Below are 144,179 nucleotides of genomic sequence, written 5' to 3'. Positions count from 1 at the left end.
AGTAAACTGTCAACTTAGAACTATGCTCAAACCAGCGCAACGGAAACAAGGACACCTACAGACACAAATACCACAGAACAAATACTACAGCGCTTTTTCTGTAGTGTTTGTTTCTCTGTGTGTCCATATTTCATTCGCGCTGTTTCAGCATAGTTCTAAAGATTAGCCAACGAGCCCTCACCAAGATGTCATTTACGGCAATTCATTACACATTCTGTTATAGTGAGGAAAGCTTCCTCGAATGCTTTCTCCAGACAAGCTTTAGAGCCACCGACAGCTCGATGCGGCGCATATTGCAAGGTCACTGATCACATGTTGCCATTTCTATATCGTTCTAATATTATTATCCAAATTTCAAAGTGTTCAATTAAAATTACTTACATTTAGCCAATGTTTCTTTTTTCAGTGGATAAACATTTTTAGGTATGCTAACAACGAAATTGAGCGGCTGTTTCTAAATTAAAAATTTTAGGTCAACAAGGGCCACCAACTCATAACGCCTCCCCTTTTTTAGGGATCGGAGAGTAGATTGCCACTTCCAAGCCACACGATGACTTGCCATCCATGCGAATACGTACGCGTGGAGCACTGAACCCGCCGGACCATCGGCACGAGCAGCAATTGCAAGTGCAGCCAAGCATTGTCTTAGTACTAGTTGTGCTTAAGAAAAAGCAAAAAGCACAGTAACTGGCGTACTAAATAGTGGGCACCTCAAGCGTTCCGTATTGCAGAGAAGTGGGGATAATGAGACAAGGGTAGTTGGAAGGCCACGCTGTGTTGCGGCGCGTTGCTTGACACACCGGGAATTAATGGGCGTCTTTTGGTTATTTGACGGAATTTAGACAGCCTTTTTGAGAGGTCTGTCCACTCGTCACACCGAAGTGATCTGGTCCTCATGAAAATCGGCCAATTCGCCAAACTTAAATCTTGGGCATGCTCACATTTTGGGTCCGAATCTAAATCCCAACATTCTGTACTTTCATTCTATTTATTGTGGCAGCATAAATAAATATTATTGTACTTTCTATTTATTTATTCACCTACATCGGCCAACATTTGTGAATATGGCTACCTGGCCTAGAAGCTGTACCAAAGTAATTCACCTAGTAAGCAGATATCTCAACGAAATCGTTCACCAACGTAGTAAATAAACACCTTGTCAAAAATTAGTCAGCCCAATAGACTTGCTTAGAGATATTTTAAATGTAATGGTTTTTGCGTACCCTAGACACACTTTGCTGATTCAGCCTACGCGTCGAACAATGCAGAAAGGAAAAAAGGATGTTATTTAGGCCCAACTATCTGGGTTACTGATTTCTTCTATGGTTGTAATAGGACCACTTCAACGCTACATGCGATAACATTGCATTGCCATCAGCAAATACTCTAGTATAACTTTACTCTCCTAGTTCACAAAATAGTTTTACCTCGTGACTTAAAAGGCAGCACAGCCTATTGTAATTGTAATTGTATTGTAATCTATTGTAATTTCTTGTGGGGTAAAATACTACAGATTCAACAAATGCCACATGACGGTAGGTGATCAGGTGTACTTAACCGTATTCGCAAGAGGTATATGAAATTTCAAATTTATAACATATGTATTGTACTTATTTATCAACCACTGCCCCCTAAGCGTTGTTATGGGCAGTGAATCAATTAGGAAGTGTCAGATGCACTCTACGTTTGCCAGGCCTAGCCGCATTTAACATATGCAAACTTATGAATATTGTCATTGTACGCCGTGGTGTTGTAATGCTATCGCATTATCATGGGCGTCACACAAGACTTCTGCTGCAATTTTTTACTTGGTTTCCCTCTATTCTAAACGTGAGGAAAACGTAAATCAACCGGGCAGAACAATTCAGTGGAGTACGGGCCAATGTACTTGATTGGCGTAGGCTCGCTTAGGCCTGCTAGAGAAAGGATGGTGACACCTGCCAAGCTCAGAATATATCAGTCAAAAATTTATGGCCGGTGGGCCCATAGACGTCAAGCTCAATAAGCCGCTACTGCAATGTCCGCATTACAGGGGCCTCCAGCCTTTCATCTAAGTAAACTGTTATGCAACAAGCCAAGCTTCGCGCAAAAAAAGGAAAAAAATCCGCAGGGCCCACCTCACGATGACTGATGACGCTAATGCGATTAGTATTCAGGTAATTCATCAATAAACCACATTGCTGAAGACAGCTTGATTTGCAATCTGTTTTGAGGGAAGAAGTCTAAAAACGCTAACCGCAATACTATACCCACGCATCACCGCGCCAACACAGACCACAGCCTCCCCGCTTTCCCATTGCACAATGAAACTTCCAATAAACGCAGCCTCCCTACCGCGACCAGTTTAGTCCTGCCGGCACTGTCGCATTGGCGTTCAGCGTACCTGATTTTAAATAAACTACGGTGTGATTTGATGTGGGTCTTTTTCAGGTATAAAACGGTCTATTATAAAAATGTAGTTTGCGTTATATGCTAGAAGAGCAGGCGTTCTAACATTTATGTGTTGGACATTCCATTTATTTTTTCACACACGATCGAGAGCAACCTTTCAGGGGCTAGAGAGTAGAGAGCAACAGCATGTAAAAAATGGAAGTAGGCTAAAATCTTAATCGTATTTTAGAAGAGTTTAACACTGAATGTGGCTATTTAGACTCGTTGCTTTATTTACAGACATTTCAATACATCAGATCCCTTCTTGAGGATAACCGCAATTTCTTCCTTAGCAGGTGTGCCAAATCACGCCTTATGAAGTTAGGAGTCTGCGTCCTTTTTCAGTTAACTGAAGTGACATTACAAGAAGCGGTAAATAAGACGGTGACCCACGGTACGTCTCGAAGTCCTGGAAGCAGCTTCCAAGATGTCGAGCCAAGGATCCGCCAACACCGAAGACCAGCGCACAGCCCATCAGGTTCGACATGGTCATAATCAGCGGCAGTATCAGGAAGGCCCTGGGAAAACAGGTAAACGAAATTCGGGGCTTTGTACAATCGAAGAAAAAAAATAACATTACGCAGCAGTCTCCTGACCGATGACCCTGCCAATAATAGGCGATAAATTGTTTTTTTCTGACAACGTCATCATCGTCTTCGTTTTTCGAGCATACCTTTTCAAGACATATTCGTAGCTTGGATTTTAATTTAACGCTCACGGCTCACAAGAACAACTTTCAAAAACTGGCGAGGCGCCCATTTTGTTCCCTCGATCATACGTATTACTCATCGTTTCGCTTCCGGTCCGGATAATTATCAATTTTTGCCGACGTACTTGACGCACTGACCTACTTGACGCCAACGTACTTCATCAAAGGGACCTTTGATTAAAACTAACGGCTTCCACAAATTTGAAATCCCGTGTGGTTCCCCAAACACATTATGGAGCATGATATACTTTCTCATTCGCTGTTCTAAATATGGTCATCACTGCTACGCTATACTTTGACATTCGGAAATATCAAATGTAATTAAGTTAATTTTGAAGCACCGTCTTCAGCATAAACTTTCCGAAGCATCCTAAATCTAGTTCATCAATCCATTTGAGCAAGTCTAGTGGCAGCCTGGAATAAAGGCCGACACGGGTCATGTCCCCGAAAAGTGGCGCAGTTGTGCATCTCGCACTGGGGCAGGAAAGAACGGGCAGCTTGAAGTAGCCTAAGGCCTCATTCACACAGCCGTCAAAGGCTCCGTCACGTCACCGTCACGGCATCCGTTTTCGTCAGGGGAGAGGGTTTCCGAGTCGTTTTCCCCTCAAAAACGGCTCGCCGGCGACGCAGAGCGGTGCTGTACGTTTCCGTCGCAATCACGGTGACGGATCCCCGCCCCTCAAATATCGACCAATCAGAAATTAAGAAGCCGACGCTAAATACAGCCATATTACAAAGCTGAAGCTGGCAACAGCAGCGGCGGCTGGTTTGTTTACATGCGTGCCAGCAATGGTTCCACGTGCGGCACGTCGAAAACTCAGCTGTGCGTTTCGGTGGTGCTCAAATGTGCGACATGGACCACGCCGATGGCCGAACTTGCGATTCCTGCACATTTTTCGCCCCCGCGTACTTGTTTGTCGCCGACCTTTGCGCCCTTGTTGCGGTCTCCGCTTGCAAATCAAGAACAGCAGCAGAAAACCGCTCGGCATTGCGAAAGTCGCCTATTCGTACACTGCTTCGTCGCGCCTGCTGTGCGTTTTTTTTTTTTTTTTTTTGACGTGACGGTGACGTGACGGAGCGTTGACGGCTGTGTGAATGAGGCCTAAGTATATCCCCACTGTGCGTAATCTGGCTTTGCTACAGACGACTACCAGTACGCTATTAAAAACAATACTAAGATGACAATGACGTCACCGTTATTCTTACCACAGTCTCTGATCTCTCACTTCCAAGCGAGCGATCAGAGACTGCAGTCAACTTCGGCCCCTGCATCTAACTCGACTATTCTTCATGCACAATGGACGCTGCTGTTATGCGCATGGTTTCTGCTGTTTGGTGGTTCTGAGTACGGATTTTGCTGACTGACGATCCCGGGACACGTGCTTATATGGACTGCTTTTTTGGCTACAGCGGACCTGTAGTGTCAATGGGTTCCACATAGTGGCGCTGTGATCAACAGGTCCTGGCCATATAAAAGCCACCTGGCAATCTCCAGCGACCACTTCCAAGCGAGCGATCAGAGGCTGCGGTCAACTTTGGCCCCTGCATCTAAATCGTCTATCCTTCGTACACAGGTGAAGAAATTATGCTTTCTTTTTTTTCTTTTTTTCTGACCACAGACCTCTGATCGCTATTGCTGTTATGGATCGCACTGTCGCTTCATTAATTAAGAAGTTTGAGGATTTTAAAGCTGTTTCCAATGCGAAACTTTGTGACATGTCTGATGCCTTGGGGCCCTGAAGGTTGCAGTATCTAGACACAAACCAGATGATGTGAAACAGCTTCAGAAAGAAGTAAACGATATTAAGGATTCTTTAGAATACGTGAGTAAACAGTTTGAATCCGCGAAGGAGCAAAATGGGGTCTCTATAGCCACCACAAACAACAAATTAGTAGAAGACAACCAAATGCTCCAGCGCAAAGTTTTGGGCCCCGTGTCGCAGAAACTCCGGCGTTGGCAGCTGCGTCGGTTGCGCGTCGGCGTTAAACATCGGCATCCGGCGGAAACAATCCTGCCGAACCACATCATCCCGAACCACCCCGACCACACAGGCCTTCCGCGTGGCGCAAGTCCTTCGTGAGCAAAAATTGAATTTCTCAAAGTAAAATCCGTCATAAAAATCGTGAAGTGCGACTTATCTACAACCTGCAGGCGTGATAGCGTCGGATTGTAAATTGAATATACGAGAAAAAAAAACGGGCAGATCCCACGCCCTGTGGGAATCGATGTTATGCAAAGCAGTGTGCGGGGAGCCTACCAAGTTAACGAAACGACCGTGAGAGCACCAAGACGTAGGCGGCTCTTTCATGACCGACATGACACGCATGTCATGAAATTCGCGTCATGAGTCCTCAGGAGTTCCTTTAGCTACACCTAAGAGACCTTAAGGCGAAAGCCTTAGTCATGCTCACGACTATGGCTTTGACCATCAACCTTAGCGTTTTCCTTCACTTAGTACCACATCCGAACCCATTACATTGGTTTTTGTGGTTAATCATTTTTCGCTGAGACATTCTCATTTTTGCTGAGTCATGGTAATGACTGACTTCTACCATCATCCTTTAGTGTTTACTTCATTTAATGCCCACGTCCGAACCCATTCCAGTGGTTTTTGAGTGTTAATTATTTTTCGCTGAGTCATTGTCATTTTTGCTCAGTCATGCTCATCACTATGACTTCTACCAGCATCCTTTAGTGTTTCCTTCACTCAGTACCCACGTCCGAACTCATTTCAGTGGTTTTTGAGTGTTAATCTTTTTTCGATGAGTCATTGTCTATTATGCTGAGTCATGCTCATGACGATGACATCTACCAGCATCCTTTATTGTTGCCTTCACTTTTAGAAGCCACCTCCAAACTTATTTCAGTGGTTTTTGAGTGTTAATTTTTTTCGCTGGGTCATTGTCATGACCTACATGACACGCATGTCATGACATTTATGTCATGACCTATCACTTATGTTCGTCATACACTCCTGTCATACTATGCTAATTTTGGTACCTACCAAGTTAACGCAACGACCATGAGCGCACCAAGAGGTAGGCAGCTGTTTCATGACCTATATGACACGCATGTGATGACGTTCATGTCATGGCATATCATTTATGTTCGTCATATACTCTTGTCATAGTATCATAGTATGCCAATTTTGGTACATACCAAATTAATGAAGCGACCGTGAGAGCACAAAGACGTAGGCGGCTAGATAGATAGATAGATAGATAGATAGATAGATACTGTCAAAGTAGCAAATGTTTAGTAGCAAATTGAGAAGCTCAATGAGCAGCCAGAGACCTTTGAAAGCTATTGCGTTGCACCCTTAAAGGCGAAGCTTAAGCCTCCTCCAATTCTGATCGTGTTTGGCTGTACTTTGGTTCTAGGTAACATTGAGGAGAATGGTGAAAACTGAGCCATCCTAAATTTTCTGCGACACGGGGCCCTTACCGCTGTCGCGTTAAAAAAGACCCAGAAAACTCGCCTTCGTGCATAGCGTTCGCCGCCAGCATTTTCAGGTAAATGTTATGGTTACATAGGCTGTAGCTGCCGGGAAGCGTGAGCAGTCAGAGACATTTGAATGCTATCGCGTCCTACTCTTAAAGGCAAAGCTTAAGTGTCCTCCAAGTTTTTCAGCTTTGGAAGTACTGTCGCTCCACCAATATTGAAATAAAAGGCATCCCTTTCACGCAAGCGGAAGACTGTGTCAAGATTGTTGAAGCCGCTGGCGAAAAAATTGGCTGTCCTGTTAAGTTACAGACATTGATACGCCCCACAAGTTTCCAAGGCACAATACTGACCATAGCAACTTGATAGTGCGTTTTCGCTCCCGTGACAAACGCACCACATTTCGTAATAAAACTCGTAAGGCTCATCCTTCGAGAAGTTGTCTTGGCCTTTCCCGCGCATCATCCCTGTCTGCGCATGTGTCGAGTGAGGCAAATGAAAGACAAAGTGCGGACTCTTGTGGAACGCTATTCTAATTTAACGATAATCTGACCCCTGAAAATAAGGTTCTGTTTGGCACAGCCCTTGCCTTGAAAAAACAACATGAATGGACTTTCCTCTGGACTGACAATGGCACTATCAAAGCACGGATAATGCAGGAAACGGGGGTTTCCTGCGTTATGGCATTTCGCACTTCGTGCGATAAAGACCTTAAGGCATTCAGTGATGCTTAGATCATGTCATTTGTACAAGCTTCTTCAACAAATTCATCATGGCGTACATATCACGGCACAATGCTAACGTGATCACATCCAATGCTGCAGGTTTTTCTGCACAACCAATATTTCAGCCTTCCTTAGCTCTTTTGATTGTCGGTTCTCAATTATTGATCTATCTGAAACGTGGCTTTCGGCTGAAGATAAAGACCATTGCGGTCAATCTGGTTATTCATGCGAGTATTGCCATCGCGATGGTGATCCAAATGGAGGCTCTGTCATCTACGTGTTAAATGGTTTATCATACACGCGACGTCGCCTAAATTTAAAATTATGGGGTTTTAGTGCCGAAACCACGATCTGATTATGGGGCACGCCGTAGAAGGGGACTCCGGAAATTTAGACCACCTGGGGTTCTTTAACGTGCACCTAAATCTAAGCAGATGGGTGTTTTCGCATTTCGCCCCAATCGAAATGCTGCCGCCGTGGACGTCGCCTAAATTTAAACATTCCTAAGTGTAAGTCTGCTTGGGTAGAACTTGATACACTTTCCATAACTAACAACCATCGCAAAGTCGTCTGTGGTTCCATGTATCGTTCTACTTCATCTGATTTTTCCAGCTTTCTCACTGAACTTTCAGTCATACTACATCAACTGTCTAGTGAAAATAAAAAAAAATGTTTTAATTCTTGGTGATATCAACAGAAGCTTATCAGAAGATTCTCACACTGTGACAAGAGACTACATCACCTGCATCTATATATATATATTGACACGTACACATGTTTATCTTTCACTGGTGGCCGCTTTCAACATTGGCTGACAAATGTTAAACGTTATCGCTCGGCGCAGGACGCGCCTGCATTGGAAGCTTCTCGGACGTTATCGATGCTTCTATCCGTCGTCTGTGGTCACCGACGCCCATGTAATCTGATTGTATGAGCGACGCGAATTGTCTAAAACTTTCTGGAAGACACGCGGGCATCAGGGATTAATCTGGAACCTTCGATGACTCAGGTATAAAAGCCGACGCGTTTCGCCGCTGATCAGATTTCGACGATCGCCGACTGTGTTCGCCGCTATCGTTGTGCTTCAAGTGTAACTTGCTTTTGTGGGCACAGGTTCGCCCAATAAAGAATCAGTTTCGTCATTCCCTGTTTTACGACTGTTTGCTTCATCGTCACTACTACGTGACAATATATATATATATATATATATATAGCTGTCTACCACTGCCCTGTCACTGACCCTACATGCTATACAAACAGTAGTTCACAGTCTTTTATTGACCACATTATCTCTAATTTCACCGTACCCGCTCAAGTAGATGATATTGAAACTAATATTACGGACCATTACCCTATATTACTGTGCACTGTCAAATCTACTTCCCAAGGAAATAAATTAAACTTCAATACCTATGAGATAACATTAAATACACTAAAATTATTGAAAATGCAGACTGGTTGCTGTTTCTTGAAGCTCTAGATCCTAAAGCTGCGTTAACCAATCTTACCCACTATATTAATACTGCCGTGAAATCGTGCACTACCATTCTGCCCTCATAGCGAGCGACGTTATCAAGCTCCCCTTTGTCCCTGGCTATCAAATTCTCTGTTACGTTGTTTAAGGAAAAAGGAGAACCTGTACAAGAAGAGCAAGCGTAAGCTTTTCAGCATGCGCCTTAAAGCACGATATAAGCATTATTCAAACACTTTATCCACACTTTTTAAAAATACAAAGCGCAGCTATTATGAAGACCAAATTGAATAACGCGGTAATAATACTAAAAGAAAATGGCAGTTGGTAAATGAATTCTTAAATAACTCTGATTCACATGACCCGATTACATCACTATCTATAGATGGGGCTATCATAACATTAGCGAATGAGATAGCTAATGTCGTCAGTGATTACTTTTCGGCACATACTACCCTCCCTGACAGTCCTGATTTTTCTCCTTTCGTCACCCGTCAACCACAATCGTTTTTTCTTCAACCCACTAACCCTGAAAGAATTGAATCAGTCATTTTAGGTTTAACATCAAATAGCCCTGGTCTGTACATCTCCGCAAAACACATTAAATTAATTCGTTCTACAATCTCACCCATTTTAAGCCACATGTTTAACCTTATTTTAAGTTCTGGTGCTTTGCCTGACCAACTCAAGGTTGCAGAGGTTGTAGCTGTCTGGAAGAAAGTTGTCAAATCTTTATGTGAGTATTATCGTCCGATTTTTGTTCTTCCCTTCTCTAGAGAAAAAGTTCTAGAGAAATTGACTATTCTAGAGTCAAAGTTCTAGAGAAATTGACTGAAACAAGACTACACAAGTACTACACGAAATTTAACATATTAGCTTCGTCTCAGTTTGGTTACCGCTCAGGGTTGTCTACTGACGCTGCCATCGCATGTTTCACGGATAATAAAAAATAATAAACCTTGCATTGATCACGGCGACATTTCAGCTTCTATATTTATACATTCCCCTAGGGCTTTTGATTCTACGGATCATAACATTCTTCTTGTGAAACTTGGGTGTTATGGTTGTGTTGGGCAGCGCCATCCCTGCTAAAAAGCTTTTTATCTAATAGTAAGCATGAGGTCGCGGGATCGAACCCCGGCCACGGCGGCCGCAATTCGATGGAGGCGAAATGCAGAAAACACCCGTGTACTTAGATTTAGGTGCACGTTAAAGAACCCCGGGTGGTCTAAATTAATCCGGAGTCACCCACTACGGCGTGCCTGATAATCAGATGGTGGTTTTGGCACGTAAAACCCCATAAATAAATTTTTATCTAATAGACGGCATCTTCTTCTTGTCGATGATTGTTTTTCTAATCCCTCATATATTATTAAAGGTGTTCCCCAAGGATCTATTTTAGGACCCCTTTTGTTCTTAACGTACATTAATGACTAGCCTTATTGCCTTTTCCGCTCTAAGTGTATTTTACATGCAGACGACACCACCATCTTTGCTCACAGCCCTCACCTTAATGTCTTAATTTACAAGTTACAAGGAGATTTAAATTCCCTTCTGCAATGTTGTGCAGCAAACGGGCTCTCAGTTAACACTTCTTAGTCACCTTTTATGCTTTTTCATTCACCAAACAGGCAAAATATGTCTCCTTGTCTTTTCATCTACAACCAGGCTCTTACTTCATCTGATCATGTTACTTTTCTTGGAGTCATTGTTGACACTCATCTTCGGTTTTATAAACACATTTCTTCAGTCTGCATTAGAATATCTTTTGGCGTACATGCCCTCCTAAAAACCAGATTCTACTTCCGCCTCCATGTCCTCACAACGCTATATTACGCCTTTATACACAGCCATATAAACTACTGTATCTCATCATGGGGTCATACACACTCTGTGCACCTCTCCCCGTTGATTAAACTCCAGAAACAAGCAGTCCGCATTATTGAATTCGCTCCGCGGTTCTCACCTTCCTTTCCTATTTTTGTTGATTGTAATATTTTACTTTGTCCAGCCTTTATTTTACTAATATATGCATTATATTCTTTGAAAGCTATAACCATGACCTCAGTTTAAGCATTTTCCCACAACATGTGCTCTCTAATCCCAATTCTACCCGCTTCGCTTCCCATCTTAACTTGCTTTTGCATACAGCATATATCCGTGCTAATTATGGTACATCCACTTCACTTTTGCTTCAGAAACATTTTGGAATACTTTACCAAGGCATATGAAATCTGTTACTTGTTTGCAAATGTTTAAGAAAAACCTAAAACAATTTCTGTTTTTAAACTCTAAATAATCCCATCTACAAGTAAACGTTATGGATACACTTCATATGTATTTTTATTTTGTAATATATATGCTCTCTCGGTTGCTTGCATTTTTACTTTGTAGTTTTACTCGTTTTACTTGCACAGGAGGTACCGCAACGGTGATGTGCATAACTAAAAACCTTCTGTGGTATGTGCATAACTATAAAACCTTCTGTGTGTGCATAACTATGTATCATCTCTAAGGAATATAATAAACTTGAATTGAATTGAATTATACGCTCGTTGAAGTCCTTGGCTTGCCATTCGCGCTTTGCTGCATTTGTGTGAATCTTTTTAACGACTATCCCCTGTATACAGGGCGTCCGAACTATGATGCACCGAAGTAAAATTAACACGGACAATTTTACTCAAAAAAGACGAAGTGAATGTTGTTTAGTCTAGTTGACAAAGCGCCATAAATTTTTTACTGCATGGCCATCAGTTATTTCATTGAAAGTACTTATCAAAATTTTAAATTCTTCTTCTAATTGTAAAAAATTGCAAGTAGCTGGTTATAGAGAATCGTAAAACATGTCAAAATGAGGTGTTCTCGCCAAGTGCGTGTTCACGTTTTGCGGCAAATGGAGAAATCTCGCGAAATATGGCAAATATTTCGCGACACACACCCTCACGCACAAAGTACCTGCACCAGCAATCTCAGTGGGAAAGCCAGCTGTTGATGTAAGCTTCGCTCATGATGGCCACGCATTATCTTGATCTTGGTACGCAAAAATCCGTGGACGCCTGAGCATTTCTTATGAGTTGTTAATACGACAGCATTAATGACCAATTGAACGCTGCTGAGCGGTCCTTACTCCCGTATGCATCTTCAAACTCCTTCTTGACGTGACCTAAATGACGCCTATCGCAAACATGCCGAAGGAAACGCAATGAACGTCTTGGGATCGTTCATGCCAGGCGTGATATAAATGAAGTCAAGTTGCATTGATGAATACGGGAGTTAGAGTGTGAACCCCTCGCGGGCAAGCGAGCGCGTTGACACGCTTGGCCAATGCCTCCTAGATAGCACACTGACGGTTCACTTCGAACCGTGGCGTGATGCTGTCTTGCCCGCCTGCCGTACAACCTAATGGGGACGCTCCCGACTAAGCCGCGTTGATTTTGACGTCACTGCTTTCGCCACGCCGGGCTTGGCAACGAAAACATTGGTCCAAGTAGCTTGACGTCATAACGCAGAGTGCACAGGCCTGCTATCTAGGAGGCGCTGCAGGGTTTAGCCCAGTGGGTGAGGCACTCGGCTTCCGAGCGTGAGGTCGGAGGTTCGTAGGCTTAAAATTCACTTCCGCGAACGATTTTCCTATCGAATTCATTCTGTTTTTAGACATAAATCAAGGTAAATATACCTGGTAGCGAAGCTTCCATAGAAGCCCATATGTTCAAAACATGGCGGTTCATCGGCGGTTCGTGGGGCTTAGTGCCATCCGTGTGAAGAGGAAACACTTCCGGCGAAAGAAAAATAATTTGACGTCATATCCGTTAAAAACAGAAGTGACGTCATTTTGTTCTGAAAGGCGCGAAATTTGTTTTCGGAGGCCTGCCATTCTAGCTGTATATTCAAATGCCCCGCCATTATACTTGATGGGCGCTTCGTGATTTCAGCGGACAAAGCGATGCAGTAAAATATCAGCCATATGGGTGTCGAAACCGCACCCTTGCGCAGAACATACTTTGTTTTGAGGCCGACGAACGCTCTGGGCGTAGAGTGCTCGTCCTTTCGTCGGACGCCAAGCCCGTCGGCCAGCGCTGACCCCCGAAAACAACTAAAGTAAACAATTATCTGGCGGTCGCAACTCACTACTTTTGACTGAAGAGGTTAAGAAACAATGAAACTGTTTGCGTCACCAAATTCAGACAAACGTCGACAATCAAAGCAACTCGAGGGTGGGGGCGTATTGTAACAGTGAACTTTACGAGCGCGCCTTTCTGCCACCTTCAACCAGAGCATTGATTGCAAGTGATAGCGGCATCAACGCACGCCGCTATCGTTAGGTGCTCTTACGGTGGGCGCCGAAAAAAGGTATTTATTGATAATGATCAAGTAAAATGGAGTTGTTCTTTTCTCGCAATGCGTATATAAAATTGATTAGGAATTTTATTTTCGTTGAATGAATTTAACTGCGTCTCGCTTTAATTAAAAAACGCTTTTTTCTTTCCCAGTGTTTGTTCCCTCCAAACATAGTCGCGCTTCAATCGCTGCTCCCAGAACCACCCTTGCTGATGTCGGTGACAATTCGTTCTGAACCGCTTTTCGCCCGAAGCTTCGCGACCTATGTGGATCAACCTTGCATAAATTTCCTTACAGTGATTACCGAGGCGCAGTTAAAACGCAGGCGAGAGCCTTTGCGGACAAGGAACGAGTGTAAACACAGGATTCCGAGACCAAGTGCGAGGGTGGCGTGGCGTCACAGCGATCCCCTCTCCCCTCATGCAACAACCTCGCGCGCTATCGCTTCAGCAGGTGGTTCTATTCGCCTGCTCTAATCCGTCGACGCCTGCACGTGATGTGGCGTCGCAGCCAATGGGAATTTAGGTCCCGTTTTCGCTTATCCAGCCGACAGACGCTGGCTTTTTCGGTAAATGGTCAATTTGATGCTTTCGCATCAAATGTCATTGAGCTGTTCATTTGAGCTGTACATGCGTCGTACAAAGAACACGCGGGCTGTTGTCGATGCCGCTCGGTTCAGTAAAACATGTAAATCATGCTTTCTTACTCAGACTGTTTGATGTCGCTGCTATGCCATGCGCCCAGGTGTACAGTCAAATAGTAATTTTTATATTTCGCGCGATATTTCTATGGCCCTGGGGAAAAAAGAGGCGTGATGTGTACCAACCTGGAAACACCTTGATTTTGCTCATCTTACCACTCTCTACACCCGCCTAATTGACAACTTGGCAATTGGAAGAACAATGTAATGTAAATAAATAAATATAATATAAGTAATAAGATAATACATTTAAATAAATATTTGGATAACAGGGTCTATATTTACTGGACGTTTCTCAACGAGACTCTTAGCAAGGTGAACCTGGGCTTCTTCACGCAGAACAATCCGCCTTTTTTAAGTCAGTCCATGATAGTTGCGACACCCTGTGTATCCACAGGAATTGACATGATATTTGGTGCCTGGGCAGTATTATGGTTGGCTGGCTTTGGCGCTTTAGCGCACGATGAGCACATTGTCCTATTGATGACATTGTCCTGTTCAGCAACAATGGAGACGAATTACAGCAAATGATTGAGGACCTCAATGGAGAAAGTGTAAGAATTTGGTTGAAGATGAATATGCAGAAGACAAAGATAATGTTCAATGGCCTGGCAAGAGAAGAAGAATTCAGGATCGCTAGTCAGCCTCTAGAGTCTGTAAAGGAGTACGTTTATCTAGGTCAATTACTCACAGGGGACCCTGATAACGAGAAAGAAATTTACGGAAGAATAAAATTGGGTTGGAGAGCATACGGCAGGCATTGCCAAATCCTGACTGGGGCTTACCACTGTCGTTAAAAAGAAAAGTGTACAATTGCTGCATTTTACCGGTGCTCACATATGGGACAGAAACTTGGAGGTTAACAAAGAAGATCGAGAACAAGTCAAGGACCGCACAAAGAGCGATGGAACAAAAAATCTCAAGAGTAACGTTAAGAGTCAAGAAGAGAGTGGTATGGATCAGAGAACAAACGGGGATAGTCGATATTCTAGTTGACATTAAGCGAAAGAAATGTTGCTGGGCAGGCCATGTAATGCGTAGGATGGATAACCGGTGGACCATTAGGGTTACAGAATGGATACCAAGAGAAGGTAAGCCCAGTCGAGGTCGGCAGAAAACCAGATGGGATGATGAAGTTAGGAAATTTGCAGGCGCAAGTTGGAATACGCTAGCGCAAGACAGGGGTAATTGGAGATCGCAGGGAGAGGTCTTCGTCCTGCAGTGGACATAAAATTTAGGCTAATGATGATGATGATAATGATGATGATGAGCACAAGAAAGAGAGCTCAATGAAAGACGACGAGAATGCGTTGTCAGCAAAGGCGCGTGATCGCAGCTCTGTCCTTTCTTGAGATTTGTTTCTGGTAGTGTACGCCTTTTTTTACATGACAGAATAGGGAACCGTACCGCAACCTTGTTCTTGAGACACCTCTATTACTGATTCCTCTTAATTACAAACTGCTTGCGCAACATATGCATCAGACTTGGGAGTATGGCCCCTTCATCGGGAGCTTTACCGTTCGCCCAGACTATTCGATTTGAAATTTATTTTACGCACATCAAAGTACCCCAAGCTCATTGCACTTTATTTCTCATCAAGAAGCGTTCGGTTGTTTGAGTCATACAGACGAGTGAGCATGCCGAGAAGCCATCGGATGTGCGTAGTATCACTCACCACTGCAGAGAGTACGTGTCGAAGACGTTGTAGGACGCGAGAGTCTGGAGCTGCCCGATACCAATGGCGAGCCCTGTCAGCACCGAAAACGTCGCGTCGCTCCACGTCTGCGTCGAAGGAAAAACAATTCTGCAGGAGCCGTCGACGATGATTATCAATGTAAGGGAATAGCCGAAAGATTCCAGAAAGCCATTCGCTTTGACGTAATAGTTCAGCGGGAACCCATTAGGTGGAGAGAAGTAATTAAAGGGAAAATGAGACATCCACCCAATCATAGCAAGTGCTATAAAGGAAACCCACACGGAAACCCGTATGGATTTCCTTTGTAGGAACTGCTACGATTGGATGGATGTCTCAATTTCCCTTTAGACATACGCTTTATTAAAATAATGCTGGACTTGCAGTCATATATTTGTTGCAGTGAGAATATTTTGGTGCCGTTTCTTGTTTACTTGCGTAATTGCGTATAAAACAGTGTGACTAATCAGCACATCTGTAACGGTAGTAAAGATTTCCCAACGCGGCCTAGGCGGCGCTACGAACGTCCTGAGCAGTACTGCTTCGCGGGAGCAAACGAAAAATGTCGCCATGCAGCGCCGTTGTGTAGGCGTGTCGCGCACGGGAACATGGGCTATGGGATTGCGCCTCCCGTGCGTTTGTCCTAACAATCCTGCCGTTCAGTGCCACAGCTACCTCGAAAACAGGAAGGGACGACGCTCACCCGGGAAATTCTACTTATTTCTGGGCAGGTAGTGCAAAAAAGAGAGGAGCACGAGAGCTTTTGTTGGCAGAGTCAAGTAAGTCGTGCTTGTTCGCTTTCGCGTGTCATTTTATTTAACTTTTCGCATGCATAATTGTCATCCCTGTCGTACAATTGGAAGAAGGGGATCTCGCGTTTGACTGGAGTCCATTAATACAGGGGACACTGTCGCTGGTAGCCTCAGCTGGGTGCCACCGCTGAGCGTCGGTAGGAGCGGCAGCTTCGCGTAGCTGCAACGAGTGGCGTGATGTGATGTGACATCACTGCATATTAAAAACGAAAACAAAGATAGATGCAAATGATTCGTCTAAGACTAAAGAAAGCGTGAAGAAAATGGCGTGGAAGGTGGCGTTACAAATATCAAGAGATCCAGCAAAAACACGGGGAATAATAATTCAAGACGATGAGCAACACGAGAACACGGTGAGAGCAGGAGCCAACGTTTCGACAAGTGGACTTATCTTCTTCAAGGCGACATATGCTCTCCTCGGCACTCGGCACAGTATTAATTGGCAGTATATATATATATATATATATATATATATATATATATATATATATATATATTGTAAGCACATTTACCGTACTTCATCGTTCTCATTTGTACATAGCCATCATCATCCCTGTTTGTCTTCTTCGTGTTCGAGCCTGGGCCGTGCCTGCGGAATTAACGGGTCTGCCATTGCTGCCTGTCCTGGTCGTCGTCCGTCTTTGAAAGTGGTGGAGGCGCGTCAAGATCCCGACGTCCTCTTGCGTTCCTGCCCTACCTGGAGCTACGTTCCGGTCGCCGCCTGCACCCGGCCACCCCTACAGCTATGGCCACCCCTGCGTCGGCCGCTGGCACTATCGCTACCCCTAACGCTCCCACACCCACGGCATCGGCTGCACTCCCATCGTGCACCGTTACCAGCCCTCACCATGATCCACCAGTCTTTGCGGGTCTCCGCGGGGATGACGTCGACGACTGGCTCGACAATTACAACCGCATGAGTTCGGCCAATGGGTGGACCGACCGACAGAAGTTGCCTAACGTCGCGTTCTATCTGACCCACGTTGCGAAGACGTGGTATATATATATATATATATATGCCTGAGATATGCACTCCGGACACTTTTCTAGCCAGCATGGCAGGCAACCATTGCGGAAGGTCGTTATTCGTTTCTCATTGCCTGTTATTGAAACTGCAAGGCAGACGCCGAAATCGTTGTTGAAGTTCCTGCAAGAAGCTGGAGTAGATGAGTGGCATTAGTAGAGCTTTAGTGTAATTCACGTAACCTTACGCTCCTTCCCGTCTCCTTATCATGATTCATCTCTATGTTACGCCCCTTCGTATTTCTCCAGCGCATGCAGAGTATAGCGGGCTAGAGCGCATCACCTCAGGTCTTTGACTTTCCTGTAAATAAAATCTTTATCACTCTTTGAGCCCAGCATACATACGTTTCACGACACTCCTCCTTAATGGTACCGAGAGATATTTATGGGCGTTCCAATTATTTTTTTTCGCAAAGTGCGCCGATTGCGTTATGTGGAGCAACGTAAAATGTTAATTATGTGATCGAGATTTGGCGAAATGTTATGAAACATGACGCTAGTAGCAATATTCCTACCAAGTACACATGCATCAAACACTGGACGGTTTTAATTCCACAATTTCAGTATGTGCCCTTATTGTACGTGCTGTGAAGGTGATATCAAAAATTGCGGCAGTACCAGACCAGCGTCACTCGGGACGCAGAAGTGGAGGCACAGACCGGCCGCCGTTGATACTGTCTGTGTGCCCTCGTACATCACCCGTATGGTTTTGCGCTGCTGGCGCTAATCAAGAGTGCTTTGCGCTTACCTTGAGGTCAAGCAGCGCCTTCCAGCGCGGGTAAATGAGCTCGACGATCGCCGCCTTCGCATCGGGAAGGAAGAGTGCGTTGGCTGTCACTGCACCGAAGAGCCCCAGCTGAAGCACGGCCAGAATAGGTGAGATCTGGAGCGGTGCAGAAGAGAGCGCCGTGTTCACCAGACACTAATAATAATCGTTCAAAAAGTTTGGCTTATCAGAGTGCTACTTCGCTATTTCCGTTTATCAGGTGGCCATGAGTCGAATACCGAAAGAAAAATGAAGGAAGCACTTGAGATTTTTAATTTCATGCACCAGCCGTGGCTCCGATGAAGTCAGCGCTGCGGTTTTGAAAAGGCAGTGGAATATGTCGTTCTTTAGCAAGAGGCCATGCCATCATTTCTATTAAAGGGGACGAATCATTTGACACTGTCCAACAGCAATATGAAGTTCATTTCGGCACCGTTCATACTGTGCATTAGTTCAAAATGGTTGCTTTGTTTACTAAACTAGAGCAGCTTTAGGGCAGCTATAGTTGAGTTTAGTGAAGTAGGCGCAGAGCCCGCGACGTGGTTCGTGCGTTGGAAGGGTTCACAAATCACACCACCCTTTTCTGCAGTATAGCAGGTGCTATCTGACATGTTAATGCACAGTACCTAACCGGTCGTAAACTGTTCTCAAATGCGACAATTTCGAGCACTAGCCCTTACTTGTGCAAAGTACCTCTAGTTCCACAAACTATACCTAATTATATGACTGAATAGCACGTCCACACGTCATACTTTACTAGCAGCCTTAAGCCATCGGCACTGTCTCGTTCGACGGTAAGTAAACTACCGATGAGACTTAAGTACTGCTTGCACCTATATGATTTAGGACCTCACGCTCGGGCGAAATGAGGATTAACTTATGGCCACTTCCTAGCTAAATAATATTCATACGAATTTTGGAATTGGATACTTCTGGGCAACATTAAGAAACCACGTGGCAGTATTTTGAGCAGAACAGTCTGGAAATCTTGATCGCGCTTACATCGAAAACTTGGAGATACATGAAACCTCAGTTGTACGAGGCTTGTTAGAAAAGTATCCGACCTTAATTTTTTTTATTTTGCGAAGACCTGATGGATATGAAACAAGCGCGCTTCCATCAGCCGACGTTGAACCTTCGTGCGCATGGGCGAATTTTTCCCGCCTGCCAATCAGCGTCATTCGCTGGGACGCAGCGTTTGAGTGAGGTAGTGCGCAGTGCTCTCGTCGTTTTTTTTTTTTTTTATAGCAAGGAAAATGGCGGAGCGACTGGAGCAGCGCTACTGCATCAAATTTTGCCAGAAACTGGGCGACAGCCAAGTGGAAACCATTCGGAAGGTTCAGTACGGCTTTCGGTGACGGTGCTATGAGCAGCACACAGATTAAGGAGTGGTACAACCGGTTTAAAGACGGCCCCACATTGGTGGAGAGCGAGCCACGCTCCGATTGGCGATCAACATGCCGGAATGACCAGGTTATTGCCGAAGTGCACGCTGTGGTGTTGAAATTGCGAAACAGGTGGGAATCAGCACTTTTTCTGCACATTCCATTATGACCGAAGATTTGGCCATGAAGAAAGTTGCGGCGAAATTCGTGCCGAAGCTGCTCACGGTTGAGCAAAAGAAACCGTGCTGAAATCTCACAGGACATGCACGGTTCCCCGAAGAGTGACCCCGACTTCAGGAACACCATAATCACCGGTGACGAGTATTGGGTGTACGGGTACTACCCGGAAACCAAATCCGAGTCGTCACAGTGGAAGCAATCCACGTCACCTAGACCAAAGAAGGCCCGCCAAGTGCGCAGCAACTGTCAAAGTAATGCTGACTGCTTTCTTTGACTCCCGCGGTGTGGTACACCCCCGAGTACGCACCACAGGGTCAAACAATCACCAAAAAGTATACTACAGGGATGTCCTCCGTCGCCTACGTGATGCTGTGCGGTGCAAGAGACCGGAGTTGTGGTCAACAGGAAATAGGCGCATCCATCACGACAATGCTCCTCCACATTCCTTGCACTTGATTCAGACTTTTTTGGCAAAAGAGCAGACTCCTGTAGTTCAACAGGCTCCTTACTCTCCTGATATGGCCCCCTGCTACTTCTGGTTTAGTCCCAAAATCACGAGGCCATTGAAAGGAGCGCGATTTCAGACAAGAAAGAACATTATGGCTGCAACAACAGCTGAGTTAAACTCCATTTCGAAAGAGGCCTTCTCGGAATGCTTCCAACAATAGCAGCGCCACTGGGAGAAGTGTGTGGAGTCCCAAGGAGACTACTTTGAGGGTGATTAGGTTCCAACGCTCCAGTTATGCCAGTTTTTTTTTTCTTCGGCCAAAGGTCGGATACTTTTCTAACAGACCTCTTATGCCTAGGTAAAAGGCGAGACAACGACTACATACGTATAGACCGACACACACAAATTGTTGTAAGCCGCCGTGTAAACCATCGTTGCAAACCGTCGCTTGTCCATCCGTTACATACTGTCATATATGCTCCCTTTGTACGATGTCGTTATATTTCATTTGTTTAATTGCTTGTTTCTCTACTATGTTTCCTAACTTACGATTGTCTCAGCTGTTCATCTACATTTCCATATTCGACATTGCCAATAGCACAATAGTTACTAGAATACTTGAACAAAACGTAAAAGAAGGGTTGTGTCGTAAAGTGGCGCCTCTTCGCATTCTCGTTGCATCTTGAATCATTTGTGGTGTTTCGTTTTTGTCTATTATTGCAGCACGAATCATCTTTTTACTGGACCCGCCGCGGTGGCTCAGTCAGCTAAGGCGTTGCGCAGCTGAGCACGAGATCGCGGGATCGAATCCCGCCCGCGGCGGCCGCATTTCGATGGAGGCGAAAATGCAAAAACGCCCGTGTGCTTGCGTTGTAGTGCATGTTAAAGAACCCCAGGTGGTCAAAATTAATCCGGAGCCCTCCACTACGGCATGCGTCATAATCAGAACTGGTTTTGGCACGTAAAACCCCAGAAAGAAGATCTTTTTACTGTCATTTCTTCGTATACCTTGCCGACAGTAGCCACTCCATTGGCGGTGCAGACGAAGATCACGAACCAGGCGAAGATGTAACACACCAGCAGCTCCCAACGTATACCACCGAGTTCTTCAATGCCACTCGTCAGCTTCAACGCACCAAACCTGCAACAGATGTCCATTGTAAGGAGTAGTGCAAAAAAAAAGGAAATAAAGATTGGACGTAGTCCCAAAATAGACAGCGTTCTGATTGCTCTTGTAGTGGTGGGAGACACACATTACATGTAATCGTAAAAAGGAGCCAAATAATCGAAATACCGCGAACATATTCTAGCGCCACTGTCTATGGCATTACAACCGATTACTCTGGAAGGAACACAAAAAGCAACCAGTAATCTACACTGTAACTGAGCGGCTAGCTTAGACAGATCCAGGTAATAGAATCGTGAGCATTTTGCGACCCTGCTGCAAACTGCTATTTACTGTCGCCCTGCTGAAAACTCTTGCCTCAATTCCCTCCCGAAATCAAATACCAGGTGTCGGACAGGTTGAGGGATAACAAGATGAAACAGAAGACTGGTAAGGCTAACCACCTTGTGGAAACCAAATAAACGATTTTAGGAGAATTCATTGTAAGGTGAATATCAATGTTATTGCGATTGGCTTGAAGCAAGGTAGCGACACACCGTATTGCCACTGCCAGAACACGTGCGTGCAGTCGGGATCTTGTCTAAAGCTTCGCACTGGTGGCCTCTGCTTAACTCTACATTCCCACGTACTTCCAAATGTACAGAGGGGTCCACTGTTAAAGGGAACACCGGAGCGCGTGGCGTCTGCTTGGCGCCACCGCCGGTCGGCGGCCACAGCAAGCGTCGCGCAGGCGCAGTGAGCGCTGTGGGCGGTGCTTTTTCGTCGACTGCTACAGTCAGCTGCCGTGCTTCGGATCGTCGCGAAGCAAGCAGCTCGCGTAATTCATGTTTGAACGTAGCCACTTTCCTTCCAGCTGGAAGGAAAGTGACTGGATTTATGTGTAATGAGATAAATACCCTTAACATCCGCAGCAATGACCGTGCCGTCTTTTGTTCGCCTTCTCGTTTCATAAAAATTTGCCCGCTTCAAAAAATGTTTACCGTGCACGTCGATTCCCATGATTCAACGACACTCGTGCGATAGGTTTTATAGATTAATATGCTCATTAAATGCGCTTGTGGATTGTTTGTGCAGCCTACGCACTGCAGCGACTCGAACAAGCAGTTGTACAAATGAGATAGGCACTAGACACGGAGAAGCATGCTCTAATATAGCTGTGCCACAAAGACACATACGTAAAAAATGGTTATGTTTGTCTTTCAAGCTGAAACGGCAAAATACCTGCTTGTTAATATTTTGCCTCGTCTAATTTTCCTTCAGCTTTGCAAAGGCTGGCTATTAGTGTGGGGCCACGCACTCACCGCGCAACATTAAAAAGGCGTGATCGACTTGATTCTCTACTATCCGAAGCGCGGCAGCAGCCTGTAGCAGACTACAAATTAGTACCGCCCACAGCGCTCACTGCGCTTCCGCGAAACTCATTACGCCTGTGCGAAACTTGTTGCAGCCACCGGCCGGTGGTGGCGCCGAGCAGATGCCACGTGCTCCGGTGTTCCCTTTAACAGTGAACCCCTCTGTACATTGTGTCCCACTTTCTACGCGCGCACAAGGGCTCTCGTCAGAGTCAACGCTGTGCACCGCTCCTCAAAGAAAAAAGGGGAGGAGGACGAACTCACAGCAGAAAGGAGTACTCGGAATGGCGCCGTGTCTCGCGGCACGGGTCCGAGACCTCGGTCAAGTACACGCTGTTCGGCACGCGCACGTGGTGTCCGCACACCGAGAACGAGGTATCGTTGGGGCCGGGTGGAAACGGCTGCTTCACGCTCGTCTCGTACAGCTTCATCTTCTCCGCATGGCACTGGCGCTGCAGAGGTGCGCGATAATGTAGCTGATTTCCAGCCTTTTTGCTGGGAGACATTTTTCTTGCAAACCCTCCGGCACATTGCTTATCACTGCTGTCTAGGCGAATGGCTCTAACACAGAACAGAACTCGTAAACTTTGGAACACATCATTTGCTCTAATCTCGTGCTTTTCCTCCAATCGAACAACTTTTTTACTAAATATCAGCATGGTTTCCGAAAAGATATTTCATGTGAGACACAACTAGTTGTTTACAATGACCTGTTCTCCTCTTTTGACCGAGGCTCTTGCACTGATTGTATCTTTTTAGACTTTGAAAAAGCCTTTGACACAGTATGCCACCGTCTCCTTCTGAAAATGACCATAATTAGCATTGACCCTTAATTACTTAAGTGGATTGAATGCTTTCTCGAAGAACGAACTCAGTTAGTATCTGCGGAAAATTCCGTTTCAACAACCAGGTTTATAACTTTTGGTGTGCGACAAGGCTCAGTCCTCTCTTTTATTTCTTATTTACATTAACGATCTGCCGGAGAAATTCACGTCTAACATCCATCTTTATGCTGATCACTGTGTTATTTGTCGTGAAATAACTAACCCAGATGATTCCTTTTTACATCAATCTGACCTTAACACCATTTCTTCGCGATGTAACCAGTGGTTAATGGAATTAAACGTCAACAAATATAAAATGATGAAATTTTCTCGCGTTAGTGCTGTTTCTACATCCTCATACAAAATTACAACTCTATTCGGTCCTCTGTCACTTACTATAAATATTTAGGTGTTCACATTATTAACAATATGTCATGGCAAACTCACATTGAATACGTGACAAACTCTGCCAATTAAACACTGGATTTCTTACGTCGCAATTTTTCTCGCGCGCCCTCTTAACTAAAACTTACAGTATATAAAACACTAGTGAGGTCTAAACTAGAGTATGATTCATCAATTTGGGATCCCTCTACAGCACCGCTAACATACTTACTTGAAGCCATTCATCGCCGCTCTGCACGTTTCATTGTATGCAAGTATTCCCGCAGTGCCTGTGTATCCGCCATCAAAACTAGCCTCCATATGCCAGACCTATCATCAAGAAGGAAACTCGCCCGGTTATCACTTTTTCATAAAATGTACTGTACTAACCCAGAAATAAAAAAATGACCTTTTTATATCACCCCCTCATATTTCATCGCGAATAGACCACAACATCAAGGTACAAGTACCAAGTTGCCGCACAAACCTTTTCTTCAATTCATTCCTGCCCAAGACAGCATCCGAATGGAACCACCTCCACGACTCGGTCGCCAGCAATCCGGTTCATTAATCATTTCAGACTGCTGTATCTAACTTTGCATGATGATTCACCACTCCTCTCTCTAACGCCATCAGGCATTGAGAGTATTTTAAATAAATAAATAAATAAATAAATAAATAAATAAATAAATAAATAAATAAATAAATAAATAAATAAATAAATAAATAAATAATGGCTTAGGTGTCGCCTCAGAACATGGCAGCGCGAGGCTCTGTTTTGCGTTGCAATGCACAGTTAAACAGTGAAACGTTCCTTCAATCTAAATATCCTCCCTGCAAGAAATATGCGCCTTGAAGCGTAGAACTTCTTCACGAGAGCGAAGCTTACTACGCATTCTTTTCTGCGTTAAGCCAGTCTGCTCGATCGGTTTTTCACCCCTTAAGGTTGGTTGGTCGCACAGAATTTGCAATAGAAAACTTGGCTGATACCGGAGACACCGTAATTCTTAGTCGCGTGGGTCTTGTGGGAGGCGTGTGAAGGTTGTGGAGGCGTGTTGTCTGGTAAGCATGTAATAGCTACGCTGCGAAATGCGGCGCAGAAGAGGAACAGCTTAACAACCTTTAATTTACTGATTCTAGAAAGCTTCCCATCACAGAGATTCCAACATGTGCATTGCCTCCGCACAGCGTTTCTTCTTAATTTTTTTCCTTAAGCTGGAACACCATAGGAGCGAAAACCCGAGTGACACCGCTATAGGCAATGCAACTGGGATCACTGTGACTCCCGAAACTCCCAACGTGGGGACGGCTGCATGCCACGCAATGAAGAGGTAGTTCAATGCTTTTCGTTTTGTGCTGCAGCACTTTTTGAATCACAACAGTTTATTGTCCACGTAGAATGAGGAAGTTATCATAAAAGCAGGTGATGATTTGAGGTGCTTTAAAAGACGCCAAGGCCCAATACACGCCTGACCAGAGTGACTGTAGCACAGTGGCCGTCCGGGCGCTAGGTTATAGGTTCTATTCTCGGTGGCAATGGTCGCATTGTGAAGTTTGCTGGAATGCGGAAATGCTTGTGCGCTAGTATTTGGGTAGACCCAGGTTGCCCAAATTAATTCGGAGCCCTCCAGTACGCTGTCCCTCACCTCCTACTCTGGAGTTTCGGGACGTCAGGACCCTTAATTTCAATTTTGCCCAAATTAGTGGCAACAATATATTTCTACACGCGTGTGGTATTTGGTTGTCTGAACGAGGCGCGCGGGCACCATCACTCGAGAAAAGAAGAGGAAGAACGAGCTGGGCTCGCGCTGTGAATCCTAACCGGTCATCGCTGCAACCTGCTGTTGTAAATACCCCGCACCTCCACCAGAATGTTACGCGAAGGACGGGTCAGTAAGACTACCAACTATTACAGGTTGTATTACAACAGCGGTTGCAGCGCTGACCGGTTAGACTCACAGCGCGAGCCCAGCTACGTTCTTCCTCTTCTTTTCTCGAGTGATGGCGCCCGCGCGCCTCGTTCGAACAACCAAATACCACACGCGTGTAGAAATATATTGTTGCCATTAACAAACTGGCCATTCAGGGGTTCCACGGGGTTCTGTATTAGGTCCTACTTTATTTTTAGTATATAATAAATGATTTGCACCTTCATATAGAGCCGAGAGTGACATAAGACTTTCCGCAGATGACTGCTGTCGTACGCACGACAATACTGAGACGTATACATGTTTATCTTTCACCGGTGGCCGCTTTCCACCGGCCAACAAATATTAAACGTTATCGCTCGGCACAGGACGCGCCTGTATCGGAAGTTTCTAGAACGTTATCGATGCTTCTTACCGTTGCCTGTTTTCACCGACGCTTATGTTATCTGATTGTATGACCGAGTCGAATTGTCTAGAACTTTCTGGAAGACACGCGGGCATCAGAGATTAACCTGGAACATTCGATGACTCAGGTATAAAAGCCGACGCGTTTCGCCGCTGATCAGATTTTCGACGATAGCCGACTGTGTTCGCCACTTTCGATGTGCTTCGAGTGTAGCATGCTTTTGTGGGCACAGGTTCGTCATACACAGTTTTACGACTGTTTACTTCAGCGTCACTACTACGTGACATCTGGTGGAGGTGCTTTTGTGTCCATGCAGCGGACGCCCCGAATAGCCGAAAAGCCGTGATCCAAGCCCGAACCCCGAAGAGAGTACCAACGTATTCTCGGACCATCGAGCTAGCCTAAGGCTACGAAACCAACCCCCGGAGTACGGACTTCTTCCCGAGAAGACCAGAAAGTGCACGGCCACGACGACCGCATCAACCATGACAGCCCCAGTGCCGCCTTCACCGATCGTGTTACAGCACCCCCGGGAGCCACCGACGTTCCGCGGATCAAGATCTGAGGATCCGGAAAGCTGGCTGGAGACGTATGAAAGGGTCGCTGTATTTAACCACTGGAACAGCGGCGACAAGTTGCGCCAGTTCTTATCTCATCGGATGACGCTGCTCGGACCTGGTTTGAGAACAGAGAGACCACCACCCTGGTGACGTGGGACCTATTTCGTGACAACTTCGTGAGGACCTTCACGAATGTTGTGCGAAAGGACAGGGCCGAAGTTTTATTAGAAACCAGAGTGCAATTGCCGAACGATAACATCGCGATCTTCACGGAGGAGATGACTCGCTTCTTCCGCCACGCCGACCCCGATATGTCTGAGGAAAAGAAAGTTCGGTTCTTGATGCGGGGCGTCAAAGAGCATCTATTCACCGGATTGATGCGCAACCCGCCCAAGACTGTGTCAGAATTTGTTTCGGAGGCCACAACGATCGAGAAGACACTTGAAATGCGAGCCAGGCAATACAACCGCCGTGCACTGACAAACTACGCCGAAGCTCAAGCGCTAGGCGCCGACGACCTGCGCGAGACGATCAGAGCGGTTGTACGGCAAGAGCAGAAGAAATTATTCCCAAGGTCGCAGCCTCAGGTGACTTCGACCGACATCGTCAAAGAAGAAGTTCAGCGCTTACTTGGAGTTCCTGATGTGCAGCCGCAATCGCCGCAACCCTAGCCGGAAGCGCTGACCTACGCCGCCGCAGCCCGTCGTCAAGGCCCCCCTCTGCGCTCGCGCCAGGGTCTCTTAACGCCACAGTCCCGTCGTCCACCGCCGCCGCCGCCAGCACGCCCGCCTGTCGCCCAGCGCAGCTACCAGAGGAAGACGGACATTTGGCGCGCCCCCCAACCTCCGCCCGCTCTGCTATCACTGCGGGGAAGCCGGCCATGTCTTTCGCCGATGCCCATACCGCGAGATGGGCCTATGAGGGTTCGCCGTCAACGCGCCACGTGCACAGCTTGGCGAGCGACCACGTGACATCGCCGACTACCTCGCCGGAGCCCAGTGACAACCACGACGACCCTCACGCTCGCCGTCACCAGGCCGCTACATCTCGCCGCATCGTCGGCTGTATGCCGGCCCAACCCGCGGCCGATCTCCCAGCCCTCCCAGCCCTTACCCGGGAAACTAAAAGCAGGAACCGATGCAGGTGCGGTTGCTGTACGACGTAATGCCGAAGATCCTCCGCCGCCCTGGAAGAAGATTCGCGAGTCATCACGACGACATATCTGCACGCCGCCTAGCAACAGCTTTGACCACACTTCGCCGCCGAAAGACGACCTTCCGACGCGACGTAGCAGCAGCGGAAGCAAGCCGACGCAGCCGTGATCCGACGCCACGACTGAACCGTAACGCCAGACGACGGTCTACCGATCTAGACATGCTATTCGAGGGTCATAACGTCACCGCTCTCGTCGACACTGAAGCCGACTATTCCGTATGCAGTGGCGCGTTCGCCGCCAAGTTGAAGAAGGTGAAAACAGCCTGGCAAGGACCCGATATCCGGACAGCGGGAGGCCACCTAATAACGTCGGCTGTAATCTGCAAGCGCGAGTCACGGTAAACAACCGCACTTACCCGGCGAGCTTCGTAATCCTGCAGCACTGCTTCAGGGATGTCATCCTGGGCATGGACTTTATAATCAACACGGTGTAGTCATCCACTTAAGGTCCAAGTCGATAACGCTTTCAACGTACAACGCGATACCACCAGATACAAGCATAAGTTACCATGCCTTGAATGTGCTTGAAGAACAAGTCACCGTTCCGCCTCGCTCCAGCGTAATGATTTCCGTAGCTAACGAAGTACCTGCAGACATGGAGGGCGTCATCGACGGCGATCATCACTTACTGTTAGACCGTGAAATTTGCATCGCTTGAGGCATAGCTGAGCTACGTGCAGGGAAATCAAGGGTGATGCTCACGAACTTCAGCCCCGAATACAAGCACATTAACAAAGGCACCACGATCGCCTACATCGACGAAATAGTACAAGCCAGCAGTGCTTTCGCCTTCACGGATTCCAGTTCACCTGCAACGACGACTACAGTACCTGAACCAACTTTCGACGTCAATCAGAACCTTCCCAGGCATAAGAAAGAACTAAAACCTCTGCTCCTGCAATACAAGGACTGCTTCTCGTCGTCGTCAAAAGTTCGACAAACCCCTGTCGCCAAGCACCGCATCATAACCGACGAAAATGTCCGCCCACTCCGTCAGAGCCCGTACCGAGTTTCGGCGCGCGAACCCGAGGCCATAAAGCAACAAGTCGACGAAATGCTACGCGGCGACATCATCTAGCCGTCCAAGAGTCCGTGGGCGTCCCCCGTGGTGTTAGTGAAGAAGAAGGACGTATACCCCCTCCCACGGATGGACGACGCCTTGGATCGACTCTACAACGCAAAGTATTTTTCGTCGATGGACCTCAAAACCGGCTACTGGCAAATCGAAGTCGACGAGAAGGACCGGGAGAAGAGTGCCTTTATAACACCAGACGGACTGTTCGAATTCAAGGTCATGCCGTTTGGTCTTTGCCCGGCACCTGCGACTTTCCAACGCGTCATGGATACAGTACTGGCAGGCTTGAAGTGGCAGACTTGCCTCGTCTATTTGGACGACGTCGTTGTGTTTGCCTCAAGCTTCGAACAACCCCTGCGGCGCCTTGAAACAGTTCTTCAAGCAATAAAAACCTCCGGACTCACGTTAAAGCCCGAAAAGTGCCGTTTCGCATATGAGGAGCTCTTGTATTTGGGCCACGTCATCAACAAGTCTGGAGTGCTTCAACAAGTCTGGAGTGCGCCCCGACCCTCAGAAAACAGCAGCCATCTCCAACTTTCCTCCGCCCGCGGACGAGAAGGCAGTGCGTAGATTTCTTGGACTGTGCGCCTATTACAGGCGCTTCGTCAGGAATTTTTCACGGATCGCTGAGCCACTGACGTATCTCACGAAGGCCGACGTCGAGTTCAAGTGGGTGACGCCGCAAGTCGAAGCATTCGAAGAACTGAAGCGACGCCTGCAATCGCCGCCAATACTTGCCCATTTCGACGAAAACGCCGATACCGAAGTCCACACCCACGCAAGCAGCGTAGGACTCGGCGCCGTGCTTTTGCAGAGGACTGACGGACTAGAAAGGGTTTTAAGTTACGCTAGCCGGTCGCTATCGAAGGTGGAAGCAAATTATTCCACAAGAGAAAAGGAGTGCCTCGCCATCATCTGGGCTACATCAAAGTTTCGCCCCTACCTCTATGGCAGGCCCTTTAAAGTTGTGAGCGACCACCACGCCTTGTGTTGGCTAGCTAACTTGAAGGATCCTTCAGGTCGCCTTGCACGATGGAGTCTGAAACTTCAAGCATTCGACATCACCGTCGTTTACAAGTCCGGGCGAAAGCACTCTGACGCCGACTGCTTGTCTCGCGCCCCCGTCGAACCGCCGCCAATGGACGACTAGGATGACGACATTTCCTTGGGACCCATCAGTGCCGACGAATTCGCCGAACAACAGTGAGCCGACCCGGAACTAAGGAGCCTTGTAGACTAACTGGAAGGCAAGACCGTCATTGTGCCGAAGGTGTTCAGGCGAGGATTGGCGTTGTTTTTCTTGCAAAACGACATTCTCCTAAAGAAGAACTTCTCGCCTCTCCGAGCCAACTACCTCCTCGTGGTAACCTCAACATTGCGTCCAGAGGTTCTGCAAGCTCTCCATGACGACCCAACGGCTGGACACCTCGGTTTTTCCCACACTTTTGCGAGGATACAAGAAAAATACTACTGGCCTCGCCTCTCTGCCGACGTCGCCCGTTGCGTAAGGACATGCCGAAACTGTCAGTGACGCAAAGCACCGCCGACAATGCCAGCCGGACTTCTACGGCCGATCGAGCCACCTCGCCGACCGTTCCAGCAGATCGGGATGGACTTACTGGGGCCTTTTCCGACGTCGACGTCCGGGAATAAATGGATCGTCGTACTATAGCTACGGACTACCTCACCCGCAACGCCGAAACAAAAGCCTTGCCCAAAGGCAGTGCTGCCGAGGTAGCCCGATTCTTCGTTGAGAACATCCTCCTGCGTCACGGTGCCCCAGAAGTCCTCATCAACGACAGAGGTACGGCCTTCACGGCTGAACTAACTCAAGCCATCCTGCGCTACAGCCAGACAGGCCTTTGCCGGACCACCGCCTACCACCCGCAGACGAATGGCCTCACCGAGCGCCTAAATAAGACCATCGCCGACATACTGGCAATGTACGTACGTCGACGTCGAACACAAGATGTGGGATGCCATCCTTCCGTACGTGACCTTCGCATACAACACGGCCATGCAAGAAACGACGCACATGGCGCCGTTCAACCTGGTCTACGGAAGGAAACCGGCAACGACGCTTGACGCCATGCTACCGGATGTCTCCGACGAAGAAATTCTCGACGTTGCCACCGATTTGCAGTGTGCCGAAGAAGGTCGAGAGCTCGCCCGCCTGCTCATCAAGAACGAGCAGAGAACCGACAGCCGACACTACAATCTTCTACGACGCTACATAGAGTACCAGCCCGGAGACCGTGTTTGGGTTTGGACTCCGATACGCTGACGAGGACTTAGCGAGAAACTCTTACGTCGCTATTTCGGACCATATAAGATCATCCGACGTATTGGCGCACTGGACTATGAGGACGTGCCAGACGGTATTTCGCAAGCACAGCGGCGCCGCGCACGACTTGAAGTCATCCACGAGGTGCGTCTTAAGCCTTTCTACGCCCGCTGACGAACTTATGTCCTTTGTTGCTTTGTTATTTTTGTCCTTTTCTGTACGCGTGGTTTTGTTTTCGCTTTCGTGTTCGTAGCATCGGGACGATGCTTTTTAAGGGGAGGGTATTGACACGTACACATCTTTATCTTTCACCGGTGGCCGCTTTCCACCGGCTAACAAATGGTAAACGTTATCGCTCGTCACAGGACGCGCCTGTATCGGAACTTTCTAGAACGTTATCGATGCTTCACTCCGTTGCCTGTTTTCACCGACGCTTATGTTATCTGATTGTATGACCGACGCGAATTTTCTAGAACTTTCTGGAAGACACGCGGGCATCAGGGGTTAATCTGGAACCTTCGATGACTCAGGTATAAAAGCCGACGCGCTTCGCCGCTGATCAGATTTTCGACGATCGCCGACTGTGTTCGCCGCTATCGATGTGCTTCGAGTGTAGCTTGCTTTTGTGGGCACAGGTTTGCCCAATAAAAAATCAGTTTCGTCATACACAGTTTTTTACTTCAGCGTCACTACTACGTGAGAATACGAACACAGGCCGATCTAGTGAAATTAAATTCTTCTTTTGCCAGTATCGCCAATTGGTGCAAGGAATGGGTATGGATACAAGCCTACACAAGACTGACTGTATGACAATAACACGTAAACAAAAGCCATCAAAATTCCCCTACAACATCATGGGATCAGCTGTTGCCCGCACAGAATCGTTTAAATACTTGGGGGTAACAATAAATACGACGCTGAAATGGGACACACATATTAAAGATACATGCCAGAAGGCGTTCAGACAGGCTTTCTTCGTAGAAAGCTACCCACCGCGGCAGCTGAGTTAGCTAAGACGTTGCGCTGCTGAGCAGTAGGTCGCGGGATCGAGTCCCGGCCGCGGCGGCCTCATTTCGATGGAGGCGAAATGCAAAAACGCCCGTGTGCTTGCGTTGTAGTGCACGTTAAAGAAGACCATCGCCGACATGCCCCAGGTGGTCAAAATTGATCCGGAGCCCTCCACTATGGCGTGCCTCATATTCAGAACTTTTTTGGCACGTAAAGCCCCAGAAGGAAGAAGTAGAACGCTAGCAACAGCAGCACCCAATGTTAAGTTATCAAGCTACAAATCTCTCGTGCGTCCCATCCTCGAATATAGCCACATATTCTGGAATCCACATCAAACTTATCTGAGCAAACGTTTAGAGTCAATTCAACACAAGGCCCGGCCCTTCGGTTCGTTTATTCGAAGTACTCCCGGATGACAGCGTGAGCGCACTGCCCAACCGGGCCGCCATACAAACCCGTCGACGTATCGCTGCTATGAAGTTCTTATATCTCCTTTATCACGACAACATAGCTATCAACAGGAACGGCTACCTCAGGCCACCTTACCAACGCTCGAGAAGAACCAACCCTGCTAAGTGTATAAGGCCTTTCTTATCGAGCTCTGACACACTTTCAAATATTCTTTTTTGCACCTGCCATAGAGCTCTTGAATAAGCTACCACGTGAGTGCATGTGTCTATTATCAACGGACGCATTAACCACTAAACGTGAAGAATTATTTTGTTAAACGCAACCGATAAACGGTTGACGCTCCCGAGCTGTTCTAATCCTTTAATAAACGTCTTACTTGAAATTGTTTGGCACCTGATGAACAGGTGTGCCCATGTATATGAACACACATGTCTATCCGTTAGTATACGCATATGTGCTTTATGTGTATATCTTCTCAAAATAAAAGACGCTCACTCTTTTTTTTTCAAAAGCTGTTAGGTTAACACTGTTCACAATGTTAATGTATGACTAGGCCTTCAGTTATGTTTTTATATGTCTCGTTTGACGATCTTTCCCCTCTATTATACGTACCCTCTCCTGTATGAGCCTGTGTAAGGCTTACAGTATGAAATTTAAAAAAAAAACTAAATATTTGAGGTTATGCTATCAACACAACCTAAAATGTAAAGAATAACTGCTTGCAGAGTTAAAATGCATACAGAAATACAACGTGGTTTCCAAGGCAGAAGCGCAGTCCTGAAAATATTCGTTAAAAGCTTTTTAAGGAGGCGAGCCAACGGCAAGCTCCTTTCATTTTAAATTCTACAAAACCACCTGAACAATGATAGCGATTGAGAAATTCAGTTTTTGTTCACCAAAACATTGCACCATGTGGAGGGCCTGCGCAGTCGGAGTGGTTGGGGATGATTTTCTCCGCCACCCGCTGACATCGCATGGCGACGCCGGTTGCCGACGTCGGATTTTCTGCGACACGGGGCCCTAAGCGCTATCGCTGTAAAATTGTTGTTAGTAAACGGCAATGGTAATTTATAACTCGTACTTTGTCACTGTCACTTGGCCGTGAGCGTGATAACAAATGCAGACACTTGTGCCACGACTTCGTCTGCACCTATTGCTCAAGAGGATCGAGTGATAAAGGCTATCGAAGAGCCGTACGTGACAGCTTTAACAACGTGGCTGGCCACCCGCAGTAAGTTTTGTCAGGCTAACGCTTCCTGTGCCCCCAAACAGAAAACATTTGCGTTACTTTTCAAGTTTGCATTGCGAATAACGAAAGCCTTCCGATAGTGCAATAACAGTGAGTAGGACTGGAAAAGCCCGCACGAGGAAAGAAAAGCCGCAGTTTCGCCTGAAAGGCGAAGCATACACAGCGATAGCAAATTAGTAGAGAGCTATACCGAGTTATAATAATAGTTTTATCGGCTGTATAAACTCAGACACATTCGCTTACTAACTGAATTAACAAGCATGGTGTCAGTGCGCACAAGCAAACATAAATAGATCACACTAATAATAGGCTTTTACGTGCCAAAACCACGGTCCGATTAAATAGATCACACTCGATGACCGCAGACAACCACTGTCCAAACGCTGGCGTGAGCAAGCGCGGTTGCTGGAGTGAGCCAAGGTTCGCGCGGTCTATGCTTTCAACGAAAACTGAGTGGCGAAAGCACAGCGCATATACAAAGGTAAGAGTCGTGTAGAGATCACTTTCAAGATACGGTGCGCGCGACAGCCCACAGCCGCGCAAAGTACAAGTACTAAGTTGCAGGCAGAGCAGGAGCCGCACCCCCTTTTTCCCACGCTGCCTTCCTGCTTTCCTCCTTTCGCGTGGGAGATTGAGTCACCAGTTCCCCTTGCGCCCGGCCGCAAGATACGCATTTGGTGCCGCAACTAAACGTCACCTCCACTCCTTCCGTAACATCCCCCACGGCCTTTCGCGCGACGCTAGACGTCGCGTTTGCTCTCCGCCGTGCGTTCGCTCTTAGTGAAAGCGCGTGTCCCTCGCGTGCTTTCACTTGCACCTACAGCATACGGTGGGCGGCGACGATTTTATCGCCCTTGGACTTTATACGGAACCTCGAGGCGACGGCGACGGCAAAAATTCGCTTGGAGTCTCCGTATAATTGCTATCGCAATAAAAATAAACAGAAAACGTAGCCGTTTTCATACTTTTGCCGAACTTCTGCTGGATGAAGAAGCCTAGCAGTCTTTAGAAAATTAAACTTGCTTGGAAATTAAGAAACAAAAACTCAATTAATAATGTCACTTCAGCGTTTTAGAACGCAATAGAAACACAAAGATTACACAAATCCATGTTCTGTCCTTCCCGTGGTACCTCTACGAACAAATTCCTGCTGAAGGGATCGCGGCGCATAATGTCGCTGTTTTTGTGCGACTTTGCAAATTTAGCAACCCGTTAATAGTACTGTTTACATAACTAAACTTGAACTTCACCGCAAGTTCATGTTTAATAGTTGGTTCAAACGAAAAAAAAATAGTAGTAAGTTTTGAAAACCAGACAGACTTAGTTCAATTCCGCCTCTCCTCCGCCATCCTGAGCAACATGATAATCCCCAGGTCTAAGCAGAGTTTCGAACTTGAAGTTCCAGTAATGGTGCAAACAGTCACCTAAATCACTGCGTTCGGTCAATAGATGAATAGCTTTTCTTTTATTGACACAATGAAGGAATAGCAAGCCCGTTCTGCGTTCTAACCCGCCTAGCCACCAATAATTTGGCTTCAACCAGCCCATAATGCGAGCCTTGTGGGACTGCCACGGGCATCAACGGGAAAGAATTTCGAGGCTCGCCAAAATGCAAACGTGGCTCGTAGGCAAATTTTAATATTCGCCCCCCCCCCTAATTTGTTAATAATATCGCACGAGCATCAAATTAGTCTTACAATAGTTAGGCGTTGGGCTAGTTGGTTTGACATTGTTATAACTTGCGAAGTTATGACAGTATAGTAGTCAGCGTTGTTTTACAAAGCGCACAATGAAAACTGGCGGAAGTACACGAATAGGAACAAAACTTGACCTTCGCTGAGATCGTCTGCTATGTTGTTCACACAATTAAGTGTGCACATAAAATTACCGTAAATTACCGTATTACTGGACTATAGAGCACGTTTGTTCCGCAAAATTTTTGTCGTTGCATTTTATACAACCGTGAGACTTATGTATGCAAAAATATATGCAGACTAATGCGGCCGACACGGATATTTTTATGAGTGCAAACAACCACGGCCAGCATTATTCAGCGCAGAAATCCAACCTTGTGTTAACAATGGAGCAACCATCGAAATAGATGTTAGCTCTTACTACTCCTCGTGTAGGCAGTGAGGTGGCATCCAGCTTGGACTCCCTTATATGGGTGCCTTCGTGATTGAAGGTCACGTTTACAAGATTGCTGTTATAGCTTAGTCTTACTTAAAAAAAGGGTAAACGCATGGAACTCACGCAAGAAATAAGGAAAATGGTGCAACAATTTTTTGTACAGTTGTGGCACCCGAGATATATCTATTATCCCAAAAGCACCGCTTCGTTCTCATCATTAGTCACACACACGAAAAGTCGCAGTGCTTTCGTCTTTCCGTCGCCATTTCGTTTTTGAATGTGACTGTTCAATGTTCAGACGGGCGTGTTGCGATCGCTCGCGTTCTCGTCCCGAGCACGTCACGTCGCATTTGTAATGCCAGTGACGGGCCTGCGACGTCACGTAAAAGTTATGCAGAGGCCGACAACTGTTAACCAGAGATGCTGCTGCCCGAAGTGGCTGTAGCTTTTGAGAGTGCGTCCTGGGAGGAGGCCTTCGATGGCTTCGAGTGAAGGGAAAATAACGTCGTAGTTTCGCCCGATAGGTGAAGCTTCCATTGCGATATCCAATTAGTGGACAGCTATAAGAAGTGAGGATATTAGTTTTATCGGCCTCATAAACTTGCAAACATAGGCATACTAACTAAGTTAACAACCATGGTGTCAAGCGCGCACAAGCCAACATCAACGCATCTGTTTCGGTGACCACCGAAACTCATTGGGAAAATCGTGGGGTGAGTAAGCGCGGCCGCAGCAGCGAGCGAATTGACCTTCAGCTGCCGATCATCAACGCGAACTAAGCCGCGAAAACACAGCGCAAGGCTGACTTTGTCCCCGCCGCAGATCGCCTGCAAGATACAGCGGCCGGGAGGTTGCGCCCGGAATAGAACCCTCCCCTTCCTTCCTACCCTCCCTCCGGAGTGTTGCGCATGACTGGAAGACAGCGCGTTTCCTTCCCGCTTGACTCTCTTGAGTGTGCGATAATGAGCCGGGATCGGTGGCTCACCCTCGCACACTTTCACTCGCACATACCGGATACGGCGCGCGGTGACGATATTATCGCCCTTGGCCTTTATACGGAACCTCAGGGCGACCGCGACGGCATAAATGCGCTTGGAGTGTCCATATACTTCCTATTGCAATATAAATGTTGGTTTTGTTCGCCTTAGAGGAATGTTGGGTGAAGTGTTTTTCCGGCTAGAGTACACTAATTACGAAAATTATGCTTAAAACATTTTTGCGCCTTCAAATTGGTAAATAGGGCATTTTGCGTTGTGACAAGCGCACATGTTAGCGTTTCATGATGCCGACCAATTCAAATTATGGGCGTCTTTTTCCTCGAAACTCGTGAAATGTCGGGGTTCAATTTATAGAAAGGTGCCACCTATAGTGCGAAAAATACAGTACTAGAGGGTACTCTGGCACTTGCTCAGCTAGCATGACATTGATGTTTAGTACACTAATTCATCGAATATTCATACTAGTGGTTTCAGTTTACGGTTTATACGCCTTTATTAGCCCAAAATTGTGAAGCAATACTATTTTTCTATATGCAGAAGGCAATAGCACTCTGTCAACATGCATAATCGTTCCGAATCGTTCAATTCGATTATAAGCAATTTATTCTAAATATGATTAGTTTGTAATTTTACAATATCGTTGCAAGGCAAAATGGCAAATGGTTCACGTACTAGCCATAATTCATATGCTGGCTAAACATCCACGTTTCCAGCTACCACAGACGCTTTAGCGCTAGAGTTCTTTCTAGTATGTTTTGTAGGAAACTGCACGGTTATCCCAGAACTGTATAGACACTCAACGTCGCTGTTATGCATAAAGCACGTTTTGCGGACTGTTTTGTATGCGACTGTTTGTATACGCGGGTTTGGACATTTTATTATTGCGAATGCAATTACATGGATACTCCAGGTGAATTTCCGCCGACGTCGTCACCGTGATGTTTCGTATAAAGTCCAAGTGCGATAACACCGCGACCGCGCGGTGTGCTTTACGTGCGAGGGAAAGATTGCGAGGGTGAGCCGAAAAGGATGGTGGCCGATGCGGCAGCGTCTTCTCGCGTGCGCAAAGGAGGGCAGCGGAGAGAGGTGCGCACGCTAGGAGGGGGGAGGGGCAGGTTATAGTGCACATCCTCTCCTACTTGGGCTGCGGCGGCAGAGCGTGGCCGCGCGCGCTTTAACTTGGTGGCAATCTACGGTGGGTTCGAAGGCCCGAGGTAAGTGGCCTTGCACTAATGGCCTTGAAGAATGGTTCCAGCCTTGACGCAGAGGGTCTGTCAGCAAAAACCAATTAAGTTTGTAGCTGACCTTCTTGCACCTCACTTGTCGTAACCAATCAACATCCTCCGCTGCCTTCCCAGACAGACTAAAACTAGACAAGGTGATTGTTATCCATAAATCTGGGACGACACAAGGCACGGGCAACTATCAAGCAATATTGATTTTGCCAATTTTCTCTTCTATTTTTATTTTATTTTTATTTTTTTAAGTTATTTATTTATTTATGTATTTTTTACCCTCCCTGCTGCCATTTTGTAAATGGGCCCCGCATCCCCTCAAGCTGCTTCAAGGCAGCTTTTTGTCCCGGGCCTTTTTCTCTTGGAGAAATAAATGAATCTTGAATCTTGACGGCTTCGCATGCGCTGCATTTTTTGCACGCTTAGTTCGCATTGAAGCGGGAGGAAGCACGAATGAGAATTCACTCGCCGCTGCTGTCGCTTTTCGTCACGGCAGCGTCCTGACAGTGAGTGTTCTCGGTCATCGAGTCAGCGGCATTCGTGTTTGCCTCTGCACGCATGAGAAGGTGCTTCTTGAATCAATTAGAAAACAAATGTTTACAGGATTTTATGCAGGTAGTAAAATGCTAGCTTTACTTGGTATAGCTGTGTAGTAATTTGCTGTCGCATTCAATGCTTCGCTTTCAGGGAGGAACTGCAACATTTTTACAAGTTCAGTATCCTGCGTGCATGGCCACCGGAAAGCAACCCTGACCGATTAATAAGGTTAGAATGTAGAAACCGAGGGTGGCAGTAGTTACAGGAACAGTGTAGCAGACGATCCCTGCGCGCGAAAGATTACCTTTTTACACCGAAGCTGTTAAGGGCTCAGTCTTCGATGGTCGTGTCCGGATGTAGAAAAACTCTCATTGGCCGTATGCTGTATGTGCAAGTGCGAGCGCTCGAGGGACGCGCGTTTCACCGGGAGCGAATGCACGGCGGAGAGCAACCGCAACTTCGTCGCGCAAAAGGCCGTGGGGAAACGGGAGGGATGGAGGGGAGGCGACGTTTAGCTGCGGCACCAAATGCGTATCTTGAGACCGGGCGCAAGGGGAACTGGCGACTCAATGTCCCATGCGAAAGGACAGCCGGAAGGCAGCGCGGGAGGGAGGGGTTGCGGCTTCCGCTCTGCGAGCAATTTGTACTTTGAGCGGCGCCGGGTGGGGTGGTCGCGAGCACCGTATCATGAAAGCGATCTGCAACATGGCTCCTTCCTTTGTATGCGCTGTGCTTTCGCCGCTCAGTTTGCGTTGAACCGATAGACCACATGAACCTTCGCTCCCTGCTGCTCACGCCAGCGTTTTCACAGTGGTTATGTGCGGTCACACAAACAACGCGCAGAACTGTTCTCGACGGTGGCGGCGTTTTGTCTGCGTTTGCAGCGAACGCGCGTGGCATTGGTGACGTGTTTATGAAGAACATGCCAACCTTTGTCGTACACCCTATGGCGGTGTACCGTAGCGACCATAAGGCTATGGTCCTTGTGGTCACTACATAAATGAACACCACCGGCTCACATACATTTCTCTATTAATAATAGTTAAAATAACCAAATACACCATCGCATCTTAATAGTCGTAATTGGAAATACATAATTCCTACCATAGTACAGCTTCGCTGGTCTTCCATCTCTACCCCAGTGGAAGGGCTGACAGTTTTTAGGGGCGAAGCTCCTTATAGCGGCACCCGTTCGTCCCCGTCGTCGTAGTAGTAGTGTGTAACCAGTCTGAGTAAAATGAGAAAAAAAATTCCGAAGTTGTGTCCGTAGCGCGGAATCGAACCAGGGACCCCTCGCTTCCGAGCGCGCGGCATTAGCCCACTACGCCACGAAGCGGACATGGACACACGCACCACGATGGCAATAAATACCCAACATTAACGAAAGGCCGCGTTTCTAGCGCGTTTCTAACGCGTTTGTGCTAGCGCGTTACGGCCCGTGTAAGAAGTGGTGTAAGACGCTGTGGCCTCTCCGCCTTACCTTCAACGCGTTTCGAACGCGCTGCCCAAAGCGGTGGCAAGTCAAGTTCAAGTCGAGGAGCGTTTATGAATACGGGGGGTATACTCTCTCAGCAGTCATGTGATGGCGTCGGCAAACGCGGTGCACTTTCCGGCATGTGTAAATGGCTGCGTAAGACGCTGTGGCCGCTCCCCCTTACTAGAGAGTACTCCACGTTTCTAACGCGTTTGTGCTAGCGTCCCCTTAAGCGGGAGATCCGATGATTCCCTCCGGAGCTTCGCCCACTCATCATCATTCACCCCGTGGATATGCTGTGATTTTTTTTTATTCAGTGGTACGCTCCGCTATAAGGCGCCACCTCTATAGCTGTACGCCTCGTCGGCTCTCCTTAACGTTCGCGGCATATTATAACATGTTTAGAATGGCGCTCCCAAGCGTCCTTGCGTATCCGAAACCCCAAGGCCTTCTTGCTTCTTTGTGTACCATTTTGCCTTATTCGTACGCCCGGCGGTTGGCGTCCCCTAACCTTAGGTACGGAAAACCTAATAGTACCTGTTATCTTAAATATTGGCTGGATGTGCCACGTGGAGTCGAGCATCAGACACGATGTCCAACTGCTCAGCGTCCTGCCGCTGCTACGAAGAGCGCATACCGTGAGATCGACGTTCCTGTCTACGCAGTTCAGCGGACTGGCACCCCACCAGGTGAAGCACTTGGCCCAGGGAAGCTCGTCTTGCAGGGCCTGCAGGAAGTAGTAGAAGAGGCAGCCGTCTTGGAAGGCCTTGTACGCCGTCAGCACGAACGTCTTCAGTAGCATCGCCATACCCACACCTGCAATGTATTGCGTATTGATCTCAGTGGCCATGATATAAGCTTGGCCTGATCATGATGAAGTGAGCTCGTGTCTCTTTATACCGGCCGTGCCTGCGCATGGTTGTCAGCGCAACTGAGCGCATCCTGCGCGTTGTATTTCAGAGGTAACCTGTGGCGGATGCAAAGTTTTGGCGAGATGAGATGCCTGGTTTCTTCATGTGCACTGTCTCCTCGCACGCCTAGTGTTAGAGATGGCATACTACCAAGTTTCCGCGCCACGTTAAAGCGGGAGGTAGCGCGAAGCGGTCGCATCTCTCTGATTACGTTCTTCAACACGTCGGCAATATAATACTGGGTTTTCGCGGTAATCTAGTGATATCTCCATGTTTACCTATGCGTGCGTGAGACCAGCTTGTTCATTTAATTACTAAACGAGTATTTACTGTAATTTGCATGGCCGATAAGACTATGAACCTTAGTGAAGTTGTCCAATAATTTGCTATCGCTATTAGTGCTCTGCACTTTGGGTGAAGCTGCCAGTCTTTTTACTGCTTTTCTCTTCCGCGTTTGGGCAAGTACGATACCGTCACACGTGGAGCAGTCTTCACGGTCCAAACAACCTGGGCATCCCTGCAACTGTTTTGTCTTAGCCAGCCTATCAGCCACGGCTGCGAGGTGGGTTTTAAATGCGAAGCATTTCTTGGCGAACGTTTGCCACTTTGACAGTGTCTATCTATCTAGCCGCCTATGTCTTGGTGCTCTCATGGTCGTTTCGGTAACTCGGTAGGTACCAAAATTGACATAGTACGACAAGCATAGTATGAGGAACATAAATGATAGGCCATGACATGAATGTTATGACATGCGTGTCACGTAGGTCATGAAACAGCTGCCTAAAATGACAATTAAATTACCCAGCGATAAAACAATAACACTTAAAAACCATTAAAGTGGGTTAGGACGTTGGTATTAGGTGAAGGAAACACTAAAGGATGGTAGTAAAAGTTATAGCCATGAGCATGAGTCAGCAAAAATCACAATCACTCGTCAAAAAAGATTACCACTCAAAAAGCACTGAAATGAGGTGGTCTGACATGGGCAATGAGGGAGGGAAACACTAAAGGATGATGGTAAATGTCATACTCATGAGCATGACTCAACAAAAATGACAATGACTCAGCAAAAACGTTTAACAATCAAAAACCACTGAAATGTTTCAGACCTGTGTACTATAAGTGAACGATAGTCGTAGAAGCCATAGTCATGATCGTGACTCAGCAAAAATGTCAATGACTCAGCAAAAAAATTAACTTTCACAAAACCACTGAAATGAGTTCGAACGTGGGTCCTAAGTGAACGATGGTCATAGAAGGCATAATCATGATCATGACTCAGCAAAAATGTCAATGCCTCAGCAAAAAAAAAAAAAAAACTAACACCCAAAAACTGCTGAAATGAGTTCTGACGTGGGTACTAAGTGAGGCAAACACTGAAGGATTAGGGTAAAAGTCAATCATGAGCATGTTTCAGCAAAAAAAGTAAACACTCAAAACGCACTGAAATCTGTTCGGACGTGGGTACTAATTGAAGGCAACACTAAAGGATGGTGTAAAAAGCCAGAGTCATGAACATGACTCAGCTAAAATTACATTGACTCAGCAAAACAAGTTTAACACTCAGAGACATCTGAAATTGGTTCGGACTTCAGTACTAAGTGAAGGAAACACTAAAGGATGGTTTTTAAAGCCACAGTCATGACTATGACACAGCAAAAATGAGAATGACTCTGCGAAAAAATATTAACACTCAAAAATCAATGGAATGGGTTCAGATGTTCTACTAAATGTTGGATAAAGGTTGATCGTCCAAGTCATAGTCATGAGCATGACTAAGGCTTTCGCCTTGAAGTATCTTAGGCGTTAGCTAAAGGGACTCCTGAGGACTCATGACATGAATGTCATGGCATGCGTGTCATGTAGGTTATGAAACAGCCACCTACGTCTTAATGCTCTCATGGTCGTTTCGTTAACTTGGTAGGCTCCCCGCACACTGCTTCGCATAACAGCGATTCCCACAGGGCGTGGGATCTGCCGGCTTTTTGATATGCGAGTTTTCTAATGCATGCTATGCCGCCGTGGCAATTCTGGGACGGACACCGGCGTGCCTCGCTTTCAGTTTGTCTGGTACGTCGATTTGCTTAAATTACATTTTAATAGCTGCGAAACTTCAGATTCCTCGGAATGAAGTCTAAATAAAATGTGCTGTGGGATTCTAACGCCGCAAATTTGGAGGTTATATTTAGTGTAAGATTACTTGGGGTACAGTGTACGTGGTCAAGAGTTTATTTTCGACTTCATTTGCGAGCGCGCTTTATAGCTTATTAGATGCGAAGCATTTTTTTTTGCGAAAATTTTCCACTTTGACAGTATCTATCTATCTATCTATCTTTCTTTCTATCTATCTATCTATCTATCTATCTATCTATCTATCTATGTAGCCGCCTACGTCTTGGTGCTCTTATGGTAAAAAAATCATGAGGTTTTACGTGCCAAAACCACAGTCTGATTATGAGGCACGCCGTAGTGGAGATTCCAGAAAATTTCGACCACCTGGGGTTCTTTAACGTACACCTAAATCTAAGTACACGGGTGCTTTCGCATTTCGCCCCCATGGAAATGCGGCCGCCATGGCCGGGATTCGATCCCGCGACCTCGTGTTTAGCAGCCCAACACCATAGCCAATAAGCAACCATGGCGGGTGCTCTCATGGCCGTATCGTTAACTTAACATTGTCACGGGAAGCGGAATAACTGAAAATATATTTACAAAATATATACAGCGAGCTGTAGCACTGCCAAGATGGCGCAAAAGACAATCTCTTCAATCGTCGTCTTCTTCCCGCAAATGATCAAATGTCATCTTTGTCCCATTGCGTGCAGTCTCGTAACAATATTTACCAAAATTGGCATACTATGACCAGAGTGCATGACGAACATAAACGATAGGTCACGACATGAACATCATGACATGTGTGTCATGTAGGTTATGAAACAGCTGCCTACGTTTTGGTGCTCTCATGGTCGTTTCACTAACTTGGTAGGTACCAAAATTGGCATAGTATGACAACAGTCTATGACGAACATATTGAAAGGGGGATTTATTGAGACTCGTCCGAGGGATCGCAAGTGGCTTTGTAGGCACAGTCCTAGCTGTTGGCATCCGTAGCTCGAGGTCGGGTCTCGCGCCGAAGCGATGGCAATGTCCACGGCGCCTACATGCATATTCCCCACTACAATTGCCCCCGCTGCAAAGGTGAGCCATCCTGGCGACCTAAGGTGATGACACGATGAGGGGGTCGTGGTACGGCTTCAAGCGGCTGATGTGAACCGTCTCGCGGCCACGGCGGCGCTTGTCCGAAGATGGTGTCACCGGTTCGACCACGTAGTTGACAGGCGATGTACATTCGACGATCCGGTACGGGCCCTGATATTTTGGAGCAAGCTTTGGGCTAAGGCCTGGAGATTGGAATGGCAGCCGAAGCCAAACGTGAGAATCCACAGCGAAGGACTGTGTTGGCTGATCATGGTCGCGGCGATCTTTTTGGATGCCTTGGGTATCCGATGTGAATGAGCGAGCCAGTTGACGGCACTCTTCAGCATGTCGAGCAACTTCTGAAAGCGGGGTGAATTCAGAGGCGTCCGGGTGATACGGAAGTACGGTGTCAAGGGTAGAGGATGGTTCACGTCCATAAAGAAGAAAAAATGGTGAGAAGCCTGTGGTAGCCTGAGTGGCGGTATTTTACGCGTAAGTGACAAAAGGGAGGACGTCGTCCCAATTGGAATGATCCGACGCAACGTACATTGTGAGCATGTCACCAAGAGTGCGGTTGAACCGTTCCGTTAGACCGTTAGTCTGTGGGTGATACGCCGTAGTGGTGCGGTGAATAGTGCGGCACGCTGCCAGTAGCTCATTAATAACGTCCGACAAGAAAACGCGGCCTCGGTCGCTGAGCAGCTCTCGCGGTGCGCCGTGCCGTAAAATGAAATGCCGTAAGAGGAACGCTGCGACATCGCGAGCAGCAGCCGAAGCAAGAGCAGCAGTTTCGGCGTATCTTGTTAGGTGGTCTACTGCGACAATTATCCAACGATTTCCGTGAGCAGTGCATGGAAGGGGCCCATAAAGGTCGATCCCGACTCGGTCAAAAGGACGTGCAGGACACGGTAAAGGTTGCAGTGGGCCTGTCGTATGAGGAGTTGTCTTGCGTCGCTGACAGGCTGCACATGACCGAATGTATTTGCGCACATAAGAATACATGCCTCTCCAGTAGTACGGCTGGCGGAGCCGCTCGTACGTTTTCAGGACGCCAGCATGTGCTTGTTGTGGGTCGGCGTGGAAATAAGTGCATATGTCGGAACGCAAATGGCGAGGGATGACGAGCAGCCTTTTGCGACCGTCTGGCTGATAGTTCCGGCGGTACAAGATGGCGTTCCGCAGCACAAAATGGGTGGCTTGGCGGCGAAGGGCTCGAGGGCATGTATCCGTTGAAGAAGTAGTTAGAATGTCAATGAGAGACGCAATCCACGGATACTTTCTCTGTTCAGAAGGCATGTCAGAAACTGTAAGCGCAGCAACCGGGCAGTCCGTGGATGCGGGCTGCGTGTCGTCGGATCACAAGGGTGACCGGGAGAGGGCATCCGCGTCAGAATGTTGACGCCCGGAGCGATAGATGACGCGAATGTCAAATTCCTGGAGCTGAAGAGCCCAACGTCCAAGACGCCCCGACGGGTCTTTCAGTGACGCAAGCCAGCACAGCGCGTGGTGGTCTGTCACAACGTCAAAGGGATGGCCATACAAGTAAGGGCGAAATTTGCTTAAAGCCCAAACTATAGCCAAACACTCTTTTTCTCTTACAGAGTAATTGGTTTCTGCCTTTGTGAGGGCACGACTAGCGTAGGCAACCACATATTCCGGGAAGCCAGGCTTGCGTTGCGCAAGGACGGCTCCAAGACCAACGCCGCTGGCGTCCGTGTGAACTTTGGTCGGAGCACTCGGGTCGTAGTGACGGAGAATGGGCGGTGAGGTAAGTAGACGACACAGAGTGATGAAGGCTTGTTCACATGCCGGAGTCCAATCACGAAGGTCACCAGGCCCAGCCAGGAGCTTCGTCAGAGGTGCGACGATGCAGGCGAAATTGCGCACAAAGCGACGAAAATAAGAGCAGAGACCGACAAAACTTCTGAGCTCTTTCACTGTAGTCGGCCGCGGAAATTCTGCGACAGCACGAAGCTTGTTAGGGTCGGGGCGGACGCCGTCTTTGGAAACGACGTGACCAAGTATGGTCAACTGGCGGGCTGCGAAGCGGCACTTTTTCAAGTTAAGTTGAAGGCCGGCGGTGGCAAGGCAAGTCAGAACTTCGCGTAGACGAGTGAGGTGAGTGGTGAAATCAGGGGAGAAAACTACTACGTCGTCTAAGTAGCACAAACACGTCTTCCATTTGAGGTCTCGCAAAAGATTGTCCATCATTCTTTCGAATGTCGCAGGTGCATTGCATAGGCCGAATGGCATCACCGTACATTCATACAGGCCGTCAGGCGTAATGAAAGCTGTCTTCGAGCAGTCGGACTCATCCATCGGGACTTGCCAATAACCCGATCGCAAGTCCAAAGAAGAAAAGAATTCGGCACCATGTAGACAATCAAGGGCGTCATCTATACGCGGTAGAGGGTAGACATCTTTTCGTGTAATCTTGTTAAGGCGACGATAGTCCACACAGAAACGAATCGAGCCATCTTTTTTCTTAACCAGTAACACGGGAGACGACCAAGGACTACATGAAGGTCTGATAACGCCACGTTCAAGCATGTCCGAAACTTGCTCAGTAATGACACGACGCTCGGTGGATGACACGCGGTACGGTCGCTGGCGTAATGGTGCGTGTCGCCCCGTATCAATGTGGTGAGAAACGGTACTTGTGTGGCCTAATGACGCTTGGTTCAAGTCGAAAGAGGCGTGAAAGTCAGTTAAAAGGGTAAGTAGGTGTTCACGTTGTGTCGGGTCGAGGTCATCGGCAATAGAGCGACAAAAAACATCTGGTGAGATCCGGTCAGATGGCACATGGGGCGTCAGTGCTGTTACGTTAGTTGTAGCCTGGTCGTCGGCAGCAGGGAAAGACACAATAACGTCATCGTCCACAGTCTGGATGGTGCCAATAGTCTCGCCACAGCGCAAAGCCAAAACGTGCGAATTTGGGTTAGAAACCAGTATTTCCGCAGCACCATGGTGAACCGTGAGGAGGGCGAAAGGCAACGATATAGGGCAGCGGCGACTGAAAATGACAGCGGGTTTGAACAAGACCGTCGCGTCGGCAAGCGATGTGCATGAAAGAGGGACAAATACAGCACTGTGTGGAGGAAGGACAGTATCTGAAGCTACACAGATCCTGCGAACATCAGGAACTTGCAAGTCGTGAGTTGGCAAATCGCACAGAACGGAGAACTGAACCTCAGCACGTGCACAGTCAATGACGGCATGATGGCGCGACAGAAAATCCCAGCCGAGAATCACATCGTGGCAGCAACAGGTTAGCACAAATAATTCAATCGAGTACAAAATGTCTCGAATCAGCACCCTGGCAGTGCACATAGCGACGGGCTGAACTTGTTGAGCGGTGGCTGTTCGAAGCGGTATTACCGAAGGCATCATGGTCACTTTACGTAATAAACGGCAAAGCTTTTCACTAATCACGGATATGGCGGCACCTGTATCGACGAGCGCAAAAGATTTGATGCCATCCACTGACACTTCAATAACGTTAGCGGGGGAGAAGCGAGGACTTCGATTTTCCGACGACGACGCAGTTCGTGCCTCAGGAACTGCGGAAATCAGTTTTCCGCCTCAGTACTGGCGCTGGGCCGACGACGCATAGGTGAGAGGGAGCGGCGGCGAGGGAAAGGCGAGCGACGAGCACCAAAGGGCTGGTACTCCGGAGCTGGTACGCCATCAACAACGTAGACTTCCGGTGGCGGCTGTTGTGGCATACGAAATGGTCGGAATCCGTAGTTGGGGGCTCGCGTGGTGCCCATGAAGGCCGGGAAACGCCGGCGGCAGAAGCGCGCTACATGTCCCGGGGTGCCGCAGGCGAAGCATATGGGGCGGTTATCAGCAGTGCACCAAGGATTTGTATCCTGCTGTTGTGCACCGAAGAAGTGAGCCGCCGGCTGCCGAGGCAAATGCGCAGGAGAGAACAGCGGCGGGCGAGGCGCTGAAGGCGGAGGAGAGAACACCGGTAGGCGAGGAGCCCGTGCAGCCGCCTCAGCATACGTTAGAGGTGCGGCCACGGGAGCCGGCTGAGACGAAGATGGAAGAGCTTCGGTCACTTGCTCCTGAATCATCTGCCGGATCGCTGGAGCCAAAGAGTGAGAAGGCTTCTCCGTGGTCGGCAAAATGGAGAGCTGTCGCGCAACCTCCTCCCGCACAAATTCTTTTATCTGAGTCAGCAAAGTTGTCTGGTTGTCGCCAATAACCAATACTGCTAGCGAATCTTCCGTGGGTGGTGGGCGTCGAGCTAAGATGCGTTGTTTCCGTAGCTCGTCAAAACTTTGGCACAAGTTGATGACGTCAGCCACAGTACGCGGATCCTTCGCTAACAACATTTGAAAGGCGTCCTCATCAATGCCTTTCATAATGTGTTTTATCTTGTCCTGTTCAGCCATTGACGAATTCACCCGCCTACACAGGCCAATGACATCAAACGTTTCACCGGGAAGTTGCGCGCGCCCACGTAGGCGTTGTTCAGCGCGAAGCTTGCGCACAGCGGGACGCCCGAACACTTCTGCAAAACTGGTCTTGAATGCAGTCCATATGGTGAAATCGTGTTCGTGGTTTCGGAACCAGAGGTTCCCGACGCGGGTAAGGTAAAACAACACGTTATGCAACTTGGTTGCGTCGTCCCACTTATTGTGCCGGCTTACCAGCTCGTACGATGACAACCGATCCTCCACGTCATGATCATCGGTTCCGCTAAAGACGGCAGGATCACGCTGGCGCAACACACCAGAAACGATAACCGCGGAGGCTGAGGTGTATCTTCCTGGACGGTGTCGTCAGGCATGGTCGTAGCAGTGGGTAGCGTCCGGCTTCGGAGTTCCAGTTTTCGAGGTTACCCAGCACCTCCACACCAAATGAAATGGGGATTTATTGAGACTCGTCCGAGGGATCGCAAGTGGCTTTGTAGGCACAGTCCTAGCTGTTGGCATCCGTAACTCGAGCTCGGGTCTCGCGCCGAAGCGATGGCAATGTCCACGGCGCCTACATGTATATTCCCCACTACAATATATATATATATATATATATATATATATATATATATATATATATATATATATATATATGTGATAGGTCATGACATGAATGTAATGACATACGTGTCATGACAGAGCGAAAAAACATTAACACTCTAAACCATTAAAATGAGTTCGTACGTGGGTACTAAGTGAAGGCAACACTAACGGATGATGCTAGCAGTCATAGTCATGAGCATGACTCAGCAGATGAGACGATGACTAAGTGAAAAAAGTTTAACAATCAAAAACTGCTCAAATGGGTTCTTACGTGCGTACTAAGTAAACACTAAAGGGTAATGGTAGAAGTCATAGTCATGGGCATGGCTCAGCAAAAATGATAATGACACAACAAAAAATAATAACACTCAAGAGCCATTGAAATAGGTTCTGACGTGGGTACTAAGTGAAGGAAACACTAAAGGGTGGTTGTAGAAGCCATACTCAATACCATGACACAGCAAAAAAAAGAGTAACACTCAGAAACCACTGAAATGGGTTCTGACGTGGGTGCTAAGTGAAGAAAACACTGAAGGGTGGTGGTAGAAGTCATAGTCATCAGCATGATTCAGCAAAAATGACAATGAATCAGCAAAAAAGATCAAAGGTCAAAAACCACTGAAATTGGGTCGGACGTGGGTACTAAGTGAAGGAAATACTAAACCATGCTGGTAGAAGCCATAGTGATGAGCATGGCTCAGAAAAATGACAATGACTCAGCGCAACAACATTAACACTTAAAGACCAATGTAATGGGTTTGAATGTGGTACTAATTGCAGGAAAAGGCTAAATATTGATGATTGTCACAAACAGTGCCTAATCTAACGCGCGCCGTGTGTCACGCGAGCCAGCGAAAGAAGCCCGCCGGCCCCGCGGCAGCTTCAACAGAGGGGTAGAGTGAATACACCTCAAACAGCCGACGCAACCGGCGGAATCTAGAAGAATCCACTAGTTACGCCAAAGCAACGGTAACCAGAGAGAGAGAGCGAGAGCGCCGAAACACCCTCTCAGACTCCGAACAAACGGCGAGTTGAGAAAGAGAGCGAGAAGCCCAAGCGCGCGTCAACAGGATGAGTCACGCCGCCTCCCCCTCGAAGACGCTCCGACGGCGATGGTCGCAGATGCGAGAATTCACTAGAAGATTCCCAGGCTTTGGCCATGCTATGGGCTCCCAACTTTAGCTGAATGTTCAAGAACCCCCAGTGAAATCTATATAAGCACCGTGCGGGAATCGGAAGGGAGATTAGATGGCGCCGGTGAAGTGATATTGTTACGGGGAGAAAATATATGTATTTACAATATATAGAGAGGGTTGTAGCTCTGTGGCCAGGGTGACACCATCTACCGAGCTCCGAGACACTTCAGCCTCTTCTTCCCCAACCAACGTCATTTTGTCCACAGCGGTACAAACTCGTACGTGACATGAACCCCCCGGCGGCAGAAGCATCGTCTCGATGCTTCTTAGGGTGTCGAATCAGCATGCGAGTTATAGGGCTTTAGTCGCGAAACGTGCACGATATCAGCTCCTGGGGTGGTAGAAGACTTTGAATTCACAGGTGAGATCTCATATGTGAGGCTGGTGACTTGGCGAAGAACTCGGTATGGCCCGACGTATCGTGGCAGCAGTTTTTCGCAAAGGCCGACGCGACGGGAGGGTACCCAAAGCAGAACAAGGGACCCAGGGCTGAAATGAGCGTCCCGACGATGACTGTCGTAACGGTGCTTCTGGATAGTCTGAGATGCCAGAAGACGGTCACGGGCAATACGACGTGCTGCGGCCGCGCGAACAATGGCGTCGTGAGCATAGAACGTGGTACTGGTGGCGTCAGAAGGGAGCAGTGAGTCAAGAGGCAGGAGGGGGTGACGGCCTTATAGTAGATAGAACGGGGAATAAACAGTAATATCGTGACGCGACGAATTGTCAGCAAACGTCACGAAACGTAAGGTGCAGTCCCAATCCCGGTGATCATCACTCACGTACATGGAGAGCATGTCCGTAAGTGTACGGTTGAGACGCTCGGTAAGTCCGTTTGTCTGTGGGTGGTAAGCCGTCGTGAACTTGTGGGACGTTGAGCAAGAACGAAGAAGGTCGTCGACAACCTTAGAAAGAAAACAGGGGCCTCTATCGGTGAGTAGCTGACGTGGGGCACCATGATGTAGGATGACTTCATGGAGGAGAAAATGAGCCAGATCAGTTGCGCAGCTTGTAGGGAGGGCCCGCGTTATGGCATAACACGTGGTATAGTCCGTCGCAACAGCCACCCACTTGTTGCCCGAGGATGAGGTAGGAAATGGGCCAAGGAGGTCCAGGCCGACGCGGAAAAATGGCTCACTGGGGATATCTATAGGCTGAAGGTGGCCAGCGGGAGACAATGGAGGCTGCTTGCGGCGTTGGCAAAGTTCGCAGGCAGCGACGTAGCTTCGAACAGAGCGATATAGCCCAGGCCAGAAAAATCGTCTGCGCACACGGTCATATGTACGGGAGACACCCAAATGACCAGCGGTAGGCGCATCGTGTAACTGCGAGAGAATTGTCGAGCGCAGATGCTGGGGAACGACGAGGAAGCAGTTCAGCACCATGAGGATTCATATTGCGTCGATATAAGGTCCCGTCCTGGAGAACAAACATACGGAGAGAAGCGTCCTGTTGCTCCGAGGTAATGCGTTCGATGATGGATCGCGAATATGGGTCACGACGCTGCTCGTCGGCGATGCGTGAGAAGTCGGAGATCGACAAAACGCAGGTATCTGTATCGGTTTCGGTGCCATCCGGTGGGTCGACAGGGTAGCGGGAGAGGCAGTCGGCGTCCTTATGTAACCGCCCAGATTTGTAGGACACGGAAAAGGTGTACTCTTGCAGGCGTAAAGCCCAGCGGCCAAGACGGCCTGTCGGGTCTCTGATTGAGGATAGCCAACATAAGGCATGATGATCTGTCACGACGGTGAAATGTCGACCGAACAGGTAAGGGCGGAACTTAGCAATGGACCAAACAAGGGCCAAGCATTCACGTTCTGTTATCGAGTAGTTTCGCTCTGGTGCAGAAAGAAGACGGCTAGCATACGCGATCACGCGATTGGTGTCCCGCTGTCGTTGGGACAAGATAGCGCCAATGCCATGGCCGCTTGCATCAGTGCGAACTTCGGTGTAGGCATGCGGATCAAAATGACCCAACACGGGTGGATTGGTAAGGCGACTGATAAGCGTTGAAAATGTTTCAGCCTGGTCGGGTCCCCAACGAAAAGTGGTGTCCTTCTTCAGAAGGTCTGTGAGAGGACGAGCGATTTCGGCAAAGTTCTGGATAAATCGCCGAAAATAGGAACACAGCCCTAGAAAACTGCGGACATCGGCAGGAGAACGCGGAAGGGGAAACTCCCCAACGGCACGAACTTTGTCAGGATCAGGCTGGACTCCAGAAGCGCCAACCAAGTGACCAAGAACTCGTATTTGGCGGCGGCCGAAATGGCATTTTGCAGAATTGAGTTGTAGGCCGGCACGTCTAAAAACATCAAGGATAGCTGAGAGTCGGTGAAGGTGGCTCTCAAACGTCGGTGAAAAAACTATGACGTCATCAAGGTAGCAGAGGCATGTGGTCCATTTGAATCCGCGCAGAAGAGAGTCCATCATGCGCTCGAAGGTAGCAGGGGCATTACACAGTCCAAAAGGCATCACTTTAAATTGGTAGAGACCATCTGGGGTGACGAAGGCGGTCTTTTCGCGATCTCGTTCATCCACTGCGATTTGCCAGTAGCCGGAGCGCAAATCAATCGATGAAAAATAACTGGCACCGTGTAAGCAGTCCAGCGCGTCATCAATACGCGGAAGCGGATACACGTCCTTTTTCGTAATCTTATTCAGGTGACGGTAATCGATACAAAATCTCCAGGTATTGTCCTTCTTTTTAACCAAAACGACAGGTGACGCCCACGGACTGCAGGAAGGCTCGATAATATCTTTGGAGAGCATTTTGTCCACCTCCGTTTGGATCACCTGGCGTTCAGCTGCTGACACACGGTAGGGCCTCCGGTGTATAGGAGGAGCGTCACCAGTGAGGATGGGATAGGTGACGACACGGGTGCGACCTAGCGGGCGATTTCCAAAATCAAAGATGTCTTCATAGGACATCAAAATACGGCGAAGGGCGTCGGCGTAAGCAGGCCGTAGGTCAGTAGCTATCATGGGCGTAAACTTGTCGGTGCTTGAAGTAGGACGGTCGGAAGCTGCAGCAGTGTCGAATCGTGGTTCGGGCGTAAGAGCAGCTACTCCACACTCTTCCAAAGGGGACAGCAAAGCGAGAGATACACCCTCAGGAAGCACTTGCAGACACGAACCAAAGTTCAGAAGGGGAAGCCACGCTCGATTGTTAACAAGAGTGACAATGGAGCTGGATAGTGCGACTTGGCGTGCCAGGAGAACATCGCAAAGTGGGGACACCACGTAAGGACCATCTCGAAGTGGAGGAGAAGGCGACATGAGGACGTAGGTCGCAGCATCAGGTTGCAGGCGAACAAATTCAGCAGAACGAAGTCGGGACTTGTGGTCTTCGGTCGGGTCGGCAAAGTAATGGGGCAGTTCAAGGCGAAGGGTGCCGGTTGCACAGTCAATAAGTGCTGAATGAGCAGTCAGGAAGTCGATTCCAAGAATCACTTCGTGGGGACACTCGGCCAGTACAGTGAACAGGACTAACACAGGACGGCCGGCAATGGTAACAGGGGCGGCGCACATTCCCATCACGGCTGTTGTACTGCCATTAGCCACTCGGACGGCAGGCGACTCGGCAGGTGTCAGGACTTTACGGAGACGGCTACGAAGATCTGATCGCATAACCGACACCTGCGCGCCAGTATCGATGAGGGCTTGAACGGGTACATCATCAACAAAAATTTCAACAAGGTTCGGTCGAGCAGCAGAGGTCAGCAGAGGTTTTGCAGTCCGAGTCGTCAACGCAGCCTCACCTCCGGGGGCTGCATTGCTTAGTTTCCCGAGAAGCGGCCCGCGTAGGACGGGGACCGGGGTCGTCGAGGTGTAGGCGAGCGGGACTGACGGCGTTGCGGCGAGGGCGAGTGGCTAGTGGTGTTTCCCCGAGAGGGAAGGCCGGCATGGTGTGGTTCAGAAAGGGGCGACAGAGACCGAGGGTCTCGGTTGAAGCGGCGATCAGCGTATGGTCGAGGCGAGGAGTACCAGCGGCTACTACGGCAGTGGCGGGAGATGTGACCGAGCCGGGAGCAAGCAAAGCAAATCGGCCTGTCATCCGGTGTTCGCCACTCAGATGGGTTCCGAAATCGACTCGGGAACGACTGGCGAGGTGCAGCAGAGGCAATGACAGGAGTGGTAGGGGTGGGACGTGGGCGGACGGCAGACTGGATGTCCATGTTGGCAATCTCTTGGCGGACAACAGCTTTAATGAGCGAGATGGTCATGTTGTCGTGCGTATGGGGACAGTGAGAACTTGGAGCCATAGCCTCAAGTTCGCGGCGGATGACATGTGTCAAGCTTGGCGTGGCAGGCGGATGTGATGCCGGAGGGTCGTTGCAGGAGGAAGTGGCAGCCGTATTGGGAAGTCGGTCGAAGCGTTGTACGATGCGTTTGCTCTTCGCTTGCTCAAAATTCCGGCATTCCTTTATGATGGATTCAACCGTTGAGAAGTTCCTGCAAAGCAGGAGGTTGAACGCATCGCCTGCGATGCCCTTCAAGATGTGTCCAACCCTATCGGCCTCTAGCATGTCCGCGTCCGCTTTACGGCAGAGAGCCAGAACGTCTTGAATATACGCGACGTATGATTCGGTTGGTGTCTGGACACGAGACGCTAGCTCTTGCTTGGCCTCCATTCGACGTCCCACAGGCCTTCCGAAAAGATCGCGTAGCTTTTCCTTGCAGGAGTCCCAGCTTGTAATTTCGGTTCCATGCGTCTCGAACCATACCTTCGCGGTTCCTCCCAAGTAAAAGATCAGGTTGGCCAGCAAATGTGTGGCATTCCACTTGTTGTGCTTACCGACGCGCTCATACGACGTCAGCCAGTCTTCGACGTCGACCTTGCCAGTGCCAGTGAAGATTCCCGGGTGACGTAGCTGGGTTAGTACCACTTCCGCTGGTGTCTGAGCGGCGGAGGCAGCGTCAGCGTCGGAGGCAGCGTCAGTAGCCATAACAGCGGAACCGATGTGACGCCCGCTGCGAAGATCCAGGGCAGGCTTGTGGCGAGATTACCCCGCACTTCCACCAAAATGTTACGGGGAGAAAATATATGTATTTACAATATATACAGAGGGTTGTAGCTCTGTGGCCAGGGTGACACCATCTACCGAGCTCCGAGACACTTCAGCCTCTTCTTCCCAAACCAACGTCATTTTGTCCACAGCGGTACAAACTCGTACGTGACAATATGACGAGAAGACCGACCGTCTGCGGAAGAAGGGGACTCCCCGGCAAGCTAGTCGACGAGTTCATCAAGCGTCTGCATTTCTGGAAGCAGTTCCTTCTTGGAGATTTGCCTCGAGCTACGCCGAGATCGTCCGGCTCAAGACAAGCACGGATAAATACGGTTGGACACTTAGTGTTCCTATTAATTTTGTCCTTTACGTGTTGGACTCTTAGTGCGTGTCGTTAATTATTTTCCTGTGTTCTGGGAATGCCCATCTGAATTGTATTGTGGTGTGTCTAGCCTAAGTGTGCACATGTGTGTGTAACTACCTTGTGTGAAGAATATATTTTGTTGTGTTTTGACAACTCTGGGCTCTGACTCAGTCTTTGGACAACAACCAGCGTTCGCTGGCGCACCACAGGGCCTCTCGCTAATTGTCCTTACTTTCGTGGGATTATTTTTGGAAGCTGATAAGTCGGCTTTAGAATTTGGTCCGGCGTTGGCGCCTCGTTGACGGGGTACAATGGTCTTCAGCATGACTAAGGCTTTCGCTTTGAGGCTTCTTAGGCTTAGCTAAAGACTCATGACATGAATGCCATGACATGCGTGTCATGTAGGTCATGAAGCAGCCGCCTAAGTCTTGGTGCTCTCATGGTCGTTTCTTTAACTTGGTAGGCACCTCGCACCCTGCTTCGCGTAACATCGATTCCCACAGGGCGTGGTATGTGCCGTTTTTTTTATAAGGCTCAGGTGTTTTTTTTTAGACTGAAATTCCTGTTTTCTTTCTTTCTTTCTTTTTTGACAAGCTATACGTCTCGTACTTCCGTTCTCTTGTCTTTTTTTTCTGCCACATGTTCTACTATTTCTCTTCTACTTCTGTACAAACTTATGGCTCTGCGAGTCCACACCTGCTTAAGGCATGATACTTATGCCGGCAGTGTGTATAAAATATACAGGTTGAGATAATATAACGCGTCTGAAGCAGGCGCACAGCAAGTCCTCACGTTGTTGTACGCCGCCGGTGGGCGTTTTACACATTTCACATGGATTTACGCCATGATGTGAGTGGCTACGTGTGTTAGTATAAAATTCACATATGTCTTTACATATACATAGCAAAAACAGAATGTTACGTGCCGTTCTACTAAAGACCATATCAATATGATACATCGGAACAAAATTCACCTCACTCGTCTTCAAGCTTTCCTGACTCTAGTAGAAATACGTCAATTGAAAACTCCACTTGCCGCGACTTCTGCGCAGGTAGAGAAGCCGCACCAGACCTAGAACAATCTATGATATCCTCCAATTCTGCCAAGGCCGCAAATAAGTCCAGCAGTCCAAGACGGCCACTTTTTGGCGTATTGTGACGCGAACATGTCTTGGCAAAGTTCGTCTACCGGTGCAAATTTTGGCACTGGAAATGTCTCTAAAATAATTTTACCTAAAAACTCGCAGAAAATAAACACAGCCTGTGTCATTCATTTTAAACTGGTACGCTACCGCCGCTTTGATCAGGGGTGCTATGCAGGATGCCCCGAGTTTGGCGAAACTCGGGACCTTCACAAGCTCTGGCGACGCCCCAAGATCAAAGAACAAATGGTAACCAGACGAAGTTTGTCCATCGGCACGCCTCCAGTTTCATTGGTTAATCTAGATTCACTCTGGGTGGCTATTATCCCTTGGGCGTTGCCATATGGGCGGTCGACAAACTGGGGCTCACGTGATCATACGGTCGGTGCATGGTCGTGCCTTCTTTCACTTGTTTGTCGTTCCACCGAGTGCAATACAGGCACAAGCAAGTCATAAAATAAATTCATTTAGTACAATAATATTAGTCACATTAACGTGGGTTGTAAGCATTTTAATGTTTCCACGATGTACACGGAATGTGTATTAGAGTATTAGACTAATTTGTATTTAAATACGTTTCGCGTTATGCCACGAGGGGATGCTCGCCCCCCTCTTTTTTTCTGGATTCGATTGGCACGGCTCGATACGTGCTTGCTCTAGCATTTCCGAGCACCGATTGGTGTGCGCCTGCTTTTCTCACTGGGTTTCCAACAGATCGCTCGTTGCTCCTTTGCTCTAGATTGGATTGGTGCGGCTCGCTACGTGCTTGGGCTCCCATTTCCGAGCACAGATTGGTGCGCGGCTGGTTTTCACACTGGGCTTTTAACAGATCGCTCGTTGCTCGCGCTAAAGAAAAGCTGCGAGTAGCGCGCGCATCCAGCTACAAGACGAAGTGAGCGTCGGCTAGCGCATAAGTGGTTTGCCACGCGCTTACCGTGTAAGCACACAGGAATGCCGGAAAGCACACATACAAGGGTCAGAAAACTACGCTTTATTTTCTTTTACTTTGCGATACACCTCCATACTGGCAAGCGTCGAGTGATGGCTTCTAACAACCGCAGGAAAGAGTCTTTGTAGTGGCTAGCCCGAGCGATCCGTGGCTTCTAACAAACGCAAGAAAGGGTCTTTGCAGCGCACGTAGATGTTGACTGCCACCACATGCATCCCAGGTGGGACTCCAGCATCTGTGCAGTTACCCTGTATCCATCGCTGACGAGGGAGCGCTTCACTTTTTGACAATAACTTTCTTTTTTTTTTTTTGCGTGTGAACGCCCGTGATGGGGTCCACAAAGTTCACGCTTTGGTTGACTGTCTACCAATGTGGATTGAGGCATAGCCCCGTTAGCATCCACTAAATTTGGGATACATTTGTATGCGGCCAATTCGTCACTTTGAATAATGGTCCCCGGTTGAACATTGGCTGCAATAATGGCGCCTAGCGTCGCCGCCTTTCGTCGGTCGACTTTGAAAGTCGCAGCACCCCTGGTCGCGCAGAACATGCCGAAGACCCATGGGCCCCCAACTTTAACACCGCCGTAATTTTGGCGGCTGGCGGAAAGTTGTCGCCCGTCATTAGGTGGCCTCGATTGTATACTTTTGCTCGCCGCGAAGAAGGCACTCATCAATTTGCACTATCTACCCGGGGTGCCAAGTGGAGGTCGCGCCAGCAGCTCGTCCCTCGCGACCTTACGGGGGTAGTTCGTCCTGTCGGCGATGGTGTGCTCCTATAGAGGAAACAAGTCGCCGGTCATCTCCTTCAACAGCCATACGTCTACGCTTTTGCTCACGCAGTACGTGAGCCAAATCATTTGCCGCCTGGAGAGGTGGTCGTTCGGACGGCCGAGGCGGTCCGTGTTGGCGAAGTAACGTCCTTCGCCTCTCTGAACCTGCAGTGCAGCTTTACCGTGTAACTGCGAAAACTGATTTCGGCACCTGTTGCATCGGAAGGCAGCCCGGCTTCCATTCTGAGTCTTCCAATATAATGTGACCACTTCGCCTACGTAGGTTGGTTGGCCCGGGTTGAACCCCAGGTGCTCGAAGGTGCCCCAGTACTCCGATGACGACGCCGGACCTGGCCTGGGGCTAGGGCGCGGTCGACGAGCAGCGCTTGAAACAGGAGAGAGCCGAAGCGATCGCACGAACTTTTCCTCCGCAGCCTAGTCACATCAGTCTGTGCTCGGAACGCATAATATGCCCGCCACGCAGTCTCCGCAGACAAGGGCGTTCGCCTAACTCGTCACACAGCCAGCGCACTGACGTTTTGGAAAGGCAAAAACGACGCTGAAACTCTACGTCGGTCATGTAGCTGGACGGGTCCAGATGCTCATATTGACGCTTGCCGCCGCTGGATGCGATGACACAGGCTGCTGCTGCCGCCGCCATGCTCCCGAGTTTAACTCGAGGGGGTTTCGCGATGTACGAGTTTGGCACGAGTTCGCCTGTTAATCAAAACCACAGGTCACGCCCCGAGCGAGGCATGTAACTCTTGTGCGCGCCCACCACGGTTGGGCCACGCCCAACTTATTTTTCGGCAACAGCGACGTGGTGCGGAACTGAGAGGCATTAACAATCTTGACCGGCGAAATAAAACACGCACAACGCACTGTCATCGGTGATGTACTCAGCACCACTATATAAAAAAAAAAGCGTCGACTTTCGCTGCCTTATGCATATGTCTTCTTGGGCTGTGATAACCCCACAACACGGTTCATTGCCTGCGTTGTGGCTACGTAGCGCACACCAAATAATTATCCGCACGTCACTGTAGCTGCTTGCAGGGCGGCGATGCGCCGTGGTGGACGACGATCTTGAGCAGTGCGTAGTGTTTTCCAACGACAACGTATCGCAGCTGTCATTTGAGATGGCTGCTCTGTCAATGATATAGTGCAGCAAACACGGTCAGCAGTCAGCACAAACACACCCAGTGCAATGGCATTTTGTCATCACAAGCACGGCACACTAAACAATTGCAACACCTTCCTGCGTTCGAAGTCTAATTTCCTAACTGCACACAAGAGCCCTCACCCACCAAAATGCGATTGCTGCGCTGTCGTTACGATATCCATCTGCGATCGCTGTTAACCCAGCAGCAGAGGCAATCGGCAAGCACATTGGAGTGAACAACACACTCAAATTCTGCGCACATGCGCACGGAGGCACCTTCAATGGGCAAGCGGTGACAAGCGACGAACTGTGTCGCTGGGCAGCACGCTCGTGTTCGCAATGCATCGCGGAGACTTCGCGCACGCAGATAAACTGGTGCATTTTCATTGTGCTGCGTCACTACGGACCCAGAATACCGCACAGCCATTTTGCAGCGACAGCCGTTGCTCCCGTCTCTATGGCTAAAGTGTCGTTTCAGTTGGTAAAGCGGCGGCCTTAATAGCCGCCGCAGTGAAGCACCTGCGGTGAACAGCCATGCCGCAGCGCTGCGTTGCCATTCCCCTATTAGACAGGGAATGGGCAGATCGTTGTCATGACTGACTTTATCGAACATAGCACTGCAGCGCCCCTGGCGACTGCTCACCGCATGAACTCCCTCGTGCGTGTCACCCTCTAGAATGTATCCGCTTGTAAGCTTTCGCCTCACTGTCGCCACTCGCGGCAAAAAAGTACAAAATTTAATAATTCATTATATGTCCGTTTGTCATCACAAACTTACAGCATTCAAAACAAAAAAACCGATACTTTAAGAAGTAAAATGTTGGTTATTTTATGTGTTGTATTTCAACGTATTCGATTGAGGGAAAGTGTAGGTGCAAGAATGCACCGCATGTGCCCTGTTCGCATTCGACGGAGGATAGAAAGATAATGCCCGAAAAAGGAGGCACGCCCTTGACGCGCCCGAGAAAGGCGTGGCAAGCGGATCACGGCAAGTGTGCAGATAGACAGCGGGACAGTGACGGTATTGCTAAATTGCGATAATACGTTGATAACAATACGCGGCGCTGGCGCGTTTTGTTGCGCAGTCCTCTGCGCTTGAAGCCCGGCAGCACTGTGCCGCGCAGGGTGCGCTCATGTTGTCATACGCGGCTTTATCTCGACATTTCTTTTTGCCTGCTGTTATTGCACATTCCTTGCTATCTTCGTTCACTGACTGCCATCGAGCAAACTCGGGTAAAACTCGGGTGAACGAGAAACTCGGCGCATCCTACATAGCACCCCAGGTGTTCCAATTTCATTCCTAGTGAGGGAGCATCTATGCAGCCCAGTGGCCCTTTCTAATTGGTTGCACCGCGACAAGTAAAGCCTAACAGGCTCCCGGCACTTTAATTTTTCTCTCCATTTTCAGAGGCCACTTTAAGCCTGAAAAATCTAGTGGCCTGGACGAGGCTTCGAACTTGGGACCTCGAATATAGACACCCAATGGCCTACCTCTACTGCCGCAATTCAGCGAACTTAGCTGTTAATATTGTATTATTATTGAGGTGGAAGCAACCTAAAGTATTTTGTAAACAAATAAAAGCAATATACGCAACACAACCATTCTTTTTTTACTCCACCTGACATTCTGGAACCTAACAGACTCACCTTTCGCGACGGGCACACAAGTCCACATCTCGAGGCAGCCCCGTCCGCGAAACTGGCCCATGGACATCTCGAAGGCGGCCATCGGTATCCCTAGCAGTATCAGCACCACCGCGTACGAGAGCAGGAAGCAGGCTGCGGTGTAAAGTGTGGTAATTGATACACAACGTGTAAAAAATGCTGTCGTATTACGTTGGTCGACCTAAAGCCGAGCAGCATCGAACTGCGGTTTGTTCGACTCAACACACTTGACAAGAAATAAACACATGAAGCTACTAATTTCTGCGGACATGCATAATGATTACAAATTGCTGTGTATATAACGGAATGTTTCCTTGAAATGAACAAATGCAAAAGTCACAAAGACCTTATCGGTGACAACATCAGGTTCAACCACAGCGTTTCCTAAAAAAAAAAGTGGGGGTAGCTTGCGCTAGTGGCGCAAGGCTAAAGACACAACGGAGCTGATCGATTCCTAGCTGGTCCTAGCTATACGAAGTGATGCTAAGTTATACGAAGTGCATAAGCATTTCCTCGTGGTCCGTGGCATCAGGGAACGCCCGCGAAGCACTCTGAAACCGCTTTCAGCACAGGACCACCGTACTTTTGTCCAAATAAGATTGATTTAAAAATGGAAATAAAAGTAGAATAATACGTTACCTGCATTTGCGACCGGATATTCTATGAATTACATTCTCCATCATAAATTCTCTCAAATTGTTTGGCTTCTAGCATTTAGCGTCCTGAACCAACGCAATCAGCCATTCCACAAAGCGTAAGCATTCGTGCCCCCGCTTTAAGGAAACAGACACGCAACCTCTGTGTTGTCGCACCAATCAGCATTTTTTTCAAACCACATCTTTGAGCACGGCGGAAACTTGTTAACCGGAGCGACAGCGTACTTATTGCGCATTTATCGAAACTGGTACTAAGCACAGAGCTTGTAAAAAGGTTATGCTTTTTTTGTGCTAGCACAACGGCCACGATAAACTTATTCATTGTAGCTTAATTATTGACATAATGATGAATATGGATGATATCAGTGGTTATCGCTCAGGCTCTGACGTCCATCCCTGCCTCGATATTTACGAAAATTATTTAGTTTCTAATTCCACAGCGCAATAAAATATTGCAGAGACACCTCGTATATAAATCCAAAACGAGATAGAGATTTACAGGAAGTGGGAGATGTAATCGTTCAGCGGAAATCCGCTAAGTGGAGATTGGTTAGCTCAGATGGTAGAGCGGCTGCCCCGGAAAGGCGGTGATCCCGGGTTCGAGTCCTGGACCAGGACGAATTTTTCCTCAACTGTGAAGCTTTCTTTCGACGAACCCGGTTGGGTTTCCATTGTAGCAATTGCTACATTTGGGTGGAAGTCTCAATTTCCCTTTAATTACTTATCTCCACCTAGCGGATTTCCGCTGAACTATTACATCAAACACTTGCCTTTGCTTCGAGTTGTCGACAAATTCGACTTCGCCCTGCCATCTGCTAGCCGCCTGGTTAGCTCAGATGGTAGAGCGGCTGCCCCGGAAAGGCGGTGGTCCCGGGTTCGAGTCCCGGAAAAGGACGAATTTTTCCTCAACTGCGAGGCTTTCTTTCGAGGAACCCGGTTGGGTTTCCATTGTAGCAATTGCTACATTTGGGTGGAAGTCTCAGTTTCCCTTTAAGGAAGTGGGAGGCTTGAAGTGATTAACAGCGGTAGAACAATGTCGCTGAAGCCACGTCGACCACGAATCATACCACGATGGTATAAATCTTGAATCAAACTGCATTGTCTATATTTCAAAAAAAAACGGAAGCATTAAAACGCAACCGCCTGCAAGTCTGTCATATAAACGAACACCGGCATAGCGCTAATAAAAATGCTGGCTCTCCTGTAATCGAGAGTAAATGTAAGCATGAAATGACTACCATATGGCGTTGTTTGCTGCTCGTGGTGCAGCCTCACTAACCTCACTAACATTATTTCAAGGCATCATGATAAGACAACTCGGGAAGTCATCGAAGCATGGAACATTCAAAATAAAAAACAGTCTTGTATCAGCTGTCCCTCTATTGCACTACAGGATAAAGAAATCCTGTACCTGAATGGTTAACGTGTTCTGGTTTTTGGTTATTGTTGCGTTGTGTGTGGCCACGTGTGTGTATATATCTGCTCTGTGATGTGGAATAAACCTTAGTTGTGAGTCGGCGCTTGTGTACGTGTGTTCTTTCGTCTGTCGTCTTCCTTGTTGCGCCCTTCTAAAGACCATGAAGCCTCATCCAACCGCTTTTCTTCTTCCAACAGTGCAGCGCGGTCAGGGTCTGTCATTACTTTTTCGTCTTGTCGCGTACCGCTCAGAACTCACGGACCGCTGGCGTTCAAAAGAGTACAGGAAACCTCTCTATCTGCCTTTTGAACGTCGCTATTGGAAATGGCAAATAAAACTTCAGCGTACTAGAAGTTATACAACTAGAGTGATATTCTCAATAAACATTAGGAAGAAATAGGAAGCAGTATTTTTGTAACTTGTTTGGGAAGTAAACAAGTAGCCCCCAACCTTGTACCAAGGGTTGGGAGCCAGAGACCGCATGTTCCTAACTTTCTGCTCGTTGCCCGGATGATCTCGTTTTGTTCTCGTATCGATGCGCGGATGTTCTCGTTTGAGTGCCCGGATTGTAGAAAAAAATCACAGCATATCCACGGGGTGAATGATGACGAGTGGGCGAAGCTCCGGAGAGAATCATCGGATCTCCCGCTTAAGGGGACGCTAGCACAAACGCGTTAGAAACGTGCAGTACTCTCTAGTAAGGGGGAGCGGCCACAGCGTCTTACGCAGCCATTTACACATGCCGGAACGTGCACCGCGTTTGCCGACGCCATCACATGACTGCTGAGAGAGTATACCCCCCGTATTCATAAACGCTCCTCGACTTGAACTTGACTTGCCACCGTTTTGGGCAGCGCGTTCGAAACGGGTTGAAGGTAAGGCGGAGAGGCCACAGCGTCTTACACCACTTCTTACACGGGCCGTAACGCGCTAGCACAAACGCGTTAGAAACGCGCTAGAAACGCGGCCTTTCGTTAATGTTGGGTATTTATTGCCATCGTAGTGCGTGTGTCCATGTCCGCTTCGAAATGGAGGACTTGGTTTGTCACATTTGTTTTTGAGACAGGTAGTCAATCGATTTTCTTTCTTTCTTCAGGGACGTAAAAAACCCGTTCCTATACACTGTATGTCAACTTCGCCTGGGGAGACACTTGCCCAACATGGTTGTCTCAACCGGCAGTTTGGCCGGTGGTGTTTATGGTTTTCTTCGTGAAGTTGTGGTTTCTTGTAGGTTTTTGTCAGCGCGGTTTTCACTAGAATACTTGAGTGAAGTCAATCGGAAAAAATTGTACAAGGACCTTTGTGATGTGGTTCTACCCGTGCCTCTATATCGATCCCTTTATGGTGCAGGCCATGGGCACAATGTTCTAAAGCGTGTTAAGGCAATGCTAATACCGTCAGGTGTTAAGACTTTGTTTTTTAAGTTACACACAGGCACGCTCACTGTAAAACCATGGATGGCTGAAAGGGGTTTTTTTGTTCCCTGGGGCACCCATTGTATAATATGCAGAAAGGAGGAGACAATTGAGCATGTATTCCTGGATTGTTGGGATGCTGTTTTTCTTAGGGATGTGCTCCAGCGCACAATCAAAAAAGAATTCCCCCTCGATGCGTATGGCATTCGCAACTTGCCAATAGAAAGTGATGACGGCACCCCATTCGATATGGTAATGCTCATGGCCCTGCATAGCATTTGGAAATGCAGAATGGCAGTAAGGCACGCTGATCTCGACGCAAGAGCGGCTCGCCAGTATTTTAAAGAAAGCATAAGGGACTTTGTGGAAGAACAAAAGTTGCTAGAATGTATCCCAGAATGGTTGCCTCGGGTGGAATTATTACTGACGATGAGACAATTTTAGCGTGTGTGCGTCCGCACAAGTTGAGCGGTCGTATTTAACGAATATTGTGATTGTGATTCTGTTTTGTTATTCTCTGTGAATTTATATATTTCTGTGTGTGCCAAAGACCGGCAATAAAGAAGAAAAAAAAAAGCTTCGTGGCGTAGTGGGCTAACGCCGCGCGCGCGGAAGCGAGGGGTCCCTGGTTCGATTCCGCGCTACGGACACAACTTCGGAATTTTTTTTCTCATTTTTCTCAGACTGGTTACACACTACTACTACGACGACGGGGACGAACGGGTGCCGCTATAAGGAGCTTCGCCCCTAAAAGATGGATAAACGTGCGCAGGCGGGCACTGCAAAGAAGAAGTTGGAACGATGAGCCCTCTGTCTGGTTTCTTCGCGTATCGTTAGTTTCTCTACACGGATAACGGCCCCGGCTTCTGGTTCAAGGTCACTTGAAGGTCGCCGACAACGTGAGCCAGAAGCATTTTATGCTTAAAAGGCAATTAACAAACGTTTGTTAGTCCTATGAAACTAATGTTATTAATGGCAAAGTAGGTCCGTCTCGCCGAGAAACTCTGCAACGCTCGCTACCGTCATAGCTTTTTATGAAAAATTTGCATGCTTAAAATAAAACACTGTTTTGTGTCAACATACTAGGCTAGGTTTTCCTGTGATATTTTTACACGTGCATACATGACAAGAGTTTGATAATAAGCTTCGAGTCATGAGTGAGCGTTCGTCCTCTCATCTGTCGTTTCCTTTCTCGTGATGTGCGCTTTCATTATGACCAGAAGCTCACTTTCTGTAGCTGCGCTGGCTATAGTGGACAGCTCACCTCCGCCATGGTTGATTATGAGGTAAGGGAATTCAGTGAGGCACTGGTAGCTGCAGCCGATGCAGATGCAGACGAACAGGAAGGACCGGTTCGATGCGTAGTACTCCTTGTCCGGTGGAAGACCGGCTCCCTCGTCGCCAGTTCCTGAGCCCCCCGAGCCGCTCGACATGATGCTCTGGCAGGCGCCTTCTGGCTAACTTGTACGCTGAAACGCTGAAAGGCGACGTCACCTCAGAGTCCCCTGCGTATAAAAAAATCATAGTTCTGAGTCACTGTAATTTCTTTAACCCCTTTCCGTGCGAATTTTTACTTTATAGTAAAAAAATTAGACAAGCGTTTCTTTAGTCCAGGTATGCCGAAACGTGACCTATACAATCTCACTTCCTTTATTATTTCTTTATTATTATCTTTAAAGAAACGCATCGTTGCGAGTTTATGAGCGCTAGTTGTCGGATATCGTATGTAACACACCATGCAGTTCCAGGTATAGACGCTGTCGCTGTTTAAAAAAAAATTGTCGCAGTTTCACCCGAAAGGCGAAGCATCAATTGCGATAGCAAATTAGTAGAGAGCTATACGGAGTAAGCATAGTAGTTTTATCAGCTGTATAAACTTGGACCTGCAGCAGCACCAGCAACGCGCATAAGTGTTGTCCACGCCGTCGGCGTTTTGCCCGCGTTCGCATCGAACGCGCGCGGCGTTGGTGACTATTGCCGTTGCCTCTGGGGGCTGCTCGGAGGTTTTCGATGAGATCAGAAAGGGACACTCGTCGAGCAGCGTCGGAAATCTTACCCACCTTCTGGCCTCGCAACGTTTTATTGCGATAGCAATTATATGGACACTCAAAAGCAGATTTCTGCCATCGGCGTCGCCGTCGCCGTCGCCGTGAGGTTCCGTATGACGTCAATTGGAGATGAAATCGTCGCCGCGCGCCGAACGCTGTATGTGCGAGTGAAAGGGCGCGAAAGACGCGCGCTTTCACGGGGAGTGATGGCGCTGAGCCGTGCTCCCTGGTAAGTGGTTCTTGAGGGAAAGGGAAAGGTTGGCGCTATCTTCTTTTCCCTTTCCCTCAAGAACCACTTACCAGGGAGCACGGCTCAGCGCCATCACTCCCCGTGAAAGCGCGCGTCTTTCGCGCCCTTTCACTCGTGCTCCCTCAAGGGCTGCAGAAGATAGCGCCAACCTTTCCCTTTCCCTCAAGAACCACTTATCATCATCACGGGGAGTGAACGCACGGCGGAGAACAAACGCGCCTTCTGCGCTGTGCTCCCTTAAGGGCTGCAGAAGTAGGCGTCTCTTTCCTCCTCTAGAATCACCATTTATGTAGAGCAAACGTGCCTTCTTCCGACGCACGAAAGGCCGTGGGGGGGGGGGGGGGAGGGGGAGGCAAGGGAGGCGACGTTTAGCTGCGGCACCAAGTGCCTATTTATATCAGAGGCTCCGGCAACAGTCACCAACGCTGCACGCATTTTGAGCGAACGCGGGCAAAACGCCGACGGCGTCGACAACAGTTCTGCGTGTTGCCGGTGCTGCTGCATGTCCAAGTTTATACAGCTGATAAAGCTGTTATGATTACTCCGCATAGCTCTCTTCAAATTTGCTATCGCAATTGATGCTTCGCCTTTCAGGTGAAACTGCGACAACTTTTTTATATAAATACGAATTTGGTGCCGCAGCTAAACGTCGTCTCCCCTCCCTCCCTCCCTCCCATCCCCCACGGCCTTTCGCGCGACGGAAGAAGTCGCGTTTGACCTGTATATATGGTGATTGTAAAGGAGGAAAGCGCTTCAGGGAGCACGGCGCAGAACGCGGGTTTGCTCTCCGACGTGCGTTCGCTCCACATGAAAGCATGCGTCCCTCGCGCCCTTTCACTCGCATATACAGCGTCCTGAGCGCGGCGACCATTTCATCGCCGTTGAGGTCACACTGAACCTCACGGCGACGGCGACGCCCACGGCAGAAATCCGCTTTGGTGTGTCCATATAATTGCCATCGCAATAACATAAGCCCCGGACGGCTTCCGGTTTTGACCACTAACGTAGCCCGCTATACAGGGTGTTTCTCTTAAGTTGGGCCAAACTTTTAAAATATGCAAGTGCTTCGTAGCTGCACAAAACCAAGGTAATGTTTGCCGTCGCTTGGAGAGACTCATATTTTTTCATTTCACCTAGTTAGATAATTATACTTCATTAATTTTTCTAGTTCTCAATTATTATAATTAGGTGAAATGTGTCAATGAAAACATTGTATAGCAACATGAGAAACTACCGATACAGCTTTCTGTTGCTCAATATTTGCTAAATTAAAAGTTTTTCCGAGCGTGAAAGAAGCCCGTGAATACACGCAAAATTGCCGCGTGACTGGCCACTCGAGGTGCTTTGCGTGTATTCGCGGGCTTCTTTCACGCTCGGAAAAACACTTTTAATGTAGCACGTATGGAGCAACAGAAAGCGGTAACGGGAGTTTCTCATGCTGATCTCTTCTATAGAGCAACATGAGCGCATCATTGTTGCTCTATAACGCGCGGTGACGTCATCTCCACGCGCAGTTTTTGAGTGTATATATTGTGAATAATATGTTCATTTGCGAACCGTCTCCACAGTGTGTAACAAATTTAGGCCCCTACACTTTTAAGGGATAAGTGGCCCAGAAATGTTCTCAAACCAGGTGGTCGCTATGCGGTAAATTGAAAAAGAGGGTATTTTTTTAATTTTTGCAAGTTTAATAGGACAATTTAGGGCTTGCATATTTATTCAGGATTGGTTAAATATGCAGTGTTTTCACTTAGATTGCATTATGTTCGAGAAAGTTTTTCTGTGTGTATCCTAACCCTCCATGGTTGCGTAGTAGCTTCGGCGTTGCGATGCTAAACCCGAGGACAAGGGAATAAGTACGAGCTGCTGCGGCCTCATTTCGATGGGGGAGAAATAGAAAAGCGCATGTGTACAGTGCATTGGGTGCACGTAAAAGAACCGTAAGTGGCCAAAATTGATCCAGAGTCCCCCACTCCGGCCTGCCTCACAGTCATATTCTGGTTTTGGCACGCAACGCCAACGAACGTATTTTGAAAAGGTATGTGAATCATATATCATACGCAATTCGGTAAGAGGGTAAGGGGGTATGTCATCGCAAAAAGCAGTTAATTAGTTGAGCTATTTATTTGAAGAAACATTTCAAGCAAATGCGTTGCCTCGGGTGCCATGGCAAAAGGGAAGAGAATGCCTTGCCAAAGCCGTAGCGCCGAATCGGAGCGTAATCAGATAAAAACCTATCAACTCCGGAAGCACCAGAAGAGCAGTGTTAGGACAAACTTAGTTTTTTTTATCATATGATTGAGTGATATTCGCTATATTGTTGATATTGCGAATATACCGAATGTGACACATATTTTGTTACATCCTGATTTGATCGCGCTTGCCTTTTCTAGTCAGAATATTAGCGATGTATTCGTTCCAACGAATTTCTGGATTAGTGAACCAGTTATTTGCCTATAATCAAACAAACTGTCAATAAACCAAGTGTGTTGAATTTAGCTCAATGGATAAGGCTGTTGGATAACTGGGAGTCATTGAGCCACTGACTCCTCGTTTCAGTAAGAGCATCCTACGTTTCCTGTGAAAAAAAATAAAAGAAGAAAAAACAGCCGTACTAAAACATAAAACATGAAGCGCCAGTCACACCATAAAGTTTGCTGGGAACCATTAGACAACATTAAAGGGACAATAAAGAAAAATATTGATCAAGTTAGATTGAAAAGTCAAGGTTCTGCAACAACGAATTCATCTCTGATAGAGAGAACAGAGCTTTTGAAAGCCAGAAAATGGCGATTATGGAAAGCCGCAGTGCCGCCACCTATTTTAGACTGTGAACTCTCTTATGACATCGGTTCCGGGTCATTTACAAAACGCGGCAAAAAGGGAGATCCCGTTGGGATGAGGTCAACTCGCCCTTTTTGGTGCGGATATTTCAAATAGAGTAGGTGGCAATTTTCTACGTAAGTCTAGGACACCAAAAACGACGATAGACTTCTGGATAAAAAAATAAGTGGTTTCCTTTATTGCTCATTTTAAGAAGCACTTGCACATATTTGTAAACATGCAGGAGTGATGCCACACGCTTATCGCAAACAGAGCTGTCACAGCGAGTATGCATGTTGACAGAAACACTTGAAGCTTAATTTGTGGGGACAGTTGTCTCCAGACGCTGGACCTAGCGTCACCAACGTTATCGTGAGGTCATGACACAGAGGTATAGTTGCTGACATTGCGCAAAAGTAAGTCTACCCATGATGACGTTACTCATAACAACTAAATTGCCAAGGGATCTGCGTGCGTTTCTTCTCGCGGCGCTGGCAGTTAGCTTGTGTGGCAAGCGCAATGATCACTAGAACGGAGCGAGCCATTATATCGTGAAGTCGTGACACATTACCGTCCTGGATAACGCAACCGATTTCGGTTAACAGAAAAATCTCTCTAGTAAATTATTTAGTCCACTGTGGTGCTTGTCGACATTTTCTAAGGCTGAGAGAATGTGGACCCTCACTTGGCGCCAAAAATGACAAGCCTTTTTAAATGCGGTGTCAGTACTGCTATCGGGACGGCCTATAATTTGAAGAAGCAGAAGTGCCGCAGAAGAAGACAGTTGCAGATTATCATCAACCATTTGTGGTTTCCAATGTGCCCGCAATGCTCGGCCCACGGGTGGTTTTCGCGTTTCTCCTTCATGACGATGCGGCCGCTGAAGCTGCGAATTGATCCCGTGACCTTGTACTCAGCAGCAGAACGCCATACCGAATGAGTAGCTGCTACGTATGACCAATCGACGGACAGCTTTGTTCGGCGATGTCGCGAAAAATTAAGTCATGCGGAGTACATTCGATGCACGTTAACGAACTCCAGATGTAAGAACAATCTTGAAATGGCGCGCAACGGGACGGCACAGCAGAGAGGAAGGTGAAGGCAGGCGCAATGCGCCCCATTTCAAGATGGTTCTTATGTCAAAATACCAACTAGCCCAACATTCAAGGCTTTTAAAGAACTACAGATGGCCTATGTAATTCTAGAGCCATCTGCTCCATCATTTCACGTTTTCGGACGGCGTTTACAACGAAGCTCGTTCGTTGCTCCGGGGTGTTAAAATCATTTGCTGCATCATTTAACTCAGGCCTTTAAGAACTCGCTGCGTTGAATTAATTTCGAATTATACACCCTTGGGAGCGGCAGTGAAGGTCGTCGTGAGCTACGTGGATAGCGAAGAGGGCAAATTGAATCCAAAGGGGCAACACTTCTACACGCAAAAAAATCGCGCGCATTTCACGCACCGAAAAAGGGTGAGTCTATTCTCCCGGCAGAATTTCTCCCGACGCTCACCTCCTATTGGCGCTCGGAAGTCACATGACAAACTGCCGGGGGAAAAACGGCCTGCAGGTGCGCCCTAACCTAACATCACATAACCTACTTTCACCTAATCTAACCTAACATAACATAACATAACCTAACATAACACCCTAACCTTCCAAGAGCCAATAGGAGGTGAGTGCCGGTAGAAATGCGTTGCAGAAGTTCTCCCGGCTGCCGGGAGAATAGCCACTGCCACCGAAAAACGCTGCGCGGCTTACCTCGACTGAGCTGTAGGGCTTAAGTAAGGGTCGCTGCAGGTAGTGGAAGCGATCCCGGATGGGCTCAGTACGTCCTGAGGATGTAGCTGCGGCTGATGACTTGAGTACAACTGCAGTCGCGAAACGGCAGGTTTTTCGCCGAATTGCTTGCCTGCTTGCTTGCCTTCAAAAAGTGGCTCGCCGAATTTGGGCTGGCACTCTGAGTGTTCTTCTTCTTCTTTGCAACCTTTTCTAGATGTTGTGTTGGTATATTCAGCCCTATTCTCGACTGGTCATTTTCCCCGCGGCTTCCAGGCTTTGTACTGATCTTTTATGCAGAATTTGTAGCGGTAATACTGGAATTGCGTAAATTAAGCCCATCAACAGATTGTGTAATCATTGTAAGAGATTATTTGTGCCTTGTGTACTGCCCTTACAGCACCTAATGAATCTCAGGTGTTGCGAGTGTTTAAATCATTAGTGTATCAACACTTCACCAATATCCATTTAGTCTGGGTACCTGGGCATGCAGGCCTATTTATAAATGAAACGGCAGATGCACAGGTGAAGGCGTTGATAGCTGGCCCAACGATTCCACTCTTCCCTACATCTCACTTTATCATAGCTGCAAGATTTCGGAGGCAAATGATGATGCGAGAACTCTCAGTACCATCTATAACAAATTCTGTGGATTTTGAACACTTGTAATACCTCTGGAAAAGCAATCTATGTTAAATGAGAAAAATTTAAATATTAGTACGCTCCGCTGTCGCATACTTTCTTTAAAGGACGATGTCTCCGATGTAGACTGGCTCGCGTTGAGCTCCACATTTTTCAATGTTGCCATGGCAAACCTCATCGTGACCCATCGACAACGCACACCGACAGAGCTGTGAAGTTACGAAGAATCAGTGGAGACCGACCTTTCGGCCCTGGGACGTCTTCACGGGGAGCAGCGATTTGAAACAGGCCAGTACCACGCGGCGGTGCTGCTAAGCCTACCGCCAGCTTGGCGCGGCGGTAGCGGCTGCGCCGGAGGCGGGGGCTCCGTCGCCGGAGTTCGGTCTAACCATGGCGACAGACGGGGCGCGAGACTCTGATACCACCGGAACACGATCTCTTCCAGTCGAAAACGACGACCGAATGGATGTAACGGGACCATGCACACCTACGATCGTGCACAACCATCGCGAAGAGGTGAGTGGAAACCTTCAACCCTCAAGCTTGCTCGACACCGGAGCCGACTGGCAGACGGTTTTGACATTACGTCAGCGCAAACACCAAGCATTGGAACGCAAACGCGACAACGTGGCCCCCAAACACTCTTCGGAAACCAATACCACGAGACGACCGACAGAAAAGAAGTTCCCTAAACTCCCACCCTTGCCGAAAGACGACTTTAAAATCATAATAAGACCGCACCAGGGACTACCACTGCGGAACATCGGAACACCCACACTTGCGACAGCAGCCATCGAAGTTTGCCAACACCAATTCTCCGGGGACCAATTCAGCCTACGAATCAACCCGGGATCTAACATAGCTATTTTTTCCACCAAGCATCAGGAAGGGGCTGAGAAAGCAAGAGGTATACGAAACCTAACGATCAATGGTCATGCATACGCCGTCAAAGTGTATGCGGCGACAGGAGAAGACGCGCTAAGAGGGGTGGTTCACGGAATTCCGCAACACACCCCACCCGAGACCTTGCTTGCAAATATGCGGGTGCGCACGCATGGAGTAGAGCTCGTGCAGGCACGCATGATAGGTGACACCAAGAGTGCCGCCTTGACCTTTAGCGGGCCCATACTACCTAAGACGGTCTACTACTATGGAGGGGAACTCTTGTGCCACCCCTTCCGCGCCACGATTCAAGTCTGCAAGATATGCCGCGACAAAGGGAATCGTACGGATGTTTGCCCCAACCCCGACCGCCGCATCTACAAACTATGTGGACTTGAAAATCCAACCGACGGACACCCATGTGAACCTAAGTGTGCCTCGTGCGGGGGGCTCATCCCACCGGGGATCGAAGCTGCAACAAGCGACTGAAACAGTTACCACAGCGTACACCTCGAACATCTCGACAGCAGGCGGCCAAACAACCACGGTGGTTCTTCTCGGAGGATGAAGAAGAATACTACAAGGAAAAGACAGGACGCAGCAGAGCAACTAGAAGCAGATCCCGCTCAAGATCTCCGCAGCTGACTGCCCCTGCTTTACCCAAGACAGACGAACTGAAGCAGAATCGTGAGCGTTCCCGGACTCCGGTAAAGAAGCTGGCAGAGATTCCAACCCCTCCGCACGTTGCTGGGACTAATCAGAAGACACTGGCACAGGTAAACTGGGCGGGGGTCGCGTCTTCTACAACCAAATCCATCACACAGAGTGAAGAATATAAGCGCGTTCTCGCGGAAAACAAACAGCTGAAAGCTAACTTAGATAGCACCAAACATGAACTTGAAATACTAAAACGCCAGGTGGAATCGTTGACAGCACTGATAGGATCACAGAAACCCCAAACATCCACCCAGCAGCAGCAACACGCACAAGACTTCCAATACGCGAGAGTCCCTCTACAAACCTCACCACAATCACCAATTTCACCCACGACACCCATCGCGGAGCTACAAACAACAGTCACAAAGCAAATGGGCGACATGTTCGCTCAGATGAAAGAGGAACTACAACAACATATGAAGACACAGATACAACCTATGTACAAGGAGTTCCATGAAGTTCTTCAAGGCGTTAAGAGGACCCGCAAGCGACAATCTAGCATTGGCGACGATAAGCCGTATGTCAAATACATCGTAACCTCGGAGACTGAGGAAGCAACTTCTGGCACTCCCCAACATGGCTAACAGAGCATCCAGACAACAAGAGAATCTTGCTATTTGGCAGTGGAACTGTCGCTCAGTACAGAACAAACACGCTACACTCACACAATACATCAAGGCGGCGCTAGTCCCACCCGACCTCCTTTGCCTGCAAGAGATCGGGAAAACACCGAAACCCATCGGTGGTTATCGTCTTTACGTCGACCTACATCACCCAGCTGTAGCGACCCTGGCAAGGAAGGACTTAGCCTTAACCGCGACCGTAATACCGGGGGTCGAGACACACCATCAAATAGTCACAATTCGGCCGGTCAAGAAAGGACGCCCTAAATGTGTATTACTGCACGTGTACAGTCCCCCTAGCGAACGCAAGGCCGACTTCTTGACAATCCTGAACCACGCATCCACACTGCTTTCAAAGCGGGACCGATTGATTTGCCTTGGCGACTTTAATGCATGGCACACCGAGTGGGGGTACAGGCGAGATACGAGCAAGGGAATCGATCTACTCAGCGCCACCCAGGCCCACGAGTTACTGCTGCTCACACACCCGGGAGTTCCTACAAGGATAGGAAACAGCGTGACTCGGGACGCTACGCCGGATCTTAACTTTATCAACAATGACAACGGTGTTACCTGGAGTAACCTCGAGGAAAACTTAGGCAGAGACCACTACATCCTATGCACGACGGTGAACACGGTAAAGGTCCGCTTAGCCTTAGGGACGGCCAGGCTGACGGACTGGAAGAAATATCGAGAACGCCAGCAGACAGCCCCCTCGACACCCACTACGGCAGAAGGATGGAGTAATTTCCTAAAGGAACTCTATACTGCCACCACTAAGGAGCTCCAAACCACACCAGACACGCCGGCTATAGACAACCACCTAGCTCATCTCTGGGAAGCTCGTAGAAGTCTCAGCAAGAGGTGGAAAAGACAGCGCCACAACCGTAACCTAAGGCGAAGAATTGACCGATTGGCGGAAGAAGCAAATACCTACGCTCGAACACTCAGTTACAACAACTGGCACAGCTTCTGTGACTCCCTCAGAGGCACACTGAGCACCAAGAAGACATGGGCCATACTGCGATGCATGCTGGATCCGACCAGTACGCGCACGGAAATGGCTAATGTCATGCGGCGACTCATAGGAGAGTACCAAGGGACGGAGACAGAGCTGTTGCAACAACTGAAGACCACCTACACCGGTGAGGCTCAAACACCTACAACAGCTCCGAAAGAATACCATGGGGAAGCCAACGAAGATCTGGACGCCCCCATCACCTTCGCGGAACTTTACGCAGCCGCGCAGACTTTCAAAAAGAACATAGTACCAGGACCAGACCGCGTCACCAATGCGATGCTTCGCAATCTCAGTGACACAGCCATCGGGACAGCTTGTGCATTTTTTCAATGATCAGGTCTGGAGGAAGGGAGGTCGGGTACCAGCACCATGGAAATCGGCCAACATCATCATGATCCCAAAGCCTGGTAAGCCGCGAGAGATCGGACAGCTGCGGCCCATCTCATTAACATCGTGCATGGGCAAGCTCTTTGAAAGAGTCGGGCACACCCGGCTGGAGAATCACCTCGAGCGTAACAGCCTTCTTCCGGACTCGATGTTCGGCTTTCGCAAGGGAGTCTCTGCACAGAACGTCTTCCTCATGCTAAAAGACGAGGTCCTCGGCCGTTCCCCGGGCAGCCTAGACAGAATCCTGCTCGCCCTTGACGTTCAAAAGGCCTTTGACACCATATCTCACTCTGCCATACTAGAGGGCCTTGAAGACGTCGGATGCGGAGAAAGAACATTTCATTACATTCGGGACTTTCTGCGTGACCGCACTGCAACAATTGCGCCCGGAGCGTCACGGTCGCTCCCATATGAACTGCCGGGCCGCGGCACGCCTCAAGCTGCAATTTTGTCTCCGCTCCTATTCAATATGGGAATGCGCAAGCTCGCCCTACAGTTACAGGAAGACGAAGACCTTGGCGTGGCAATTTACGCCGACGGCATTACGCTCTGGGCGACCAAAGGCTCATAGGGGGACAGACAAAACACACTTCAGCAAGCCCTAGGCACGGTCGAATCATACACAAAGCATGCCGGCATGAAATGCGCACCGAGCAAATCAGAATACATACATATTCGACCACCAAGAACTCAAGCCAACAGAGCGCCACCGTTACAACTACTTCTAGACGGAGAACCTATCCGAAAAGTCCAGCAGCTACGAGTGCTCGGAATGCATATACAGGAAACGGGCAGTGCGGGCATCGCCCTATCCAAACTCAAGCCCACAATTCGCAGTGTTAGTAGCCTCATTAACAGAATAGCACGTAGTAGAGAGGTAATGACTGAGACAGACACTATGAAATTAGTACAGGCCTTCGTCATAAGCAGAATCACTTACGCTCTTCCTTTCCAAGCGGCCCGACAAACTGACATTGACTAAGCAAATCGACTGCTCCGGATTGCCTGCAAGGCGGCACTCGGCCTGCCCGAAAACACGAGCACTGACCGTCTCAGCCAGCTGGGCATGATGAACACATACGAAGAACTCGCCGCGGCCACACTCATGGCCCAGCGCGAAAGACTAAACGCAACACCCCAGGGGCGCTCCGTGCTAACACGACTACGATACCCCCTAACGCCACAGTTCTGCGGAGACGAGACCATACTTATGCCACCTGATCTACGAGCAAGAATCCATGTGAACGCCCTCCCACGTCACATGAACCCTCACTTCCATGTGAAACGGCGACAAGCCCGAGCAGCCATCCTGCGCAAAAGGCAGGAGGATGCAGACACATACTTTACTGACGCGGGCTTATACCCCAGAGGTGAGACAGCGACTCCTACTTATGTAGCTGTCGCGACAAACCGGGGGAGACCGATCGTAGCAGCGTCCGTACGCATGACTTCAAGCGCCACGGCGGAATCCGCGGCCATAGCCCTAGCCATCCGAGACGCGGACTGCCAAGAGCCAGTCGGCTTATATACTCACAGACTCGCAAGACGCCTGCCGCCTCTTCCTTCGGGGAGTTCTACCGGCCGGGGTCCTTCGCATACTAGGACCAAGCCTCCAAATGGACCACGGGATAACCTGGTGTCCTGCGCACACTGGAGTGGAAAGCAACGATCGGGCGGATCGTCTGGCTCGAGGTATAACAGGCCGAGCCGCGATACATACCGCTAGAACGGACGCCTTTCCGACATCCGGCAGCACACCGAGAGACATACTTGAGGCACAACGACTAGGAAGACGATACAAAGCTCCACCTCACCCCAAGCTCAACAGGCGACAGGCGAGGGACTGGCGCCGAATACAAACAAACACCTACCCACACTTACATAGACTGCACAAAATATTTCCCAACAAACACAGCGACAGATGTCCATGGTGCGACTCCATCCCGACACTAGAACACATCACTTACCAATGCACGCAGCGTCCGGCAGACGCCGTGTCGCCGCTACTTAACGATACACTAAACAATTGGTCGTGGGAGCCGCGACTCTCCGAACTGGACTTGGGAAGCCAATTGGCGACCCTTGACCAGGCCCGGCGCGCCGCAATTGCCAGTGGGGCCCTGGAAGAGGGGCTCCACCTACAGTAAGCAAGCACGATCTTTATTTAAATAAAGTTGTTTCTCTCTCTCTCTTTTTCTTTAAATTTCTATTTACACAAAGCTGGTCTGGCACCCTCACCGATTTGTCATACGTGTAGAGAAGATGAGAGCATAAAACATTGTTATTTCCTGTCGACGATTTACTAGCCTAAGAAAAGGAACCCTAGAAACACCACTCCGCCTACTTGGATAAGATTTAACTGTTACAAATGTCCTATCTTACGGTGCTTCTACACCTGGGCACAGCGACGGGAAGGTTGGCGTTGCCTTCCAAGACTTTCTTTTAGACTCCATGAGATTTAAACTCTGAATACAAAATTTTTAAGCCTCCTTTTCTATGACCCAAATATAATTTGAATTGCTTTATTTTTGTGGTTATGGTAAATTTTTCATAATTCCAAAATCACGCAGGCTTTAATCTCCATCATGCGATTCTAACTCAGCCAGTATAAAATTTTGCACTCTATTGGCCATTTTATTTCAACTTGCTCGGTTCTTGGCCCCCCGCGATCCCCCTTCGTGGGTACGTGCCAGTATATCCCAAGGATCTACATCTGCATCTACTTCATGCCTGTGCTTCCGATTAATGTCACCTGCTCAGAAAGAGATCTCTCGTCTGCTTCGGCGCACTAGCCTTTCGTCTTCACTATTGGCATTTTTATTATTTATTGTTATCTATTGTTCTGGTCAGAACTGCGATTTTCTAGTCAACGTGTTTTTTTTTTTTTGTTAGCACCCTATTGTTATCCCCTTTTCTTTATTTGAATTCTATTAACATTCTTTCGGAACTTACCGCCATTTGGCCGTCTTCTCTATGTCTGTATATATCTCTATTCACGTCTAACCTCTTTCCCGCCAACTTGGGGCACTGGGTAGTCGACGATCAAATGGGTATAGTACCGCGCTGCTATACAGGGAGAACCGGGTTCAAAACCAACCATTGATCCAACATAGGTCACTGGGTATGCAGCACTCGGTATGTAGGACTCTTCAATGAACCACTTTGAAGTATCACTCACGCGCGACGAGCTGTTGTAATGGAGACAATTATGGACAAAAACATTCCGACATCGCACGCTATGTCACGCGACGTATCCCATACAATTCTCATACACTTACGTATCCTGATTGCAACGCACCAGCCAAGCTTTACCATGCCACATTTCTATGTCAACTAACAAAATCAACACCTCGTTACACATATACCCAACTGAACTATAATGGAAAGGTTTGCTGTCCAGCGATCGACTCCACTGACCAGCATGACCGGGTCAAGAGAGCGCGCCGGGCGACTACGCCTCACGCGGTTCTGGACTGAGGGCTCTATCCACGACCCAGGCTTCCCGACCAGGAGTGCTCCGCTGCAATTTTGTATTGTTCTCTGGACTCGCTCGCCTGCGCCTGCCAGCTAGGACTTTCTCGAGTGGCGTCGAATTGAACAGACGTGCAGATTAAACGTGCTTCCTCAACGCCGCAGGAGCATGAAACCAAAGGGAGAAATTTTTAGAGCACTGCTCTCAGGCGCCCGTTTCTGCGTTTAGCATCGGCGTGCCTCTGCGTCCCTCGTAACCGTGCGTACGAGCACAGCGAAGGATGAAAGAGCGAACGCGGAGCGCAGTGTCCGTGACTGCAGCCGGCGCCTCTGGCGGCGGCTCGGCAGGTTTCGACCAGCCACGCTCCGGAAAGTCCGCAGCTTGGCCGTGACGTCACCGAGCAGCTAAAATTCGGAGCCGCCGTGACGGCGGCAGAACTCTGGTTCCAGAACAACACCTTCCCACCCTTACGTCACCTTCCCACCCAACCCAGAACATGGTTTGAGTGGGAAGGCGACGCAAATGGGGCAGAGTTTATCTGATGATGATGATATTTGGTGTTTTGTGGCGCAAGGGCCAAATGTGGCCAAAGAGCGCCAAGACAATGAATGGTATGTTTGCCATGAACAGTGAGTTTCGATGATAGGATGCTATGTGGCTGTAAAGGGGCCTAAGAACAAATCGCGGTATAAGCGTAATACATACATCGAATAGAATTATGGCAGTGACGTGTGGAGTGATCTGTGGGTCGTGAATGTATGAGAAGTGGTCATGGTGCTAAAATTTAAGGGTATAAAAGTAGCACGACGCCTACCGAAGGCCGTTGTGGCCAAAGACTACGAGGCACGTGCTTTCTTTAATAAAATACCGCAGCAGCGGCCTCTCCAGAGAGGCCGTGCTACAAGTCACCTGGGTATATAACACGAAAGTTCTGTATATCTTTTAAAAACGCGATGATGGATTGGTATTTAAAAATAGGTTCGTTGCCCAAAAACATGCAAGGATGTAATGGGAGATTTTGCCGTGATGGTAATGGAAAATGTCTTTTCCTCTGAGGCTCCATTTCAGGGCACTGCAAAAGGACATGAAGTACACTGGCTCGCCACATTCATCACAGACAGGGGGATCGCCACCGGACAATAAGTATGCGTGTGTACTGTATGTGTGTCCTATCCTGAGTATGCAAAGTGTAACCTGTGTGCGGCGTGTCTTTGATTCTGGTGGCCAATGAGCGAGATGAGGCTTGATATTGTGTAATTTGTTGCCCGTTTCTCTGTCCCACAGACGTTGCCAGTAGGCCCTGAGCCTTTTTCATAATAAAGGGTTTTAGGTCCATTACAGGGACGGCTATGGGTGAAGTGGCAGCGTCTGTATGAACTGATGTGGCTAGCTTGTCGGCCAACTCATTCCCTTCGATCTCGCGGTGCCCTGGCACCCAGCAGAGCACAATTTGCTGCTTGGATGCATACGCGGTGCAAATGGTGGAATAAAAAGTTATAACTACGGGGTTTCTGTGCCTACTTGAAGTGTTTAAACATTTCAACACGCTCAAAGAGTCAGTGAAAATGACTGCCTTGCGTATGTCTAGCTGTTTAATGTGTTTAACCGCCACCAGGATGGCGTAGGCCTCTGCTGTAAAGATGGTTGTGTTTGGGTGTAGAACTCCCGCAGCAGAAAAGAACGGACCGACCGCCGCGTAAGACGCGCCAGCGTGTGACTTTGAAGCGTCAGTAAAATATTCTGGACAAGAGTACTTGTGCTGCAATTCGAGGAAGTGCATACGGATATGTGTGACCGGCGCATGCTTTGTGACCTCAATGAAAGACAGATCACAGTCAATCAGCTGCCACTGCCATGGCGGCAGCTCTACAGGAGGGTGCATGACATCGTGCTCATGGAGCCACACATCCATTTCTTCGGCAAGACTTCTTACTCGCTGTGCGTAGGGCTTTCTCACGGAAGGGCGGTTCAGAAAGGTTTGGGCACTGGACAGATCGTTTATAGTTGCGTAGGCAGGGTGCGTATTGCTTGAGTTCACTTTTATGAAATATACAAAGGATAAGTAAGTTCTCTGTAGATGTAGCGACCATTCATTTGATTCGGCATAAAGGCTTTCTACGGGGCTTGTTCTGAACGCACCCGTAGAGAGACGGATACCCAGATGGTGGACAGGGTCTAACATCTTCAAGGCGCTCGGCGTCGCGGAGTGATATATAATGGAACCGTAGTCTATACGTGATCGAATGAGGCTCTTATATAGATTCAATAGACATCTTGTGTCACTACCCCACGTAGTGCGAGACAACACTTTCAAGATGCTTATTGTCTTCAGGCACTTGTTTCTTAAATACTTTAGATGTGGGATAAACGTTAACTTCGCGTCCAGAATTAGGCCTAGGAATTTGTGTTCAGTTTTTACAGGTAGACCCTCACCCTGTATCTCGATGTTGGGACCAGGGTGCAGACCTCTCTTTCTGGAGAAGAGGACGCATGTGGACTTTTGTGGGTTAAGCCGAAAACCATTCTCGTCTGCCCACATAGACAGTTTGTTCAGTCCAAGCTGAACCTGCCGCTCACAGATTGCAAGGTTACATGACGTGAAGCCTATCTGTACATCGTCGACATATACTGAATAAATATGTTGCGTGGGATGTACAAACGCAGAGAGTTCATTTTTATGATAAAAAGGGTGCAACTAAGCACACCACCCTGTGGTACTCCAGTTTCCTGCACATATGGCCTTGATAGGGCATTACCCACACGAACACGGACTCTGCGGTTGCACAGATAACTTTCAATGATATTCAGCATAATGCCACGTATTCCAAAGTGTGCGAGGTCTCTTAGTATTCCGAATCGCCACGTGGTGTCGTATGCTTTTTCCATATCAAGGAAAACAGACAGGAAGAATTGTTTGTAGACAAAAGCCTCAGGAATCTGAGCCTCTAGGCGTATCATATGGTCAGTGGTGGATCGGCCGTCGCGGAATCCACACTGGTATGGGTTAAGCAGCTTGTTTGATTCTAGGAAATGTATCAGACGGCGGTTTATCAACTTCTCAAAGACTTTTCACATGCAGCTTGTTAGAGCTATGGGCCGATAACTCGATACGGACGATGGATCCTTGCCCTGTTTCAGGATAGGGATTACTATGGCCTCTTTCCAGGCAGAGGGGATCTCGCCGGAGGTCCATATAGAGTTGTACAGGCAGAGAAGGGTTTTCTTTGTTTCAGAGGACAGGTTTTTCAACATTTCGTAGAGTATGCGGTCAGAGCCTGGGGCAGATTGGTTGCAACAGGTGAGTGATGCTTGCAGCTCTGCTAGGGAGAAAGGTAGGTTATATGGCTCGTTCCCAGTGCTCCATCGGTCTAGTTTTTGTTTTTCTATTGCTGCTTTGTATTTTGTAAATGCTGGAGAATAGTGTGATGAACTGGACACATGTTCAAAATGTGCACCCAGATGGTTCAATTGGTCCTCCAGGCTCTCTCCCGGCGTATGTACCAGGCGAGGCGGATGTGTTTGTCATCCTCTTACTCTATTGACCCTGTTCCAAACCTTGGCCTCATCCGTGTATGAATTGATGGTTGATAAGAATGTTTGCCAGCTGTCTCTCCTGGCTTGTCTGCGCGTTCTCCTACCTTGGGATTTGATTTTCTTGAAATTGACGAGGTTTTCAGCAGTAGGAGAATCGCGAAGCTGCCTTCATGCTTTGTTCTGCTGCCTACGTGCGTTCCGGCATTGTTCATTCCACCACGGAACACGGCGCTTGCTAGAAAGTCCACTTGTTTGAGGAATACACTTAAGTGCTGCATCAATTATGAAATTAGTAAAATATTCGACGGCACCGTCAATTCCGAGCGATGAAATGTCAGCCCACGAGAGCGTACTGGTAAGTGTTTGGAATTTCTTCCAGTCCGCTGCATCGACCTTCCACTGGGGGGCGTGTGGTGGAGATTCGTATTGTCTTGGTGTTCTCAGCAGTATTGGGAAATGGTCGCTCCCATAAGGGTTTTTTATAACTTCCCATTCAAGTTCAGGTAGTATGGATGGAGAAGCTGTGCTCAGATCTATCGAGGAAAAGGTTTTATTTGCGAGACAATAATATGTAGCTTCTTTTTATTTAGCAGACATGCACCGGATGAGAAAAGAAAGTCCTCGATTAGACGCCTCGTGCATCAATGCGAGAGTCGCCCCACAGACCGCTGTGCGCATTGAAATCGCCAAGAACAAGATAAGGTTCTGGCAATTCGTCTATAAATGACTGAAATTCATGTTTGTGTAGTTGGTAATGTGGGGGTATGTAAAGCGAGCAAATGGTGATGAGTCTGTTTAAGAGAACAAGTCGAACTGCCACTGCTTCGAGGGGCGTTTGTAGCCGCAAACGTTGACATGCTATGCTTTTGTGGATTACGATGGCAACACCGCCTGGACGTGATGAAAGATTGTGATGATGCTCTCGCATCATCACGATTTTACGAAACGTAACATACTGTCAGAGAAACTTTGTACGTGTCGATTTTAAGTGAGTTTCCTGTACACACAGCACTTTTGGGTTGTGTTGGTGGAGAAGTTCTTGCACATCATCGAGGTTCGTAAAAAGGCCTCTGACGTTCCATTGCATGATTTGTGTATCCATACTGAAATTAATTAGGTGCTGTGTGTACTAAAAAAACGGAAGTGTTGCCTTAGATTACAGAGCCCTTTCCAGGCCCTGTAACGCGGGATTTGTCCTTTCTGAAGCGGTCGAGGGAACCTCGCCGCTCCTTTGGCGCTTGGTGCGCCGTCGGGATGGGTGTGGTGTCCATTGCCTCTTGTGAGGCGCCGGACACGCGCTCTTGCGAGGGAGAAGTTTCGCGAGAAAGTCTCGCCGCGAAGGACGAGACATTCGCGCCCACCAGCCCTGAGGTCGATGGGGCTGCCTTTGGGCCTGAGCTGCGCCGGCTGTTGCTAGCGCCAGCAGGGGCAAGTGAGGTTGAGGCAGCCTTGACTGCACCCACCGTGGGAGCTGCTGGTGGGCCTGCGGGTTCGCTACGCGTAGCGCAGGCTGCCACCGAGGACTGTTGTGGCGCCGGCAACCCTAGGGTAACCGGGCCTGTTTGCTGGTTGGGTGGAGCAGGCTTAGCTGCTTCCACCCTGGGGGCAGGAGCCACAAGCGACAGCTCGCTGCGCGCGGGCTGTGCAGATGGCAGAGCCGCTGCGACGCTGCCCCTTGACGCGCCGCATCAGCGTAAGTAGTCGTGTGGAATATTGAGCACCTTTTGCGTGCTTCCCTGAACGATATGTTTTCACGGACTTTCAGTGTTATTATTTCTTTTTTCTTTTTTCCAGCTTGGACACGATCGGGAGTACGCTGGATGATCACCATTGCAATTAACGCAGTGAGGTGTGGCCTCGCAATTGTCTGAGGCATGACCTTGTGATCCACACTTAGCACAGGTGAGACGACCACGGCAACTCTGCGAGCCATGGCCGAATCTTTGGCATTGGTAGCATCGCCTAGGATTAGGGATGTATGGTCTTATGGCTATCTTTGTGTAGCCTGTTTCAATGGTTTGTGGCAATATGCTCGATTCAAAGGTAAGTATCAGATGTTTCGTGGGAATTTCTTTGTTGTCCCGTCTCATAACAATGCGCTGCACATTCGTGACATTCTGCTCCTTCCATCCTTCCAACAACTCGGTTTCAGATAGGTCGATGAGGTCTGATTCGGATACTACCCCGCGTACTGTGTTCATGGAACGATGCGGTGAAACAGTAACTGAGACATCACCAAAAGTCACAAGCTTGCCGAGTCTGTTGTGTTGCTCCTTATCACGTAGCTCAAGCAGAAGGTCCCTGCTTGGCATTTTGGTGACTTTGTAGCCAGGGCGTAGCGTGTTGGTCAAGGTTTTCGCAACTACAAATGGGGATATGGTTTTCGCTAGTCTTTCAGTTCTCTCACTATGTACTACTTGATATCGGGGGAAGATGTCTTTAGGCCGGGTGAACAAATTCAAGAACTCATCGGTGCGTCCCCTCTTCTGAGGGAGACGATCAAGAAGTAGAGGAAAAGCGGGCGTTCCCATAACAATTTAGTGTTGTTCGGAAGCAATGGCAGCCACCCACCACGGAGTCCAACAAGGGGACGCTACAGCACTTCACGTGTAAGGCTGCAGGCGACAGCCGTACATTGCCGCTATAACCTTATATAAAAACCCAAGAGAGGGCACCTACACAAGGTTAACCCAAGCCGCCTATGAAAAGTGAGGAAGTAACTGAAGAGAAGAGGTGACAGAACAGTGAGGACAGAAAAATAGAGAAGAAAAAGATCAGAGAGGGGGACAGGAAAAGGTGACCGCCGATTTCCCCCGGGTGGGTCAGTCCGGGGGTGCCGTCTATGGGAAGCAGAGGCCAAAGAGGTGTGTTGCCTCCGCCGGGGGGCCTCAAAGGTCCAAACACCCGGCATTAGCTCAGCCTCCAGGATCCCCCTTTCCCCAGACACGGCTAAGCCACGCACGGCTACGCGTGGGAGGGTCCAACCCCCGTGTGCTCGGGTCCGTGGTGTCGCAACACACCAAACGCCTGCTTACGCAGACGCCCCTGCGGGGGGTGGGGGGGCAGATTTTATGTGTGCGATACGTATGCTAAGGCCACAACTAGGCAATCTAGAGCAGAAGAAGGGTAAGCTAGCTCAACGGGTCGGAAAGCTAGAAAAGGAACTCAATAGGGAGAACAAAGGAAGGTGGTAGAAGATAAACTACTCAAAGAAATAAAGCTGAGAACGTAATCCGGCAAAACAATGCTGAAATATTCGATGCGAGCACATGTTTTCCGAAGAACATTACTGATATTAACTCTACGATTTCGCTTGGCGACAGTATTGAATGCCAGGCGGTGAAAGATGTCTAGACGTGTTCGTGTTCTGATAGCAGAGACTGGTGCACAGACGAAGCTGTATTCTAAGACCTCAGGTTAGAGAACTTTGCTTGATGCAACGAATCCTAAAACAGCCTACGCAGACTATGCAGATCATACAGGCCCTCTCAGCTTGTGTCATCATTTTCCCACACGTTGTAGCCAAGTTACGCTTGCTAGAATAGTACCTGTCGTTGCTTGGTTTCCGCAGCGAAGCACCGCACCCCTCACATCGCACAAACATGCCCAGAAGCTCCAGCGAAACGCTAATATCAATGAAGCAAGGCGGGTCCGCATACCTGCAAAGACCACTCCGTTAGTTCAGATGTAGAAACAATGTGCTGCTGCGTGTTGCGGCACACTGTGCATGTTAACGCCGAAGGCGCCATGACGGCCCTGCGAGAACAGGAGGCACACCGTCGAAAAAACCTTGCACTTCAAAAGCGCGAAGCGAACGCGCACATCGTGTCCGCCGTGACAAAAGTATTTATTTTTGCATGTGACAGAGATAAATAAAACAAAAAGAACTCATGGTCCAAAAAAACTATGGTGGTTATGGAGTGCGGCACAATGTGCACAATCCCGGGTAGTGTCATTCCACGTCGTTTTGGTTGGCTGCCGTCAGGAAGAACCCCGTAATTGACGCCACTCACTCGCCGCAGCACTTGGCAAGGTCCGAAGTAATCGCTGAGAAGTTTCTCGGATAGACCTTTGCAGTGGACACACTGTGTGCACACCAGAACCTGATCTCCTTGTTGGTACTCGACTTGTCGATTGCGGAGGTTGTAGTGGCGTGTGTGTCGTGTGGCAGTGGCGTGTGTCGAGCCAGCTGGCGTGCTTCCTTGGCGCGCTACACGAAGAGCTCGGTTCTTGGTCAAGATCATCAAAGATGTCGCGTAGAAGCATTGCTTCAAGCATGGTCTCAATTTCACAACCTTAAACAAGGTAGAACGCTGTGAAGTGTGTGGTCTCCTGTGTCATGGTGTTGTACGCAAAGGTTACGTAGGGAAGTACTCATCCCACGTTTTGTGCTGTACGTCTACGTACATAGACAGCATGTCAGTCATTGTTTTGTTGAGCCTTTCGGTCAGGCCATTTGTCTGCGTGTTATAGGCAGCCATCTTTCGATGCGTAGTGTAATTTCTTAACGTGGAAAACGTCTTGAATGAGCCGTGCCGTAAATGCCGTTGATCGGTCGGTAATGACGCACGATGGGGCGCCATGACGCAGTACATTGTTGTGTATAAAAAATTGCGCAACCTCGGAAGCAATGCCTCGAGGCAGAGCCTTTGCTCCAGCATAGCGCGTTAAATATTTTGTGGTGATGATTATCCACTTGTTTCTCGAAGATGACGGAGGAAACGGGCCCAGGACATCCATGCCGCCTTGGTCAAATGGTCTTCGAGGTGGGTCAATGGGTTTCAGTAATGCCACAGGCTTCGCAGCTGGCGACTTCCGGCGCTGGCACTCATGACAGGCTTGGATTTATCGTTTAACACAAGTGGCGAGTTTCGGCCAATAGTACGATTTTCGCACTCAAGCATGGGTTCTGGTGTCGCCTAACTCCAGACGGAGGCTCGTCGTGGCAGGCGAACAGAATTTCGTCACGCAGCTCTGCTGGCACAACCAAAATGTAGGTTTTGTGGCTGGCAGCAGAGTTATTATACAAGACGCCCTGGCGTAAACAAAAGGACGACAGTCCGCGAGCTATTTGCCGGGGCAGAGAGGCGTTGCGGCCTTCTAGATGTTCGATAATAGGCCGTAATTCCTCATCTGCGTGGGGCAGTTGGGACAAATTAGAGCACTGCACGGGCCGATTTTTGCGGCCCGGGCCCGGCCCGGGCCCGTTTTTACATTGGGCGGCACGCCCAAGCCCGATCAAAACTTTATGGCGAGACCCGGGCCCGGCCCGGGCCCGGAAATAATCTACGTTACCCGCCCGGCCCGGCCCGCCACCCCTTTACCTTAAGCCCGAGCCCGACCCGAGCCCGGCTCGAGCCCGGCTCGAAACCGGCCCGAACCCGGCCCGAGACCGAAAAATACATGTTTTTCACAGTTGAGAAGCCCCAGAATAACTCGCAGAAAGCCCGAGCCCGGCCCGGGCCCGCGTCAAAAAACCCGAGCCCGGCCCGGGCCCGGGTCAGAAAGCAGACGCCATGCCCGAGCCCAGCCCGAGCCCGTGAAAAAACTGCTCTACCCAGCCCGGCCCGGTCCACGGGCCGGGCCAGGCCCGGGCTTTCGGGTAAGCCCGAGCCCTTGCAGTGCTCTAGGACAAATCTGTCGCACTTACAGCCCCAAGGAAAGTGCTGTCGTCCTCAATGTCTTTATCAGGAGATTCGACAGGCGCGCGCGGCAACGTGTCGGCTCTTCGTGCGTGCACCCGGACTTGTATGCGATGGTTACGTCGTATTCCTGCAGGCGTAGGCTCCACCGTGCTAGTCTTCTAGAAGGATCCCTTAAGTTTGTGAGCCAGCACAACGAGTGGTGATCTGTCACGACCTTGAATGGGCGGTCGTAAAGGTATGGCCCTCCGTGGTTGCTGAGTGGTTATGGTGTTGGGCTTCTGAGCACGAAATCGCGGGATCGAATCCCGGCCACGGTGGCCGCATTTCGATGAGGGCGAAATGCATAAAACATCCGTGTATTTAGATTTAGGTGCACGTTAGGGAACCCCAGGTGGTCCAAATTAATTCGGAGTCCCCCACTACGGCGTGCCTCATAATCATATGGTGGCTTTGGCACGTAAAACCCCATAATTTAATTTAAAGGTAAGGCCGAAACATTTCAAGAGGCCATACGACTGCAAGGCACTCTTTCTCCGTAGTTCTGTAGTTGGACTCTGGGCGCGTAGAGTAGGACTTACGAAAGCGATAACTCTTTCAACTCCCTCCTGCCATTTGTACGAATACCGCACCTAGACCGATGTTGCTGGCGTCTGCATGAATTTCAGTCAAAGTGTCCAAGAACGGGCGGCGAAGCCAGGCGGTGTCGGAGCTCGGTGAAAGCTGCATCTTGTTCAGAACTCCATGACTATGACATCTACCATCATCCTTTAGTGATTCCTTCACTTAGCGCCCTAGTCGGAACCCATTCCAGGAGTTTTTGAGTGTTACTCATCTTTCGCTGAGTCATTGTCACTTTTGCTGATTCATGCTTATGACTATGACATCTGCCATCATCCTTTGCTGCTTCCTTCACTTAGTACCCACGTGCGAACCCATTTCAGTGGTTTTTGAGTGGTAATCCTTTTTCGCTGAGTCATATTAGTGACTATGATTTCCGCCATCATCCTTTAGTTTTCCCTTAATTTAGCACCCGCGTCTGAACCCATTCTAATATTTCCTCCACAGTGTACCCACGTCCAAAGCCATTTCAATGGTTTTTGAGTGTCAATTTTTCTCGCTGAGTCATTGTCATTTTTTGCTGAGTCATGCTCACGACTATGACTTCTACCATCGTCCTTCAGTGTTTCCTTCACTTAGTAACCATGTCCGAACCCATTCTATGGTTACATACCAAGTTAACGAAACGACCATGAGAGCACCAAGATGTAGGCAGCTGTTTCATGACCTACATGACACACATATCATTCCATTCATGTCATGACATATTGTTACGCGAAGGACCAGTCAGTAAGACTACCAACTATTAGCAGGTTGTATTTACAACAGCGGTTGCAGCGCTGACCGGTTAGACTCACAGCGAGAGCCCAGCTCCTTCTTCCTCTTCTTTTTTCGAGTGATGGCGCCCGCGCGCATCGTTCAGACAACCAAATACCACACGCGTGTAGCATAATCCCCCCGGCGGCAGAAGCGACATCCCGGAGCGTCTAAATGTCATCACTGGGAGGGTGATACTGCTTCAGTCGTGTAACGTGCACGATATCACTGGACTGGGAAGCAGTTGGGGCGTCAGGGGCGATCTCGTAGGTGACGGGAGTCACGGCACGAAGCACTCGGTAGGGGCCTGTGTAACGAGACAGCAGTTTTTCTGACAGGCCGACCTGACGCGACGGAGACCATATAAGCACCAAAGAACCAGGCGGGAAGTGCACGTCTCGGTGTCGCTGGTCGTACAAACGCCTTTGACTTTCTTGGGAGTGCAGAAGGCGGTCAAGGGCAATTTCCCTTGCGTGGGCAGCCCTGGGCGACGGCATCAAGTGCGTATTCACTGGTGGGCGCTGCGTGAACAGTTAGGGCTGTGTCGAGGGGCAGTGCTGGTTCTCGGCCGAACAGAAGGAAAAATGGGGAATAACCGGCTGTGTCGTGGCGCGAGCTATTATACGCAAAGGTGACAAACGGTAGAGCGAGGTCCCAGTCAGTGTGGTCCGAAGAGACATACTTCGCGAGCATGTCTGTGAGAGTGCGATGAAGACGCTCCGTGAGGCCATTTGTTTGCAGATGGTATGACGTGGATAGCTTGTGCCTCGTGGCACAGGACTGCAGGATGTCCGCGATAACTTTTGACAGAAATGTGCGGCCATGGTCTGTGAGAAGTTGTCGCGGAGCTCCATGTAATAAAATCACGTCGTGTAGAAGAAAATCGGCAACATCTGTGGCGCAGCTTGTAGGGAGCGTTCGAGTGATGGCGTAGCGCGTGGCGTAATCTGTGGCCACAGCGACCTACCTGTTCCCAGAGGCAGAACGAGGAAAAGGACCGAGTAAATCTAAACCAACCCGAAAGAATGGTTCCGCGGGAATGTCAATTGGTTGAAGGTACCCAGCAGGGAGCTTCGACGGTGTCTTGCGTCGCTGGCATTTCTCACACGCAGCTACGTATCTTCGAACGGAGCAAGCAAGCCCTTGCCAAAAGAAGCGTTGGCGGAGCCGGTCGTAGGTACGTGACACACCGAGGTGACCGGCAGTGGGGAGGTCGTGAAGTTCGTGGAGAACAGCTGAGCGAAGGTGTTTAGGGATCACAAGGAGTAATGCGGGGCCGTCGGGGTGAACGCTGTGGCGGTAGAGTACGCCATCTTGAAGTGTGAATAAGCGAAGGGAGCTGTCGGCAAGTGACGATTCCAGGCGGTCAATGATGATACGCAAGGACGGGTCACGGCGCTGCTCGTCGGCGACATGGACCAGGGGAAAAACAGAGAGAACGCAGGCGTCGCTGTCAGGTTCAGACGTAGAGGTCGGGTCTTGGACCAGATAGCGAGAGAGACAATCTGCGTCCTGGTGTTGGCGTCCCGACTTGTACGTCACTGTGTAGGGATATTCTTGTAGTCGGAGAGCCCAACGACCGAGCAGACCAGTAGGATCCTTGAGCGACGAAAGCCAACACAGCGCATGATGGTCTGTGATTACTGAGAAGGGCTTGCCATATAAATATAGGCGGAACTTTGAAACAGCCCAGACGAGAGCAAGACATTCGCGCTCGGTAATCGAATAGTTGCGCTCTGTAGTTGTCAGGAGCCGGCTAGCGTAGGCTATAACGTGGTCGTGTCCGTGTTGCCGTTGCGCTAAGACTGCGCCGATCCCATAACCACTGGCATCGGTTCGGACCTCTGTAGGTGCGGACGGGTCAAATTGGGCTAAGATCGGTGGATTGGTCAGAATCGTGATAAGGCGTGAAAATGCGGCAGCCTGAGGGGAACCCCACGTAAAAGGCACGTCTTTCTTCAGAAGTTCAGTGAGTGGCCGAGCGATTGCTGCGAAATCTTTCACAAACCGTCTGAAATAAGAGTAGAGCCCCACAAAACTCCGGACGTCTTTGACAGACTGAGGTACAGGAAAAGCTGTTACTGCTCGAACCTTCTCCGGGTCGGGTTGTACTCCGGAAGCATCGACGAGATGGCCGAGCACTGTAATCTGTCGGCGCCCGAAGTGGCACTTCTATGAGTTTAATTGGAGCCCAGACTTGCGGAAGACGTCAAGGATAGCTACGACGCGCTCAAGGTACGTCTCAAACGTAGGAGAAAACACAAGGACGTCGTAGAGGTAACAAAGGCAAGTTGACCATTTGAAACCTTGAAGCAGAGAGTCCATCATCCGTTCGAACGTGGCTGGGGCATTGCATAAACCAAACGGCATAACCTTAAATTGGTAGAGGCCATCTGGAGTGACGAAAGCGGTCTTTTCTTGTTCCCGCTCATCGACGGAAATCTGCCAATAACCAGATCGAAGGTCAATGGACGAAAAGTTACCCGCCGTGGTTGCTCAGTGGCTATGGTGTTGGGCTGCTGAGCACGAGGTCGCGGGATCAAATCCCGGCCACGGCGGCCGCAGTTCGATGGGGGCGAAATGCGAAAACACCCGTGTACTTAGATTTAGGTGCACGTTGAAGAACCCCAGGTGGTCCAAATTTCCGGAGTCCCCCACTACGGCGTGCCTCATAATCAGAACTGGTTTTGGCACGTAAAACCCCATAATTTTTTAATGGACGAAAAGTATTTGGCACCGTGAAGACAATCAAGAGCGTCGTCAATTCGTGGTAGCGGGTAAACGTCCTTTTTAGTGATTCGGTTTAGGTGGCGGTAATCAACGCAGAAACGCCACGTGTCATCTTTCTTTTTGACGAGCACGACCGGCGACGCCCAAGGGCTTGACGAGGGCTCAACAATGCCTTTGGCGAGCATCTTGTTGACTTCCTGCTGAATAACTTGCCGCTCTGCCGTGGACACGCGATACGGTCGGCGATGAATGGGAACAGTATCACCAGTGTTTATCCGATGCTTAACAAGGGACGTCTGACCAAGTGGGCGATTGTCAGGGTCAAATATGTCGCGGTAAGAAAGCAAAAGGCGATATAGGGCGGCTGCTTGGCCAGGGGCGAGGTCCGGAGTGACCATGGGACGTAATGGGCCGTCGAGGTTCAAGGCATCCTGCGGGTAATCAGGAGGATCTGGAGACGCGTCGGCTGCAAAAGCAGTGACGTGTCGTCTGTCACTGACCGGAGCGTGACCACCGCTATGCCTTCAGGTAGCACTTGCTTCGTCAAGCCAAAATTGACAACGGGGAGACACATCCGATTAGCGGCAAGTGTAACGACGGAGTGTGGTACAGAGATGTCGCGCGCCAGGAGGACATCACGAGGCCAATTCGACGAACGTTAGGGCTTTTGGAGGTAACCGAACAAACGCTGTAGTGCATAGGGTGTTCGGTTGTGCGGCGCGAACGTCGGAAAGAAGAGGAAGCTCGAGGCACAGTGTACCAGTGGAACAGTCGATGAGGGCAGAATGCGTCGTCAGAAAGTCGAGCCCGAAGATTAGATCATGAGGGCAACTGGTCAGCACGGAGAACAGGACAGGAACTTGGCGGCCAGCAATTCCGACGCGAGCAGTGCACATACCACAGACGGCAACAGTGGCGCCATTGGCGACGCGTACGGCTCGAGTGACGGCAGGCGTAAGAACTTTTTTGAGGCGACGACATAGGGTAGCGCTCATTATGGACACTTGGGCTCCAGTATCAATCAATGCCATCAACGGGACACCATCTACGTCTACTTTAAATAGGTTCGTTCTTCGTGAGGAGCGTCAACGGAGGATTAGGACAGGACGAACGGGATGCAGCACTACCTCCAAGAGCTGCATGGCCTAGTTTTCCGTCCGGCGGTTTGGTGAGGAAAAGCGGCGAGGTTGGGGTGACGGGGAGCGACGGCGTTGAGGCGACTGGCGATCGCCCGGAGGAGCGGCTGTCAGGGTCATCAGAAGTAGGGTACAGACGGCGAGGTGATCGAGTAACGGCGAGCGTCGGCGTATGGGCAAGGAGCAGGAAATGAGCTCCAGTACGGCGGCATCCAGGTGGTGCGGCAATGGCGGGATACGTGACCAACTCGGTGGCAGCGGAAGCAGATCGGTTTGTCGTCAGGTGTTCGCCATTCACCAGGATTGCGTGGTCTGGGAGCGAAATACTGGCCATTAAAGGTTGAGGACATAGGAATGGGTGCCGAATCAGGTCGGGAGACAGAGCAGGTGGTAGGGATGCCAAGGATGGCAATTTCTTGCCGCACAACTGCTTGTATAACGGAAATAGTAGGCGCCGCTGGGTCAAAGGTACCGTCGAGGGGTCGAGGATGCAGGGGGGCCGGACACGCCGCTTCAATCTCACGGCGAACGATACGCGTGACGCTCTCTTGAAATGGTCGTGTAGGAGGAACAGCGGAGCAAGAGGACGTGGCAGGGGTGTTTGGGAGCCGGGAAAACTGTGGGACGACGCGGCGGCTTTTGGCTACCTCGAAGCGGCGGCATTCTTTGACGATGGCTTCGACAGTAGAAACGTCGTTATTAGACGAGCAAATTGAAGGCGTCGTCCGCGATGCCTTTTAGGATATGGCCCACCTTGTCAGCCTCGGTCATGTGCTCGTCGACTTTCCGGCAACCCGCGAGCACTTCCTGTATGTAGGAGACATTCGATTCTGTCGACGACTAGACACGGGAAGCAAGCTCTTGTCGCGCAGCGTGTTGGCGACCTGACGGGTTGCCAAATAGGTCGCGAAGCCTCTCTTTGAAAGTATCCCTTTGAAAGGACAGGGAACGTTCCACCTCCACCAGAATGTTACGCGAAGGACCAGTCAGTAAGACAACCAACTATTAACAGGTTGTATTTACAACAGCGGTTGCAACGCTGACCGGTTAGACTCACAGCGCGAGCCCAGCTCCTTCTTCCTCTTCTTTTTTCGAGTAATGGCGCCCGCGCGCATCGTTCAAACAACCAAATACCACATGCGTGTAGCAATATAATTTATTTTCGTCATATACTCTTGTCATAGTCTGCAAATTTTGGTACATACCAAGTTAACGAAACGACCATGAGAGCACCAAGACGGAGGTGGCTAGAAAGATAGATACTGTCAAAGTGGCAAATGTTCGCCAAAAAAGGCTTCGCATTTAAAATCAAAGCCCCTATCTCAAAGAAAGATGGTTGAACGCGAAGGTTTTTCCCATGCAAACTGAATCAGAGTCCACAGACAACGACCACGCAACGAAACCAAGAAATGCTGAGCGACCCAATGCGATGCATATGTGATTTGATTGCTTGTTTAGGATTGTATTTTATGAACGTTGAAGTTGAATGAACACATATTTCGTTCAGTTGCATAGCCTTTATTTAGATCATGTAGCCGTTGATTGCACGCACACACTCACACTTTCACGCCACGTTTCGAAGAACGGAGGACGCTACGAGGTTTTTCAGATTCAGATTCAAGTTTATATTGTTAAATATTACTGGTTCTTCTCCTTATTCGGGAGCCAGGTCTCGATGCCAGCCCTTGCTAGGCGGGGCTCTTCATGCAGCTCCGACACTTCAAGCAACAACCAGGTCTTCTCGTCCAGTATGACTAGACGATCCAGTCTTATTTTGACGAATGTCACGCCCTCGCCTTTCATCACTGCGCTTGACAACTCGGAAATCATGCAGCATTCAGTTGGGCAGATTTCTGCAGTGCATGTCGCATCGAATGGAAGTTCAGCGTCTAGTGAGTGCCTTAGGGCGGAGGAGGGTGGGAACGACTGGTCCGCATCAGTAAAGACCCAATGAAGCGTGCTATAGGTCGAAATTCCCTGTTCTTTGGAGAGATAACTGTTCTGTGTGAGGTAGAGCCGAACAACAACAGCCGTTCCTTAACACATTTGTCTGTAGACCCTGAAGAGCTGTGTCCTCTGACGCCTTCACACTTCTTACTTGGCAAACGTGCAAGGTGCCTGCCTCAACAGTTGGGGGCCACGCAACTCCAGTTAACAAGCGTCGATCTGCGACGTCGAAGCATACATTGGCAAACTTTAACAGATCATCTTTGCAAACTCTGGCGCAAGGGCTACTTCCTGTTTTTCCTTTCTGCACACGAGGCGACACCAAAGCGGCCACCACGACTTCAAGCTGGAGACGTTGTCCTGGTGCACGATGACGATTCGCCGCCTATCCTATGGAAGCTGTCCAGGGTGACCGAACTGCTTCCTGATCGCGATGGCGTCGCTTGAGCATGCTGCCTGAAGTTGGCGTCCGGCTCCTTGATAAGGCGTCCCGTTCAAAAGGTTTACCTTCTTGAAACCGGCAGCAATTTTGTCAGCCGCGGGAGTGTGTGACAAATACAGAGGAAGGTGCGCCGAGCACGACCAGCGGCCACGGGCGCTCCAGATGACGAATGAGCCAGACGTCTGGGTCCGGGTCTAATCCCCATCGTTGTTTTCTACACTGCCAGTTTAGTGTTCAGTCAGATGAAGGCAAAAAGAACAAAGATGATATATAGTTTTAAAGGTGAGCCAGACAATATACTAACATACACATACTAACAATATATTAGCAAGACACATTACAAAAACGCAATGCAAGGACATAAAATAAAATTGGAGCAGGGGCTAAAACTGCCAATCACAATAAGATATTGTGTAAGTGTTTAAAATAAATGACAGCAATATCCATGCTCATAGCTAGTACGAATTCATTTAAGATTTAAGAGTGGGAAGCCGAAACACAAGCATTCGTTTCCCATAGCTTGTGCTGCAACAGTGATATTCCAGCACTCGGGATTACGGCTGTTGTAAGCACTCATATTAACGTCAAGTCGTGCCAAGTGAATTAAAACGTTCGCGTTTTCTATTCTTCCTAATCTATAAAGGCGGAAAAGCTTGAAATTACACTTTAAACCACACTGACAATTCGCAGTTTCGGAAACAGGCGTTTTGTGTAGGAGAGGTTGACTTTGCAAATTGACCTAAGTACGATCGTCTTTGCACCAGACAAGCTAATAAGATTATGTCTTATTATTACTTTTCCGTAAGTTAGTATAGCTTAGGGAAGATAAGCGCTGCCGAGCACGGCAGAAAATCTGGTGGGGTGATGAATTTAACAATTTGTAAGCGCAAGTTGTAATTTGCTAGCGCAAGGCGGGGGTAATTGGAGATCGCAGGAGGAGGCCTTCATACAGCAGTGGACATAAAAATACGGTCAGTAATGAGACTAATGATGATGATGATAGAGTTACTGCAGACAAAAAAGAATTATTTTATAAAGGAAGATTGACTAACAGCGCAAATACTGTACAGTGGCGGTGCCTAAAGCCGTTGAGGCGGCATATTTTGTTAGATAAGTAACGTTTGCGGCCTATGAGAGATGTTCCGAAAAGTATACACCTCAAGTTTTAAAGGAACAAACAACCTTATTTCGTTATTGTTTAAAAGTAGAGGCCATCTAAAAGCGTGTTTTTAAGGCTTATTACTTCTGTCTTGTTAACATTCAGTTTCAATTTGTTTTGCGTCAATCAGTCTTCAATGAGAGTCATCATGTTATTAGCGTGGCCAGATACAATACTACCAGATCAACCGGGAAAGAACGATCTCGGGTCGTTTACGTAAATATTCGCGCAGGGTTGTCAATGTGTGTTATTTCATTTGTGTATAGCATAAAAAGAAATGACCCTAAAATGCTTGCTTGAGGAACTCGAGAAGCGAATGGTTTTGCCGCACGTGAATAGCCATGGACCTCGACAACCCGTGTTCAGTGTTGTAAACATGGTTGTATCAATGAGTGGGCTGTGCTCTGAACGCCATAACAGTGAAGTTTCTTGGTAGGTCTTTGTCGTTGATGTGTTGGTAACATTTCGTAAAATAAAAAATTTCACGCAGAAACTCCTCTGCGAATTGTCGAAGTATAATGCACAAGCATTATGCCACTGTACCCCTGTATCATTATCAATGTTTTGAAACTTGATCAGACCCTTATCGGTCGTTATCGACCTTATAGATTCAACCCGACCCTTATCAACCCTTATTGGACTCTAACCGAGCCTTATCAACACTTATGGGTCGGCATCAACCGTCTCGCCATCGACCCGATTCTTATAAACCCTTACATGTCCTTATCAACCTTATCGAATATGAAACGACACTTATCAATACTTATTGGCCCGTCTCAACCTTATCGCATTTTATCCGACCATTAGCAATACCTATCAACCTTATCAGAATAGCTCCGACGAATATCAGCCCTTATCGCTCTTACGTACCTTATCCATCCGCGTCTAAACATTATAAACCATGATGAGACCCATATAACCCCTCTATATAGGCTATAGACCCATATAGACCCATATAACTCCTTATCATTCTTCTGAACTCGTTGACTCCTTATCTTTGCTGTGCGACGTGAAGCGTATCAGATCTCAGGGGTCGGTGGCAATTCGATCGGTGAACGAATGCCCCAAAAGAAGGCGCACCCCGCCACCACCAAGACGCATCGGGGATGGGGCACGTTTAAAATTAAATTTTCGCAAGATCGAAATTTTGCTGAGGACTACAATGCTCCAAGACGGCCCTAGATGTGGTCTTAGAGATGGCTTTTATTCCTTCATCACCAAATCTTTCAACGAAGGCTTTATAGAAACTCTTCTCTTTTGACATTTGTTTTTGTACCACATATGGTTCAGATATATTCACCTTCCGCAAGCGTGGGTGTTTCCCAGTGGTTAATACCCGTGCCACACGGGCAAAGTAAAGTGCACTTTGAGCGAGTGCACTTCGCGGCTGGTGTCATGCGCAGGCTGCCACACGGGAACGCTTAGTGACCCTCGCTGCAGAACGCACTCGGCAGCGAAGGTGTTCGGCGAACTCACTTCTCTGCGTCGAAGTGTGTAGCCACTACAGTACACTGTAGTAGCCACGGTAGCAATGAGTAAAAATAAGTAAAGTATTATTGAAAGAAGAGTCAGGATTATTTTTAATACCCTTGTTTTAAATTGCTAAGGTTACGAGATAATAAAATGTGCCGCACCGCAAAAAAAAAAACAGCAATAACAGCAAAAAACTGCCCTCGCTGTTGGGCTGTTTACGACCACGCCGGGTAATTGCTGCGCAGTTGTTTGGCGGATCGAGTCGTTTTGACTGTTGCTGGTCGAGTCGCCGTCATTGCGGGCACTTGTAATTGGATTGTAAGTGTTGTTTCTAACAATAAGAAAGTTTCCTCGTGCACATATTTTTATATTAAAAATATAGGCTTTCCCCGTCTGACTCACGATTGCATTGGCCATCAATTTGAAAGCACACTTTTCTTTCTCGTGTTGAAGCGCGCCGCCAAAGTGACACTCAGCGCGCTGAAGTGTACTCGCTCAAAGTGCACTTTACTTTGCCCGTGAGGCACGGGTATAAGACACTAGGCCTCTGAGGGTGGGGTCGTAGATTTGAGACTCACCACCGCCAACGTATTTCCTCTCCAATTTAATTTTGTACATGAACTTCTTTATAGCAATTCGTCGTACGTAACAAACGGATGCACGGGCGGGTTTGCTAGTGGGGTAGGCATAGAAATGTTTACGCATTTAAGTACCCAGAAGTAACTTCTTTTTTTTCATATTTTTTTAATCCATATTGTCCTGTACTAATATTATTATGATGGTCAGTAAGAAATAACCACCATTTAGGAATTATTTATTCAATGCTTTCAAAAAAATTACACCATCTTCCTGAGGGGAACCATGGGCTGATGCGGAGCATCGCGCTCGTTATAACGGCGTTCACGCGTCGCGTGCAGCATCGGGAGCAGCCTCTCGTTGACGTTTACATGCGGCTTCCCGTTCTCGAACTTCGGTTTCCGCCGCTCGCTTCGTACGTTTATGTTGAACTTCACGGTCCCGAACCTCAGGTTTTGCTGCTCGACGTTCTCAAACCGACGCTGCTTCACGTTGCCGAAGCTCAGGATCCGCTGCTCGACGTTCACGAACCAACGCGGCTTCCCGTTCTCGAAGGTCGGGTGCCGCCGCTCGCTTCGTCCGTTTACGTTGAACTTCACGGTCCCGAACCTCAGGTTCTGCTGCTCGACGTTCACGAACCAACGCGGCTTCCCGTTCTCGAAGGTCGGGTTCCGCCGCTCGCTTCGTACATTTACGTTGAACTTCACGGTCCAGAACCTCAGGTTCTGCTGCTCGACATTCACGAACCGACGCTGCTTCACGTTCTCGAAGCTCAGGATCCGCTGCTCGACGTTGACGTTTCGAAGCGGCTTCGCGTTGGCGAACTGAATCTGGATCCGCTGCGCGTCGCCGACGTTTACGTTCTGCGTCGCGAGCTCTTCTCTGCGCAGACTTGTATTCAGAGGTGCTCGCGGTTCTGTTAATGAACTGGCTGCTGCTGTTTGAAGATGTGCCAGACAGTTCGTTGACAGATTCGTTGGCGTCCATTCAGCGAATCGGACGGCGCAGCGTGACTAAACCGAAGCAGCAACTGAGGCAGCGGCACATGCACCGGGTTTATATAAGCAGCTGGCGCGGAGAGGAGGAGGAGAGAGAGAGGCGCGCATGCGCGCGCTATCGCACAGGTGGCGGATGAAGACACGGAGGGAGAAGCGCGTTATCGAACAGCTGGCGTGGAGAGGGGGAGAGACGCGTTACCGCACAGCTGGCGTGGAAAGAATGAGGAGAGGTGCGGACGGACGCCGACGCCGACTCCAACGACGCCGCGGGACAGGCCGCCCCTATAAGATGCTCCGCATCTAAAACTCAAGCAAGAATTTGGAGGACGCTTAAGCTTCCCCTTCAAGAGCGGAACGTGACAGCACTCAAAGGTCCTTGACTGTTTCTCACATTTCCCGGCAACTGTAGCTTATGTAACCGTAATGTTTACCGGGAAACGCTGGCGTTGAACGCTATGCACGAAGGCGCGCTTTTTGGTAGAAACGCGGCCTCTTTCGTGGGCCGACCTTCTTTTATTGTTTGCACCTTTGATATTTCACCCTGAGATGATTTAGCATAAAGGGCATGCGCTATCGGTGTTTTGTTTCATGACATTTGTTTGTGGGCTGTCACTCTCAAAATTCCGAGGAATAACTTTGTAAAAAATGCAAGACAAAGTGTGAGCAACTTTAGTGGTAAAATATGTTTGGAGGGCCTGCATGGTTGGGGATGACTTTCGCGGCCGCGGGCGGCAATGCCGACGCCGGATTTTCTGCGACACGGGGCCGTAAACGCTATCGCGTTAAAACAGATAAAGGGCGATAATTTGATAGTTCATTTCTATGGTGTTCTTTAATAATTCCATTTAAATTGGTGTACTGCATATTGCGTGGAATACACCTGTCGATAAACCTATTATGAATATATGCATTCAATAACGAACTTCATGTATGACGAATTTCAGTGGCGTTAAGTGAGAGGCCACATTAAAAAAATTTCGCAAATATTTGATTTTTTGTTTTTCATATTTAAAGATACCCCAAACATTTAGCTACATATTGCAATAACAGTATGTCCCTAACACGATTAGTTTGGATGTTACAGTGAGTTCTTTAACACTTACCCTCGCATTGCCAAGCCAAAACTGTATTGCACTGGTTTCGGAAATTAGCTAGATTACCTATTTATAATTATTATTCTCGGTATTTTTATTATGAGCTGTCTGTATGGTATTCTTATGCTTGGTTATGTGTTGATTACACGAAATCTGTGTTACATATGTGTCCAGAGCTTTGCTATTCTAATGCAAAAACATTATATGCACCATGAAGTGGAAAATTCAGCGTGCGTCACTCGTTAATATGTGATGGTACCAAAACCACGTGATCATGTGACGTTTCAATGTCAATTAAAACTGACCTGGCTCACCACTAAAATTTGGGTGGCCCACCCCCAAAATTGACTTTGCCCAATTGGAAAATTTAGCTCACCAATTTCAAAACAGACGTGGCTCACTCCGAAAATTGACTTGACCCACCCCCCAAATTTGGGCGACTCACCCCAAGACTGGTTATTCCCAATTCGAAATTTAGTTGCTACGCGTTCAAAACCGACCTGGCCAACTCCCAAAATAACTTGGCCCACCGTCTAAATTTGAGTGGTCCACCCTCAACATTGAGTGCCCAATTCGCTCACATGACCAAGTGATCACGTCATGTGACATAGACCCGCGACAAAGTAAGAAGTTGCGAAGTCACCTGACAAATTCATGACATCATGTTGACATGGACGTCGAGATAGTATGGACGTTGACATAGTTGGCACGCCCAGACACGCTATACCCATACACGCCGCAGTCTTGACAAAGAACGCAACAAGTATCGCGCGCAAGAATCATAATGATTTGTCAATTACTGCACTTAAGGAGTCTTATGTGCCTCTTTAACTTATGTTAATGCGTAAGCATTCTTTGGCGAGTACCCTAGCAGCGTCACGCGAAAACTGTAATGCCTTGTATCTGGACAAAACTGCGTAATTTGCAAAATTAAGGCAGTTAATTGTTATAATTATCTAAATGTAGATGACTGGTCTGGTAGCTTTATAAGCGATAAGGAACAATTTAAAGCAAAAATATTGCTGCGGCTTAGCCCAGCTAACCTTGGGTATTAAAAATTTTAATTATGGGGTTTTACATACCAAAACCACCATCTGATTACGAGGCCCGCCGTGATGGGCTGGGGTTCTTTAACGTGCAGCTAAATCTAAGCAGTGCTCACGGCACTACTTAATGCCGTGAGCGTAACCAATGTGTATGCTATTGTTTCCACTGTCGGTAGTTAGTGTGACATCGGCGCAATCTCGACTCGTACGCTTAGGTCAGAGTCCGCGTCACCTTTCGTGACCAGATGCGAAGCAACATGGCATGGTACTCTGGAGTAATTGCACAGAATGAGTGGTCTACCCAAAATTTGCCTGCCGTGTTTCAATCCGTGAGCACTGTACACGGGTGTTTTCTGCATTTCGCCCCCATCGAAATGTGGCCACCGTGGCCGGGATTCGATCCCGCAACCCTCACCAGCCCAACATCATAACCACTGAGCAACCACGGCGCGTTAACGCTGGATGTTCAAAGCGAAAGCTTTAATTGTTTTTTTTTTCGTCCAAAGCCTGCCTTTGTCTGTGGTTGTGGTACCGTTTCCGGCATTTTGCGATCCGAACGGCTCGCTCTTCCTCAGTTTCCGATGCTAGCTTCGCGCGCTAGGTATTCCGGGCCCTCTCCAGAGAAGCAGCTCGCCGGGCAGCGCATTTACATTCGCACGCCCGTACAGCCGGTCGATTGCAGCGCGCCCGCGCGGCGCTAAAGGGAACTACAGATCTAGGTACTTGCTGGGGACGCGTCTCCGCGAAAGCCCCTAGCTCTGTGAGTCCCTGCGCCCTAGCGCCGACGCCTCCCCAGCTTTTGCATGGCCTCGGCCAGGCGGGCGCGTCGCCGTGGTCCGTCAGAATGATGCATTGTGTTAACCGGTGTTTAAAACTGACTGGACACCATTTGTCACTTAGCTTGGATCGCAATTTCTTTCCCCTTTTAGTTTTACCATACGTTACCGCATACGGTAACGTGCGCACCATGTTTTGCGAGCCGAGCCGGACCAAGCCTAATCATAGCGAGCAAGTGACGTCGGCCACAGAGCCCACCCCGTGCATGTCCGCGTCTCGCGTGCGTTTTTCACCATGGTAGGACCAAGGGACGAGTGAAATTTAATTCACCGTCTGCGACGTGGCGAAGTGGCAGCAAGTATGACCAGCGCCTCCTCTATAAATTCTGTGCCGAGCACACCACCCTCGGCGGCTGTCAAACGCCAGTTCTCGCCGCCGCCGCTAGGGGCGCTGGGTAAACAGGGTCTGGGCTGCCGCTGCCGCCGTTCCGTCTCTATGTTTGTATGGGTGTTCTGTGCATTGGTCGTGAGACACAGTTGCGTTCAGCCGTGCTCCACTTCGCTGTTTGTGATAGCTTCCGACAAGTACGTGCGTAGTATACCTTACGATGGCCTACTGTTGTGTGCCATTATGTAAATCGGACGAGAAAAAAAAGACAGCAGGGCTTTCCTTTCATGAAATAGCACGATGGCTTTCACGAGCACGATGGCTTGCCTCAATACGACGAGACAAGTGGTCGCCGAATACTACCTCATGCTACACCAAAGTGTGCAGCCGACATTTCAAAGAAGAGGACTTCATAGAAGGCAAGCGGCGACGTCTAAAGAAAGGGGCTGTGCCGTCTGTTTTTGAAGAATACCCGTCCCATCTCCTGCCGAAATCAACGCCGGCGCGAAATACAGCAAGCATCGACAAAAGACTGAGTGCTACAATGGCGCGAAATGATTCCGCGAGCGGTTCAGCGATGCAACAGTTGCTGCCAGCAGCAGCGCCTACTTCATCAGTAGAGCATATGTCTGATTGCTGCTCCATGGACACATCAACGGCACCCAACTCGTGCGATCAAAGCGTCCAGGTAAACATCAGGTCAACTTCAAGCGTGCTTGTTACTGAGAGAGCCAGATGGATAAGGAAAGAAAAGGGCTTGAGGAGTCAGCTGCTTAGACTGCAACAGACCGTCGGCAAATACAAAATGGAATTGAAAAGGCTACACGAGGATGCCCTAGTGGCGGATGTTTCTTACATCAAGGAAAGGGCGGAAGAAAAGGAACCTGCAGCTCGATTCTTGATTGATCAAATCCAGAACTTCAGGAAGAAGAGGCCAAGCTGGTGTGAGGAGACAACCCGACGTTGTGTAGTTTTAAGGCATCTGTCGGCAAGGGCATATGAACACATTCGCGGTGAAATGCTTCTGAAGCTTCCAGCAGGAAGACTTTGAGCAACTACTTCGGAACCACTAGTGGAGAAACAGGCTTCAGCAAACTCGCCAAAGATCGCCTTAGAGTAGAAGCTGAGAGCTTGAGTGTACCTCAGTCAAGAGTGTGCTCACTCATAGTGGATGAAATGAAAATCAAGGAAAAGTTGCAGTACAACAAAGAGCAGGACTGCTTTGTGGGGCATGCAGACATCTCTTTGGAACAACAGGGTGGTGACCTCACGTTAGCAAACTCTCTTCTCTGCTTCTTAATCACTCGACTCTCGACATCGTATCGCATTCCAGTGGCCTACTATTTTATCAAGGGGTTAACAGGCCCACAGCTTCACAAGTTGTTGATTTTTGTGCTGGAGAAAGTAGAGGCCTGTGGTTTCAGGGTAGTTCGTTTAGTTAGTGACAACCACAAAGTTAATGTCAATGCCATGGAACTTCTTGGAGATGATATTCTTACGTACAGGAAAACACATCCCTGTGACTGCGACAGACTCCTCTTTTAAGTTTTGATCCGTGCCATGTTTTAAAAAATGTTCGCTCGCAGTTTTTGGCACATGACTTTGGCCCGAAAGGAGAGGTCTCGTCTTGCTACATCAAGAAGCTGTACGAACTACAGAAGGACCTGGTTGTAAAGCCTGTCAGCTACCTTAGCCGCAAACATGTTTACCCGAATAATATAGAAAAAATGAATGTCGCAAGGGCAATTCAGGTGCTGTCGCCTGATGTTACTGCGGCCCTGGAGCATCTCAGGAACCAAGCTGGGCACACATCAAGTTTCGCATTCGCAGATGCAGGCCAGACCATCATTTTCATGCAGAACATGTATCGCTGGTTTGTGCTGCATGACACGAGTAATACGACCCAGCACATCCACAAAAATGGCCCGACACTCGGCAATTCGACGATGCCGAAGATGCCAGACTGGAGTGGCTTGAGGTAACACTGCCCATGTACTTGGACAAACTGAAAAAAAGCTGTGGAGATAAAAAGGAATTTTTCACAAAAGAAACGTACGAAGAATTGCTTCTGACCACGTATTCCACAGTTGCCTGCATCAAGTACTTGCTCACAGAGGAGAAGTTCCTGTTTGTTCTCACTCGCAAGTTTAATAGTGACCCAATCGAGTCGCTGTTTGGCACATTGCGAATGTCCGCCGGCTGCAATGACATGCTGAATGTTCGCTCTGTTTTGTCGGGCCTGGAGAAGGTTCTGAAAACTGGAATTGCAGCATCCAGTGTGACATCAAATGTTGCTCACCGTGAACGTGAACAAATGTCGACAGGTACCCTGCACACTGAAGCTTCTCCTTCGCCAGCACAGCAGCTTCCTCAGCTACAGAGAGGTGCTTTTTTGTGTTTTGCAACGGCTCAACACGACAGTCTTGCCGCAGCAGTTGCCTTCACGAGAAATTTCGGCAACTGCTTACGTTGGGGGCTATATTGCCCGTGTAATAAACGAGCACATGCGTTGTGAAAGTTGCACTTCAGTCTGCACGAAGCCTGCAAGCAATCAACCCATCTTGCAGTTCACTCGCAGCCAGGACCGAGGTGGGCTGCGTTACCCGTCAGACCAGTTGCTGTTTGCCGTTGACGTGCTAAGGACATTTGCTGATCGTGCCCTGAAGGACAACCCTACTCTGCGAAAGCCATTGTCAACACTGGTGAAGTATGCTGTGCCAGGCCTGTGTGCTTCAAACCTGCTCAAGTGCAAAGAGAGTGATGCCATTCACAGAGTTAAGCTCATGGAGCTGATATCTGTTCGGTTTTTGCGGCCACTGCTGGTGAACTATGCATTCAACGTCAGTGACAAGCATGATGCATTCAAATACTTTGCAAAGAAGCCCCTGTCCAGGAAATATGTGAAGCTGTAAGTGCTTAAGGGCTACTGAAAATACAGGTGCTTACAAATAAATGTTTTTTTGATTAAACGTTTGTATTCGTATCGCATCAAATTTGTTAATTTTCCAGAATATTGAGCCACCATCCATGGCAAGTCAATGTTGGGAATGCATGCCTATCATGTCCACGCGTAGGTCTGTGCGTACGCGGCATCTAAAGGGCGCTACGTCGATGGTTCTTCAGATAAAAGCTGGAGCTAGCGGTAAGCTATTAAGGTAGTTAAAGGAAAACATCGCCTTTCTTCACTTGTCGCATATTGAAGTTGGTCCAACGTCCTTGTAAATAACGACGAATTGGCGTTTTTGATGCAGCGAGGTGCGCGGTCGCATGCTTTTATTGAGTGAACCTATCGGTTTGTCTGCTAATCAAGGTAGGTGATTGTACGCGATGTTTTTAGTACTCATTTAGCGTGGTGTTCTTCGCTTACGGTTAGTGCGTGAAAGCTGGCAGCTAACGCTTTGAAACACTCAGTAAAATCTTTCAGTGATTGCACCCGCGATATTAACCCTGCGTGGGCACTGTGGGCGTAGCACGCGGACGCTGTTCGAAGTTTGAGCGCAGAACTTTGAGGATTTAAGCTGTTTTATTTTGAGCGCGGCGCCAGACCCACGCCGGCTGCGGCGCATAGCGAACTCCGCTACCCTGTTTAGGTGGAGGCACCTGGTGGCAATGCGTTGTACTATCGCCGACGGCGGCGGGCTATTGTCCTCCGCTCTTTCTGCCGGGCACTGAAAGTATAGAGGAGGCACTGGTATGACAGTCCCTCTAACCGGAAGCATAACCTTGAGCTGAACTGAACTTGTGGCCGTACCCTTCGTACAGGCGAGTAATATTCTCAGCCCGAATGAGAAAAAAATTCAAAGAACCGAAAATCAACCCCCGAAAAAAAAAAATCTGAATAAAAGCGTGGCAGAAAAAAACACTTCAGGTTGGTGGCGCCATCTAGTGACGTAGACTTTACTTGGAGGGGGCGCTGAGTTTTTATTGCAGTAACTAACTATATTCTACTTATCTGCTGGTGTAAAGTGTCGACAGCGGTGCAATTTACAACAATCAGTCCTATTTTTATATATTGCTTCGACAAACACACCTACGTAACAAAAAAAGGTTTCACGTGTTGTTGGACAAAGCGTCACAAGATGTCGCCTCCAGCTTTGTCACTGGCGTCCACATTTCACGTAACAGGCAATTCCGTAAAGAATAATGCGTGTATAGACAAGCTAAAGCTTTCTAGTATCTGCCAAAATTAATATTTCGCACTCAGCACATAGTTCTTGCATTCTGCAAGGCCTGAATGTTAGCCGTTATCATCATTATCAAGTTACCGTACGCATCGAGCACACACGCAGCCCAAACGTATTCGGTGATCGCGGTACGCATAGAGTTTCACACTATAGTGAGAAACTCTATGGCGGTACGTTACCGCACTTACCGTACCGTAACACGGCACTACTAAAACTAATTGACTAAACAGTCGCGACAGGAGTAGAGCAGCAATGTATTGTCTTCTTGCCTGTTTACTAATGGCGAGAAATTAGGCTCTAACACTGTGGCATAATCAGAGAATAAAAGTTAAAGTTCTTTCAGGTACGACTCCGAGCTTGATGCTCTACCATTGGTCCACGATCGCATGCATACTTCCCTCCGACTTCATGATCGGCCAAATGTAATCCCGTTTTAACACTTCGCCGGCGCACAAATGCCATCGTCGTTTTAACATTGACCATATGACACAAGCGTAAGTCCGTACGGTTGTATACAATCTCGCTAATCGCGTCAAAATCCCGTGTTTCTCTAGTTACCTGCGCAAGAACCCAACAGTCGGCTCGCCACGGCCGCACTAGAAAACGATCGTCTTCTCAAAGTGGTCGTCGTCGCGCTGTTTGCGCACGCACAGCTCCGTTCGCGCAAACGCGTTGTTCCACCTTGTATCGCTTCGTTTTATCTCAAACAATGCAGGATAGACATCGATTCCCGCAGTGTGCGCACCACCTTCTCGCGGCGAGTTGCCTTCGCCTGGCCGAGTGAAGGCGTCCCCGCGGCTATGGCGGCGAGCGGGGACTAGGGGGCTCGACTATGCCACCATAGCTCGACGGAGATAGGTACGCGCGACCCCTAGGACCGAAAAGCACCTAGATGCGTAGTTTCTGTTGGTGCCGCGCGGGTGCGCTGCAGTCAACCGGCTGTACCTGCGCGCGAATGTAAATGCGCCGCCGGGCAATATCCGGGGGCTGGTCAGACGCCGCTTGCTGACGATGGCTCAAAGCCTCCCGCTCCCGCACAACTTTCAGAGGAGAAGAGCGGCCCGGCTTCGCTTTCATCCACGGCCAAGTTCGCACTGACTATTTTTTATTGCGGTAGCAATTATATGGACCCTCCAAGCGGATTTCTGCCGTCGCCGTCGCCGTGAGCTTCCGTATAGACTCCAATGGCGATGAAATCGTCGCCGTGCGCCGTATGATGTATGTGCGAATGAAAGAGCACGGGGGATGCGCGCTTTCACGCGGAGCGAACGCACGGTGGAGAGCAAACGCGACTTCTTCCGTCGGGGCACGAAAGGCCGTGGGGGGACTGGAGGGAGGGAGGGGAGGCGACGTTTTTTTAGGCGAGCGCGGCGCTCCTCATAGCTAGGCGCGCTGCGAGTCACGTGGTCAGGCGGTGACCCAGCTGCGGAGAGCGCATGCGCCATGCTGGCAGCGGGGGCGGAGCTCCGTGCGGCGAGTCACGTGATGCGTTGCTAAGGCTACGGCGCAGCTATCAAATGAAGGTCCAATTGCTGGCGATGGTGAAACTCGGATCGACTACGTTAGTAAAACTTTCTCTTTAAAAAATTGATCATAAAGAATACGCATAGGCATGCATTGGGCTCCACAGAAAACACATGGGCAAGCTCATAGTAAGAGTGGGCCAACAGAAATTTGTGGATGGGTCAACTTGAAATTTGGCGTTGGGTCAACTTGAAATTTGGAGATAACCCAACTTGAAATTTGGGGGCATGCCAACAACAGTTTGGGGGTGGGCCAACTTGACATTTGCAAGTGGGCCAACCTGAAATTTGTGGGTGGGCTAAATTGAAATGTGCCGGGGCTCACCGAAATTTGGGGGTGGTCCAATTTAAAATTTCGGATAGGGTCAACTTGAAATTTGGGTGTGGGCCCACTTGAAATTTAGCGATATGCTTGAGCATACTTAGACAACTCCAGTGGAGTTTTTGCACACTTCTTTAGAATGGCGAAAGCGGCAACCTCACTTTCTGATACGGGATGCCGAATGGTACTTTGATTGTTGCAAAACTTGAGTTGCGGGAAGTTATGGTTTGCTGGTGAAGAATGCGCAACAAACAAAAAAAATAACCGAATATCCACGAAATGAATGATGATGAGTGGGCGAAGCACCGGGGGATCATTGGGTTAACCGTGAATCCCCCGACGCCGGCAAGCGGGCCTAGAAGCGGCGAGACCGTGGGAAGCGTTCTCTACCTGAGGTTGGCGGCGCCGATGCTCCATTCAAGCGCGAGCTTCGCGAGCCCTCAGCTCCGGGTCCGCATGCCGGCGTTGCCGTGCTGCTGCAGCTTCGCGAGCCCTCAGCTCCCGGTCCTCTTGCCGGCGTTGCCGTTTTGCTGCAGCTTCCCGTGCCCTAGACTCCGGGTCCGCTTGTTATCTGCGTCACCATCCTGCAGCAGCTTTCTGAGTCCTCGCCTCCGCTTGCAGTTGAGCCGGCACACTCGCCTTTTCGTCCATAGCGGGCACGCCATTATCAGAAGCAACCGTTATCATCCATGGCTGAAGAGAGAAAGAGAGAGCGCGTCGGGAACAAACACGATGATGATGATGATGATTTATTGGCATCTCCTTTGAAACGGGGCGGCGACAAATAGTCACCTAGCCTGCTTTATTTAATCAGGTATACTATACATGTTCTTCATCTAGCATTTTTGTATACCTCTCATTTTTATTTTACAAAAATTTACCTTGTGCCGCTTCCTATGATTTTAAGAGATCAGGTCGTATCCATATTTTCCCTGCTTTTTTTCCACCAGTACTCCAATCGTCTCTTGCTGATCTCTACGGCTGATCTGTTTATGTTTCCTTCCACTTTGAAACCAAGCGCTTCTGGGAGTTGCACGTTACCTACGGTTCTCGCTGGGTGCATCCCGTCGCATTCCATCAGGATGTGCTGAGTGGTTTCTGGATCTTTACTGCAGCATGCACATGTCTCATCTAGTTCCGAATATTTGTTTCGATATGTTTGCGTCCTTAGGCAACCGGTTCGAGCCTCAAATAGCAAGGCACTGCCCTTTGTGTTATCGTACAGATTTTCACTTCTAATTTCTTTCTTCTCATTCTTGTAAATCTCCATTGTCCTTTTTGTTTCCATTCTTTGCATCCAATTCACGGTCTCTGTTTCTCTCACTTTCTTTCTGATGACTCCTGGTTGTCTATTTGCAGTTTCGATTATCCTGTACTTGGTTGCCAACTTCCATGACCTCTTCCTCCATTCTGTGTCTACGCTTTTCATGTAGAGATACTTGTGCACTTTAGCCGCCCATTTATTTTCATCCATGTTCCTGAGCCTTTCTTCAAAACTAATTTTGCTCTGTGCTTCTCTGACTTCAAAAGAGACCCAACCCATGTCACCCTGCACTGCCTCATATGTGGTATTACCGTGGGCTCCCAAAGCCAACCGGCCTACTGATCTTTGGTTAACTTCCAAACCCGCCAATATATCCGATTTTAAGCCTATAATGGCATTTGCGAATGTTAGCGCTGGCACCATTACTCCTTTCCAGATTCCACGCACCACCTCATACTTATTATGGCCCCACAGTGCTGTGTGTTTCATTATTGCTGCATTCCGCTTCCCCTTTATTTTCAGATTATCTTGGTGGTTGTTTGAGTAATTCTTTCCTTCGTTTATGTGTACGCCAAGGTACTTATATTGCTTCACTATGGGTATTACTTGCTGTTGAATTGACACCATGAAGTTACTCGTGTGTTCATTAAAGATCATAATTCCTGATTTCTCTGTGCTAAACTTAAGGCCTAGATTTGTCGCTACATTCCCACAGATATTCGCAAGTATCTGTATATCTTTTTTATTGTCCGCTAGTAGCACAATGTCGTCAGCGTACATCAGTCCGGGGACCTTCTGTTGCACCATTTGTCCAATTACGCATTTAGGATAAATCAAAACCTAATTCGCTGTTTTCCAGTCGTCTTTCTATACCCTTGACGTAAAGCGTGAACAACAATGGTGACAGAGGGCATCCTTACTTCAATCCTTGGTGAATTCCCACCATTTCATTTCCTTTTCTACTTTCCCATACCACTTGTACTTGGTTGTCTCTATATATCTCCCTCAGCAGCTCCACGGAATCATCATGTGCACCGCAGCGCCCCTAGCGGACTCCATGCAAACCAGAGCTACGGACGACGGGCGACGACGAAAGAGGGACAAGGCTCGGCCCTAAGGTGCTTCGCCCCTAAAAGTAGTTAAAAAATGTCACAGTTTCGCCCTAAGGGCGAAGCAATGACTGCGATAGCAACACAGCAATGTAATACGAAGTAAGGTGAGCGGCTTTGGTAGCAATATGAATTGTAGTAAACATGAGCTGATTAAGTAAGCAGGTGTGCTGCGGCGTAAGTAGACCGACATGAAGAGAGACTCGATGACCACGAGAAGGCGCGTGTAAAACGGTGGTGTTGATGAGAAGCGCTTCCCATGGGCAGCGCGTGCGAAGGGGCACACCTGTAGCGCTGCACTGCCGATCCGGGCAGCATTACATGTGTAGCGTGCGTTGGAAAATGTGGCCCGACTATTACTAACCGAATGAACAAGCGTGGTGTGAGCGCGCACAAACAAACATGAATAGATCACACTGAATGACTGCAGACGACTTCAAAACGCTGGCAGCAAGCCCATACGCTGCAGCGGGCGAAGGTACGTGCGGTCTATCGCTTCAACAGAAACGGAGCGGTGAATGCACAGTGCATAAAGGTCAGAGCCGTGTGGAGATAGGAGACGGTGTGGTCGAGCGACGAGCGCGGTTGTTGGCAGAGTAGAAGTGCGCCCCCCCCCCCCTGAGTAAGAGACGGTGCGGTCGAGCGACGAGCGCGGTTGTTGGCAGAGTGGAAGTGCCCCCCCCCCCCCCCACCGCTCCCTCCGGCGCTGGCTTTCCGCTTCCTTGCTTGCGCGTGGGAGATTGAGTGGGTTCGCTCTCCGTGACAGCGCGCGTCCCCGCACGCTTCCGCTCGGGCATACCGCGCGCGGCGAAGATTTTATCTAAACGGAACCTCACGGCGACGATGACGGCAACAGCGACGGCGACGCCGACGGCAGAAATCCGGTTGAAGTGTCCATATAATTGCTATCGCAATAAAACGTCCGACAGTTGAGTTCCTTCCCGTTCCGCGCCATTTAAATGTTGTACTTACTGCTCGATGTCAATGAATGTACCTTGCTTTTCTGGGCACAGGTTCACCCAATAAACAGCTTTCGTTGCTCACAGTTTTTGCTACAGTTTCGTTCTGTTGCGGAACGCCGGCGACTCGTTCACGTTGCCAGAAAAGACAGAGCCGCGATACACTCAACGAAGCCTTTAATGGCGATAGACGAACACAAAAAAGTATCATGATGATGACAACGGTGCGCGCACTTCTTGGCGGCAGGCGCGGAGGCAGCAGCCCACGTTCCATTCTTTTTCTTCGTCGTCTGCTGCTAATCTCCGACATCCTCCGGGGCCTCAAATGTGGTGACATCTAGTTCTAAACGATGTAGCTTCTGCACTGGCCTCTTGAAGACTTTGCCTCCCTGTAATCGAATTAAACAGGCGCGCACAAATCCGTCGGTGCCTGGGTACACCTCTTGAACCCGGGCTAGAGGCCAGAATAACTTGGGCGTGTTGGGAATGTCGACTGTTACGATGTCGCCGACCTTTAAATTTCTTGAGTGATGCGTGGGTGAGCGATGAGCCGATGGTAGTCGCAGCAAATATTCATGTTTCCATCGCTTCCAGAAGTCATTCGTGATTTTTTGTCGATGTTGAAAGCGTCGCTGTTAGACGTTGCGATCGTGGCTGGTTACCAGGTCTGACAATGTGTTTCCTTCTGGCAACGTCGTAAGTTGCTGGCCCACTAGGAAATGCGCTGGCGTGAGGGCTACAGGCTCGCCTGCCTGGTTATCAGAATACGTTAGAGGTCGTGAATTGAGCACCGCTTCAACCTCAGTAATAATGGTTGAAAGTTCTTCTGCGCACAGACAACTTCGACCTAAAACTTTGCGGAGTGCCATTTTTACGGATCCGACCAACCGTTCCCACCAGCCTCCCCACCATGGGGCCGCTTCTACGATGAACTTCCACTGAATTCTTTGGTTCGCAATGTAAGCCTGGAAGTCGTCTTGTCGTAGTACTTTCCATATTTCTTGTAGCTCCCGCGACGTTCTCTTAAAGGTTAAGGCATTGTCGGAGTAAATAGTACTTGGGAGTCCCCTTCTTGCAATGAAACGCCGGAATGCCAACAGGAACGCCGGTGAAGACATATCCGAGACCAGTTCCAAATGCAATGATCTTGTTACTGCACATGTGAAAAGTACGATGTACATTTTCCTGTCGGAGCTCTCGGATTACTTCGCATACAATGGTCTGGCAAAATCAAGTCCTGTAGTGTTGAAAGGTTTCGTCTTTTCGACCCGGCAGACTGGAAGTGGTGGGTACGGCGTCACAGTGGGTTTCGTGCGAAAGCGGACGCATAGAAGGCATCGGTTGATTGCTTTCTTTGCCGCTTGTCGTGCTCTTGGGACCCACGTTCGCGTACGTTGTGTATTATCGCCGTTACTCCTCCATGCATGACTCGACGATGGACATCCGCAAATACCAGCTCGGTGAAACCATGTCGACTTGGAAGTAGCAATGGATGCTTCACGTCTCGGCTGTCTGTGAGGTTCTGTAGTCTTCCTCCGACGCGTAGAAGTCCGTTCTCGTCGAGAAATGGGTGTGGTTGTGCTACCCATGATTTACTGGGTGGACCTTGCCTTTCCAGCAACCATCTCCTCTCCTGAGAAAACGATTCATCTTGAACTTGCTGGATCCAATATCTCTCAGCAGCCAATATTTCTTTAGCAGGGATGACTCCAGCTTTTTTAATCTTGCACTTAACGTTCGAGACAAAGCGCTGCACCCATGCTGTGACACGGATAAGCTTGTGCAGGGAACTAAACTTCGTGGCGTCTAGCAGTGGGGTTAACTGCAATGTGTTTCCTGTAGAGTGAAGCGTCGTTGGTTTGGTCGCTGTTATCCATAGGATGTCGTTGATTTTGGGCTCCGAATGCTTTACAGCTGGCCATTTTTCTGAGTCCTTACTCAGCCAAGCTGGTCCTTGCCACCAGTCTACCTCGGTAACCAGTGCAATTAGGTAAACACCTCGGGTCAGTCTATCAGCAGGATTGGTTTCTCTTGGACAATGCTGCCAGTTACATCTTGCTGTAGAACCAAAAGGTATTCTGTTCCTACGCCAAACCTCCACGGCTTCTTCCTTGAACGAAACAGCAGGACTTTTGTAAAACCACAGAAATTTGAACAGGTCACGGTCCTCTTTTCGTATTTCCACTTGCAGGAACGCCTTCTCGATGTCTGCTGTCATAGGCACTAGGTACCATCTGAAGCGACGGAGAACCTGCAGTAAGTCCGGGTTTAGGTTCGGGCCAGTTTCGAGGCAACTGTTCCAAGATCTCTCCCCTTTGACGTGAGAGGACGCATCAAAAACCACGCGGAGCTTGGTCGTGAGCGAGTCCTCACGAATAACCTCCCTGTGTGGCGTGTAGTACGCAGGGCCATCTATCGATTCCTTGTCAAGTACAACTTCAGCATGGCCGGAAACAATGTACTGACGAATCGCCATATCGTATCTCTCAAGCAATCCTTCGGGCTTCGAGATGCGCTTAACCATATTTCGTAAACGGTTGAGTGTGACGCTGTAATTGTCTTGTAGCAGCTCAATATCCGGTACTTTACACGGCACAGCTACTTGGTACCGCTTTCCAATCTTTGCAATTTTGTGTTGGAAAACAGCCAACGTGTCTGCGTGCCCATGAGTTGCTTCTTTTGGCGCAATTCCCATAGCGTCCAACGTCCAAAAGGACTCCAGTGTGCTTTGGTCTGATCCTTTAACTTCTCCAGCTTGCACTCGGAGGACGCAGATCATCACTTCAGATGTTCCGTTTATGAAGCTCGTTTTCATGGTAGGACCTTGTAGTGTCCAGCCGAGAGTAGTCTTGACCGCGACCTATCCTTGCACTTCCGTGCTGCGTATGTAGTCACCGCTCAATATGTTCCAAAGCTGATCAGATCCTATGAGCAGGCTAATGCCTTTCTCGCCACATCCTCGAGGCACAGTTTGATCGTCCGCCAGGCGGTAACTTTGCTCGCGTAATTTGGTTGCAAAGGAACACTCCATAGCCGTTGCAGAGATGTCGTGGCAAATTACTGGCATGGCTATCGCTTCAATGATGTGCTCGCTGTCATCAAATTGACTACGTAGACGAACTTCGACGACATTGCATTTTCTCACACGAGAAGGAGCGTCTGACGCAAACGTGTTCACCGCTATGCATGTTTCTCTAATGATTTTTAGTCCCAATCGCGCCACCAGGTCTTCCTTAATGAACGTGCGTTGTCTGCCTCCGTCGAAGATGCCTCTGATATAGGATGTCTCGTTGGAACCGACGATCCAAGAACGAAAAGTCTGTAAATTAATGGTCTCGTCAAGTTGACAGCTTGTAACGGTAGTCGACCGTGGACTCTCTGCCTTCATTGGCTTGGTAGCATCAAATACGACGTTATGTGGCTTCTCGCCCCTTGTCGCTCGGAAAGCTGGGTCGCACATCGTTAAAGCATGTCTGCCTTTGCAGGCCGCGCACACCAACTTCCGCCGGCACTCGTTTGCGCGGTGGCCTTTTATAGTACATCGGTAGCACCTCATAGCTTTAGCCAGCCGGTTCTTTTTCTCTGAAATGGTCAAGGTAGCGCTGCATACCTCGGTTGCATGTCTTGTAGATTTGCAAAAGAAACATTCGTTGCGGATTTGTTTTGATTGTACCGATGCATGTAGGACTGATGACGATGGCACATGCTTTCTGTGGGACCCGCCGCCTTTGAAGGAGGATGTCGATGGAGCACACTGCTCTCTTGCTTCGAGCTCTATCTGTGTATATCGCAAGAGCTGCTCGAGTTTCTTGCAAGACGTTGTGGTTGCCTCCCCTGAAGCAGAGGGTGTCGTGTCTTGTGCGTCATCCTGGAGACGGTTATGGCGGTGGAACGCGACTACGATTTCTTGTGGCAGATATTGAATCAGAAGGTCGTAGAGCATCGCCGCAAAACTACTAGTTGGAACTTCTAGGACGTTGAGGCAGCGGACATTCAGCTGGACTCCGTCGTACAGCCTGCGCAACTCCCTCGTATCCAATGGAGACGTCACGGGCTGCATTTCGCGGAGCGCTCTGAAGTGATGCTGTACAATCCGGCTCCTGTCCCCGAACCTCTGCTTTAGCAGATCGATGGCACTCTCATAACACGCTTCAGTCGTTGGTAGTCCGGCAAAGGCAGCTGCTGCTTCCCCTACCAGGTAGTTGCGGAGGTAGTGGAATTTATCCATCGTGCGCAGAGTTGTATTTGCGTGGACCAGCGCCATTGAATTGCTCCCAAAACGACGTCCATTGACTCACGTCCCCATGGAAAGGCTTGATGGTCAGCGTTGGGGGACGAGGTCCGAAGCTCTGTGACGCAACTGTCGTTGGGGCAGGTGGCGTATTGAGCGTCGTCGAGGGAGGAGTCAGCACCGTGCTGCCAACGTTGAGATCTTCGAGTGGGGCCCGGAGGCGTGTCAGGGTCTCAAGCGTCTGGTCATCATAATGCGCTGCGGACTCGTACTCTGTTTCAAGATCATCGACAGGAATCACGTCCTCAAGCTCGGCATTGATCTTCTGAAGCTCGTCACGGCTGGCGACGAGCTTGTCGATAACCTTGCTGAATGCCGTGCGGTCGTTGCAGCCGCTCTCCAGCAGCGTCGTCGCCTCATTAATGATTTTCGTTGATTGGGTTCGTCTAGCAGAGCGTTTCGCTTTCAGGCGGTCCATATTTCGTTAGGATGGCGGAATACTTGCTCGTAAGGTAGCCGGTTCCGCGCATTGCTTCCCTGGGTGCGGTTCCGATGAGGATAAGATTGCTCCGGCTTCAGTTTCTAAAAGAAACTCGTCGGCGCCGGCGCTCGTTGTCCACGTCGTTGGGATCCGCTCGTTGTCCCGTGGGTTTCGGCACCATATGTTGCGGAACGCCGGCAACTCGTTCACGTCGCCAGAAAAGACAGAGCCGCGATACACTCAACGAAGCCTTAATGGCGAGAGACGATTACAAAAAAGTATCATGATGATGATAACGGTGCGCGCACTTCTTGGCGCCAGGCGCGAAAGCAGCAGCCCACGTTCCATTCTTTTTGTTCGTCGTCTGCTGCTAATCTCCGACAGGTTCTTCACTCTAACTACAAGGTGACAGTTATATACAACTTCAGAGGTTCTGAAGGTAAAGCTGCGTTTCGTGCAAGCTATAGAAGCGGTATTGATAAATTGCAGTTTTTTTCAATTGGATACTCTTGGCGCTTGCTCCGCAACGCTGCACAAACAACAGCTTCACGGTAAAATTGATGCGCAGCAGCGGGACACTGGCGTCTTCCGTCACTGACAGCCGGCGGGAAGCGCGGCTGAGCACACATATTTACACCGAGCTTGCGAAACGTTCCCTCTATTCACGCCAGTCTCACTCCTTGAGCAAACTGGCAAGCGAGAAAATGGTCTTTTGCCACGAAAGGGAATTGATAGGCGATGACGTAATGTGCGAAATGAAAGCAAATAACTTCACATCAAGTGTTTCGGCTGAGTATGCAACAAAGAGGACCGCGCCGGTGGACACAGTTGAGCCCCATTGGCGAAGACGGGCATCAACTGGAGCATTTGACTGGTAACCCTGAATTTATCTCGCTAATCTCCATTAGATTCCCCCAAAAAGAGCTCTTCAGTACTTCTGGCCGACTTTTCGGTGTTCTTTGCCGCTTTTCAGCCTTGTGGCGTCAATGGAAATGAAAGCTCCCAGAGCTTGCTTATCTTGCACTTCGGCATGGATCGCGCTCGCATGCGCACTTGCGGGACCGAAAAAACGAGAAGGAAAATTAGGACAAATCCAACGCGCGTTTTGCGGCACAGCCTATAACCTGCTTGCTTGGCAGGACGGCCACGACGCGAAGACCCCCCCCCCCCTCACCACCACCACCACCACGCAGTCCACGACACCGCGCATTGCAATTGTCACCAAAATTGGCCCACTTTAATTGTTGAGCAACCGACCGAGCAAACCAGCCACATCGAGGGGAGGAACGCATGGGCAGCTTCGCATTAGTAAGAATATTATCCATAATTATTGCCATATTCATTTCTATTGCAATACATGTAAGTAACTTCAAATGGTTAAGTGGATAGTGAGTAAATTGATTTTATAGGTCCCATATACGTCCATAAATCGGCGCTCAAAAGGCGAAGCTTCCTCTTAAGCATTTTTGCACGCAAGCTGGTCAGGAACCTAAGGGTAGTTTTCAAACGGTCGCTGCAGACAGGCATATAGAGGTGAAAATACGCAGAAACCCAAATTTGAGTTTTAAAAATCCTAAACTTGTAATGCGTTACAAAGTTTCGGTTACAAAGTTACAAAGCCTTGCTTGAGTAGCGGGATCCGTGGCGTATCGTGGAGACCCCCGTCAAGCTTGTCTTGAACTTCATTCAAACTTGTGGAGCTCATTGGACTCACTCCAGCATCATCGATATAATAGTTCTGAGAGTTGTTTACGGTGCGCTCCGCATGCATTACACGCGCTTAGTCTCTACAGAGATCCGAGCTGAATCCTCCGTTTTTACAAGGCGCGTGTCCCAGAGTCATGAGCCACGGGCAGCCAGCTTGGCTTCGAAACGACGAAAACGAAAAGCGAAAGCACTGTCGCGCAACACTCAGTCGACTGGGCTTGGAGAGTGGGCAGCGTGCTGGCCTTCCTCTTCCGGCATGAGCCGTCTACGTACTGTACGTGCAACTATCCTTCCCGCTGAGAGCCCATGTGCAGCTTGTTAAGACTCAGTTGGTTAGCCGGAGCGTCAAAAATGGAATAAACCACATTTGGGGGGCTCCATATACCAAAACCACTATCTGACTTTGAGGCATGCTAGAGTGGGGGACTCCAGGATAATGCTTGATCACCAGGGGCTCCTTAACACGGACCTAAAAGTTTAAAACATAAATGTTTTAAAGCGAAGCTTTCTTAACCTCTCCCTATAAAGTGCTGACAATCAACAGATGCGGGCATTGCTATGGTTCGTGAAATCAAATGACCTGAGACTGATTGTAGGCGTGGCTGCATCTGTGGGTGACACGTCGTGACTGACACGTCCAGTGCATCTATCGTCGTTGTGTGAAAGTACAATGCGTCGAATCTGCATAATTTTTGTGCATTTCAGCACCATCAAAATGCCGTCGCTGCGGCTAGGAATCAACCCGCGACCACGAGGTTTACCGGGCAACGCCATAGGCACTAAGCTACCGCGCGAGTGTGTGATCGTAGTGTAGCGTACATATTCACCTAAAACTCTGTGTGCAAATCTGTTAATATACTTTCATCCTGCAGCACCTGCAGTGTGACACCATGGACATCGTTTTCAAGGCTACCGCCTTGTTTCTGTTGATGCTTGCACATTCTCCATCACACACAGTGCAGAAAGATTTCGGTGGAGGAAAGGACGCGGAAACGCTCGATCTTTGCGAAGAAAAATTCAGTAAGTTCATGCACTCTCCATAATCCTGAAGTGCACTTCGCAGAATTCACTTTTTTATTTTCTAGTTCAAGTTGCCTGACATTTTGAATGAATTTGCAGGACTTCGATTTGCTCTGTATAAGATAACAAAAGTTGAAAGTGCGCTGTGGTATTACAAAACCACAGTGACAGGAAAAAAAAAAGAACAGACACATCGCCCGAAGGTAACCAAGCAGGGACACACAACATGAAATGAAGCCTCTGCAAATTCTTTCGTCCCTGTTACCATACTTGCGCACCTTTAGCGCACACCCCCTGAATGTGTAATCCATAATCGTGGCCCTAAGCTTTCCTTAAACTAACAAATTCTAAATTTGGACAATTCATTGTATCGTGTAACCTATCACGAAACAAACAAACGATCCATCGTATTGATTGACTCGGTAACTTTAATGCCCCACTCAACTATGGATGGCCGATTAAATTTTTTAATCGATTAACGATTATTCGTTCAACGATTTAGCTTATAATCGATTGATCGCTTTCGATGTGAAGTTTTTCGTCAATTATTCGACTTTTTTTCGGGCGCTTTAAAAAGGCTGGCACACAGTTATCTACTCACGCAACTACCTATTTTAACGTTTGAAAGGTGGAACCAGGATAAGAAATCCAAGCGTATAAACTTTGATAAAGAATGTTGAATTTGTTAAAGGGCAACTGGTAATTGCCACTAGTTGCTAGTGCAGGAATAAACAATTTACAGGGTGTTCATATTTAAGTTTTACGGAATTTAAAAAAATCGCCTGCGGGAGGTAGCATAATTTTTATCATTGAGCTGGGTTATACGAAGAGGCGGACATTAGTAGCACGAGAAATCGCAAGACATATTCAACCAATTAACAAAAATTCACTAATGAACTTCTTAGTTATTTACTTTACAACACATATTGCAGTTTACGAATTGTAGCCGGTGAGTTTGCAAGACGCATACACTTCAAATGAATTTAGAGGATGACACCAGTTTCGAGATGTAATTTCTCAAAGTGCGGGACAAAATACATGGGTGTTCCAGTTACGTTTGTGCTTCAATGCATTTGTGTAAAAAAGTAAGTGAAACAACAGTGCATTTTTACGGCAAGTTTGATGGCGCATATCTCCAAACTGGTGTCATTCTGGAAATTCATTCTAAGTGGATACGCCTGACAAGCTCATCGGCTAGAATTCGTAAACTGCAATATATGCCGCAAAGTAATTAACTAAGAAGTTAATTAGGAATTTATTGTTAATTCGTTGAACATGTGTTTCGATTTCTCGTGCTAATGTCCTCCTCATCGAATAACCCAGCTCAATGATAAGAATTATGCTACCTGCCACAGGCAATTTCAAAAAATTCCGTAAAACTTACAAATGAACACCCTTATCTTAAAAATGGCACTTATTGAGGAGGGTCGGCATGGAGGAAGGAGAAATTATAAGACAGCTTCGCAGCACGACTGACATCAAGAAGTAACGGCCCAACACGTCATCGCCACGTCAGAGCGAGCGGTAGGTTTAATGCTCCCTCCCTGCAGGGTGCAGGGCAGTAGCGCAGGGGAACGGGTGCGCACCAATTTGAAACTACTGCGAACCAAACATTATCGGCCAATACGTTGTCTCTCAGAGTCACGTGTTGACCCTATACTGCGAGGTAAAAAGCGAAGGAAATGGCTTGACGGTGAGCGCTTGCCAAGACTTGCTGCCTTACGTAATGCTCTCTCCTAGTTTATTTCTTGCTCCACGGGGGCGGCCTCTCTCCGGCTCCAGGCAGCCTGTGTGACGTGTGCGTAGAGCGGGGAAGCGCTTGGCCAGCTCGGCAGGACTCGGGAAAACAGTCGACAGTCGTTCTCGGTCTTCGCCGCATCGCTGTCGTTGCTCGTACTCCGCATTCTATATATAGTACGATTTCAAAATTTTCACGCCACTTTAGTCACTGTCTGGAAAACGATTGATCGAACTGCTTTAATGAATTAAACCGATTAAATTAAACGTAGATATTTGATTAGTAGATTAGATATGATTCTTAGATTAAATAGGTAGATCGTTTTGCGGCATACTTTTAGTTGATTAATCGATAACCGTTCATCGATATTACCATCCCTACACTCAACACGTCGGCGGTGATGAATGTCATGACATAGGGCTCCTAATTTTGACCGCCTGGGCTTCTTTAGTCTTACCACTGAATTCGGAAATGCATATTGACTTGATCGAAATTATGCCTATCTGGAACGCGTCCAAAAAACGCAATGAGCGCCTTGGGCACGTTCACATCCGGTGTCATATAGATCAAGTCAACCATGGGCTTCGAGTTAAGATGCATTTATCAAAAAAGGTGTTAGGCACCAAAATATAGGTACGCGTACGGCTTTCATTTATTTAATTTTATTCTCATACACTTTCTTTTATCTTGCAATCCTTACCTTATGCCGGCTCAGTACACCATAGATTTTCTTTCGTACATCACGGCGCAACACCACTGCGCGAGTTCAATGCGCGCGTGCCACTCGTTCGGCAAGCGATGCCCATTGATGCCTGGCATGGTAAATGCAGGACAAGAAAAACAGTGTTCTCTGCGCCTTGGACTGTAAAATATTATACACAAATAAAACGAAATAATGGTGTGAATCTGTCTGTAACTTACACCCTTAAAAGTGAATAAGCGTGCAAATATGTCTGACTCACACCCTTACACTCAAAGGTCTAAAGTAGTGAAATTTTAAACAGATTTCCTCCCTTGTTCACTTTTAAGGGCGCAAATTATTTTACTGTTTGGTTGCGTTCTTATCGGTGCTACTTTTTTCATTTCAGTCATGAATACGTACCATTGAGTCACAACTTTCGGTGCTTTCAATGTCCATTGCAAACTAAAAACGCTTAGGCTCGGCAGTGCATGGTGTTTCATGTCACACCGAACATTTCCAAGCATGGACCTTTTCTATTTTGGTATCTTCCTCTTGACAGAAGTTGAAAAGTGTGCTGCATTATCCGTGCAAGTGTTGCCTTGCGAATACTTTTCTAGCGGTTTATATTTAGTGTGGCCTTACGGAAGTGAATTGTGCATGGCTGGCCTACAAGGTTTTGTGTCTTTTGTATTTATCCCACAATTTTGCAGTTTGCCGCCCTTTAATAAGCGCTAGAATTCCTTATCAAGGTCTCATATTGCAATCTGTTTTCAAAGATAACGCATCGGTAGAAGTATGTCCTTGGTATGTGCACCAGAATGGTGAAATTGATGTGGCCTACGCACTTGGCAAACACCAACCAAAATGAGAACAGACCAGCCCATTAACGTCGCTATCGGCCAGGCCAGCAAAGCAATTGCCACTTCTGGTGACGTTACGTGCTCTGGTTATTATCGGCGGGAAATGGCCACACCAGTCAGGCTGCAAGTGAAATCTCCTTTTTTACAACTTTGAAGGAGCATTTCTACATGAGGATGCCTTTTACTTTCATTTTGTTTGAAGATTTCGGAATATGCCCCCGAATATAGGCAAAACATGCTGTCTTTCTCATGATTGCCCACTCTTCGTGCTGTAAGTCGGACTGCTACACCAAATCAGAACATGCAACAAAACAATAAGTTATGCGAGACGATTATTGGGTAGATCTACAAAAAAAAGACCACAGCAAAAAAAAAAGAAACTTTAGGACAGGCTTACTGATAAGTATGCAGAAATGCGCACACTACATTCGAAAGTCAAATAGTATTGTGAGTCGCACAACACAAGACATCTTTACGTAAGAAGAAGGAATCAGAATGATAATCACGAAATAGTTGCAAATGTTGCCCGCGTCACCATAGCATATCTTCTAGGCATATGAAAACACAATTGTTCTTTTACTACGTGAACAAATTTAATCTCAAATCAGAATCTGTTCATAATGCCATACCATATCTTTTAAATAGTTTCCTAATTATATTAATTCTCCGTATGGTTGATAACTATCTGCAACATTGTGAAAAGTGTTTAGTCTTTTCCCACAGAAAATTTTCTCGAGCATCCTACAAAACCACAAAAACCCATGTTGGTCAGCTACAAATTGCAGTGACTAGTGTGAGCTCGAATTGACATCGTAATTAGTGCTGATAATTTTACTGTAGCTCCACTGCATAGTAATTATAGCTCAACTTATTACTTAATAAGGTACACTAAAACTGGATTAAGTAAAATACTTTATTTGTGCCGAAGCAATTGCGTGGAAATACCAGAAGCATATTGGCGCAGGCAGATTAGAAAACCTCGCTTGTGACGCAGCAGGTTATCCTCCCGTACACTCAAACTTGCTTGGGCATGGTGAAGGAGTTGAGCAATAAAGAAGTGCTATATATTTATTTTTGGTGAAAAACCTGGTTTGGAAAGGCATAACTTAAATCTGCTAAGCTTTATGTGACATTTACAGGTTTATTCATGCGCTATACTTAAGGGACACATGTATACCTAAACTATGCATTTGCTTCCGTGTCTGGTTATAGCGCGAATGGGCCGTGATCTACCTCGACTATCCAAAACAGGGAAGAACCTTGACTGCTTAAAAACACGTGGATAAATATCCCTCTACAACAACATTACTAATCCAATAGTAAGTCTCGAAAGCTCAGCGTAACATGGAGCTGTGCAGAACCCGTTTTAACATATAATTTATTTATTATTTATTACAAATACCTACAGCGCCCGAGTTGGGCATTATCGTAGGGGGGTTAATTACAAACATAAAGGTCATATATTGAACTTCAAGAAAAACAGCATCATATCATTTATGGTATTACAAATACAATAATCGTAATTACAGAGAAAGACAACACATCAAATAAAAAAAAACATCCGATTATAACATTTGTTACACAATGCATGAAACGGTACACTGGAAATATTGTCTACAACAAATTCATGTAAAGTTCTCTATGGCAGATGAAAAATTGGGTGCAGACACTATCTCATCCGGGAGCAAATTCCATTTCGCAATTGTTCGCGGAAAGAATGAAAATTTAAATACATTAATACGACTTTGGTAGGCCCTTATTTTCTTGGAATTGTCGCGTCTCTTAAACTGATAATGAGGTGGTTTTAAATAGATGTTCTTATCGATTCCTGTGTAACCGCTGTTAATGTTGTGTAAAAGCTTTAACCTGATTATTTTTCTGCGTGTGGACAGCAACTTCCACCCCAGATTTTCCCTGATTTGCGATGGCCATAATGCTTAGGAGATGTCGGTGCTTAGGAGTGATCAACGATCACTAGTGTAAGGCGGCTATAGATTAGGCGCGAAGACATGTGGACATTTACCCACCACCACCACCACCAGGCACAATACTGCGAAATACGCTGCCAGTATTATCTGGGCCTTTCGATAAAAAAAAACAAACTTTAGGGCCCACCTCACATTCGATGTCAGGTGGCGCTTCCATCGGCGAGCCAAGAAAGAACAACGAAACTTGGCACAAGGCACGTGCTCAACGATCACACCCAGTGTACGTGTGGATCGCTCTTTTCTTTCTCGCTCCTCCGAAGTAAGCAATGCTTGTCCTACCACCTTTCTGTGTAGGGAAAGTGCTGCAGGACTTGATATATCCTAAATTTTCAGAGGGAAAGCTTTGTGGCTTGCCGTTTCCTACACTTAACAATAGGCGTGGGAATAGGGCCGAGCAGAGATAATCGTCTGTTATGTATTGTTATTTTTCGATTTGATAAGTAACCCAGGTGCGAACTAAATCAGTCTGTAGCCAAGGCTAATACGCCCGCAATGGCCAGCGCTGCTGCTACCGGTTGCAAGAATTCAGTAGATGCGTACGATTTCCATTTGGTACTTTTTCAGTGAGTATGGTTGGTAACACTACATTGAAATAGATATAAGCACTGATAAAACCTGAACAGGACGTTTTATCGAAGTAACAGTACATATCGGCTGCAATGTTGGGCACTTTGCCTTATACAGGTTTACCTGATATACTGCCTTTGTGGAGATTATGGACAGCTCGCCTCATTTATCTATCATGAAACCATGCCATGCCTGCCATACCTGTCACATCTTTTAAATATTTTCCTGGTTAAATTGAAAATACTGAAAAGGCATGACAGGCGTGCCATGGCTTTATGAGACACAGATGTCCGTGTACTGCTAGCCTTACCGCAAAACCACACCACCAAAACAAATTGGCTATTATCATTGTTCCTACTTTCGCACTACTGTCTCTTACACGCGTGCATTCGTCTTCTTCGCATGCACCTACCACTACCTCGCCAATGCAGAAGTGATCCAGATGGCCAAGGGAGCCCGTCTCGGCGCCAAGATGCTGGACAGCTGCGCGATGAGGCTCATCTCACGCTATGGGCCCAGGGCCATCGGCATCCAAAGGGTGGGCTACTTGTGCAGCACAAATACCGAACACTGAATTTTATGGAATTTCGATCACTTTCGGTACTCCGCCATTCTTTACGTCCGTGAGGCTGAGGCTCCTAAATATTGTACCAGAGAATTTGGATTAGCTATTTTGTCAGATATATTGGTACGAGTATTATATGGCGCAAAAGAACGAAGACAAAGAAACTATTTCGTCGATGTATGTTTCATTCTCTTCAGTAGAACGTTCTGGTGGGCTAGTTGGTTCATAGCATTTAGACGTTTTTAAAACTGCGCGAGAAAAACGAGGACACACGATAGAAACACAAACGACACCACGACCGCAGACTGCCAACTGTTTATTTCTGGAAAGCAAGCAACATATATTTCATTCAGGATCCTGAACATGTGTCCGCATTGTCACTCTCACATGTGCCTATAAACATAAAAATACAAAATAAAAAATATCTGCTGGGTAACAGTGTAAAACAAGGTGGCGAGAGGCGATCACCAAAATAACCGTGAGCCGCTCTTACTGTATCATCAAAAAGAGGGAGAGAAAACCGCGAGCATGTGAAGGAAATAAAAATGGCAGGTCTCACTGAACAGATAACCAGAGTAAAGGCGTAGGATGAAGTCATAAAAACGTTTGATTAAAAAATGTCGCAGTTTCGCCCGAAACACAAAGCATCAATGGCGATAGCAAATTAGTAGAGAGCTATTTGGAGTAAGGATAGTAGTTTTATCGGCTGCATAAACTTGGACACATTCCCTTACTAACTGAATTAACAAGCGGCGTGTCAGCGCGCACCAGCAAACATGAGTAGATCACATTTAATGACCGCAGACAACGACTGTTAAAACGCTGGCAGGAAGCACAGCCGCCGCAGCCAGCGAAGGTTCGTACGGTCTATCACTTCAACGGAAACTGAGCGGCGAATGCGCAGCGCATACAAAGGTCAGAGCCGTGTGGAGATTGCTTCCAAGATACGGTGCGGGTGACCGCCGCAATCGGGCAAAGTACAAGCGCAGTTGTTGGCATAGTAAAAACTGCCCCCCTCCCTCCCTCCCGCTCTGCCTTTCCGCTTTTCTTCTTTCGCGTGCGAGACTGAGTCGCCAGTTCCCCTTGAGCCCGGTTGCAAGATACGCATTTGGTGCCGCAGCACAGCGTCGTCCCCCCCCCCTCCCTCCCTCCCTTACCCCCACTGCCTTTCGCGCGACAGAAGTCGCGTTTGCTCTCCGCTGTGAGTTCGCTCTCCGTGATAGCGCTCGTCCCACGCGCGCTTTCACTCGCACGTACGGCGCCCGGCAACGATTTTATCGCCCTTGGACTTTGTACGGAATCTCTTGAAGTGTCCATATAATTCCTGTCGCAATAAAAGGCATGGAGGCTAAGGATATATCTTAATAAAAAAAAGAAAACACCAGAAGTAAAGATGAAAGCGCGCAATCTATAAACGTGACTATGGAAAGAGTAAAACCTGGTGTAAAACTAACGCTGGGGTGTTTCAGCAGTTTTTTCCCGCCGTTTTTGGTCTCGGCCCATCTCAGCTTCATCCTCATCCTACGCCTCACCTAATCCTACGCCTCATCCTACGCCTTTAGTCTGGTTATTTGTTTAGTGACATCTGCCATTTTCGTTTCCTTCACATGCTCGCAGTATTCTCTCGCACTTTTTGATGATACAGTAAGAATGGCTCACGGTCATTTTGATGATCGCCTGTCGCAATCTTGTTTTCACTGTTACCAGCAGATATTTCTTATTTTGTATTTTTATGTTTATCGGTACATGTGAGAGTGACAATGCGGAGACGTGTTCAGGATCCTGAATGAAATATATTTGTTGCTTGCTTTCCAGAAATAAACAGCTGGCAGTCTGCGCTCGTGGTGTCGTGTGTGTTTCTATCGTGTGTCCTCGTTTTTCTCGCGCAGTTTTAAAAACGTCTCAAATTATTCTCTTCCTTTGTCACTCCATAACATTTGTAGCGCACTCTTGACAGGATAAGAGAAACCTTTAGCTTGGGACCCATTCCGAAGCCACCCATTGAAATACATCCAACACGCATAAATGCCTTTTAGAGATAGCCTCATACCTGTTTTGAATAAAATTTGTTCCATTTAGGAGAGAAATTATAATTCGTGCAGACAGAAAAAGTTTGATCTCAAGCCTGGAATTTTTCACAGAAGTTACGGGAGATCACTTAGCTACATACAAATAGAAGCTCAAAGTTTACAAATTTACAAGTCTGCAATAAAAACAGATATCGCAGTTCTGTAAACTGCTCGTGTTAAATATTCTAAAGCGCGCGAAATTGGTACAATAATTTACAACTTACATGAATACCTTACAATATTTACAAAGGTTTTGCAAGAGTCATACTCAAAAAATAGCAATTTGCATAGCGCTAAAAAAGTAGATCAATTTTCTCCCCGCTAAATTTACTATTAGATGGAGTTTACACAATTTACATGCAATATTTCATTGCTGAGTTAGAGTTTTATATCTAAAATTCTCGCTGTATCAAATTTTGCAATTTTTGTCCCTTATAAAAAATATTAGTGGATTAAACAAACATAAGGTGGATGCAGTCACTTGATTTTGTTTTTTTCGTTTAAAATAAATACACTTCATCAAAATCAGTGCTAGCGGTTTCCGAGATAAGCGATTTCTCCGTTATAATGCATTTAGATAGCAGCCCCCGAGCTAAAGCTTCCTGTTAATTAAGCAGGCTAGCAGGATGAGCAATCATAATAGGAAGGGAATAAATATGGACGGTTGGTCTCGTGCGCTGAAGCAGGACACGGCTGGCAGATAGGGTGCGGATAGGAAACGAGTTGCCCTAGTGTGCCGTTCCTTCAGTGGTGACAGCGGACGCAGACATCAGCTCACCCAACCTTCCATGAACTTCCAACCGCCGTTCCAGCAAGCTAGGGGGACGTGGCAATGGTCAAACTTCGCGTTTTGCCGAAACACCGCACTAATGGGGTTCACTCAGCTGGAGACGCTGCTTCATCTGCACCGCATTACCTCCTTGACCACACGGTACTACCACCTCTTCTCATCTCTGCCATGGCTCAAGTGGTGGCCATTGTGATTACTAAGCCACTGGGCAAGAGGCGCCACCAATGTCTCAAGAAGTCGGTTCTGGAACGCACGACGCAAGCCAAGTGCGTGCGCCCCCAGCAGCTCCTCACCGGGGAACAGCACGGCGACCGGTGGCCTTCACGACTGCGTAACAGCAAACGGCGGCTTTAGGACGAGAGCGACATCAGCATGCATGGTAGCCTGTTCAAAGAGTCGTTTTTGCAGCGCACGCCTAAATCAGTCTGTCTCGTCCTGGATTCTGTGGACGGTTTGTCCATTGATCGTCTTGCTGTGTTGGCTGGCGTCTACGAGGTCGTCTCTGACACTGTAATCACTGCCTAAAATACCTAGAAAACTTTCACTCTTTCAAGGTTACAGGAACGTACTGACCAACCCCGTGGTTCCATAGTCACTCTAGAGGAACAACTACGTTACCATTACTCTCCATGCCGAAGGCGTCGTTCTTCTCCACGTAACGACTCCTCTTGTCATTCGAGAACCTCTCAAATGTGCTGGTATTACAGGGTGTTCCAGTACAACCCCACGAAATGCACTTCGCCTTGTAGGAGGTCAGGAAACGACAAGCTGGATCAATGACGGCGCCCTCTGACCTCGTTCCTCGGCCCGGCCGTCTCTTCACGATTATGAATCGAAGCTCCAGGACGAGGTTCCTCGTGGGCACGGGAAAAAATGTAAGCTTGCTACCAGCTAGCAAAGTGGATCGTCAGTCCTAGTTCAAAGGATGAAGCTCGCTACGTGCTGCTAATTCTTGATCGACAGCCACTATTGACCTCGGTTGATTGGCTATTGACCTGCACCTGGGTCGCATGTTTCGGTGGCTGTCCGAGCTCGCCGACGTTTTCCCTTCCATTATTGCATCCGACTTCTTTTCACACTGTGACTCGGAAGTTAGCATAAGACGCCATCTTATCGACATCAAGACTTCCATTTCCAACTCGTGTGCTCTGCGTCGTCGCGCCCACCGGCATTGGCACGTTCATTCCAAGTTCTCTATTTGAGGACCTGCTCGCAGAGTTCCAGTTTTTGACGAAGCCCTGCGACCTTACCCCGCCACTTAAACGTGCTGGGAAACATGCTGTCGCTTATCGTCCGCGTCGTCTATTAGCCGAACGACTGGAAGTATCCAATGGAGAATTTCACTGCATACTGCTGGACACATTACTCTCATCATCCAGATCTTGGGACTCGCCACAGTATCTTGCGTCAAAGAAGGATCCAGTAGAGGGGCGCCCTTGCGGGGACCACGCCCTCAATGCTCAGACTATCCGAGTGAGCTACCCGCTACATCATGTCCGGGATTTTGCATCGAACCTGGCTGGTTGCACTATTTTAGTAATGTTGGCATGGTTAAACCGTACCATCAGATAACCCTTGACCACTCAGATATTCCTAAGACGGCTGCCACAACAGCGTTTGTCCTGTTTGAGTACGTGTGAGAGCCTTTTGGACTCCCGCAACGCGGCTCAAACTTTCCCGCGGTTCTTCGCATACGTGACCCTTGGCCTCCCAACTGTACTCGCCTATATTTATTTATTTATTTATTTATTTATTTATTTATTTATTTATTTATTTATTTCAGTACTCTCAGGGCCAGTGTCATTGCAGACAGGAGGGGCATACAAAATAGCCGGCAGTTTCCTTAAATTTGTTGACGTCGGTGATGGCAGCGAGGAAGACAGGGAGATGGTTCCAGTCATTTTCACTTCGAGGAATCATCATCATCATCCGCCTATATTTATGTCCACTGCAGGACGAAGGCCTCTCCCTGCGGTCTCCAATTACCCCTGTCTTGCGCTAGCTGATTCCAACTTGCGCCTGCGAATTTCCTAATTTCATCACTCCACCTAGTTTTCTGGCGTCGCTCGACTGCACTTCCCTTCTCTTGGGGTATCCATTCTGTAACCCTAATGGTCCACCGGTTATCCATCCTACGCATTACATGTCCTGCCCAGCTTCACTTTTTCCGCTTAATGTCAACTAGAATATCGGCTATCCCCGTTTGTTCTCTGATCCACACTGCTCTCTTCCTGTCTTTTAACGTTAGGCCTAACATTTTTTGCTCAAGTGCTCTTTGTACGGTCCATAACTTGTTCTCGAGCTTCTTTGTTACCCTCCAGGTTTCTGTCCCATATGTTAGCACCGATAGAATGCAATGATTGTACACTTTTCTTTTCAACGACAGTCGTAAGCTCCCATTCAGGATTTGGTAATGCCTGCCGTATGCACTCCAACCCAATTTTACCCTTCTGTAAATGTCCTTCTCATGATCAGGGTCCCCTGTGAGTAGTAATTAGCCCAGATAAACGTACTCCTTTGCAGACTCTAGAGGCTGACTGGCGATCCTGAATTCTTGCTCCTTTTCCAGGCATATTATTCTTGAACCCCGATTCATTAAACTTCAGCAATGTCTCCAGATAACTGAAATTTTACGCCAAGTGTATATTTCGTGGATATGGAGCTCCTGTTGAGTGCATTTTGTGGCGAAACCTTAGCGCTTATGGCTCCATTGCGCTCCATTCAAGATTATGTTTGTCTTCTGCATCATAATCTTCAACCCCACTCTTACACTTTCTTGGCTAAGGTCCTCAATCGTTTGTTGACATTCTTGCCCAATGTTGCTAAACAGGACAATGTCATCTACCAACCGAAAGTTGTGATACTCTCCTTTTATCCTCACTCCTAAGCCTTCCGAGACTAATAGCTTGAATACTTCTAAGCATGCAGTGAATAGCAATGGGGCGACCATTTTCTTGATAGGTAATTTGCTACTTTTCTAGTGGCGAAGCAAGGTAGCTGCTGAATGTTTGTAGAAATTTCTGAAGGTATTCACGTATGCCTCCTGTATCCCTTGATTACGCAGTGCCTCCAAGACTGCTAGCATCTTGACTGAATCAAATGCGTTTTCATAATCTATGAAATATGACATGTCGTGCTAGAAGAAGACGACAACGAAGTGCGCGCGCGAATGCACGGGACGAGAGGGCTCGAGCGCGAGCTTGGCATCGAACGCTAGCTAGTTGTTGACTCCAACTCCTAAGCTATCCGCTTAACGGGTTCATGTTCTCTTGTTTGTAATAAATCGTCGACAGCCACAACCTGCTGCGCAGACGTAACAATTGGCGACGAGGAAGACTCTGGACTCATCGGCATTTCACCGACGTCAAGGAACGGAACGACATGGCGGCGCCTGACTTTGGTTGGCTACCCGAATGCAGTGGCAGCTCTGGCTCCTTGAGATCCTGGTATGGGAGGCTGCACTTCTTCTTCGAGGCTAACTACATAACGGGCGCTTCCAAGAAACGTGCTCATCTGCTAACGTTGTGCGGACAACACACTTACGACATCGTCTGCGCCCTCGTTCAACCCAAGCAGCCCAATCAAGTGAGCTACGATGACATAGTTGAGATGCTCAAGGCTCATTTCCTTAAAGTCTTCCTTCAAGGAAATGAGCTTTCAAGGAATGAACCTTCTGAAGTCTTCTGTAAGGCACGCTTCCAACGACGTGACCAACGGCACGACGAAACAGTCAGTGATTACCTCACAGCGCTCAAGAGGCTAGCAGCAGAGTGCAATTTTGGAACAAGCGCAGACACTGCGGCCAATCCAACCACCCTGCCTCTTGAGGTAATGCTGTGTGATCGTTTCGTTTGTGGTCTTCGGAACGAGCAGGTCCAGCAACGGCTGTTCGCGGAAAAGGACTTGACATTCAAGAAAGCCTTTCACATTGCACTGCGAGCTGAGAATGCCGTCGAAGACCAGAGAAACGTGAAAGCATAATGTAAAGAGATTCATGAAGCCTGCACAAGCATCTCCAAGACAGAAAACCAAGGTCACTCGAGTACCTCTTCCCAAAAGAAGAAACAACGCTGTTGGCGTTGTGACGTGCAACATAGTCCTGATACTTGCAAGTTCCAGACGGCTTCCTGCAACTACTGCAAGAAAGGCGGACACATTGAAAAGGCGTGCCTGAAAAAAACGGAGAGAGGCAAGAACGAACAAGAACATTAACATCGAATATCCCCGACAAGGACCTTCGACAACGGCCTCAGCACCAGTCACGACGCAACAGGATTCACCAGACGCGGCACTTTACGAGCTCAACACCTTAATCGACACGTCTAGCACGCAGAAGGTCATGACTCAGCTACGCGTACATGGCAAGTCCTTAGAGTTTGAAGTCAACTCAGCTGCAGCCTGCACACTCATCAGTGAGGCCACGTTCAAGTCCACGTGGACGGATGACCCACCACGGCTTGAGACGGACAACATCCTCCTGCGCACCTGGTCAGGCCAGTCCCTTCGTGTTCTCGGATGTACAACGGTGGATGTAACGCACAGGAACAAGACCCTGACATTACCGCTTGCTGTCATCAAGGGAGCATGTGTAACCTCCTTGGACGCAACTGGTATCCTCATCTGGGCATACAGATCACGGGCATCAATGACGTATCAGACGACGAACTTGTTTCCAAGCTTCTGGACAAGTAGCAGTCTGTGTTCGATGAGAACATCTCAGGGCGCGTTGGTCCTGAGGTACAGCTTGAACTCGTGGAAGGAGCGAAACCGACGTTTCTAAAAGCCCGGCCGGTTCCTTTTGCGCTGCGGTCAGCTGTAGAAGCTGAATGGGATCGACTGCAAACTCAAGGCATAATCGAGCCTGCGCATCATTCGGATTGGGCAACGCATCTCGTACTTGTTCGAAAGAAAAACGGCTCGTTGAGAATATGCGGTGACTACCGTTGCACAGTGAATCAAGTATCGAAGAAGGCAGATTACCCACTTCCCTCTACAGATGAAGTCCTCAGCCACTTGAGGGGAGGCAACGTCTTCAGCACACTGGATTTGGCACAGGCTTACCAGCAACTTCACGTAACGCCACAGACAGCAGAGATATTGACCCTGAACACGTTGAAAGGGCTTCACAAAGTCAAACGGTTGCCTTTCGGAATCTCTGCAGCTCCAGCCATTTTTCAACGCTTCGTGGAGACTATGCTATCTGGCATCACAGGCGTTTGCGCGTACTTAGATGACGTGATCATCAGTGGGAAAGACGCCACGGAACACGCTGAGAGACTGGAAGAAGTTCTGAAGAGGCTTCGGCTCGGCAAAAACAAGTGCTGTTTTGCAGTGCGACAAGTTTCGTTTCTGGGAAACCGAATCGACGAGACAGGCGTTCACAACCACGAAGAGAATGTGCGAGCTATTACAGAGGCTCCAGCACCAAACTGCAAGCTAGCACTTCAACCATTTCTCGGAATGCTGGCTTTCTATGACAGATTCTTGAAGAACAGGGCAACAATTGCCAGCTGTCTCTACCAGCTCCTGCAGAAGGACGCCACGTGGAGATGGGAGACCAACCATCAAGAAGCGTTCGATAAGCTTAAGAGATTGCTTCTCAGTCAGACAGTACTGGCACACTACGACGAACAGAAGGAGCTTCTCGTCTCATGTGACGCATAAACACATAAACATGTTGATTGTATTACGCAGATTTCTCACTAACCTTATCGATAACATGGAATTGATCCACTGTAGAATATCCCTTTCTGAAGCCAGCCTGTTCTCTTGATTGATCGAAGTGAAGTGTTGCCTTGATTTTATTGAAAATTGTCTTGGTGAATATTTTGTACAATACTGAAAGCAAGCTAATCGGTTTATATTTCTTGTATGTCTCCCTTACGTTATTATTAGAATAAAATTGATTTTAATATAAATAATATTCTACTCTAAAAGACCTTACATCCAGTATAAGAACCCAATATTGTGTAATTTTCGTTCCTCGCATCGTGTTACACAGGTGCCATATTGGAGGTCAGCTAGGAGCTTGTGCTGGTGCGGTGGTTAAAGCTTCACCGCCGTCTACATGGGAGCCGTTAGCATGAACAGATCGCGTTGATAAAACATCCCAAACACTTAGGAGCATGTAGTTTGTAACTGCGTTATGGGATCCAGCGAAATTCTCTTTCGAACAACGAGCCACGGCCTTGCTTGAACACAACCTGCGTAGTAACCGTTACTGGGAATATTTTGAACGAGGTGGTGAGCCAGCAAACAGACTGCTATTACTTCGAAGGGTGTCAGAACTAGCTCAAACAGCTTCCCTCTGTTCGATGTATGAGTTCTTAGATCGACATATATCTCGGCTTGCATCTCTTGCATCTCTAAGAAACTAATTGAAGGTGCTCGTTAGTCTAACCTTCTTGTGGGCAATAGTGGTCCCACTTATTTTTTCTCGTTATTTGATTTAGCTATTGATAATAAAGGAAATCATATATAAGGGCCTCGTAATCTTTCATTTGCCAAGAATAGCCAATATTATTTTATTGCTCCAGCAATCAAGAAACCTAACCAATCGCGTCCTAAACCAATGATTTGCTTAATATTCTCATCACAGTCAATTTCCCTTGCCGTTACCGTCTGTGTTTTAGGCAAATCTTATTGAGCAGCACGCGAATAGGATATTTTGAATTGGAAACATGACACAACTCCACAATTGATTACGCGACACTCCGAGCAGCAACCTAGATATATAGCAGCGTTCGGGGACGAAAACGACAAACTAAGCTTTCTGCACGTTTCGGCTTCCGCCGCCTTGTCAGCAAGGGCAGTTTAAATGGTACAAGACTGCTCCTGTAGAGTTTTATTCTGTGGAGAAGACGCGCCTCCGTCCTGCGGCATCGCCAACGCTCGGCCCGCTCTGCTCACGCTGCTGGTCGCTGGTGTCTTTGGAGACGGCCGGTGCCCCACGCTGCCTCGCCGTTCCTTGAACTCGTAGCGTCCTTGAAGGACACCGCCAATAAACGTTTCCTCAATTGGTGGAGGTTGCTGGAATTCCCCCGTCACTTGCACCCTGGAGCTTCGAACCCGAACGCTTCCGCCCATCATGACCGACAACACAGACCTGCCGGCGCCTGCGTCCCAGTCCGTCATCTGCACCGGGGTTCCTCGGCAACGGGATCCGAAGGCCTTCAGCGGTACAGATGACACCGACGTGTAGGACTGGTTTACGTCTTATGAACGGGTGAGCGCGCATAACAAGTGGGACGCCACCGCGAAGTTGACCACCGTCATATTTTATCTGACTGGCAGTGCCCAACTCTGCTTTCATAAACACGAAGTCGACATACCGACATGGTCAACTTTCAAGACGTATTTCACGTAGACCTTAAAAATAGCCGATAATTTTTTTATTCGACTAACGATTAATCATTCATCATTTTAGCCTTTAATCGCATTATTCGCTTTTGATGCAAGGTTTTTTATCAATTAATCGAAGTTTTTGCCGGGCACTCTAAAAAGGTTGGAACACAGTTATCTACTTTTCTAGGACCCTATTTTAATGTTGGAGAGGTGGAACCAAGTTAGAAGTATAAGTGTATAAAGTTTAATCTTTAATTTGTTCAAGACTAAACAGAGTTGGCACTAGTGGCTTTTGAAAATATAAACAATACATGTTATAAAATGGCACTGAGATCACCATTAAAAAAGATAAATGGCACTAGTGAATCCCTGTACAATACAGTTAAACAAGAAATAAGAAAAATGGCAGAAGTGAAAAGTGAAGTCCAACTAAAATATGCAAGGAATTGCAATATGCACCGGGGAAAAGGAAATTACTGGAGTGAGCCGGAAGTCAACACGTCTGACACTGGATATCAGGCCATCCAATTCTTCGTGCACCTGTAGTGTTCGTTCCCTGGGCGTCATCACAGACAGCAAGCTACTGTGGCGACGCGTTGTTGAAAGTATTGTGACTGCATCAGTGCAAAGAGTCAAAGCACTTCGTCGCTTGGCAGGTCAACGTTGGGGAAACAATCCAATGTCCATGCTTACACTGAACGCTGAACTTCTAACAAGCCGCATTCTCTATCAGCTGCCGCTCATATCACAATCACCGAGCGAATTCGAGCACTTGGTGGCAGTATATTGAATTGAATTTTTTATTCCGCAACAAGAAAAAGTTACGAGGAGGGCAGGTAAAAGCTGTAAGAACAGCTTGAGGAGCCCTGACCCCCTAACACACGGGGACGCGTAAAAGCGTGCGGCTAAGGAAGTACAACCTACCAAGGAAACACTTACAGGAGATATAAAACGTCACTTGAAAAGGGGATTACAAAGCAGTCATAAAGAAAAAGGAAATAATCGTATCACATCATTATACAAACATTAAACGCAGTTGTTTTGGTGATGTACTAGATATGTCAATGTTATTTTCTTTTATGATGTAGTTTAGAAGTGCAGGCAATTGAAATTTTAACATTTGATTTCCGTAATTAGCTCTACATTTCACGACATACCACACTTCAGGATGGCATGTATTATAAACAAGAATGTCGATCTCTAGACATGCTAGGCTTATCATCATTATTTTTCAGCAAACCGAGTTTATATAAACGGCACAGCTTGTAATCATACATTGATGGAACCTGAATAATGTGGTGCTTCTAAAACAAGTCTGCAGTGTGGTAGCGATATGGGACTTTACAGGCTAGGCGTAAAGCACTTTTTTGCAGGACGGTAAGTTTGCTAATGTTTGCAGCTGTTGTTGGGACTTTCGCTTAGTGATGGGAGTTCCTCGGGTAGCTTGAAACAATTAAGAAGGTTACTAATGAAGCAGTCTCGCAGTCCGCTCTGGTATTCAAGCCTTGGTCACGAAGCTGTTAAGGCTATAGCGAGTCTCCGCAGGCACGGCGCTTCTCCGGTGGATAAGAGCAAGAACTCGCTCCCATTTTCATGCGGTGCTGAATACATGATTTTCGGGCTTAGAATGACCTAAACGGACTTGTATCGACCCGCCATGGTCTTTTTCAGACATTACCTGCACCCTCAATGTATCCCGGCTACCCGCGAGACATACCATTCCAACTTCCGAAGCTAAGTTCCTTGTACTGGACCACTTGAGCACAGCTTATAAAAACCACCTACAAGCGTATCACAGAGGGTCGGTGTGCGCACAAAGATAGCTGCGCAGCGGCATTCTGCATACTCGCCCTTGATGTATCAGGGTCTGGCCGCCTGGATGGCGTTGTTTTGCCTACAACAGTACAAAGCGCCGCAATTACCGTAGCCTTGAGAAAATTGTGGGCCTGTGTTCTGCACGAGATATCGTGGTGCTGACGGACTCAATCAAAGTCAGCATTACAACAATTACATCTTGGCCTACCTCGAGAGACGTGTACAAGGCAGTCTCTAGCACTGATCAAAGTTCTAATGAGCAAGGAATTTAACGTAAAATTACAATAGATCCCATCCCATGTAGGAATTGAAGAAAACGGAAAGGCTGACGTTCTTGCATGCCTGGTGCTGACGTGTTCCAAAAGTGAGAGCGCCAGGCATTTTTCAAAACTCTGAGGATGCAATCTATAATCACTTTAGGGTGATCCACAAGACTCCACACCAAACCTGCGGGATCGATCTACTTACTCGCGAGGGAGCGACGCTGTTGTACCGCATCATAACCGACTCCGCGTACACCCCGGCTTGGTTATTCAAGACTGGACATTGTGCTTTCCCGCTCTGTGCCTTCTGTGGTGATCTCGGCCACCTAGAAAGAAACGCGATGGTCGACAGCCTGCAAAAAAGTGATCTTTCGCCCACGACCTTTGAAGGCGTTGTTCTCCCCGGAGGGCCGGCAGCAATCAGGAAGAGAGTGCAACGAGTGCTGATTGCTTTCTGTGAGACACGGGGCTCATCGACACCTGGTGACCCAACCCTTATCTGAACTCATAGGAGGCTCGGGCGGAACATTTGGTGGCTATGTAGGCCAGGCTAACCCCGCCTGCTGCACCACCGCCTCGAACAGCCCCAAAACCATGGTTTAGCATTTTAAGCCATGTGCACTTGGGTGAAGTGGGGTAAGCATTTGGCTCCGAATCACTCGAGACTCGGAGAAACAGTCGACAGTCGGCCTAGCACAGCCGCACAGTCACTGCTCGTGCGCCGCCATTCTAGTACAATTTCAAAATTTTCGCGTAACTCCTGTCAAACTGTCGAAAACGATTAATCAACCATGTCTAATCGATAAAGTCGATTAAATGAAAGGTGGACATTGATTAGGATTAATCGTTTTGCGGGATACTTTTAATTGATCAATCGGCTAATTCTTCATCCATATTACTAACCCTAGTCGACGTTCTGTCCGCAAACTACGCGCTGAACAGCGCTTGTGAGCCCGTGCACAGCAGACTGGTGAAACTTTGATGAAGCCTCATTGAAGAAGCCGTCGACGTCTGTAAGCGTGTCAACGCCGCTATGCCCGAAGCTGATAAACTTTAGCACATCCTCAAAGGCATCGATGAAGGCGCATTCCAGACGCTTTGGCCAGGAATACGCGCACCCTTTCTGAAGCGGTCAGGTTATATCGGAGCTAGGAAGAGTTGAAGAAGCAACGCATCCTGACTCGGTAGCCTCTGTCGACTGCCGACTCGCTATCGGGTCTTGTTGCTGTTTCCGACCACTCTCCACTGCTTCAGCAGATTCAAGACTTCGTGCGCGAGGATGTTGCCCGTCAACTTTCCTTGGTCCCCTTCACTAAGGAGCCGTCCTCTCATCCGCACTGTCATTGCCGAAGAGGTCGCTCAAGCTGTTCCCGTCGCTCACCACCTGTGAGTGACAGGAACAGGTGGCCGCACCTCTTCCCTATGCGCAGGCAGCGCAGCCTGTAGCCGCGCCTCTTACGCATGCGCAGGCAGTGCAGCCTGTTGCCGCGCCTCATACCTATGCGCACGTAGAGCGTTGGCCTCCCCAGCCGCCTTTCTCGATCTGCAACAGTCGGCACCATCCGCCGCTTCTATTGCTTCCATGGTAATCCATGGTGGACGCCTGATAATCGTCCCATCTATTACTCCTGCTGCGCGCCAGGACACGTCGCTCGCTATTGCCGCCCTCACCTTCAATTTCCCGACGACGCTGCCCGGCCGTTCCTGTATGACAGTTAGCCCATGCGCCAATCCGACCCGGATCCCTCCCAGCGGTATGTTTCTTCTGACCTCCCTGAATTTCCGTCGCGCCGCTCCCCATCTCCTCGTCGACGATCGTTCTCCTCAATGCGTCGCCGACCCGCACCCTCCGACCAGGAAAACTAAGCGCCGCCGTTCACGAGGCAAGAACTGCGCCATCCTCGAACTGCCCAAGTCCTCGCTCTTCTCCTGATGACATGGTCGCAGTATCTGTCAAAGGTATTTACACTCTTGTGCTTGTGGACAACGGCGCCGCTGTTTCTGTTATAGCCACCAAACTCTGCGGTTCGCTGCGCAAGGTGACCACACCGCTCTCTCGACTGTCACTTCAACGGCAAGTGCAAAGCACGTTACAACTCTGGCAGCCTGTACTACCCGTGTGCTTTTACAAGACGTTTTGTACATTGTCGAGTGTATTGTTCTTCCTGCCTGCTCACATGACGTCACCCTTGGGTGGAACTTCGTGTTCCGTCATAATGCCGTCATCGACTGTGCATGAGCTGAAGTTGGATTTTGGCCGCATCGGTGACGGCACCGGAGTTGTCTGCCGTGCCGTCACCGATGCTACGGTCCTCTTTACACCATCTGGCATTTTTATGAGCCGCAAAGCCATTCCACTGTGTTTTGCAACGCTTGGCGTCACCGCCGGCATCAGCACTATTTTTGTGTACAATCCACTTTCTGCGTCTGCTACGTTGCTTGACAGCGAATGTCTCGGCGGCATGGAATAGCTTGACTCTTCGTTCTTTGTTACCGTGCCAGACGAATCTTCCCATCTTGACTCTAACGAACTCTTCGCCCTTTCAACGCTTTGAAGAGTCGTCAAGTGACATGTTCTCCAGTTCTATCGTAACTACACTAACCTCTGCCGAACACTCCGAGCTCCTTCAGTTTCTACACCACTTTAGAAATTTTTTCGATGTTTCCCAGCCGCAACTGGGCCGAACGTCGGAAGTGCAGTGCTACATTGATATACCGGCTTACACCAGCCGTTGCGTCAACGACCATACCGCGTCTCTGATGACGAGCGTCGCGTCATTAACGACCAAGTCGACGAATGCCTTGGCGTTATTGAACCAGCTCACAGTCTCTAGGCATCTCCTGTCGTTCTCATTCGCAAGAAGGACGGGTATATTCGCTTTTGGGTTGACTACCGTCGATCAAATAAGGTCACGCGCAAGGACGTCCTATCCTTTGCCGCGCATTGACGATGCCCTGGACAGCCTTCAGGGCGCACAATTCGTTTTCGTCCATGGACTTACGTTCTGGCTAATTGCAGGTTCCCATGGCTGAAGCTGATTGCCAGAAAAGGGCATTTATTACACCTGACGGTCTATACGAATTCAACGTGGTGCCCTTTGGACTTTGTAAGGCGCCTGCAACATTTCAACGACTCATAGACAATACGCTTCGTGGCCTCAAGTGGTTTATGTCTTTGTTACCTCGACGATGTCATGGTTTTCCTCGCCTTATTTATTGACCCACCTACTTCGCCTTAGACATGTTTGTACTTGTCTCACCAACGCTGGCCTGCAACTCAACCTCAAAAGGTGCCGCTTCGCAGCGCGGGAGCTGACCATCTTGGGCCACACCGTGTCCAAGCACGGCGTTCTACCGGACCCTGTGAAACTTCGTGCAGTCACTTAGTTCCCGAAGCTTACTAACGTCAAAGAACTACGCAGTTTTGTGGGTCTGTGCTCATATTTCCGGCGCTTTGTCCGCAATTTCGCGTCGATCCATGTCGCCCTTGACCCAGCTCCTGCGCGGTGGCGTGGACCTCTCCTCCTGGTTCCCTGCATGCGACGTCACGTTTGCTACACTGCGTCGTCTTCTTACCTCTCCACCTATTCTTCGCCATTTCGACCCGACAGCTGCAACTGAGGTACATACAGACGCCAGCGGGGTCGGTCTTGGCGCCGTCCTCGCGCAACAAACGCCCGGCTACTCCGAATGCATGGTCGCGTATGCGAGTCGTACGTTGACAAAACCAGAGGCCAATTACAGCATGACCGAAAAAGAGTGCTTGGCTCTAGTATGAGCGCTTGGCAAGTTCCGACCAACTTATACGGCCGCCCATTAGACCTAGTAACGGATCACTACGCTCTTTGTTAGCTCGCCACGTTGAAAGATCCCTCTTGTCGCTTAGCACGCTGGCACTCCGGATCCAGGAGTACGATATTCGCGCCGTCTACCGCTGCGGACGCAGGCACACTGACGCAGACGCCCTGTCCCGTTCCCCTCTACCTGCATACTCGGCCTCCGGAACCACTTGCGCACACCCCCTGTCATCTTTTGACCTTGACTAGATTGGAACCGAACAACGCCGTAACCCGTGGATCGCTTCTCCTTTCGCCTATCTTTCTGGATCATCGACCACCCCTGTATCCCGATCCCTCCGACGCCAAGCTTTATTTCGTCATTCGTGATCAGCTGCTTCACCAACGCACCTACGCTCTCGAAGGCCGTAGATGGCTACTAGTCATTCCCCACAGCTTAAAATCCTAAATCTGTGCCTCTTTTCACGACGATGCCCAATGTGGCCACGCCAAAGTATTTAAGACTCACGAACGTATTCGCCATCGCTACTACTGGTGGGGAATGTGCACTTTAGTACCAAAGTTTCTTCAGTACTGCCCTGACTGTCAACATCACAAATTACCACCTTTACGCGCGGTTGGCGCCTTGCAGCCGCTTCCGTGCCCTGCCAAACCTTTCGATCGCGTCGGCGTTGACCTCTACGGCCGGCTTCTTATGACACCGGATGGTAATCGGAAGATCGTAGTTGCTGTGGACCATT

The 144,179-nt window shown here is 48.4% G+C and overlaps 1 pseudogene; it reads left to right on the top strand.

The window, feature by feature from the left end:
• Positions 1-104,738: 104,738 nt before the first annotated feature.
• Positions 104,739-107,858, top strand: LOC125941112 (uncharacterized; annotated as a pseudogene).
• The last annotated feature ends 36,321 nt before the right edge of the window (positions 107,859-144,179 follow it).

This window comes from Dermacentor silvarum, chromosome 10, assembly GCF_013339745.2.
Source record: "Dermacentor silvarum isolate Dsil-2018 chromosome 10, BIME_Dsil_1.4, whole genome shotgun sequence".
NCBI lineage: Eukaryota > Metazoa > Arthropoda > Arachnida > Ixodida > Ixodidae > Dermacentor > Dermacentor silvarum.
This window is presented reverse-complemented; position numbering and strand designations above follow the sequence as displayed.